Here is a 121,311-nt window from a genome sequence, read left to right on the forward strand (position 1 = left end):
TATTTCTATCCTTTGCCATTCTGCTCAGGTTGGCAGCGTCATTAATATGAGTCCAGCTTTTAATGTTATCCATCCAGGCTAGCTTCCTTCTTCCTCTATTTCTTTTGCCTTCTATTATTTTCCTTAGAATTACATATTTATTATTACGATATATATGTCCAAAGTATGAGATCTTTCTCTTCCTTACTGTTTCCAAAAGTTACAATTTTTTCTTCATTTTTTGCAAAACTTCCATATCTATTCCAGTTTATAATTTGTATAGTAGTGTAAATACTTGGAAAAAAAAAACATTATAATATTTCATAAAATAATTTAATTGGTTCCCTAATTGGTTATATTGAGTTTTTGATTTTATTGGCAAGGGCATGAATGACAGTCGTCTGGCGTCTGGTTTTCGCCGCTGTATCTGTCAATTTCTTTGATAAAATGAGTGACATTCGCAGCCTCAATACTGCCGCGATTATGACGTTCATTCCGTCACTTATTTTATTAAGAAAGTTGACGAATACTGCGGCGGACACAACACGGCAACAGAGGCCCTACCGCGAACCACGTTCAACGTGTTGCCTCCCTGTCACACTTACGTACGAATTTACAAGTGCAACAGGGAGGCAACACGTCGAACGTGGTTCGCGGTAGGCCCTCAGTAATGCAACTGCAGTTTGAATTCGAACTTAACCTTTAGGGTCACATTAGCTATAAGTACTTGTGGATCTGAATATGACTTTGTCTTTCTCGAACCTAATTATAAAAATCTTTTCTTATACCACTGTTTAGCACATCAAGTAAAGTTATTAAGGACCTGTTTCACAATGTCCAAGTACTTATAAAGTCTTGAATAAGGTACTTGCCACTTATCTGACGAATAAAGTGATGGTTGGCGTTTCACAATCTTATAAACACCTTTACAACTTAAGGTAGTTTTATCTGGTTGTTCATTGATTTGTTAATTAGCTATCCAATACTTTTCGTGGACATTGGGAAACAGATCCTAAGTAAATTTTAAGCAACATTTTAAATAAATAATTGTCTACAAATTTAATATTTTAATTAATGTCGTATATAAAGTACCTTCACAATTTTTTGTACCTTATATTTATTTTTAGATACTAAGTTATATGTAAATAAAATATGAATTGTAAATTAATGCAACAATCTATTTCCTATGCATATTTATATGAATTAGTCGAAATATACGATTTAAGTTTATAATTATGACTTTTATTTTGTGTAATGATCTGCAGTTTTCTTTTGTCCTAATATTGGCTATTTATGTGGGAAATTATGTGGCGGAGGAAATATAAGCGACGCTAACACACGACGTGGTAAAAAATACATTATTTTTAAAGTCCGTTAATTGCAAGTATGCATTCCTGAGCTTAAATCAAGTAATTTTCTGAAAGCCTACAGTATTCTAAGTAACTCGATTTTTGAGATATTAAATGATTAATTTATATCTGATACGCCCCTACGAGCGTGTACATTTGCCTTAGAGCCTGTTTACATATTGATTAGTGATTATGAAGAGTTTAAACATTTGCTACTAATCGGAAGTATCTCGGACGATCGATATTCGAAAAGTCATTGATATGTGATAGTTTTCAATTGTTTGGTGAATTTGAATTATTTTGAATATAATGTTCGTGTAATAACAACGCTATTAATTACTTTTTAGCAAAAATAAAAAGAACGAGTAATTTACTATGACCAGACATAGAAGTTTATGTGGCAAAATAAAGTGATTATTAATTAAGTTTTACCACGAATAAATGATTTATGATTATGATTACGATATATGTTATCGATGTTACCTTACCTTTGCTTATAGATATTTTGAACATTGTGTAAGAAGATAGTTACCGTGTTCGATATCTTCTTTAATATATTGGTAGTTTTCTATTTTTTTAGTACTGTATACTACAACTACTATACTAGTTTGTTTTTATTTTTTAGTACTTACAAAGAAATTGCGTACCTACTGATGTGTAATTGATTTGAATTCTTGAAATTTCTCGGTAATTTACAGCAATTAGAAGTTTCTTTTAACTATTAAACTATGACTGACTTATCGGTAACAGATTTATCGGTATTTTTTTTTTCAAACACTCGTTTTTGTCACAAAAACTTCTATGTATGTATGTATGTATGTGGTAGAGTTAAGGAACGCAAATCTCCATAGGCAGAACTTATGCAAAAGTGTCCAGTGGTCAGCTATAAATAATAGTTCCAAATCTCTTCAGATTAGCGCTAGAGTAGTTAAGAACCTAGGCGTTATTGACGGAGTGAAGTGCGCTGTCTATGATTTGTATTTTTTTTTAAGTATTCTAGGTATTGTAGCGCCACCTATTTAAGGTTTTTTGATGACACTTTTTGGTATATGGAGATTCCATTCCTTATCTCCACCTTCCGTTCTTCTATGTCTGACTCTGACATTCGGTTCTCTTTAATGTACTTAGCCATACCCCAAAGTTAACGAAGTCTAAAAAAACACAGTATACTTTCGTGCGACGACATCTTCATACTATTTGGAAGCTGCCAATTGTTATATAAGCAATATGTCCCACATCCACTAGGGCGGCGCCACGATCGCGTTCAGAACGAATACGAAGGGTTTGAAAAAAAACTACTCGCTGGAGACTGGCTTTTAGAAATTACGAATATCTTTTGCTGAGCAAATACCTTCCCTTTCTTTCAAACACTTATCTGAAACAAAATAATATTATATAGTCTGTCAAACACCTTTGTCAGTAGAAACAGTAGTGTAGTGGGCTTTGTTAGTAGTGTAGTGGGTCTCTTCAAGGCTAGGGTAAATAGGTATCTCATAGGTAAGCGTGCTCCACCGTAGACCGCATCATCACTTACCATCAGGTGAGATCGTGGTCAAACGCCTGCCTATCGTTATAAAAAAAAAAACGGTGCGTGCGTGAGCTTAGAATGACTTATATGGTTATTGGCTCCTCCATAGTAATTGGCCACTCCTAATAAATCAGAAAGAAACAAGGCAATAGAAGTCTTAATGTTAAGAGTGGCTAATAACTATAGCAGTCACTCTAGGTACAGTCCGTAATGAGTAATAGTTCATTTATTTTATCTAGATTGAGTATTTGGCTATCGGAAGAATCTCATCAGTACATTAATTAAAAAATAATGATTTAATACTTCGACGTTTAACATCTAGCCGACCAGAGACCTAAAAAGGCCATGCATTGCATTTTGAGTCTTTTAACAAATCAGCGTTGTTTTGGTCTTAATTTGTGATTTGTGTAGGTACGGCTAGAGCTTGAAATATGATATATGAAATATAATAGAATAATCATTTGGCGCCACTGAATATAGCTATAGCAGAGAAATGTAAAAAAAAATATAACCTCCAAATAAAGTGTTCGTTGCCAATATGCGAAAAACGCAAAACCGTTTTCTTGTATGTGTTGAATACGAAAATAGATACTTGAGTGTAGTAGACTGAGTATCCCGACGTTCTAAAAAAGAACCAGGAGAAAGAACTGCAGTGAACATAATAGGTATTGGCTGAGCACTTCAAACGGCGCAAATAGAGTCAGACCAAGATAAGTTGGCAGCGATTTTGATAGCCCAGACAATGCAAGTGTCAAACGTCATAATTTCATAGACGTTTGACATTTAAAATAACCCGTGCGTAGTCTGTCTGTCGTGCATTCTCTCTTGTATATATGGTATTCTTTAGACCCCCTCCACACCTCAAACAAATATTTAAAAAAACTTACCCTTAGAATTTGTTGTCATAAAAATGTGTGAGTTACTCTCTACTCTCTCTGGTCTGTCTATCTGTCTGCCTATTACCTATTCACGATTAAACCGCTAAACCAATTTAGGTGATACTTAGTATGAGAAAAATTTGAGACCCGGGAAGGACATATGATAGTTATTGCCAATCATCGTGATTCTACCTTGGAAGATTTAACAACCGGAGACGCCTTGTCTGTAATTTTCTGTACAAAACAGATCTCGATAACCCTTACAAATGTCTCAAAATGGACGTTGTTTGTCACATGAGAAATGTGTTTGTGAAATGTGGAAAGCTGTCAGAAAATACCCAGATAACGCTAGAAATGTGTACAAGAGAAGTTGTATTACTCGTGAAATGATAAAAGTGATGATGGGGTCGAAAAACAGAATATATACCCCATTTCATTCGGGATTCCAATTGAGACAGTCCTTAGGCGTAAACAATACAAAGTAGTGACAGCAAAAGATACGAGTGTCTTACATTTAACTGTCCAGTATTGATCCTTTTGTGTTACTATTTGACCACACGCTGGCTTTGGAGAGCAGAGCTCGTAAAGCAATTGTTAAACAATAGATCAACATTATGGTTCTCTTTGTGCAGTGTCAAGTAGAATTCCGCCATCGCAAATGAAATGGGGTATACCTACTTGAAACAGAAATTCTATAGCTGCGCTCAAGTAGCTGAAATAAAAAGCAAACCAATTGGTTTCTTTTTTTGTACCAAGTCGGTGGCAAACAAGCATACGGCCCGCCTGATGGTAAGCAGTCACCGTAGCCAATGGACGCCTGCAACTCCAGAAGTGTTACATGCGCGTTGCCGACACTTTAAAAATCTGTACACTCTTTTTTTGAGATACTGTAGATCCTCGGGAAAACCTCGGCAGGTAGCTCATTCTACAGCCGAAGTTCCTCTTAAACTGCGCAGTGTCGCGACCATTTAGGTTCTAGGGTGTGAGGATGAATACCCTGCCGACGGCGAGCGGTGCGGTGATAGAAAGTAGCTATGGGTATCATGTCAAGCAATTCTTCAAAGCACAGCCCATTGTGCAAGCGGTAGAAAACACATAAGGAGGCAAAGTCTCTCTTTAGACTTAAAGGTTCAATACCGCTTGTGAGTTTGGGATCGTCTACGATTCGTACAGCACGAGCAGCATGAGGAACAATCTCGAAATTTAAAGAAAAACTATGGAAATATCTATACATGAACCGGTGACAGATAAAATATGGTGTTGATACACTATCGAAGCTGATTATATCAGGCATGATTACCTATATTTTAATAATTGAGATTGAAGTAATCCAGTCGCTAGCTTGGCACGTTGCAAGGTGCCGGCTCAACGTGGAAAGGTATGATATTTTCATTAAACTTACTAACTGCAACAAACTTAACTGACAATTAGTATATACTCGTAGACCCTAATCTTGTTGGGATAAGGTATATTTTTATGTTTTTCATCACATTTGCTCGAAAAAGATCTTATTTCATGCAGGCAAACTGAAGGACAAATGCATGTAGGTTTTGTTCCCGCGGGAGTTCTGGATTGTGAGAAAAAGCTATAATTCCCGAGGATTTATAATTTTTTTTTAAATTGTGTCAGTAATTCATACGAACCAAATAGATATACATGAGTTTTACTTTTAAAATACTGATATTTAATAGCCGTTTAAAATATTTTTACAGAATTTTCAATCGTGTCTGATTGCCGGATAGGTCTGTGCCTTCGATACCTGTCAAAGATTACCGTACACCGTATTTAAATAACAATGATTTCGCTTAACATTTCTTCGCAAGTGTGATGAAAAACATTGTATGTCAAATCTGTATAATATATATCATTAAATTTAAGGCTTGTTTATCAAAAATTATAATGCCAAGTACAAGCTTCTTAACTTTATCGAAAGTGTCAAAAAATTAAGTTGCATCCCCGAACCTTTTTGCATTCCCATGTAACCCTAAATATTTAACGTGTGAAAAAAAAGGTTTATATATACGAGTATATACAGATTGATACGGTTTTGTTTAAATTGTTGACGCCAGCTCCGATGAACTACTTAATCTGTAGGAACTAGAAAGTTAAGGTTTTTCCTTCACTCCACGTCGTTACTTGAGCTGAAATACAGTTTTTCGACTTCTGCCTTGCATTCTGGTCATCCGTTTTACTTATAAAGTGTAGATATTTAAAATAATTATGGTTGATCCTATGTAAATTGTAATTATATTTCCCCTGACATGCACTCTGCGGCCCTGACTACCGGCAGCTTGGGCCCTGCCCCGCAGCTGGAGGCACCCTAGGTTAGGTTTCCATAATGTGTTCATATATTTAAAATAAATAAATAAATATAATATTAATTAATAATATAATCATCATCACACGACCAGTTCTAGAAGTATCTTACAATAATTGATACATTAATACGTTTTATATATACCTAGTTGCATAGTACCTCATCATCTTTGAAGTAAATCATCGGTTTACAATCCGTTAGTCTAGTATTTAGGATGACTCAGGTTAGAACGGTTCAGCCTAGAGTCTAGGCGTCCGACACTTCGTTTTGTATGAAAGCATCATGCGATCACCGATCAAATGAAGTGTCGGGACTCTTCTGCCCAGACCCGGACTCTTCTCATCCTTTAACCTTTTTCCAGGAATAGTACGATTTATCGACCACTTACGCGCCATTACAATTTCAACTTTAGCATTGCGTTTCAAGGTTCAAATTAGATTGCAGTTTCTGGAAATGTGACTTGTCTTCAAATGAATCGTCAAAGCTGGATTAATTGGAAAATTTATTTGGATTGTTTGGGAAAACCTTGTAGATTGGTGGGGCCTGGAAAAGGGTTAAAGCTAAGGATGGTAGGTTATTCTCGATTTATAAAAATTAATAAATATTTTGTCCGTTATTTTCTTGCGACGTGAATCTACCTTAAAGATTGCTTCCATACCTACTGCAATGCAATAACGGTAATAAGAGTCTAAATTGGAGAAATACTTTACATACCGATGACGGATACGAACGTGAAGTTAAGATAACATTGGGATAATGACTGCAATGGTATTTTGCTGCAGCGATGGACATTATTAGGTCATTTGCAGTGCAATATTGTAGAATAATTCTGACCTTTCCGCAGTATTACTTTGCAGTATGGCTGATATATCAAAATCAGGACTGATGACTGGATTACAATAATTACCAATATTTCCTGTACAAGTAGGGAGCCTAAAAGAACCTTACGAAAAAATTAAGTTCCTTAGTCTCCTTTTAATAAAATGTACACTTATATAAATAATTGATTGTGTAATCACATTATTGGACTGCTATCAATTAGATCATATCGCTTCGTTAGGCAAAATTACAAAAACTCTTGGCATTAACGTCAATGCTATTGATTAGCTAGTGTTATCAATAGTAATGTTTCACTTAATCATACTAATAAAGATAATGTTGTCATAAAAACGTGCAATAACGTCATCTAGAATGATCGGCGATGGATGTCCTAAGTCTACGGTCTTATGATAGAGTAAGGTCGTGGTACTTTCGGTCGTATGGTATGCCATACGACCAAAAATACGTTACAGTAAGGGTTATCATAAAAAAAGGAATATCTTAATAAAATTGGGATTAACCTAAACACATACCCTTGACGGCAATTTCTTCAGACGATATTCAGGTTTTATTCAAGATACAAGATACTTTGCTTTCCTCTAGACAACTACAAAATTTTAGCTCGCTTCTAGTTGTTACTTGTTAGTTAAGAATTCTAAAAACCCGTCTCGATAAGTCCCCCCGCAATTCTGACAAAAAACCAAAAATCCTTACATGTCAGGGGAACCTAACTTCTATAAAATACCAAACTAACCAATCTATTTTAGCAGCACTCTTAAACTAAAACACACACACACACACTTAAATGATAAATTTAGTGAACCTGGATGACGGTAAATCCTAAAACAAACGAAATGTACGCCTCATGATCACTTTTGTTTATGCAAATTACGAGTAATAATTATGTAGAATCGGTAAAGTAAATAAACGTGCAGTAATACGCATGCCTGCATAAATGTTAGTTTAACTTGCAACGGTAGCTAGGCAACGCTTGCGCAGCATTCTAGGTGCTAAACTAACGGATCGGATAAGATACACTACGCTGCGTTCAAAAACCCGCATTGCTGACGTAGGCGAGAAAGCCGCTAGGCTAAAATGGGACTGGGCCGGTCACGTCTACCGCATGCACCCAGAGAGGTGGGCTAGCATAGCCACCAAGTGGATGCCGGTAGAGGGACGTGGACGGGGCAGGCCCAGGCGGAGATGGCGGGATGACCTGGACAGCTTTCTGAACAACTGGCCGGAGGAAACACAAAATCGGGAATTGTGGAAATCAAGGGGAGAGGGCTTTGCCCAGCAGTGGGACACTCAAACAGGCTATTAAAAAAAACTACTAAACTTGCAACGGTGAAATGTCAAATACTTTAGCTACTCCGATAGATCAAACTTCTGAGACGCTAAACATTATAATTACAACTAACAAAAAAAACGAATTAAGTTATTTATAGTGATGTTGTTTTTTTTTATCTTTAGATGGCGGCTATGAAACTTCTATTCCTCGCCGCGGCATGTCACTGCGCCTACGCCATTCCACCAAAACAATCAAATCTAAAAACAACAATCTTCGGAGATGAAAAACTAGAAGGAGAAATCTTTGAAAAATATGATGTAGCAGTTGCCTTTAATGATGAAGAAGCGGCTTTGTACAGACTACCCACCACCACTAGACCTACTCATTACAACATCCTTTGGGCCGTGGATTTCACCACTACCCCACAAGTCTTCGCAGGAACGGTTGAAATTCTCTTACACTCCACCCAAACCGGAGTCAACCAAATCGTTCTCCAGTCCGAGGACTTAACTATCGGCACTGTAACACTAGTTCAAGACACTACTTCTGTGCCTGTTACATACGTCGAAGAACCTGACTACCAGTTCCTAAGGATCAACCTCACCACTGGAACTCTTGCCTATAATGCCGCAGATCCTGTCATTTACAATTTGACCATCACTTTTGAAGCTCCTATGCGTGATGATATGTATGGCATTTACAGGAGTTGGTTTAGGAATAACTTCACCGATGACGTGAGGTAAAACTACTGCTTTCTGTTTTGATTTGTTTTAGTAGTCTTTAAATATGCTATAACGATTGGTTGTATTTCAGCTGGATGGCAAGCACCCAGTTCCAGGCCACGTCAGCCCGCAAGGCTTTCCCTTGCTACGACGAGCCTAGCTTCAAAGCTACTTTCGATGTCACCATCAGACGACCGACCGCGTACCGCAGCTGGTCGGCTACCCGTATCGCTTCAACCGTAGAATCTACCAACATTACGTAAGTATTTTAATTGAAACTAAACTAAATGGAAGTATTCGCCAGATTAATAGTCACTACATCACTGCCCCAGTGCAACGAACCTTCGGCAAAAATTGTTTAACTACAATTTGATTTCCGTTATCTTAATCATAATGGATGACAAATAAGTGTCATCGTTGGTTCTTAGAACAACTCATTTTATAGCCTACAGAAAATAATGTATAAATACGTTATAAGTATTATAATCGATACACGTTTTACATAACGCAAATACTTTTATGAAAATATATATTTAAAGTTCAACTACATATTAAAAGTTAAATTTTACTTACAGTGGCTACCAGGATGATATATACCACACAACTCCTCTCATGTCAACTTACCTTTTGGCTATAATCGTAGCTGAATATGACAGTTTAGAGGTTAACAATACCAACAACGAACTCGTCTATGAAGTAATTGCCCGTCCCAACGCTCTTTCCACCGGCCAGGGACAGTACGCTTTGGAAGTGGGTCAGGAGCTTTTGGCTGAGATGAATAACCACACTGACTACGACTTCTACAGTGTGGTTGATCATATTAAGATGACCCAGGCTGCGATTCCTGATTTCTCCGCTGGTGCTATGGAGAACTGGGGTCTTCTAACATACAGGTAAGGCCAATAATCATCATTAAGCTCTGAATTAGCTTAGTTTTTCAATGATTCGTGCTAATCTTAGTTAATGTCATAAATATTATAATTTGACAGGGAAGCCTACCTCATGTACGATCCCGCTCACACCACCAACAACTACAAGCAGCTGATCGCTTACATCTTGTCTCACGAAATCGCTCACATGTGGTTCGGAAACTTGGTCACTTGCGACTGGTGGGATGACTTGTGGTTGAACGAAGGTTTTGCCAGATACTACCAATATTTCCTCACTCACTGGGTAATTCATACATTTCGAATTCTGAATAAATTTTCGCTGAAAGCTTTTAAGCAGTTAAAATGTTGCCTTCTTGAGTGCATACTCTGACAGCTCCATTGTGAGGCCAACTGGCGCTTGTCATGGACTTCTCATTCCATTGGTGCAATACCAACATCTTTCGAACTTTGACATTTGAGTTCCTTTATACATATGCACAATCATTTCCAGGTCGAAGATTACATGGGTTTTGAGACCAGGTTCATAACTGAGCAAGTCCACACCGCTTTGCTCAGCGACTCGGTTGCCAACGCTCACCCATTGTCCACATCTGGTATCGGAAGCCCGGCATCCGTCAGCGGCATGTTTTCAGTTTTGTCATACAACAAAGGAGCTGCAGTTATAAGGATGACTGAACATCTTCTTGGCTCTGAAATTCACAGAGCTGGCTTGAGGAATTACTTGAGGAATAAGTATGCAACAAATGTACACCTTGTAGTCAAGCTTAGACATTTCCTTAAATAACTTTTAGACTAGTAGCTAGTAAATTAAAATTGTGTACTTGCGGATAGTGTCTGGTCTAGTTTCATTTATAAAAACAAATCCAAATCTGAAATCTAAATAATTGTTTTAGTAGGTATCGAAATTTTGAAATTTGCATCATGTAATGTGAAATGTTTGTAACGATCTTATTTTATTGTAGTTTAAGATTATGCTTTCTATTGTTTAAATATTTGTTTATTGACTGATTTTGTTGTCAACAGGCAATTCGAGACTGCTTTCCCGATTGATTTGTTCACTGCTTTGGAAGAGACTGGCCGAGCCGCTGGTGCTCTTAGCGAGTACGGTCCCGACTTCTCTCTGGTTGAATATTACCGCTCGTTTACCTACCAAGCCGGACACCCGATACTTTACGTGCAAGTCAACCACCAAACTGGTGAGATGACCATTCATCAGGTAAACATTATCGGATTTTACATACTTTTATGACTTTCGTATATTAAGTGTCAGTTATTAGATAAATTAAGTTAAATTTCATTTGCAATAATTACTTGGAGGTAGAACGACATTCAAATATTGCAGTCTAAATAAATATTTGGCTTCAGTTTTTCTACTCATTTCATAGACCTATGGTTTATTTATAGTATTTTAGATTTGACCAAAACCTACTTGTAGTTGATTCACTAAATTGTTGAGAATCATTTCTATTTCGAGGATGCTCTTTGTTGATTCACCAACACCCCTTTGCTTTTTTGGGTAAGGCGCCCTTCGAAACAAATAATGCTCGTTGACAAATATGTACCTATTCACGTAAATTTTTGTTCTGCCGGCACTACACTTTTTTTAACGCAACTACCTATGAGAAGCTAGCCAAAGAAGGTATACACTTATTGATACTATTGCTTTTCAGCGCCGATTCGATATCAACAACGGGTACCTAGACGTCAACACGCAATGGGTCATCCCGATAACTTTCTCCAGCGCCAGCAATCCTGACTTCAACAACACCAAGCCCACGCACATTATCCGCAAGGCTGTCACTGTCATCAACCGTGGCTCCGTCGGCGACGAGTGGGTTCTGTTCAACAAACAGCAGACAGGTAAGTTTCCAACTAATTTATTTACCAGTCTGTACATCTTTACCCATCACGGAATAATGTTAGTCTGGACATTTAGGAGGCGTGCGCCTACCCAATACGTTAAGGCCCTTCTGACACTGCTTTTGCCCGTGTCATGAGACACGCGAAGAGACAGCACCCGCCAGGGTGTAAGGACGTATATATACGGACGTGTATAAGGGTGTATTGAGATTTGATGGAATCTAAAAATCTATTAGGTGGAATACTATACATATAGAGAGATATGGGATATTAATCGCCTGTCTAATAAAATAGTACACAATTTTGCAATGCAATAGATGTTGCTATCTATTATTCGTGTCATTATAATTATGATGTCACTGTAAATTTTGTATCGACTCGTGGAAGAGTCCCCGAGGCCTACTTGTAGACCAAAAAAATAAGATTAAGAATTTACAATAGCAGACATTTGCTTAACTTCGTATTGATTTCAGGTTACTACCGCGTGAACTATGATGACTATACTTGGGATCTCATTACTGCTGCTCTAAGAGGAGAGGCGAGGACTCAGATTCACGAATACAACAAGGCGCAGGTAACCAACACAATTGCAAAAAAACGATATAACTTTCACTAAAATCACGAACCTCGCAGTTCCATTTCAAGGACATTAAAGATTTGCTACTATAGTCAAAACTACCTAAAAGTTGCAAATGACTCAACGAAAAGGTTTGCGAATTTCGCCGAAAATATTACTAAGGTTTTTAACATGATTAAATACTGTCCAATTTTCATTTATACCAAACAATTAACACCATTGTTTTGCACAGATTGTCAACGATGTCTTCCAATACGCACGTTCTGGCATCATGAGCTATACCAAGGCTCTGAACATCCTCTCCTTCTTGGAGTTCGAGACCGACTACGCTCCTTGGGTGGCTGCCATGACTGGCTTCACGTGGCTCAGGACCAGGCTGACAGGCACCATCTACTTGGAACCTCTTGAGGTAACTTTCATTTGACCCAGAAAGTACATCGGACTGGGCTACGGAAAGGTAGCGTAAAACTTCGCTTAAGGAAATAATTAACTAGCTTAAATTCAATCAATCAATCCTATTTTTATTTTTTAAACATAGGTAGGTGTTACATTTTTTAAAGGTATACACGCTATACAAGTTATTTCAATTTATCGTATTTTAACCATTTTTTATCATACTTGCTAGAAAAAGGTATTTTTTCATGCAAGTGTACTGAAGGATAAAGGCCTATCTTGTTCCCACTGGATTTATGTACTGTGAAAAAAAGCTATAACTCCCTAGGAAGTAATAACTTTTTTAAAGTTCGTCAATAATTCATACGAACGAAGTAAGTAGGTTATAAGTAAAATACTTGTTAAATGTCATGATGTTACGTTTAAAAATATTTAATTTTGATTAATTTAAAAGCCGTTTAAATTATTTTTATACATTTTTTTATCGTAGCTGAATGCCGGATGGATCTGTGCCTTCGATTGCAAAACTTTTCTTACCTCCCTCGTTGCACTAAATTACTTTTATGTATCACTATATCTTACCAGCATTATGTGTACAATGTTTTTTTTGTGTTGGTAAGGTTAACAACAGCAATAAAGATTTTTGTTATTATAATTTATAATAATAAATTGCATTCATAATTCTTACCGTACTCCAAACATTATTTACTTTTTAAATGGAAAATTTTATTATCTAAGATTTAAAGTTCCTTTGCATATCCTAAAGTATTTATAAATTATATTTAATGTTAGAATAAACTTTCAAGTGTGCTAAAATCAAAACACAAGTAAAAAAAACATAAGAAACTTAATACTAGATTACAGGACGATATTATAACAATTACTAATTAAGTTAATTAATTAACAATTAAAATTAAATCAAGACTTTAACAACGAAACATTTTTAAGCTAACAATTGAGACTAAACTAAAACTAGAAATTTAACTACTAAAGAGTACATGACATCAGGTCTTTACTACTAACCTAACCTAAATAACGCCCTATACTAGAAATTCACCCCACGACCCCCCCGACGCAAAAGTACCCATGACACTCGCCGCGTTGCCACGTTAAACTGCTATGGATAATCTTTGCATCAGGAAGGTCCCTGAGCGAGGATCCAACCCTCTCTCTCGCATGCGTCTCCCCACTTCCTCGAAAAAGGCCTTGGCCTCGGCACACCAGCACCCGGCGGTTTCTACAGCAAGCGGGACAAATAAATAGTTCGCAAGGACCTCATATTTCTCCCGCTTGCGAACCGCAGCCAACTCGGCCGCTGCCCCTGCAATGAAATGTACCTTTTTAAATAGGTTATTATGCATTAAATTAAAGTATTGACTCTTTTATTCGTATTCGTCGATAGAATAGTACACGTTTCTTAACGAGTCTTATATTGTCTGCATTTAAAATGCTAGGGAGTAAAATATAAATATATATATATATATATATATATATATATAATTTTTTGGATCACATTTGAGCAAAAAGCTACTTTTCATTATTCTTCTCTTCGATGAATTCCAAAACTGATTTAAAATTAATAAATACCATAGCAAAGATAATGATCTTAATTGTCTTAACTTTTATCTTTCTGTAGGGTTTGATCGCTCAATGGTCTACCACCGTAATGACCAATTTGACCTACTACCCGAGTTCAGACTCCGAAGACTTCATGAGATCCTACCTTCGCTGGAATCTGGCCCCCATCATGTGCCAGATTAACAGGGATGATTGCCGTACTGCTGCTGTCAATCAGTTCAACGCTCTAAGGACCTCTAATGTTGAGTAAGTCTAATCTTCCGTTGCTATTTAAATCAGACCGTTTTCTTTATTTATTCTCATACACACAATTTTCTCGGCGTATAGGACCTTCGAAGTATCTTTTAACTTAATAAAAGTTACGTCTAAAGATCTTGGCAGTAATGGAGACATACAATTACTCTCCAAGCAGTGCTCCAAGCTGAGAAGCTAATAAACTGGGAAAGGCATTATAGCAGCTGTCTTGGCTGCGTTGCTCCTGCTCATTGGAATTTGTCCTCTACCGTAATCGTGTTCCAAAAGTATCACAAATGTCTTCAGATAACACTTGGGTGGGCATTAAAATCTTCACCTTCGTAAAATTATTTATCCTAGCTAAAATTAGAATTTAATATTTTTTCATTTTAATTAACTTTCAATTTTTACTGGTAGTTTTATTTATATAATTTCTAATTTACAGGGTTTATCCCGATAATCGTGCATACGTGTACTGCAACGCTCTTCGCGAAGGTACTGAGGAAGATTTCTACTATCTGCGCTCGCGCTTCGTCCAGCACAACGTTTACACTGAGAAGATCCTCCTACTTCAAACTCTTGGTTGTACTAGATCCGCTGATGCTCTCAACGTGTGAGTACATTATCCTATTGTACAAAATAACTCTTAAAAAAACATAAAGTTGATTAAGAAAAACTTCGTCTATCATGGCTTTAGGTATAGGTACATTGAAAGGACTTTCCATCGTGTAATGTACTTTTAAATTAAAGTTACCTAAACCGTAGACGACGTATTCCTACAATTATTCAATCGTGGCTATCATACAATACGGTAATGTAAATAAGAACATAGATACCTACTACTTTAACGATGAGGAACTAATTGCTATTTATTTTTATAGGTTCCTGACCGACATCTTCACTGATAACTATCTGATCCGTCGTCAGGACTATACCACTGCTTTGAACTCCGCCGCTGCCGGCAATGAAGAAAACACACAAATTTTCTTCAACTTTATTCAAAACAACTACACATTAGTCGCCAGCGCGTAAGTTACTTTCATTTTCTTTTTTCATATGGTTCTTTTTTGTATATATTTTGCATTAAAATGTACCTTTTTGATTTCAGGTACCCCAATATTGCCACTCCATTGTCTTACGTATCTAGTAGGCTGAGAACTGAAGCTGAAGTTGACTCGGTTGGTATTGCTAGTATAATAGTAGTATGACAATTGTTTACAAAAGTATCTCATTAATAAACAAAGGCATTGCGAAAATGTAGTATCTCTTGATATATTTTTTTAAAACACAAATTGATGGTATACACTATAAATTCTAATATATTTCTTATTAACATAGTATTCACTATTCCTTAAGGATTTTTATCAACTATGAAATTTTGTTACCAAATACGAAGAACACCATTTAAATAAAATTACTTAACAATAAAAAGTAATCTAAATTTAAAAGACGATTCAACATTTATGGTGTTTTGAAATCCTAATGTGCAATATTTTTTTCAACAGTTCCAAGAATGGGCGACCGAAAACCAGGCTCTCCTGGGCACATCGTATCAGAGCGTCATGAACGGCGCGGAATCCGCCAGGCAGTCCATCCAATGGACGGACGGCATTGTCGCCGACGTTAACAACTTCCTCAATGCAGGCTACCAGCCTGTGGTCACCACCACCCAGCCGCCGCCCACGGAACCTCCCACACCGGAGCTTGAGCCCAGGCCTGAGCTCACCCAGCCAGAAACCCCAGCGCTCCCTGACTCTGCTGTCACCTCAGTCTTATCGATGACCGTGCTTGTCATGGCCGCCGTATTCCATTATGTTGTATAATGAAACCCCAGCTTTAAAACTTGTTTTTGTGTCATTCAGAATCTTTCGTAAGCATTGAATTAGGCACGTCAGGCGTTACCTGACTTATGTCTTGTGCCTTATGATTAATATTGTATTGATTGTAAATATTATTTAATTTATTGAATAAAACTTTTACTCGTACTAAAGTAGTAACAACTTTATTATTGTTCTTTAGATTCCATAGAAATCATAACCTTCCTTCATAGAAACTCCCATGCAGGGGGTCAAGTATCTGTGAAGCTCTTTGAAGTTTTCGTGATTATTAAAATGTAATCTTATGGGTCTGTCATCATACAACAGTATACATTAATAAATCGGGCGTTTGACGGGAGGTATATTTATGGCGATCGGCGCTTCGTTAATAATAGCGTAAACGTCAACCACCATAAGGTACTTTTACATAATTATGGAACATGACAGTGAGTATGGTGTTTCAGACGTTACCAGAAACAAAAGAAAAATGTTGTACCCTTTGTTTGGTTGAGGGTTAAATAACACAATTATCTAAATACTATCGAAAAGAGTGAAATATTTATTGGATCTTAAGTGTACTAAGATAGGTTCAGTGATACCTATAGTGTTCAAGTAGAATAGATAATTTGTTTAAATCCAGATCATTGTAAACACAAAAGTGTTATGATAGAACGTATCGTTGATTTATCGTTTTATAAATAATTCTGAGTTTTTACTTTCTGGTGGTGGTGGCCGAGTGGATATGGCGTCCGACTTTCAATCCGGAGGTCGGGGGTTCAAATCCTGGCTCGTACCAATGAGTTTTTCGGAACTTATGTACGAAATATCATTTGATATTTACCACTAGCTTTTCGGTGAAGGAAAACATCGTGAGGAAACCTGCATACATCTGCGAAGAAATTCAAAGGTGTATGTGAAGTCCCCAATCCGCATTGGGCTAGCGTGGGGACTATAGCCCGAGTCCTATCGCACATGAGAGGAGGCCTCTGCCCAGCAGTGGGATGTATAGAGGCTGAATTATTATTATATTATTATTATTATTTTACTTTCTATAGTCATACCAAGATAAGTTGGCAGCGATTTTGACAACCCCGACAGTGCACGGGTTATTTTGAACGTCAAACTTTTACAAAATTATGACGTTTACTTAACACTTGCGTAGGCTGGGCTATCAAAATCGCTGCCAACTTATCTTGGTCTGACTGTATAATCCTTAAGTTTTAAAAAATAGTTTTTTTATAAACCAGTGAGTGAAGAAGTAAAAATGAATACCGTAAAATTAAAATAAATATATCGATACGATATATATTGTGATACAGCATTATCAAATAAATGTTAATCTCATTACCTATGTAAATCGTATCCGAGATTATAAAATTATCAGCAATAACGTTGATAATGCCATTCGTTGGTCCTAGTCAGTTTCATGACAGCCCGGCGGTAAAATGGTAAGTTTTGTTTGTTTAATTAATGAAAATAACGACTTTAATACGTATTAAACAGTAATAAGTACAATTTATCATCAATAAAGAACATCGCTGGTGGTTAGTATACTATACTATTGAGGTATTGACACGTTAACACATTTAAGTCATACATCGTAGTACATTAGAAGTCCTAATAGTTCTTTATTCGTACTTCCTTCTTCCTCTCATGAGACCCTGGGGTCCGCTTGAGAACTAATCCCCAAAATTGGAGAAGGCATAGGTTTTACGTAAACGACTGCCACCTGACCTTCCAACCCAGAGGGTAGGCCTTATTGGGATTAGTCCGGTTTCCTCACGATGTTTTCCTTCAACGAAAAGCGACTGGTAAATATCAAATGATATTTTTGTACATAAGTCCCGAAAAAGTCATTGGTACGAGCCGGGGTTTGAACCTGCGACCTCTGGATTGAAAGTTACATGCTCTTACCGATAGGCCACCAGCGCTTTTTTAATAGTTTAAAGAATCGTACGACTACTTCGTACGACTTTGTTGTACCTACTGTAATAATAAATAAATATTACGCCAGGAACCTCACGCCGCTCTCCTTGGCAAACGAGAACTGGCGCAAACCTCTGGTACTAAGTACTGCGGATCGCAAGGCGGCATGGGAGAGTAAGGTGCTACACGGGCGGTTCTACAAGGCCCTCACGGGACCCGACGTGGACCTGCTCGCGTCGGTGAACTGGTTACGATTCGGGGACCTCTTCGGAGAAACCGAAGGTTTTGCCTGTGCAATTGCGGACGAAGTGATGATGACGAACAACTATCGGAAATATATCCTGAAGGACGGTACGGTCGACATTTGTCGGGCATGCCGCCGTCCCGGAGAGTCACTCAGGCATATCATTTCCGGTTGTTCTCATCTTGCTAACGGCGAGTACTTGCACAGACATAATCTCGTAACCAGGATTATTCACCAGCAACTTGCTCTTCTATACGGCCTTGTGGACCGCGAAGTACCGTACTACAAGTACTCACCTGCGCCAGTTCTCGAAAATGGTCGTGCCACGCTCTATTGGGATCGATCTATTATTACTGACAGGACTATTGTAGCCAATAGGCCTGACATCGTGATAATAGATCGATCGCAACGCCGGGCCGTGCTCGTCGACATCACCATCCCCCATGATGAGAATCTCGTGAAAGCCGAGAAGGACAAGTCCAGTAAGTACCTAGACTTGGCTCACGAGATAACCGCCATGTGGGATGTTGATTCGACGATCATTGTCCCGATAGTCGTTTCAACGAATGGTCTCATAGCGAAGAGTCTCGACCAACACCTTGAGAGACTCTCGCTAGGTGGTTGGATCAAGGGTCAGATGCAGAAGGCGGTGATCTTGGACACGGCGCGGATAGTCCGCCGGTTCCTCTCTCTGCGGCCCTAACCACCGGCAGCTTGGGCCCTGCCCCGCTGCTGGCGGCACCCTAGGTTAGGTTTTTATAATGTGTTTATATATATTTTGTATTGTTTTGTAAGTGTTTTTATATTTTACTTTTATATTCATATTATAAATGACCTAGCCTAAGACCAAAAATAAATAAAGGGAATAATAAATATTATAGGACATTATTACACAAATTGACTAAGTCCCACAGTAAGCTCAATAAGGCTTGTGTTGAGGGTACTCAGACAACGATATATGTATATAATATATAAATATTTATAAATACTTAAATACATAGAAAACACACATGACTCAGGAACAAATATCCATGCTCATCACACAGCCTTACATACCCTTACCAGGATTTGAACCCGGGACCATCAGCTTCGTAAGCAGGGTCACTACCCACTAGGCCAAACCGGTCGTCCAAAGTAGTTACTAAGTAATTGTAAATGTTAACAAAATAAAATAAATGTGCCTTATATACGAACTCATTGATTATTTTAATTTTATGTTTAGTTGGTGGTCATGAAGCTCCTAATCCTTATTGTGGCGTGTTACTGTGCCAATGGATTTCCGCAAGAACCTCCAAAGTCAAAAAACACAATCTTTGGAGATGAGCAACTGCAAGGAGAAATCTTTGAAAATTATGGCATAGTCACATTAGACGATGAAGCAGCAGCAGCATACAGACTTCCCACTACCACTACGCCTACTCATTACGATCTCCTTTGGATCATGAACTTCTCGTCTTCTCCACAATCTTTCAGTGGCATAGTTGACATTCAATTACAGGCAACTGAAGCTGAAGTTAACCAGATTGTTATCCACTCTGATGCCCTGACTATCGGAACTGTAACTCTAGTCCAAGACACTACGTCTGTTCCTGTGACGTTTGAGGAAGAACCTGCCTTCCATTTCCTTAGGATCAACCTCAGCAACGGTACTCTTGATTATAATGCCACAAATCCTGTTGCTTATACTTTGACCATCACTTTTACGGCTCCGATGCGTGAAGACATGACCGGTATTTACAAGAGTTGGTTTAGAAACAGCTATAACGATCAAGTTAGGTAAGACAGCCACTTTTTCTGTGATTTTTAGGTTATACGGTAAACTTCAATCACTTATTACTATTAAATAATGAATGTCATGATATGATGATTGTTGTTGTTTCAGCTGGATGGCAAGTACACATTTTCAAGCAACTGCAGCTCGCAGAGCATTCCCTTGTTACGATGAGCCCAACTTGAAGGCCACATTCGACATTACTATTCGACGACCGACCACGTACGGGAGCTGGTCGTTAATGCGTCGTGCTTCAACCGCTAATGTTACTGGGTCTCCGTAAGTACTTTCTTCTAAACAAGTGCTGATTTGGTATGTGTAAGGTGACTTGACATCCGTAAGTCACCAACTTACACATATCTAAATTATATCTTGGGCGCTTTATTAATTTGGCAATTTTCCCCTTTTTTTCATTATAACTTACCTATCTTACAGCGACAACCAAGATGACATCTACCACAGAACACCTATAATGTCTACCTATCTTTTGGCCATGATTGTAGCTGAATATGACAGCCTTAATATTACCAATGCCAATAACGAACTCATCTATGAAGTTATTGCACGTCCCAATGCTCTTTCCACCGGTCAGGGGCAGTACGCTTTAGAAATCGGTCAGGAGTTGTTAGCTGAGATGAATAATCACACTGACTATAACTTCTACACCATGAATGAAAACATAAAGATGACTCAGGCTGCGATCCCTGACTTCTCCGCTGGTGCTATGGAGAACTGGGGACTCCTTGTTTACAGGTATGGTCAAAATGGTTGTCGTGTCGTATTTTGTTCCAACTTTTTACAACGAGATAAGGTTGTTATCTTAAATTGAGATTGTCTCTCATATTTATAGATTATGTGGAAGCTCAACAATTAGTTATAGGAAGACATACTCGGGTACTTCATTATCAGACAATTGAGTCATTTTGGGCTGGTTTGCTCTTTATGAGAGGTCATGCTTTAATATTTTTACTACTTCACTAGAACTGCAGGTATTTTATTAGTATTGTATCTATTAAGTGTTCCAATTACAAAACATATTCCTTAGCAGTAAGTACCATTAAAAAAACTATTGTCATCGAAAAAATATTATTTTTAGGGAGGCCTACCTCATGTACGATCCTGCTCACACCACCAGCAATTACAAGCAGCTAATCGCCTACATCTTATCTCATGAAATCGCTCACATGTGGTTCGGTAATTTGGTCACTTGCAACTGGTGGGGTGATTTTTGGCTGAATGAGGGTTTCGCCAGATACTATCAATATTTCCTTACTGACTGGGTAAGTCCACAAATTACGATTTTGGAAATTGAAAGCACTGGGACCTTTCGAAAAGCGTCAATTTCAAAACCTGAATAAAGATGGATATGGCGATGGAGATATCCATTGTCAGAAACATTAATTGGAAATCGTCAATAACTACAACCTAGAATTTAGCGTCACATTCTAAATATCAGGACAAATAAAATAAATAGATATACCAAAGTTGTGCATGAGTAAGCCTTCAGTTTTATTAAAATAATTCATTGAAGGAGTTGCTATACCGCCAATATAAACTTGCATATTTCCAGGTCGACGATTACATGGGTTTTGAAACCAGATTTATAACAGAGCAAGTCCACACCGCGTTGCTCAGCGACTCTGTGGCCAGCGCTCATCGTTTGTCCGAGACTGGCATCGGTGATCCGGTGCAGATCAGAACCATGTTTTCGACTCTGTCGTATAACAAGGGTGCCGCAGTTATCAGGATGACTGAGCATCTTCTTGGTCATGATGTTCATAGAGCTGGTCTGAGGAATTACCTGATAAATAGGTAAGTACATATATGTTTTTAACATTGCATCAAAAATAATATTTTCGTTGTTCACTTAAATATACAAGAAGGTATCTTTTATTTTATATACTATTTGTACTTGATTTAGAAAGTATTTATTGACATAATAGCGATATCAGACATAAACATAAACATTTTTGATTTCATTAAGACTACGGTTATTTAATTTAATCTGATTGTACCTACTGCTACTTTGTTTCTCACGACAGACAATTTAACACGGCTGTCCCGATGGACCTCTTCACTGCTTTGGAAGAAGCTGCCCGAACTGCTGGTGCTCTTGCAGAGTACGGGCCCGACTTTTCTTTGGTTGAATATTACCGTTCCTTTACCTACCAAGCCGGTCATCCAATACTGTATGTGCAGGTCGACCATCAAACTGGCGATATGACTATTCATCAGGTAAGAAATCATTTATCATCATTTGTTTCATTGCGTATTGTGCATGTTTCGAATTCTCATTAATCTAATTAAATTTTCTTTATGAGTGTGGATTTATAAGTACATTTAAAATACTATTCAAAACCTCTATAATAATTTAGTTTTCATCACACTTGCTCGAAAAAGATCTTATTTCATACAGGTGTACTGAAGGAGAAAGGCCTATATTGTTCCCACGAGAGTTATGGATTATTATGTCACTTACAAACCAAGTAACATAAATGAGTATTACTTTTAAAATACTGACGTTTATAGTTTAATATTTTTGTTATGTTTAACATTATTTAATTTAACAGACGTTTAAAATATTTTCATTCAATTCAATCGTGGCTGAATGCCGAATAGGTCTGTCCCTTCGATGCCTAATCTGTCAAGAAATTACAAAATGGCAGACGAATGTTTGATATGTCACCGTATCATCGTTTTAAATTTAGTTTTTTTCTTCGCAAGTGTGATAAAAAACATTGTGTGTAACTCCGGGGGTAAGAATATTGCAAACTCGGGTCTTTAATTTCTTCCATTCTGCGGCTGTCAGATTATCACCCTCGAATCCAATATTTCACTTACCCCTCTCGTTGTACAATGTACTATTGTGTGTCTCTTATTGTGTTATAAATCTGTAAAGGCATAAAATACATGCAACAGCTGATAAGTCTTTTCGGGCTTTATTTCTCCAGCGGTATCTGACGTATACCTGGTGTTAAACACTAACAGTTTAACACTTAAGAAGAAAAACCAGTGTATTCTATACATCATTACTGGAATTGTGTTCTAGCGCCGATTCGACCTCAATAGCGGCTATTTGGACATAAACACACAGTGGATCATCCCAATCAGTTTCTCCAGCGCCAGCAATCCTGACTTCAACAACACCAAGCCCACACATATTCTCCGCAAGGCCGTCACTGTCATCAACCGCGGCTCCGTCGGCGACGAGTGGGTTCTGTTCAACAGACAACAGACTGGTGTGTATAAAATTAATGGTGACATAGTTGTATACGGGTAAAATTAAAACAGAGCGAAATATTAGAAATTTATAGGGGTACGCAAGGGGTACGCAAGAAAATTGCTTGCGATGGCGGCAAAAACGGGATACTTTGTTAAAATTATAAGTCAAAGTACAAGAGATTGAGCTTTACTCACCAAAATAATGTTAATTTTAATGAATTATCCAGTTAGTAACCGGTTTTAGTTTAAGCTTCTGGCTACCATTTACAAAAACAAAAATATTTGTATATTTGTAATACATATTGTGTAATACATTCCTTAACATCGTATTTTGTTTCAGGCTTTTACCGCGTAAATTATGATGACTACACTTGGAATCTTATTACTATTGCCCTAAGAGGAGAGGCAAGAACACAGATTCACCAGTACAACAAGGCTCAGGTACCCAAACCATGAAAAATTTAGTATTTCTCATTAATAATAATGTGAAAATCGTATGGACTCTTTCAGAAATATTTATGATATTTAAGATAAATTAATACATAGCGTGACAATACTAAAAATATTTCTCACTATTATTTTGCATAGATCGTCAACGACGTCTTCCAATACGCACGATCTGGCATCATGAGCTACACCAAGGCATTAAACATCCTCTCATTCTTGGAGTTCGAGACCGACTACGCTCCTTGGGTGGCTGCGATGACTGGCTTTACCTGGCTTAGGAACAGGTTAACTGGCACAGTCTACCTGGAGCCACTTGAGGTAATTTTCCTTTAGACTGCGTAAACTGCATGCATTGAACGATGAAGATGATGATAAACTATATAACGATCTTTAGGAAGCGGAGTGATTAAGCGAGTTAAAATGCCTCCGCTATATCTGCGCTAATGCGCTAATGCGCCGCTAGTCTTGAATGGACTTTGCTCTCATTTCCCACCTCTTTCACTCCTCAAAAGTCTGCCGGCATTGGAAGGCAAAAGCTGGAACTCTTGGTGGAAGTGCACCACCATTTTAATCCGGTCCGCTCAATCCGTTACATCCGTTCTGCTCATTACGTATTTTGATGGAAAGCGGGCATTTAACACGCGTGTCATGTTTACGTAACAACTAGCACTTTGCGTCTCTTCAAATTTATAATACATACGTTTGTATCATGAACAAGAGATTCTACTGGCTGTATAATTTGTCTTAAATGAAATCTTGTCTTCAGGCTCTGATCGCTCAATGGGCCACTACAGTGATGACAGACCTTACCTACTACCCAACTTCAGACTCCGAAGACTTCATGAGATCGTACCTTCGCTGGCAGCTGGCTCCTATCATGTGTCAGATAAACAGGGACGGGTGCCGTGCCGCTGCAATCGCCCAGTTCAACTCTTTAATGACCTCTAATGTTGAGTAAGTCTTTCTATAATACCACTTATCAATTCATAAATATCTCGATCCTACAATTTTTATTTTTACTAAATGTTTGATGTTATTTGTTTTATTTTACACAGTGAATAACATTTCCTTATATTTACAGAGTGCACCCTGATAATCGAGCTTATGTATACTGTAATGCTCTTCGTGAAGGCACTGAAGAACATTTTAACTTCCTGCGCAATCGCTTTATCGAACACAATGTGTACACTGAGAAAATTCTCATTATACAAACTCTTGGCTGTACTAATTCCAATGATTCTCTTAACCAGTGAGTATTTTATTTTTCTACATGTAGTACCGTTGGTAAGTTTTTACAAAAAAAAAATAGCATGTTACATTTATGTCTTCGTAATATAATTACATTCAGCATAAACTTTTGACCGCCCAGACCAGGGATAAGACCGCCTGTTGTTACCTTTATTTACATTGTAAATCTGTTTTATAAATTTGTTTTCTTTGTGGTGGTTTGTTTTCTTACTTAGTTACTTACTTTTGAAGCAAATCAAATGACTTTATCGAACATTCTGATTTGTGTTTTTAAAGTAGTTACACTACTATACATATATACATTTTAGATTAAATTAGTCTAATGTAAGTGGTGAAAATCTTTTCGAATAATTTCAGTAAGGAGTAATTTGGCAATAAATGTAATTTTTTACAGGTTCCTAACAGACCTCTTCACCGACAATTACCTAATTCGTCGTCAGGACTACACCACCGCTTTGAACTCCGCCGCTTCCGGCAACGAAGCCAACACTCAGATCTTGTTCACATTTATCCAAGACAACTACGAATTAGTTGCCAATGCGTACGTTTCTTTCTTTATTTTCGCTCTGTTTTATTTCAAATGTTTTAATAATAATATACTCGTATAATTAACAATTTGTAATTCAACATTACTTTTTTTACAGATTTGCCGATATTGCTACTCCTTTGTCTTACGTGTCAAGTAGATTGAGATCTGAAGCTGAAATTGATGCGGTTGGTCTTTTCAATTTGATTATGCCATTGGTTTATTTTAGTGTAATACATACACATCACATATACAAAGTTGTATCCTTAATCGTGGAAGATATTCATTTAATTTATCTTAATCTATTGATTAATAGAATTTTAATAATTTACCATAATGATATAAGCGGTAGATGTATCGATAAAAATAATCGTACCTTCTTTAAAATGACACTTATAATATGAATTCTTACATCTACATACTCGTATATAGAAATTATAGCCTAAAATTCAAGTGTTGAAGTGTTAATAGCTAATCTACCTATTTGAAGAGTTCTTTCTGGACGGAAACTGTTTGTGTTTATAAATATAAACATGATCAATTTTACATGTACTGCAATCCTCACTAATGAATAATGTCTTTTATCAGTTCCAACAATGGGCGACTCAAAACCAGGCTCTGCTGGGCACATCGTACCAGAGCGTGATGAATGGTGCCGAATCTACCAGACAGTCCATCCAATGGACCACCGGCATTGTCGCCGACGTCAACAACTTCCTCACTGCAGGCTACCAGCCTGTGGTCACCACCACCCAGTCTCCTCCCGCGGAACCTCCCACACCGGAGCTTGAGCCCAGACCGGAACTCACTAGGCCCGAAACTCCTGAGCTCCCTGATTCTGCTGTCACCTCATTCTTATCCATATCCGTTTTTGGCATTGCTGTCATTTTCAATTATGTTCTATAATTTAAACTCTATGCTTAATAATATTAGTTTATATCGGAGTTTACTGAAGTGCTCAGATAGTTTCATTATCTGTATATTTGTAAGCTTCACGTCTGTTGGGTTGGTGTTCGATTGACCTACGTCAATAAATTATTTATTTATTTATTTATTGTTTATTAAGAAACAAATGTTTGTATACATTTACAATTGAATAGAAATATATGATAATATGAAATTAAACCTACAGTTTCCTTAATTAAAGATATGATAGCTAATTACATTAAAATCAAAAGGTCTGAGCTATAGCTTAATTTATTTATCCGGGTACAGTCAAGGTCGCAAATTTACATTTTCTTAAGCATTATGCCTAATTATTAGGATTTTGATGATTGTCAATAAGTATTTCATAATTGATTAATAAAAACAACTGTACTGATACAATTTCGTTTGTTATTATTATTATACCTCAGCATGCCATTAAAACTACACTTTATTTAACTGAAGAAGTATTTTATGAGACCTTGATACTAGTAGCAGCAACTTCTACATAGTAACATTAGGTAAATACAATACAGCTGATGTAGCTGAGAATATACTCGTAGTTTATATTGAAAATGCAGTGACATAGGTATAGGTAACCTGCTATTTATACGAGTTCCTACTAAAAAAAATGCGTAGACCAGTTGCTTATTAGACGAAATGCGATATAGACCATTTACGATTAGGCGGGCAGGCTCCTAGACGAATTGCTAATTAGACACTAACCCTCATGGCGACCATATTGAAAAAGGTTGATAATAAACACTAGATATACATCTTGAACAGCTGATGCATTCCAGAATTCTGTAATCATACACGTTCAATGTTATGTACTGCTGCTTTTATGAAAAATATTAACTCAATAAATTATTATCAAGATTTATGGTACAAAAGAAACAAATAACTAAAAGATATAAAACAAGATTGTAAATTTCAATAAAATAGTATATCTATACGACTGTATTTTATCATTAATAAATATACGTTTATCTCATAATTACTTATGTAAATCGGATAAGATAAAGAGATTAAGGAATTATCAGCAAATCGAAGGTAGTTCTAGTGCAACCCAATCAGTACTGCATGACAGTCCAGCGACATAATGGTAAGTTTGATAAATTGTAATTAAAATAATAAATTAAGAAACTCTTCAAATATTGAAGCCAAAGTAAATACAAAATGAAAATTTATATTTTAGGCTAGTCGCTGGGTGTCACTTTTCCTGGGTATCGCCCTAGTCCAGGGCATATTCACCGCTAGTCCCATCCCGCTAGAAGATGGCGAATGGGACTCTGTCGCAATTCCACTGAACGACCCCGCTTACCGTCTTCCCACAACCACTCGCCCACGGCACTATGAAGTCACACTCACACCCTACTTCGAGACCGTCCCAACGGGTGTTGAACCTTTCACGTTCGACGGTGAAGTCACAATTTACATCATCCCACAGACCAACTTTTTGACCCAAATTGTGCTTCACTGCAATGACATGACCATTCAGACTCTGACAGTGTCATATACCGATTCGAATGGAGCAGTTCAGGATATCACTGCGCCTGATCAAGATTTGACATGCGTTGCACCTTACAGTTTCCTGTACATACAAACTAATTCAACCTTGCTGATAGGTCAAGAATATGTTATCTCTGCAACGTTTAGGGGAAACATTAATAACAATATGAGAGGCTTCTACAGAAGTTGGTACGTCGACTCTACTGGTAATAAAAGGTAATTTATTATCTTATTAGCTTTTGTCCGTTACTTCGCTCTCACTCGCTTAGAATTTAGTAATTCTTAATCCACGTAAACGGTACAAAGTGTTCAACTAGCGCCATATATTACAAGAGATATTAGAGATAACTAGAAATTTTATCTTAATTATTCTGAGGTTTCTGAGGTAATTTTAGCTATATTGATGTGAAATTACTTTATCTGCATCGCAATTCCGTATCAATATCATATCATAGCAGGTTTTGATAATTTAAATGTCGCTTCTGCTGCCTCAGGAATTCAAATTCAAATAAAAGTTCAATTTTTGTTGAAATGTTTTGGAGCATTTGCTCATGATACGGTCATTGATGTCAGTCACAATAAAAGTTCAAAACACAAACACTCCTGTTCCTCCGTTGGTCACTATCTAGTGACCTAGTTGGTCTCATCTGAGTCATGCTAAAAGCATTCGTTCCTTTTTCCTATTACTGCATAGTAATTATCTACTAATAATAATGTCAATAAATGTTTCGTTGATAGATGGATGGGAACGACCCAGTTCCAGCCTGGTCACGCTCGCCAGGCATTCCCGTGCTACGATGAACCTGGCTTCAAGGCTACCTTCGATATCACCATCAATAGAGAAGCAGACTATAGTCCAACCATCAGCAATATGCCAATTCGCTCTAATACTACGTAAGTATAAAGTAGAGTAAAATCAATATGAGGTTTAAATAAATACTTTTAATGATTTTTGCCCAAAAGATCTAATTCGTTAAGTTTATTTTTGAAAGCACCAAGCTAATTATTTTCCCAAAACTTTAAAAAATATAATTCCAAAACTTGCTTCAAATGACAATGTTTTTTTATTAAGGCAATAGTTTTGTTGTTAATGTTTCAACAGTCAACAATAAAGTGTATACTTTATTATTTATAATTGTTTTGAATTCATCTAGACCGTAAAATATTTCATAGTGTTCTTAAAATTTGTCCTCAGTTTGGAAAATGGAAGGATCTCTGAATCATTTTACACTACGCCATATACTTCGACTTATTTACTGGCATTCATCGTCTCCCATTATGTTCAAGTTGAAGATAATAACGACAACGAGAGGCCTTTTGCTCTGTACGCTCGGGACAATGCCAATTCTACCGGTGCTTGGGCTCAGGAAACTGGAATACAACTATTGGAAAGGATGGAAATATATACTGACATTCCTTACTATAACATGACCGAAAACATTAACATGAAACAAGCTGCGATTCCTGATTTTTCTGCTGGCGCTATGGAAAATTGGGGTCTTTTGACTTACAGGTAATATTCTGAGATTTCTTCTTCTTCCTTGCATTTCTCCTGGCTTATTGCCACGGCCCATGGAAGCCTGGAGTTCGCTTGGCAACCCCAATCGCAATCCCAAGAATTGAGGTAGGCACTAGCTTTCAGGGCTGCTCTACACGATGGCCCAGCGTAGGCCAGTCTAAGGGACGCAGCTATGCGGTGAAATGAGGTGGCAATATCACTTGCTCCCTCTAACGCATAAATGCGTCCCTTGGACTGGCCTACGCTAGGCCATCGTGTAGAGGAGCCATTACGAAAGCGACTGCCATCTGACCTTCCAACCCAGAGGGGAAACTAGGCCTCGTTGGGCTCGGTTTCCTCACGATGTTTTCCTTCGCCGAAAAGTGACTGCTAATAATTATTTATAGGATATTTAATAACAAAATTATACATCGTACCATCAGTCAGACAAGTGCATGGCGGGCGACTCTATCAATGAATTAATTCATAATTTCTCCATGCAATTTTGCAGCTTATGTATGTGTGTCACTTTATTACACATAAACAGGTTAACATAAAACAGACAACATCAACAAACATCTTCTAGTACCACCTCACCGAAGACTAGCGAAGGCCCGCGCAAAGCTCGACGTTGTCGGACCTAACCTGTATAACTGTGTACTTACCTATAAATATCACAAATTCCCCTAATGATGCTATTTTTACGAATAAACTTAAAAACTTGCTTATAGAGTTAGCATGTTACAACATAAACGAGTTTCTGCATAGGGGTCGTTGCATTCACTGATAGAAAAGATTATTTACCTACCAATTTACCTATTGTACCTGTTGTGAGTCTTCTGTTTATCAAATATGTATAATAAACTTTTAAGTTATAAGACGATTGACATGTAAACAGTATTGTTTATCGTCAACAAACTGTCTCGCAGTTTGGCGAATATTTTGTTTTGTGGTACACATATTTTATATTTTAATGTTAAAAAAAAAAAAAACTGAAAATTGAGACAAAACAAACAAAAAAATGTTATGTACAAAGGCATTGTCCCTAAAAGAGATCTCTTCCAGCTAACCTTTGCTAAGCTCATTTTATATAAGCCTAAGCTCACTGTACATAAGTTCCAAAAAATATTGAAAACAGCATTGAAGGTTGTATCAAAGCCCGTACACACACAAGTACAGCATAAAGCAAATAACGAGAAAAATAAGTGTTCAAAAATATTGATTTTGGCTTTAATATATTCTCAAATCTGTCGACTTCAAAGGCTGACGCATCTGTAAGCAAAGTATCACCTTTCTTTGTTTTTTTTTTAAGCTTTATTTTTCTTTGTTTTATTTTAGAGAAGCCTTAGTCCTCTACGATCCCCTGAACTCCAATCATTTCTACAAACAGCGAGTGATGAACATCGTCGCTCATGAGATCACCCACATGTGGATCGGAAACCTCGTCACTTGTGCCTGGTGGGACGTGTTGTGGCTTAACGAGGGATTCGCCAGATTCTATACATACTTCTTAGCTAATTTGGTTCGTAGTATTGCTTCACTTTTATCATTGGTATGATAGTATTACAATGTTTATTTTTTACTTTTTAAATTACAATTTTAACAGGTGAGACCCGACCTTGGTTTTGAGACCCGTTTCATCATTGAACAAGTGCATACTTCTATGATCTCTGACTCGATCGATAGCGCACATCCCTTGACTGACCCTACTGTGATCGATCCCGCCAGTGTCAGTGCCCATTTCTCTACTATTACATACGCTAGAGGTGCGTCTGTGATTAGAATGACGGAGCACTTCCTTGGAAACTCTACGTTTGTTAAAGCAATGCAAAACTATCTTAAAGAGAGGTATGTTTACTCTAAAATATGTATAAGGGAGTGTTGATAATCTTGTCAAATGTGGCCTGTAAAGTAGGGACTGATTTCGGTTACGGTATAACGGTATGGTAGCGGAATGAAATTACGATACCGATACATTATACCGGTTAGGCCGCGCGGCTCGGATATAAAGGTATCACTATTATTTTAAAATAGCGGTACCGGAATTTTTTCCGGTATATACCTGAACCGTTATTATAGCCAAACTGATTAAATAAAATCAAAAGGGCTTATGGGCTAACACTTACATAGACAGCTTCAACCAATAGGAACCTAATTGGCGCAAGGCGCAGACGACTTAGCAACGACGCCTAAGCTCATAGGGTACCTTTATGAAAGCGGTTAAGGTACCCGAAAAAATAACGGTACCGTTATTTTTCGGTAGCGAAATAAATTAATTCGACTACCTAAGTGGTTCGGATTAAACCGGTATGACGTCATAATGTTGTATAAAGGTATCGTTTTTTTTTCAGTTATCATGCAGTCCTTATTTTAAAGTCTAATTAATAAAAATTTGAATTGGTTGTTTTAACATATTGATCTATTCTAATATCGGGTGTCCAAAAATAGAAATACTACCAAGGTACCTATCCAAATATGTAGATAATAATATGATGACCATTCTAAAATAGATTTCGCTGAAGTAGATACATTATAGCAGGTATTTGATTCTTCATGACACGCTGATTTAAAATGAAATGCAAATTTCATTCTTCTCTTTGTTGTGTAGCCAGCTAGAAATTAAATGCCTTCTATATCTTAGGTACATTTTAATGTAGACTATAACGATGACAAAATATAATTTTATGTCTTAGAGCTTTCAATGTAGCACAGCCAATCCATCTCTTCACTGCATTGGATGAAGCAGCCGCAGAAGATGGTTCATTGTCTTCTTACGATGGCGTTACCGTTGACGAGTACTTCAAAACTTGGTCAGAACAGGCTGGACATCCTCTCCTGACAGTCACTGTCAACCAGAGAACTGGCCAGATGATTGTTACTCAGGTAACTTTTATTTTGTTATACTCAACTACTGCTTTGGACCTTAGGAACCCATTTTTTAATTACCTCACTGTTTAGTCTTTAGCAAAATGAGAACATGCACAAGACTACATCAACACATAATTTTTGATCTTCACTAGACTTGTTTTAGAAACCCGGTAACGAAATGAAGCCGACTTTAAGTATTTATTATGAATCATTATTTATAAAAATAATAATACAGTCCGACCAAGCTAACTCTGCATGCCAATTGCAAGTACAGAGTGTGGCCATCACATGATTCATGTAATATTTCTATCGAAATATAACGTTAATAATGACACTTCCTCACGTTGTTCTATTCAAAATTTCAAATCTGTGCTAAGTCAGCTTGGTTAGACGGTCTCTATATAGGACCTATAATTATTAGAAACAAATGAATGTTTTTTTTTTATATTTAATTATGCTGCTACAAAAAAATTACCTAAACCGATAAAACCTTAGTCACTTTTTCTTCGTATGTGACATATATTTTCGGGTTAGTATAATTAGGTTTTTTGTTTACATTTCTAGCACCGTTGGGAGCGTAACACTGGTGTTTCTACAATTCCCAGTCTATACATGGTTCCAATCACATGGACTAGAGCCGGAGAATCTGACTTCGAAGACCTCAAGCCATCTCAGGTCTTAACTGCCCAAGCCACGGTCATCGACAGAGGAACCACTGGCAACGAATGGGTCATTTTCAACAAACAAGAAACTGGTAAGACTTATTCGACTCTTCAAATGATGGTTCCTATTACAGTTCCTTCAAGTCTCGTTTGCTGGTCTTCATTTTAAAAAATAATTAAGGAAATAAATTTTTGTTATCTAAAATTTCACTAATAAAGAGGGCCTGTACATTACATGCCGTTGACGTAAAAATGACTTAATTTTACATACAGGCTGGTTTTTTTATAACACTACGAAATACACTGTTAAAAAAATGTATTATTTAATAAACTAACAATGTATTATTTAGCTGAGTGACAATAAGATCAAGGCACTTAGCCTTTCTGTACAGATTGTCAAGTAGGTATTTACTTATATTAGTTAACTAAAGAGGTTAACAAAATGATTCATTATTACGAAAAGACTAATTGGAATCGTGACGTAATTTTTCCGTCAACGGCAAGATATGTACGGGCCCTGCTTATAAAATAAATTACAAATAAATAAAGACTAACTTAAAACTAACAAAAACATTGGCTACATTTCCCCCATTGAATGGAAATGCCGATTCTTGAAGAAATAGAATTGAGGATATAGTTTTTAACGTATTTTTATTACTTAAACAAACAATACATTTCCAAAAAAATGTGCTCAGATTTCAAAAAATGTCTATAAAGATTTGACGTAACAGTTACTCTTCTTCTTCTTCTTTTAAAATATGGCTTCCATCAAGTAACAGTTACTCCATATATCTAAAATGAACTGTCACAGAACGTCATTCGATGCAAGATGTGCAAGATTTTCATTGGCAGGTTAGACCGGTCTGGGGACCGATTTTTGAATTTTGAGCGCTCGATTTTGTCACTCGAAAATCTGTGGAAAACGGCAAAATGCCATTTTTTTTAATACGAGCTATAGAAATTGGGAATCGGGAGGTATTGACCGCTCGTTTTCAATTCCATTAGGAGAATTTATATGCCTAGTAGTGGAGATATTATTGAACAAAATACACGAAATCGAGTGGTCGAAATTCAAAAATTGGCCCCCTGGTCTCTATAGAGTATGAATGTATTTGCAGTTTTCAACATTTTAATTTAGCATATAAATCAATTAACAGTATACGTAAAATATGCTAATTTACAGGTTTCTATAGAGTTAACTACGATGCCACAAATTGGGCTCTCATCACTCTGGCATTGAGGAGTAACCAGAGAACTGACATTCACGAACGTAACAGAGCACAGGTAATAAATTATTGATTCAACGTTTGTATCAAATGGAATTAATATTATTGATCTCAATTTTTTATGACAATATAGATGTCATTTTTATATTTTTATAAGATTCTTGATCAGCTTTTATAAACCATAAAGATAAGTATGTTTATACGTAATCCTGGCCTCAGTTTATAAGACGAGTAGATTTTCATCCAATCCTAGTTGGATCAAGTTAATATGGCGATAATATTAACGATATGTTTTCAATCTTTATTTTTTTTAGGAATAACATATTCGTATTCTACTAAAAGTCTCCAATAAAAGTCGCTAAAGATCTTGGCCAGATTCTCACCACATTTGATTCTCAAATTGAGTGCATTACAGATTGTCGACGACGTCTTCCAACTTGCCAGAGCCGGTGTGCTCCGCTACGAAAGAGCCTTCAACATCCTCTCATTCCTGGAGTTTGAAGATCAATATGCCCCATGGCTTGCGGCTATTACTAGCTTTAACTGGGTCATTAGGAGGCTAGCCCATGACGAGGAAAACGTTGCCAAACTGAGAGTAAGTATTAATCTTTGCTAAATGGAAAATTATTAAAGACTTAGGCTGTGCTGTGCCTATTTGTAGCAAAACCCTATAATTCTGTTATATCTGTCCATCTTCTGGCCGTCGATATGCATTTTTTGTACACTAGCTTTTGCTCTTTATTTCATTTACAAAGAAGCCATTAAACGCAATTCTGTGTAAACCTATACCGCATTTCCCTCTCGCCCATAGTCTCCAATCCCTACAGTCCTTTTCGCGTTAAGTATTGGGTAACAAATGTCAAAAAATGGATATGATTTTAAATTTTTTGGTATAAATGAGACAAATGTTTTTATACAAAAAGATTACGCATATAAAGGATTATAATAAAAAATAAGAATAGAGGCCCTTCAGATTAACAGATAATGAGTCATAAACTGAAATAAATGACATATACTAAGAAACAGTAACCAAGGCCTCCAGTGCCCCAGGCTGGAAACAAATAAAATATTTTCTGAAAATAATTTAATTTGTTCTAATAACTCTAATAGATAATTAGTTATTGGGTAAGCACTTAATAGTATTATTTTTTATATTCTTTCTCTCACAAAGGCGAGTTTTTAACAACTTACAAACTAGCCTTGTTTTATAGGAGCAAATTGTCGGACTCAGTGTGGCCGCTACAGCCCGCCTCAGTTGGGCCGAAATCGCCGATGAGGACTACATGGACGGTCTCATGAGGATGTACCTCGGCACCTTCCTTTGCAACAACGGGCATGCCGGGTGCTCTGCCGCCGCCGTCACCAACTTCAATGACTGGCTGAACGGTGGATAGTAAGTAAAAATGGCTTGTCAAACGGCCTACACATTCTTAATAAAATCTATCATTTAATTATTCACGAAAGTATGATTCTACTAAGCTATTGATGAAATTATGACATAAAACTCCACCAACCGCCCTTATAAATTCTTAGTCCATTCCCTTTGATAATTCTTTTTAGTTTTATGATCATTACATTTCTTCAAGCATTCATCTTCTTTAACTTTTTCTCTTTAGCCTTTTCCCAAGCTTACATTACTTTAATTTTATCTCAAATCTTAAATATGTTTATTTTTACTTAGAATCAAGAACTCTCTCCATCAGAATCGGACGATCTCATTCCATACTGTCTGAGCATGTATATTGCGTCACCCACCAAAGCTTTTATTACAATGTTACCAAAAGGAACTTCGTTTCAGCATACCCCCCAACATGCGCCCATGGGTCTTCTGCGAAGGTCTCCGCAGAGGAACCGCTGCTGATTTCGACATCTTCTGGAACAGATACTTAGCTAACGACTTGTCCAATGACAAGATTGTCATGCTGGAAACCGCTGGGTGCACCTTGGACGAAGACAGCTTGCAGAAATACCTTTCTGCTATTGTGGCTATGGATGATTCAGTCCGACCTCAAGATTACACTACCGCTTTGAACGCTGCTGTTACCGGCAATGAAGTCAACACTATGAGGGCTTTCACGTGGCTGACCAATAATGTGGCTCAGGTTACCGCTGCGTGAGTATATATAGCTGCTTAATATAATACTGACCGTTTTTGAACATCAATCTTGTAAAGCTAAGATACTTAAGAGGGGGCTAACGCAAAGCTGTAGTTTTTACATAGAATTTTAGGTTTAATCAAGTGCAAATGCCATGAAAAAAATCTCCCAAAAATTATACTATATTTCAATAGAATTATACTATATATGAAAATATAACCACAAATGGTTAAGGTTTGCTTGATGGAAAACAAAACATATTTAATTTTCAATTATTTTCAGTTGCATACCATAGCAGTTCAATCTTAGTATAAAAAGCAGGAATATAATATAATCCTGGGTTTTTAACTTCTATTATTCTTATAAACGTAAAAGCTATATGCATGCCAAGTTTCGTGCTTTCGGTCGGATGGGACCATACCTCCATACTAAATCGAGCTAAGGAGCCGCACTACAAACACAATACAGCTACCTCGCCCTGGCTCCAATCCAAACGACATAATCATTGGTCTCCGATGTACTGCTGTAATGTAATAAAGAGGTTTAGGTACCTATTCGTTGGTTTGACGTTACGTTTACTTTGCAGACTTGGCAGCATTGCTACACCGCTTGGCTATATTACTGCTCGTCTTCTTAACGAAGATCAAATTACTGAGGTAAGTTAATAAAACAATCAGTTGACCATAGTTACAACGTTAATATAAAAAACTCGACAGTAATTGTTTATATTATTTACAAAATAGGATGGACAGATTTGTATGGACACTGGCCCATGAACCAATAAGAATAAGCGACATACCATCGGAAAGCTTTTTTTATATACTAAGAATTTTGTATAGCGAGACTTGTCAAATCTCTGTTTAAAAAAATATGACAAGAAAAAACACAAGAAAACGAATAACAAACTAAAATATCGTGACACAAAACCATCGACAAAAACTTCATGGAACACACAGGAACTTAGTATCGAAAAAAAACTATAGTCACGTTTCCACTCATAAACCTTTAGCGGCGATAACTTTTTTCACACATAGATTTGGGACTGTCTGCCATAGTAAAAGTTTTACAACTTAGAATAACCTATCCAGTGACATACCGCTTGCTTTTATTGCTCAAATAGGTCAATTTGCCGATTTTTAATTTCGAGCGCTCGATTTCGTCATTCGAAAATCTGCGGAGAACGACTAAATGCTATTTTTGAAATACGAGCGATAGAACTTGGGATCTAGTGGTACTGACCACCCGTTATCAATTTTATTAGTAGAATTTAAATGCCTAGTAGTGAAAATAGAAATTCCAAAATCGACCCCCAGACCGCGATTTGCTTCAAGCGTGACTCCATACTTAACGAATAACGAATTCGCGCTTAACACATGAAGTCGGTCGCGTGCCGCGTGCGTCACGACAACGCAATTCATGATCAGCGATCTGATGATACCCGTAAAATCTCATACATGCTTAGTGGATTCTTCATTATTGAAGTATTTTACAAAGAAAATGTTTTATCTGTGTCGTTTAAAAATATTTATATTACCAAAGGACCTAACAGGATGTAAATGCACACAAAAATATAATGAGTCACACAAAACTTTCCAAGATAACTATCGATAAAATTTTAATTATGTACAGCCTCAACATCCTTAAGTATAAGTTTCATCATTTTTTTTATAAATAAACATAATTATGATTTATGATTCATATTTGTACTTTCGACTGAACTTATTTTTTTATGATTCCGCATCAAGTTCCGCCGAATTTCACGTTCCAACACAAACGGTTCTCCTTTTAAAACTATGTGTTGGATTGTAATGAAACTTTGCACATACAATGACATGAGTTATATCTAATTATCTATGCCGGTAATTAGTTGATATAGCTCAAGCTTATAAAACAAACGAAATAGAGCAAAAACAAGTTTTGTATGAAAAAAATAAATTCGCTGTATTTTTTTATCTATGGTATCTGGAACTTCATAAACTAATTACGGACAAAGATATATCTTATCCTATTTCTGCCTAAAATAGATATTTATTTATGATGAAAAAAGGATACATTTTGAATAAAATTAAATTATGACTACTTATAAAATAAAACTACTAAAACTAAACCTACCTAGAAAAAAAAGATACCTAAAACAGACCCTGGCCTCTTGGCAGGGTGCCAATCACGCAGGCAGCATTCCCGCGCTGTATCGCGACAGCAAGCCGCGCGAGAAAACTGCCTGCGCGAGGGACTCCCGTTGCCTCCCTCAATCGCTTTCCAAGCTCCCTGTGGAGCCCACGCGCACCTTTGCCCCACGGACCAAGTGTCTCGACACCAAAAGCTACGAATTCGTAGTTGGTGCCGAGACAGCTATATTTATTAGTTTTGAAACGTTCTCGGGCGTAATATTATTTATCCTATTGTAAGTACTAAGTTACAGAACAATCTAGTTAGTCGTTTTAAAATGAGAGCATAACTGTGTTTGTATGGGGTACCAAGCTTGCTGCGGACTAAACTAAAAAAACAAATCACATCATCTATACGCTTTCTCTGTTGTATTATAAGAAAGGTCAGGGTTTATTGAATAAATATGAAATGACTTCCCAGGAATAGGGTTGTTTCCAGCATAGAAAATTTTCGAAATCAATCATCAGGATCTCACCTTTATATTGGTTATTAACACTGCCACATTCCAGGTTCAAACTTGGCTGGACGCCCAGCGGGAGGTCATCGGCGACAGAGCTTACAACACCGGCATTAACGGCATCGCTTCTACCAGGAACTTCCACGCTTGGTCCAATTCCAGAACTGTAGAGCTTGCAACCTACTTTGAAACTGGTTACCTTGAAGATAATATTGATGATATTGTAGACCCTGAACCAGAACCAGAGCCGGAAACAGAACCAGAACCAGAAACTCCAGATCCAGAAGAAGCTGGACCTGATTCCGCTAACATTGCTGCGTTGAGCGCCGTTACGCTCGTTGTGACTTTGGCTATTAATATGGTTGCGTAAATTTGTATTAATTGTATATATGTACTGAGAAATAAATATATGTATTAAGTTTTTGATATTACAGAAATGTGTTTTGATTTAATTAATAAGCCCGAGAATAAATAAATATTATTTTTCCTAATATTCCATTAGAAATATAATATCAACTTCATAAATTCTGGTATTTATACCATAAAGACAGTTTTGGCAGTAAATTAATGAAATTTATTTCAGTGAGTAAACTTGTTGTTTTCATTTAAATTCCTTCCGAGGATATTATTAAAGTTAATGGCAATAAAAGTGCTAACATTTTCTTATTCTCACGAGTTGATTGAAATAAAAAGTTCTGAAAAATGCTATATTTTATTTATGAATAAGACATACATATAGTACCTATATTTAATATTTTGACCACTCCTAACGACACAGAACTAGGTCAAACAAGTAATACAAATTATTTTTCATGTAGTGAGAATTACTAGTAAGTAATACACATAACTAACCTAACGTTAATTTCAGGAATCATAAAAATATATTTTTTATTGGCTCTTATTTTTCTAACACAGAAAGTTACCCAACTGTCCAGCTCCGATTTGATTTCTAATTTTTTTAGAGTTGGACAGTAGTCTAAACTAACAAACACGTTTTTATCATCATCTTCATCTCATGCTGTTGTTTTATAAGCAATATTATATCATAATAAGCAATGTTATGAGAGTAGTATTTTGAAAGGTGAAGGAGTTTTCTACTTCCCCAGGATGTCTGCTCCAGACACGAGTAAACTTTCTAGATTAATGTTAAATTATTTCGAACTTGTTTTGTGCACGCTTAAAAATACGCAACAGCTCAACAAGAGTACTAAATAATAACTAATGTCTCTGTGAGATACAGACCTTGCGAACCAAAAATGGCTTCGCCAATGTTTTAAAAAAATTAGATAATCAAAAAATCCCGAAAATTGGTTGAGAGATGCGAACAGTAGAGAACAGCCGGAAACACGAATGCATTATTGTTCAAGCTGAAACGGAGACGCTTAGCTCCCGTTTTGCGCTCGCTCAGTCAGATGATTAGTAAAGTAACATTCAAACATCAAACAATGGCAATATAATTACAAAATGACCGATTTATAATACAATGTGCTAACAAATTAGCCACCGGTATTTTAAGAGATGATACTTTACAATAAAACAATTAACTTTAAATAGAAATTAAGATAACTTTACATATATATTTTTGGTTATCATTTACCGAAAAAAACGCTACGTACGCAGCATGTACAGCAGTACGTTCGCGGTAGCCTCGGAGTACGTAATATCGCCGATAAGCTACAAGAGAGTCGACTGAGATGGTTTGGACACGTAAAAGGAAGACCTCCTGATTACATCGGGAAAGTTGCTATGGGTCTGAACATTGCTGGGTCCCGAGGCAGAGGAAGACCCAAGATGAGATGGGCAGATACCATTGCATAGCAAAAGACATGAGTGTCTGTGACGTTACAGTGGACGACACGTCTGATCGCGCGAAGTGGAAGGAAAATATAAGGAAAGCAGACCCCACAATCAGATGGGAATAATAATGCTTCGGAGATAGAGAGATTTACTGAAAAGAAATCTATATAAAAATAATCATTTATTTGAGAAGATGTTTTGACAATCAACTATTTGATTTATCAACGTGAAGTGGCCAGTTCGGTGGCAGGTCCTAGAATCTGTTGAATGAGGACTCAGTTAATTATCTGATTAACAGAGTGTTTTACGTAGACACATTACAAAATTACCGATTTTTTTATTGAGTTTGACTGTGCTTTGTTTTTATACCTACATCATATTTGATTTCAACCATTCTAAAATATCAACTTTCTTACATAATTTTCTATTTTTTTTTTATTACGAAAAGGTAAGCATTTGACCACAATCTCACCTGATGGAAAGTGCCGATGTAGTCTAGGATGGAACATGCTTACCTAAAAGATGTCTATTCACTCTCGATTTAAAAAGGTCCAAGTTATAGTGGACTGGGAATAGATTTGCAGGAAGTGAATTCCACTCCTTAGCCGTTCACATGATAAAGCTGGATGCGTAGCGTTTAGTGCGAATCAGTGGTAAAGTAACGACGTAAGGGTGAAACGCAAGGCCGCGTCTAGTCCCACGGTGGCAGAACGGAGATGGGGGGATAAGATTATGTAATCCCATCGCACACTCCCCGAAATGTAGCCTGTAGAATACCGATAAACAGGCTACCTTTCTACGGTGTTCTAGGTTCTGCAGTCTAGCCTCTACCAATCTCGCATCCCCAATAAGCTTCCTAGCGCGTTTATATCTGTGTAAAATATATGTAAATAAAAAACTGTGCAGTTGTTATTCAATTCGATAAAAATTACTTTGAAAATTATGAGAGCTAGACAAAAGCTAATATGCTTGGCGGCAGTTGTATGTACGATGGAGAAAATTGTTTCTTTAGCAATTTGCAGTTCAAGTCAATTTGGATGTACACTTATGCTAAGAGCAGTCCAATGTAAAGTGAACCGTAAACTACTGAAGAATCAATTTCCTTGGTCGTACTTGTTGTAATAATACTTTTATATGTACTTGCCAGCTTTACATTCATCATTAATAAACCTAATCAACCACAGTGATAAATATTACTATCAGCGATTTTAGATAACGGTATGAATTGTCGAACGCTTTTGGTTGCTTTACGGCCTTAATCTTTGTAATTATTCCGCTGATTATGATAAATATGGAAAATGTTAATAATCCACCTAGTCGGTGACGAGGTTTCATCGTGGTCACAATGGGTGAGTCTTTATCATTTATTTTATTACCATTAATGCGGGTACTTAATGAGTAGTGTGAGTGTGACGTCACTATATTGGCAGTCTGCTAAACTTTTGTAACCTATCCAGGTCAATGTTACTTAATAACTATATCAAGTCGGATTACTAAAGCACTTTTTATTAAAATGAGATAGGATTTTACTTTAATCTTCAGACGGTTGGATTTTCATGTTTTTTAATTATTACCACAGTCTAAAAAAATTTTTTTGTGTGATTGTCGCGCAACCAATATAAGAGGTACATGATACCACTATTATACCCAACCTTACATAGTACATTTTCATAAATGGCTGTACCTAAATTTCTTGCTTTGTGAATTCTTAGTTAAAAGTTTTTCTTGTTAGAAAGTAAATACGATTTGCCATTTAGTCCGTATTTTGTACTGATTTACTATGTAACTTAAAGATAATTTAAAAACCTCTATGATATCTCTAATAAGTAAGATTGGTGTATAAAAATCAAGTATACACTAAAAATTAAACCATCGACGATTTGTCTGATGGTATTTTAATGGGACTCAAAAAAAGTAGTTGAGGAAACCCAATATTAGACTTTTATAACAATACATAAAGAAGTGTAAGTATAGAACTGATCTACGGAAAAATACGACAATGTGTGTGAAGAAAACGTTAATTGCTTTTATATTTTTTGTCAAATAAAAAGTTACTGTTTCATTTGTACATTAAAAATTGTCAGCATCCATTTTTATTAATTTCACAATATTGTGTAACAAAATCAGACAAATCAGTAAGCATAATTTCACATATCCCACAGGTTCCACGATGATCGTGGTGCTACTTGCCCTAGTGGGGCTGATCAACGCCCAGCACACGCCATCCATGGAGTTCAGGTCCGAGCTGGACTTCACGGAGATCTACAACAGCAACGTAGACAGTGAGACCTCGTTCAGACTGACCGACAGTGTGCAGCCTAGCTGGGTATACGTTGACTTGGATGTCTATTTGTCTGAGAGCAGATTCGATGGGATTGTGACACATGAAGTCACGGTAAGTTAAGCAAATTAACGTTAAACTAAAATAAGGTTAATTTCTGACTCTTATAACATCTATTAAGGTAGATAAAGTACTAGTTAATTGTTTGAAGAACCCACATGCATAAGCCACGACAAAAAAATAGAAGACACGAAACAGTACATTAGGCTAGGTCCGAATGATGAGGGTCGGTAAAAGTGAATTAATAAAGTGATGGCCAAAAATAAGTTGTCTACTGTCTTTAGTGGAAGAAAACAGGAAATAGCTAAGAGATTTAGTAGTTTTGTTATATTAATATTCATAGAAAATTAACTACTCATGTACACAATTTTCAGAGCATTTAAATAACTTGGATTGATAAATTGAGTAGAAATTGAGCATTGATGTGATCACACATCTAATCGCACATAATTTGATAAGTAAACTGGTTCAGTCATCATTATTATAAATGATAACATTTTTATCATTATCGCATTGATCAAAAAATCATCAGACACGACAACGATAAATTTGTAATATTGTATAATTATTTAAGCTAGTATTCTTCGGTACCGGCTTACTAATATATTTTAGGACTATTAGGCGCATCTATTTTCAAAGTTATCTGATTTACAATTTAGCGTTTTGGACGAAATGAACAGACATACCTAGCCTGTTCTAATGATTTTATATGCTTATATATAAAAGAATTTATTAGAAAAGGCGATTCTGATTATCATCAAATCTTATATACAGATACAAAAGGTGAAATATATGAGTGGTAGCTAATATAGCCTTTCATAAAATTTGATGTTGTTCTTTTAGATTTCAGGAGATCCCCATGAGGAAATCGTGCTCCACCAAAACGTCGTCGCTGTCACAGCAGTCAATCTCCTCGACAGCAATAACAACGCTGTAGCTTTGAACCTCGAGAGGCCTTTCGAGATCGACAATATTCACGAGCTCTTGACCATTAACCCTGCCTCACCTGTCGTCGCCGGCAATTACACTATCATCATTAGATTCCGTGGAGTAATTAATGAAAACCAGTATGAAAGAGGATTTTACAAGGGCTATTACTTCCTCAATGGCACAAAGCGGTGAGTTGCCGAAATTTCTACATGAAATACTGTAACTACTTGTGAGTCTCTTCTTCCTCGTTTCCTCATCGTGACTGATGGCCGCGACTACATGAGGTCATTGTTTTTTGCACCACGGCTCTCCATTCTGCACAATTTTCCGCCGTTCTAATAATAGGCGCCTGTGTAGATCCCTGGCAGGCCTTCTTCACAACCTAGCGGGTCATTAAATATCCATCACCCCGTCCTCCGTCCACAACGATGCGCTTTTTCAAGTAATCGGGCACCCGTCTGGCCACGTATCCAAAGTTATTAAGGAAAGAACTTGTGAGTGTAGAAATGTTGATGCATAAACCTCGCAAGAAACTGGTTTAAGAATGTTACATTACATTTCAAAATGTATTGTTACAGTGAATACGCTACAACGCAGTTCCAGCCCTTCTACGCCCGGAAAGCTTTCCCCTGCTTCGACGAGCCTCAGTTCAAATCAAGATTTGTTATCTCTATCACGCGTGATGCTACACTCAGCCCTTCATATTCTAACATGGCTATCAATCAAACCGAGACGTAAGTATCAACACACAGGTATTAAAAATCAGAATTTCTATGGCAAATTTATACCCCTTGGATTATTGAGGTATAGTACTAGAGTCGGCATCTCTAAAATAAGATTCCGCATCTCAATGAAGTGCCGGCACTTCATAGCGTTTAGTACGTCTCCGACTAAGGGAGCCTTTCGACCAGAGATGTGCCATGCTTGCTGTGCTATGTTTTCATACATTTGAAACGCAGCTACAGCTACGTTTCAAATGTACTTATAACAACATTTCTATGGCGCAAAGATTACATTTCGCAGATGTAAAACGTAGGTACTAATGATTACCTACCTTATAGTTTTCAGAATATGTACACAATAATGATATTGTTACTCTTTATCTCGTATTGTTTTGTAACGTTTTTCTTTTATTTAAAGAGTATATTATGCTATAAGCGCGTTGTCATCAAAATTGCTACGCGTTCGAGAGCCAAATATAAAGAGTTTTATGACTATTTTTATAGATTTTAATGGCGTCAGTGTCACATATGTAAAACAATATCAATACACTTATAAGGAAATAAATATATTGTATCTAGATTGTTTACAATGCGTATGTAGGCAGAAAATGAAAACTTGTCTCGCCTCTGGCTAGATTGGCTTATTCCTTAGCTTAGTGACAGACGTCAAACGCCAAAATGGCGGACACAAATTGTTCTCGATAGCCTGTCTAGTACATTTATGTCAGTGCCTTGGACTTCAATATCAAACAACAGAAATCTTAATTACCGTTTCACTTTACAGTGTTTCCGAAGGCCGTATTAAAGAGACTTTCTTGCCCACGCCCACCATCTCTGTCTACCTGATTGCATTCCACGTCAGCGACTTTGTAGAAACTACAGACGGTAGTGAGCCCGACAGGCCTTTCGGTATCGTATCTCGCCCAGGAGTTGTGGCTCAGCATGCTTATGCTCATGACATCGGAGTTAAGATCACCAATGAGATGAACGATTACTTCGATTATGATTACTATAACATGGGTGAAGGAGAGCAAATGAAGAACGATCACATTGCTATACCTGATTTCCCAGCTGGTGCTATGGAGAACTGGGGAATGGTTAACTACAGGTAATTCATTACTAACAAATGCATACAATTCTTAGTATTGTTTTATAAGCTAAGCAAAATAATAATTATATATGGAACAAATAAGATTAAAAAAGAAATATTCTGACTTATGTTATTTATAAGTACCGATGTAGAAACACTACTATATCTACTAATAGTGCCCAAGGCAGGAATCAAACCTGTGCCTTCAGCATCTTGGGCACTGGGGGCTTTAGTGACTTTTTGTTTAGTAGGTACCTGTACAAATATTTTTTTATTTTATTTATACCGTATATCATAATTTCTTACGAATTAATTTTAATTCCTGCTGCTGAATTTGCAATAAGCACGTGCTTATGTACTATACGATTTATTTCAGAGAAGCTTACCTTCTGTACGATCCGGCACACACTAACATCATTAATAAGATCTTCATCGCCACTATCATGGCCCATGAGCTGGCCCACAAGTGGTTCGGTAACCTGGTCACTTGTTTCTGGTGGAGCAACTTGTGGCTTAACGAGTCTTACGCTAGCTTCTTTGAGTACTTCTCTGCTGACGCTGTAAGTCACATCACAAATAAATCTGTAATGTTTTCTCTCAAATCCTTAGGTTAAAATACACAGTTGTTCATTGTGATACTAAGAGTTAACAATGGACGTGGACCATGCAGTAAGGTTAAAAAGTTATCAATTAACGATATGGACGATGGTCTTGGCTACGCTCCTAAATAAAACATTAGCAGTTTATTTTGTTTAGCATTACTAAGTTAACGGTTTTTTCCAGGCTGACCCATCTCTCGAACTAGCCGACCAGTTCGTTGTTGACTACGTCCACAGTGCTCTGAACTGGGACGCTTTCGCAAGCGCTACTCCCATGAACTTAAGCACTGTCACACATAACGCTTCTATCAGCGCCCATTTCTCGACCACCAGCTACGCTAAGGGTGCCTCCGTTTTAAGAATGATGGAGCACTTTGTTGGACCTACCATTTTCCGCAATGCTTTGAGGACTTATCTCGCCGATAAGTAAGTGTTCTGTTAAACTTAATGAAAATATCTCGCGGTACTGTTGACTTGAACCTAAACTCATGTATTAAATTAACGGCAAATCGCAAGTTCATTTTTATAGTTTCGCTTTAGAAAAATCTGCCTAACGCTACTTTATATTCTTATTTTAACCGCACAAACAATCTCTTGTTTGACAAAATCACAAATGTAACATACGATTTGTTTTATATTAAACTTATTTTAAACGGGTTATTTGCGTCATTTAGTCAAAAATCGCTTGAAATACTTATATCTGTTTCGAAGATTCTCAACCGGAGCAACGTCTGCAGAGAATACCGATTACTTTCACTTTATAAAAATTTCATCCCAGACTTTTTTCCCTTTCGATTATAGTACTTAGTCTCAATACTTAATAACTGTCATTTTCAGCGCCTACGGCCTCGGCACTCCTGAGGACATGTACGACGCGTTCAGGTCTGCGGTGGCCGCGGACCCAACCTACGCAGCAACATATGGAAACCTGGATGTCGGCGAAGTCTTCGATAGCTGGGTCCAGAATCCTGGCTCTCCTGTTTTGAACGTAGACGTTAACACGAACAGTGGAGAAATCACTGTTACTCAGGTACTGATTCGAGACGTCACTTGTTCATGACGATGAATTAATATATTTTTTAAACTTTACTTCTAAAACTTAATTAATTTTTTTGTATATCTATGTTGAGATTGTCCGCTGACGTAATGACGATCATGAAAATAAATACTATGATCAAATCACAAAATTATGGATACTTAATGTAATAACTTTATAACTACAGGACTGGATCCAGGTTTTGTTTAATTGAGGCATCAATATTTTTGTACATAGTTAAAGTCTTTATCGTACCTTAGTTCGTCTACTATGTATCACCAAATGTGGCCATTAGAACCATCTAAATTGTATTGAAATCAACTTTCTCCTCACCAATGTAATTATTTATATATCATCACCCACACTCTTAACTGTCCATCGATGTACCTTATTACAAAAGGCATAAGGTCAACCGATGAACAGTTAAGAGTATTGCTGTTTGTTCTTATCATATTAATTTAACATTAGTTATCTGCAATTATTTTTACAATATCTTCATACAGAACCGTTTTGTCATCGGAGGCGCTGTTTACAATCACCAATGGCTAGTCCCTTACACCTGGACCCACAGTGCTGACCCCGATTTCACCAACACTAAGCCCGCGAAGGTCCTAACCACGGCTTCTACCACTGAAAACATGCCAGCTGGACATAACTGGGTCGTGTTTAATATCCAACAATCTGGTAAGTAAAACTTTAATTGAGACTGTTGTGTATTCATAAGAAAAAATGTTTAGTCTGATAAAGCGTGTCGTTGTCAATCAAACTAAAATAGTTTTATATGAAAAAAAAAGCAGACATTACGTCAGCTAAAGTCGCAAACTTCGTAACTCCGTTACAGGACATTAGGGATTTGCTACTTTAGTCATTAATACATAAAGTTGCAAGTTGCAAACCACGTAATTACTACGTAGGAGTTACGAGGTTTGCGACTTTAGCACATGCATTATACATTTATATTCCGTCACAAAGCTAAAAATTCTATGTATGGTTTTAAGTAGCTTTCTATCATTTTTAACAGGATTATACCGTGTAAACTACGACGACCACAACTGGGAGATGCTTGCTGCAGCACTTCGTGATAATAAAGACCAATTCCCCAGACAAAATAGAGCTCAGGTAATTATCTTATAATCGAACTTTGAATTTAAATACTTCTCTCTATCCACCTTCAATATCTAATTTTAAAGTGCATAAACTCTTTTGACAAAAGAGTAGTTAATTGATGAATATATGTAACATAAATTTTATTTTAGAAATTAAATATTGTTCTTATTCTCCAGTCAAATATTGTTCTTGTTCGTTTCTAGTTCGTCAACGATGTCCTCCACTTCCTGCGTGCTGGAGAATCGTATATCAGCATCACTCGCGCATTCGATGTTCTGTCCTTCCTGGAGAAAGAAGATGATTATCTCGTGTGGGCTGGAGCTCTCGGTCAGCTCGACCTGATCAGGCGCCGTTTGGAGCACATTCCTGCTGCTCATGAGCAGTTCGATGTAAGTATTTATCGACGTCATATTTCAACATCACCTTTTATTATATCTACTTATTATATTCTTTGGCTTCCATTTTGTTGTGTCATATATTCCGGCTGAATGCTAGGGGATAACCAAATTCTTTTTCGTGATTTCGGCGTTGGTCCTATAATAAAAATTGTTTCAGTATGACCTATTAAGTCACTATGGAAAGTATGGCTGGTGGTTACAATTTTTATTATTTATTTACTATGAAAATTTTAAATTTCACTGTTCTTAGCAAAACATTAGGCACATATTAGGTTACCAAGTCTTTATACAATTGAAGTTTGAGTCTTCATTATTTGAAGACTTGAAAATAGTAAGTACAATGTTTTTAGTATATATTGCCACCATAAAATTATATTTTTCCTTTAGGAATACCTCCTTGAACTGATGGAGTACGCCATCGAGTCCCTGGGCTACGAAGAAGCGACCACCGACTCCACCACTAGAATCCTGAACCGCATGCAGATCCTGAACTACGCCTGCAACCTTGGCCATGAGGGCTGCGTTGCCGACAGCTTGGAGAAGTGGAACTCTTTCAAGGCTAACCCCACCAGCAGTTTGTAAGTTCAGAATAATGTTAATATATTTTTTTGCTAGCTTTTCTGTCCATATCTTAGATATTTTTGTATTTTATGGAAGAATAATTTTTAATTTTTCAATTTAAAAAGTACCTAATCATATATAATTATTAATCAATTTAACTATCTTCAGTTATCATAATTACTATTTATATACTTTGGGTGCGTTCGGCCGTGTACTAATACATTTAAATTAGAAGTATCGATAATAATATATATATCGTTGTACCCCACACTTCTTCTTCTTCGTCGTTGCCTCATGCCTGAGGATCGTGACCAACAACCTTGTCTCTCCATTTAACGCGATCAAGGGCTATGTGGGCTGCCATCTGCATGGAACCACATGCTTGTCTTATGGAATCCGACCATCTGGCAGGGGCTCTTCCTCTGTACCCCACAACATAAGCCTTATTGAGCTTATTGTGGGGCTTAGTCAATTTATGTAAGAATGTCCTAGAATATTTATTTATTTATTATTCTTATTAAGTTAGTTGATATCCATAACGAAAAATAAAGTTTATAATGATTCAGACTTCCTCGTGACCGTATAAACGAAGAAACTAGAGTTTTGCTTGGTGCGCGGGGCCCGAGGGCCCCGCGGTGTGCGTGGTGCTGTTGTTTGGTTGTTTGTCATGTTGTTTATGTTGTTGTTAATGAGTTGTTGTAGTTGGTGCTGTTGTTTTTGCTGTTGTTTAGGTGTAAAAGTTTGTGTTTTCCAAAGGGAAAAGGTAAAGCAGTTGTACTTTTGCTTGCAAGGAATGGTCCGCGTGCGAGCACGCACTCCCGCAGCTCGGCCTTCGGCCTCGCGTGCCTGGGCGATCCAATGGGACCTACGGCCTTTGGCCTTCGGCCCGCCGTTTCGCTTGTCTAAGACACTTTTCCTATTGGGTCGTGTTTAAGCTCCAACTTCCCCCTCTCAGGTGACGCTTCGGGCCTTCGGCCCTACGCGGAGCTCGGCCTTCGGCCTTCGCTGGCCTCGACGCGTCGCCGTCGGGCCGTCGGCCCGCCGGCTCCGCTTATCAAGACCGTCGACGTGGTAGAACGCGTGGGAGCACCGTACGCACGCAGCTCGGCCTTCGGCCTCGCTTTTAGTTACTGGGGGTTGCACGCTTGGGGGTCGGGGTGAAGGCTCCGGGCCTTCGGCCCTCCGCCGGGGTCGGCCTTCGGCCTCCCAGCCTGAAGCTCGCCCTTCGGGCTCGCTTAACCTACTTGGAAATTTGACTTTGCCCCTGTCCGCCGCCATTTTGGATTTTTCCAAAAAACTTTTTTTCATATGGTAATCTTGGCCCCCAGGCTCGCCGCATGCAAAATCTCAGCGCGCTCGGACCAACATTAAAAAAAGAAAAAAAAAAAGTCGGCCATTTTGAAATTTTTTTTGATGCAGTTTTATTTGTCTCGAGGCCCTCTATGACATTTGGTCGAGCACCCCCCACCTATCACGCACCGTTTGAGAGTTGCCATACAAAAGTAAACTGGCCATTTTACCGCCATCTTGGATTTTTTCCAAAATTTTTTTTTTCCGTACGAGTCATTGGGGCTCCGAGATACCGCGACCAAAATATCAGAGCGCTCGGACCTTTTTGAAGTTTTAGAAAAAAAAAAAGTCGGCCATTTTGAATTTTTTTTTTCTTATTCAGATTCCACTCGGAGCCCTCTATGACATTTGGTCGAGCTCCCCCGACCTATCTCTCACCGTTTAGCATGTGGGGGATTCGAAAAAAAATCCCATACAAATTTTTTTTCGAGCTAAAAAAAAAAAAAAAAATTTTTTTCGAACGCGGGGGCCCATATGTACCCACATACCGGTTCTCGGCGCTCTCGGACCGTTTTGAAATTTCGGCGCCATTTTGAGTCGGCCATTTTGAATTTTTTTAAATGCCATTACATTCGTCTCGGGGCCCTCTATGACATTTGGTCGAGCACCCCCCACCTATCTGTCACCGTTTAAAAGTTGCCATACAAAATAAAAGTGGCCATGGTGTCCGCCATCTTGGATTTTTTCCAAATTTTTTTTTTCCATACCGGTCTAGAGGGCCCCGAGATTCCGTGACCGAAATTTGAGCGCGCCGGGACCGACTTGAAAATCGGCCGCCATTTTGAATCCGCCATTTTGAAAAAAAAATGGCGGCCTCCGAAACTGCCCGGGGTCCTCTGTGACATTTGCTCGAGCACCCCCCCACTATCTCCCACCGTTTAGCCGGGCCGTCAAACATTTTTCTGTCCCGATCCGGTAGACCGAATGTCGGATTTTTCCGGAGGTCACCGGACCGCCCCCTGTACGACCGTACCAAACTCGAATCCCCCCCGCGCCTCCTTCCGGGAGAACAATTCGTGTCGATTAACGTTCGGGCTGCAGCTTTATATAATATAGATAAATGTTTGTTAGAAAATTATAATAAATAGGTAACGGTTGTGCGATGACGATTTCAACTTAATCATCTTATAGAGTCCCCGTGAACGCTCGCCGCTACGTCTACTGTGCCGGAGTCAGGCACGGCAATGCTACCGACTACAATTTCCTCTTTGACCAGTACGAGAACTCTGAGAACGCCGCCAACATGGTCGTCATTCTCAGAGCTCTTGGCTGCACCAAGGATGAGAACCGGCTTCAGCAGTAAGTTTATTTATAAGGTTTTATGTAAGGCTCTGGCAAAAAGTATTTTTTTTTAAATTTCATCATAAAACATGTAAAAAAATATCTCTCTTTTTGTTTCGTCGCATCATGATGTCGGAAATTTATGCAAAATACTTTAATGTTAATGAATAATACAACCATATTTTTATTCAAAGTGCACTTATATATACAATGATCTATTTTATTTATTATGTTCTATATTTGTGTGTGTAGCAAACTTTGTCTTGGTTTAGTCTTGGTCCTATAAAGTTCTGTTGATTCTTCAATTCTTTCCTCAAGAACTCTTATGTCTTTTGCAGCTACTTGGAGCAGTCCTTGAGGAACGACAAAATCCGTTATCACGACAGGACCAACGCCTTCACCTACGCTCTTCAAGGAAACAGGGAGAACTTCAAGACCGTCGTCGCATTTTTGCAAAATAACTTAGCTGATATCAGACAACTGTAAGTAGAAAATCTTTTGCAATTAAGATTTCATTATACAAGCACGACTTCAGTTGGTCTTTTACATTGGAGTCACATTCTTATTCTGGCAACAGTGGCAACTAACTTTTAATTTCAGTAGTGAAAACTTTGTTTGAAAAGGTTTAAGCTAATTTTTATTTCTGTAGCCCATAACCAAACTACAACACATTTTTTTTCAGGTACGGTGGTGTGGCTAGATTAAATTTGGCCATAAATGCACTTCTTACCTACTTGACTGACTTCGAAGATATTCTTAGCGTAAGTATAACACATAAAATTTTAAATTTATAAACAGTACATTCTTGATACTTTCCGTTCAAACAATTATCTGAAATTTACTCAACTTTTGTCCGTGAATACGTCCGCATATAAATCATTCAACGCTATCGTTGAACCCCTGTTTACCCCCAATAGCAAGTAAAAATCTGTACAATTCATAGTCTAGTATGTTTCAAACTCGATGAGAAGGGTGACAGGAGTCATCTCATTCAAACGCCAAATCTCGCAAAATTGTACAGAGACGATATGTGTCAGCGTACTCGTACCCATCGAATTTGAAAAATGCTATAAGTCCCTATTACGTGAAGCTTCTAAACCAAAAAAAAAAAAACACTAATATCGCAAAAATTTATCCACGATTTACTTTACAGTTCCAAGCCTGGGCGTACGAAAACCAATTAGCACTTGAAGATTCCTTCCTCAACGCCAAGAATGTGGTTGAATCCGCAGTCGCTAACATCCAGTGGGGCAACAGCGTCGTCAGAGATATCTATTCTTTCCTTCGAGGGAGAAATGCGGCCGGCGCCATCACTGCCCCGACATTTGTTGCCTTATTATTGGCAGCCATCATGGCTCACTTTATCCGATAATTTAAAATAATTTTAAGAATACTTTAAGTCTAACAAAAAAAAAAAGTCTAACAGCAGAAAATTTCTAATTGCTTAACTATGCTGAATTTTATAAAAAAAATGACGCTAGTTGACCTCATCTAGTTTGTGAAGTTAATGACAATGAAATTGTTGAACAATTTGTAACTGACAATATTCCAATAGCTTAAAAATGTATTGATGTAAGAACACCTGATGTTATAAGAAATAAATTATTTTTATTTATACTAGTTTTCCGTTTTATTTTCCGTGTCGTTGAAAATTGAATGATGACCAATCTTGGCTTAATTTGTAATCAATTATTTGTAGAGCAAATAGATCAGTATGTTTGGTAATTTATAACAGTTTTCCTTGTAAATGGTTTAGGTTGATTCCCACTCACGACATAAAGTTAATTTAGTTAAAACTAAAACAGTAGGAAAGTAAGAAGAATAAATTATAACAGTAATTTAACCATAATATTTATGAAATTCAGAAAAAATATGTATATTACAATACAGAAAACAATATTCTAGATGATAAAATTCAATGCAGTATATGATTAAATTTTTTATCAGAATTTAATTACATACATACTTAACTTTAGTTATAAGCAATAATTTATGATAAATATGACTTATGATAAACGATTTATTTTATCTGATATCTTTTTTTTTTTTTATAACGATAGGCAAGCGTTTGACCACGATCTCACCTGATGGTAAGTGATGATGCGGTCTACGGTGGAGCACGCTTACCTATGAGATACCTATCGGATATGAGATATCGGTGTTATCGTAAAGTTTTATAACAATAATCAAATTATAACCTTAATTGCCATTTCATCTGTGTCGATTACCCGCGAGGGACATTTTTGTTATCAAGTAAGTTTAGATTCGAAAGGTTTTTTATTCGTTAGCAAACAAGAGTCGTGGTTTTTTTTACCAAGCAATTTATTTTAATTTAAAATAAACTTTTACAGAAATGTCCTTTTCTTACATCACCTTGGTTTTGGCGCTAATTGCGCTAGTCAAGAGTGATAGCCCTGTGTCTTTGCAAAGGGAACTTGGCTCTGTAGATCTCACATCAGACGTAAACAGAAATGATGAACAAGTATATCGGTTACCTGAAAGCGTTATTCCATTGGAGTATGAAATATTCATAGATCTGTATTTTGCTGAACGCACGGATAGACCATTCAGTTTTGACGGCAAAGAAAGTATAGTTATTCAGGTAAGTGTTTTTGCTTGTTTTTAAATATGGCTTGTGAATATAAGTAATAACATATTTATTTCAGTCCTAATTTAAGTCTGCTGCTTTATTAAGTTACCGATGAACTCTCCTAATATATGTAAATCAAAATTAGTCCAAAGGTGTCCTTTATGGTATGCTTAATTCCTTAACATATTTCCTGTAGACATCGTAAAGTTAAAAGAATTTAAAGCTATTGTTTACGCTACACCCTTACAGGCGGGATAAAATTCGTCAGTACTTTAAACTTAAATAAGAAAAACGTACCTACATAAATATATACATACATGTATGCGAATCGTTAGCTTTTATTGTATTTTCCATAGAAGAGACAATTTTTTTTTCTAAAATGTGTTTGACCCATTTATACATTTTATTTTATTTTGCAGGCTATTGAAGATAATGTTTCTAATATTGTATTACATGCTAACGTTGACCAAATAAACGCAATCAGTGTTTTAAATTCAAACGGTGCTCCAGTTGCATTAAACCTATCTGAACCCTTTACCATTCAACCACAATACCACTTCCTCATAATTAATTTAGGTGAAACACTGGTCAATGGAAGCAGATATACTCTCTATATTGAGTATTCTAACACTATGAATGTAGGGCCGATGAAAAGAGGTATCTGGAGAGGATACTATACCGATGACGACGGCGTTGAAAGGTTGGTATAGTAGGTTATAATACTTATAATATTTTTGCAATACAACTAATTTACCACCACCTAGTTTAGACCGTCGCCAAGTTGATCTAATGACAGGAGCAGAAGTTTCTTACAATTGTAATTTTATCTAGTCGGGAGAGAATGCGCAAAAATAATGTGAAAATGAAATTGTTGGTGAAATTGTTTCAGAATCTATGCCACCACTCACTTTCAACCATACAATGCACGGCAAGCCTTTCCCTGCTGGGACGAGCCTCTTTTTAAGGCTACTTTTAAAGTTCATCTATCCAGTCCAGCTAATTATAATTCTGTTTTCTCTAATACTAGAATCGGAAACACTGAATCGTAAGCATTTATTTAATTCTTAATTGTATCAACAACTTTGAAAGTATTCTGTGTTTGTTTGTAGTTCAAAATACTAAAATCACATAATTTTTCATTTCAGCCTTTCCAATAACCGCATACGTACAAATTTCTTAGAGACCCCTAAAATGTCATCGTACCTCGTGACTTTCCTCGTCAGTGAGACTTTCACAGTCATCGCCGAGGATACCTCCTTCACTCCCTCTATCAGAATTATCAGCAGATCTAACACCGTCGGCCTTGGTGACCATGCCTTGGATCTGGCTGTTAAGATGACCACATTCTTTAATAACTACTTTGAAATCCCGTACGAGACTATGCATCCCAATTTGCTTAACGATCATATTTCGTCTCCTGATTGGGCTTCTGCTGGTACTGAAAATTGGGGAATGGTTAGCTACAGGTGAATATTTAGTGAATTTTTATTGAGAAAATTAAATCATAATGATCCATTGAAATTTCGAAAATAATCCTTGAGGCTTAGAATTACATTTAAGTTAGGCTTCGGATATAATTTTGGTTTCTATTTTACTTACATTTTGGCATGGAAAAAACGATGCTAAAAAGACGATGCTATAGTATGTTAAAATATTTTAAAAAAGAAGTTTATTAAACGCGAATTAAATGAAAACCAACCAAAAATTTATAAGAAAAATACATAAAACAAAATAAATTAAATTTATTATAATGTTGCCAACAAGGATGATTTCGAACACATTATTTTAGATTTGGCAATTGATTCAACAATTATAATTTTGCAGAGAGCTATACCTGACCTTGAACTCCAGTGAATCAATCATGAGTAACGAGCACTACGCAGGTACTCTGGTCTCTCATGAGCTGGCTCACAAGTGGTTCGGAAACCTGATCACCTGCTTTTGGTGGAGCAACACTTGGATCAATGAGGGCTTCGCCAGCTATTTTGGTTATATTGCTACAAACCAGGTAAGTTCACAATGAGCATCAGAACTTTTCAATCTTGTACTCGATTTGCACATTTCATTTATTTGGTGGGGAGCATGCTAAGTATATAAGTATTATTTGTGAAAATTACTTTTCCTCTATTCTACAATTATAATATCGATCACCAAAGATAATGTAATTGGTGATTGATATTATTTGTCCGATTTTTCAAAATAAACCGTTTAAACTAGTGGCTCTGAGAGCTGTAGACCTCGGGAGCATTAAAGCTAAACACTAAACTGAAACCTGAAAAGTACGTTTGTTTGGTGATCGATTGAATCGTACCCTTTTTGTGTCCCAATGATTACAGCAGCAATTACTCATAATTTATCAATGGAAACTTCTGATATTGTGCTTTTTGTGGCCAACTGCTAAGGGAGGTGTGTAAGCCATCTTGCCATTTCTGTCTAGGCATCTCATCATTTTGCGACATCCATTTGGCACATGTATTAGCTTTAGTGAGCGACGTAATCTTTTTTATGTTCAAAAATATCTTCTTTTTAGATGTTCCCAGAATATGAATACGAGGATCACTTTAATTCTCGCTATCTCCAAAACTCCCTGTCTTTCGATTCCGGATCCACTGTCGCCCTTAACCACGAGGTCAACACGCCCGCACAAGTTACTGGTCACTTTGGAACCGTCAGTTACTCCAAAGGCGCAGCTTTTCTCCGAATGATCCATGATATGATCACTCCTGAGACCTTTAGGAAGGCTTGTCGAATCTTCTTGAGCAGCAAGTTAGTCGCTTAAGAAATTACTAATGGTTTATGTGCCGTTTATTTTTGTTTAAAGAACAAGTTTAATCTAAACGACATTAATGCTAACGACAAATATGGTAAAAGTGTTGCATGCATTAAAATCTCCTTATTGAATGTTTTTTAGTTCGTTTGAAGCAACCGACCAGTACGACTTATACAGAGCTTTTGAAGAAGCTATCCAAGAGGATGGTACATTGAGTGAATATCAAGATTTTAACTTTGAAGAGTTCTACCGCATCTGGGTCAATGAACCTGGTACTCCTATTCTGTTGGTTGAGATTGATCACGAAACTGGAGCTATTTCTTTGAAACAAGTAAGACGTTTATAGCTTTTTGACTTAACCCTTTACCGCATACGTAGCCATACAGCTATTCAAATTAAAATAAACATTTATTTATGACATGCAGTAAGGGGTTAAAATGTATGTTTATAATACAAAATGTATGTTTGAACAATTTTATATAAACCATGTATAACCACTTTTAAGGAGCGATTTTTCCTGAGTGCAACCGCAACGCCTACTGGTCAAATTTATCCGATTCCTATAACCTACTCCACCAAGAATAATCCAAGATTTGAAAGTCTTAAACCCATTCAAATGATGTCAGACGCGACTTTGGAATTGACTAAGGCAGTTGGAGAAGAATGGGTTATTTTCAATAATCTACAACATGGTGGGTACCTACAAGTTTTTCACAATTGACAAGATGACTAATCAGCTATAATGTTGCTAGCTAAAATTAATTTCCTCGTTTCCAAATACAATTTTTAGAGAAAAAACGCATGACATAATGTCAAAAATAGATAGACGAATCAAATAAAAAAAAATATGACGATGAACTGAGAACCTTTCTTCGCTTTGAAGTTAGAAGAAGTACTGAAGTATTTAACTAAAGTTAATTTTTAATGTTTTAATATTTTAGGACACTACAGAGTAGACTACGATGAGAAATCATGGAGTTTGATCGCCGAAGCATTATTAAATGAACCTGAAAGCATTCATTACTTGAACCGAGCCCAAGTTAGTAATAAACGATTTAGTTCTATAATTTTTCATTGTCAATAATATAATTTCCTATGTCAAATTCAATAACAAATGTTGTTACCGTCACATGGTACAGTTACGTCTAAAAATATCGATACGAAAAATGTGCCAAAAATATGTATACATTACCTTAATATATGGACAGTCGTGTATACATAATTTTTGGCACTTTTTTCATATCGATATTTTCAGACGTGACCGTACATGGTTACACACATTTTGACTAAGTTGTAGAGTTGGTGAAGTTAAAACATGTAGAATTAGAATGTGAAAACTTAAAAGCTTGGCCCTGCATGACATCTGACAACTTTTTGATAATACGAACTTTATGGTCTCGTCTTGGCAATATTTTAAATGAAGATGTTTTTGGTATAATAAGATAATAAGTATATTTTTTTATATCAATTTTCAATTTGACGACTGGTTTGGCCTAGCGGGTAGTGACCCTGCCTACGAAGCTGATGGTCCCGGGTTCAAATCCTGGTAAGGGCATTTATTCGTGTGATGAGCATGGATATTTGTTCCTGAGTCATGGTTGTTTTCTATGTATTTAAGTATTTATAAATATTTATATATTATATATATCGTTGTCTAAGTACCCTCAACACAAGCCTTATTGAGCTTACTGTGGGACTTAGTCAATTTGTGTAAAAATGTCCTATAATATTTATAATTTATTTATTTAATAACAATTTTTGTTCTATCCATTTCGGCATCCAGGTGGTCGATGACGTGTTTGCTCTGATGAGGTCCACAAGAATGAGCTACAGTTTCGGTTTCAACATTTTGAGGTTCCTTCGCAACGAGCACAACATGCATGTTTGGGATTCCGCCATTACCGGATTTACCTGGCTCAGGAACAGGCTAAGGCATTTGCCCGAGAGCCAAGCGGAATTTGATGTAAGTACCTTAAAAAAATTACTTTACTAAAGTGTATTCCATCATAAATAACTGAAATATTTTATTTTTTTTATACTACGTCGGTGGCAAACAAGCATACGGCCTGCCTGATGGTAAGCAGTCTCCGTAGCCTATGTACACCTGCAACCCCAGAGGAGTTACATGCGCGTTGTCGACCCTAACCCCACCCCCCTCGTTGAGCTCTGGCAACCTTACTCACCGGCAGGAACACAACACTATGAGTAGGGTCAAGTGTTATTTGGCTGCGGTTTTCTGTAAGGTGGAGGTACTTCCCCAGTTGGGCTCTGCTCTAGATCTGGAATGACATCTGCTGTGCTGTGCCCTACCACACAAGGCGAGATGACATTCACATTGCCCATACCTCTCTTTTGGACGTAGTTTAAGGACATACCCGGGTCCATTACCTATGAAATTGGCCTATGATATTAGGTCATTACCTATGAAATTGGCGTTTTGTATGGAGAACTTTAACGAAATTCGATTTATTATACAATGAATTTTGCGGATTGTTTTGTGATGGCATTTTCAAACCAAACAAATTTTTGCCAGTTATCTGAGACATTTTTAAGGCACTTTTTCTATCTTTTTTTTTTTAACTCTGTCCCGTCAGAAAAATATAAGTCATTAAAATACTCGAGCCGGCAGCATATGAAAAGAGCTGTTTTCAGGGCGGTATTCTGAATACATAAAACAATAAAAGTAGCAAATAATTGTATGTAAAATCGTTGTTATGTAGCGCACTAATGAAATAAAAAAATACTTCGAAGTTCCTATTAAAATAAACAAACTATGACATGAACAAAAACGCCAATTTCATAGGTAATAATGACCCAATATTTAAATGCATTATACTGCGTGTATTTTTCATATTAAGTAACTAAAAAGTTATAAGTACTAGGTCTAAGTTTAAGTGCTGTAAAACGATTCTGAAACAATTTTTAATTTACTTTTAATCACCAAAGCAATGTTTTTTTTTTGAGCGGCAATTTATTTCGTACATCGTCACACTTTTTTTATACTACGTCGGTGGCAAACAAGCATTTGGACGCTTGCAATTCTAGAGATGTCACGTGCGCATTGCCGACCCTAACACCCCGCACCCTCGTTGAGCTCTAGCAACCTTACTCACCGGCAGGAACACAACACTATCTGTAGGGTCTAGTATATTTGGCTGCGGTTTTCTGTAAGGTGGAGGTACTTTTCCTCTTTCTTCTTGTCCAGAGCTCAATGAGGGGGGGGGGGCGGGTTTAGGGTCGGCAACGCGCATGTAACTCCTCTGGAGTTGCAGGCGTACATAGGCTACGGAGGCTGCTTACCATCAGGCGGGCCGTATGCTTGTTTGCCACCGACGTAGTATAAAAAAAAATCTCCACTTGGAAATCCTAAAAATTGGTATTAACCTGACCTAAAGTGTATATTTACCTGACCTAAAGTGTCTATTTACCTGACCTAAAGTGTCTATTTACCTGACCTAAAGTGTATATTTACCTGACCTAAAGTGTATATTTACCTGACCTAAAGTATATATTTGCTTTTGATAAAGATTGACATCCTATCATTAAATTCGGTTTGTTATATTTATATATCAAGTATATACGAGTAGTACGTATTGGAACGGGACGAAGTGTTATTTTATTGTTAATTTAATTATTATTTCTCGATGTTTACAATGATTTTAATTTTATGTATTTCTGACATAAGTACCTATTGTATTGTTAGGTTTGAGGTTAGGACTCAGAGAATGATACACGCACACGGTCGGTTGCTAACTAACGTTTATTGGTCCGCGCGATGCGCTATACATGCATACGTATGTAGGTAGGTACATATAGATATGGAAACAAATGGACACTGCGTAAACAGGCTATACGCTACAACTATAGCTAGATACAAATATTAATCCTAACACTCCCTTACACTAAATTCAAAAATAATCACCAAAATTAAAGGGCTTCCGTGGCCTCGTATTCACATGCGACACTTCCGGACTTAGGCCGATGTTATCGTTCTGAACATCTTCCTCCGGAGCCGACCCATTCTCCACGCTATGGCTCGGCGGTGATGTCTGCGAGGGCAACATGGCTGGCTCGTCAGTCACTGATGTGGCACGGCAGATGTCAGTATCACTGTCAGTAGTAAGTGAATCAAGAGGTGGCGAGGGTCCCAACTGCGCTGTGCCTGATTGCGCCTCCTGACGTTCTCGCGAAGGCGCCGATTCGGGTACTGGAGCTACCTGCTGGGGACATGGCGGTGGCCAGAAAAGGGCTTGTAGGATGTCAGATTCGTTTCCTTGACTTTCAGTCGAAGGGCCGGAAGGGGGCGTTGGATCTGCCAGTGACTGTTCTTCACTTATCTCCTCCCCTCTATACTTTTGTAGTTGGTCTACATGTTTTTTCAATGTTTTGTTATTTTCTAATTTTACAATGTATATAGTTTTACCTATTTGTTTGATTATTATTCCCATCGTCCAGTACGATTTTTGGTTTTTATAAACTTTAACTAACACGGTTTCTCCGTTACAAAATTGTACATTCCTTTTACCATCGTAATATTTAGTCTGCAAGTCCTGGCGGCGCGACACATTATCAGCGATTGCTGAGTCAGATAGTGGTGATGAGGATGATTGCGTAAGATGTAACCAGTCTAAGCGACACCGCAACTTACGCCCAAATAGAACCTCTGCGGGAGACATGTTAGTTGAAGTATGTTTAGAATTCCTATACATAAATAGGTATTCCTGTATTTTTACATTAATATTACGTAATGACGTTCCAGATGATATTATTTTGTTTATTGCCAGTTTAATTTGTTTAACATATATCTCGGCTTGACCATTGCTTGCAGGGCTGTAAGTGGGGGTAGTGATGTGTTCTATACCATTTATTTTACAGAAGTGCTCAAATTCCGTAGATACAAACGAAGTTCCGTTATCCGTGCAAACTTTGCGGAAAATGCCAAATCTAGATATTGTTTCGCAAAGTTTCTCTATAATTACGCGACTACTATATGAACTGGATACATCGAAACACTCCACCCACTTTGAATGTGCATCTACAATTATTAGGAAGTACTTCCCATGCGTAGGGCCCAAAATGTCCATATGAACGCGATGGAAGGCTTCCGGTGGGAATGGCCAGGGAGCTAGCGGCGCGCGAGGAGGCGCAGGTCGCACGCGCACACACTCCGCGCAGCTGGCCGCGCGCCGCTTGATGTCCGCTGCCATGCTAGGCCACCAAAACCGCAAACGAGCCTCAGCCTTCATTTTATTCATCCCTAAGTGACCCCTATGTAGCTCATTAATAATTTTATTTTGAAGAGTTCCGGGAATGACTAACCTAGAACCTCTAACCACACAACCTCTCTCTACAGATAACTCTAATCTACATATATAATAAGGTTGTAAATTACGATCCCTTACTTTACTAGGCCAACCGTTCATTACGTAATCCGTCACCTGTGAGAGTATGCTATCAGCGCGCGTCGCCTCGTAAACATTATCTATAGATATAGGTACATCGCCGTCCATTATGAAATGGAGATAAGAGGCTCGGTCAATTGTTTCATCTCGCTCGCTCGCTGTCGCGTCAATAACATTGGTATCGCTCACTGAACGGCTAAGAAAATCAGCTGTGTTACGCGTACTGCTAACATATTCAATTTTATAATTGTATGCTGATAAAAACAAAGCGTACCGCTGAAGGCGGTTAGCAGACACTTCCGGAACTCCTTTATCCGGACGAAAAATGCTGAGTAGAGGTTTATGATCGGTCCTGAGTACAAACGGCTCATCGCGGCCGTACAAATAATGATGGAATTTACGTATTCCGAATACGATGCTTGTAGCTTCTTTACTGATTTGGCTATATTTCTTTTCAGCATTGGTTAATGACCTTGACATAAATGAGATGGGTTGCTCGACCCCGTTATCATTAATAAGGCTTAAAATCGCTCCCAAGCCTGTAGGTGACGCATCTACCGTTAGAAATAATTTCGCTTTGGGATTAAAATGCGCCAGAGTCACGTCTGAGGCCAGTTGATGTTTTATGCTAGATACCGCATTGTCATGTTCGCTCGTCCAAGACCATTTCGTGTTTTTTTGTAATAATTTATGTAAAGGATTTAAAATAGATGATGCATTTTTTACAAAATGTCTGTAATAGTTTACCAGACCTAGAAAAGACTTTAATTCGGATATATTTTCTGGAATTTTTGCCTCAAGTATGGCTCTTACCTTCTCCGGCGATTTATGTAAGCCATTTTTGTCAATGTTGTAACCTAAATAAGAAACGGAATCTTGGAAGAACGAGCACTTGTCTCTTTGTAACACCAATCCAGCCTCCTGTAGCCTTTTAAAAACTTCGTTTAACCGCTGCAAGTGTTCCGCCCTATTACGACCAGTCACCAGAATGTCGTCCAGAAATATGCATACATCGAGGCCCGCAAGAATGGTTTCTAAAGATCGTTGAAATATGGCCGGAGCACTAGATAACCCAAAAACAAGCCGCGAGTACGTAAACAAACCCTTGTGAGTGTTAATACAAGTGTACTTTTGGGAGTCCTCACTTAACCGCAACTGATTATATGCATTTGAAAGATCTAGCTTTGAGAATTGCTGCCCGCCGTGCAGCTTTGAGAATAACTCCTCTATGCGGGGTAATGGATATTTATCTACTAGCAGTTGCTTATTAATTGACACCGAAAAGTCTGCACATATTCGTACCTTGCCACTTTGTTTTAACACTGGAACAATAGGGCTGGCATATTCCGAATGAGTAACTGGCTGTAAAATACCTAATTGAACAAGGCGGTTCAATTCTGCTTCAACTTTGTCACGAATAGCAAAGGGAAGCGGTCGCGCTTTGAAATAAACCGGTTTGCTCTCCGGTTTTAGGTTAAGATGTACCACTACATCCTTACAACATCCCAATTTATCTGAGAACAAATGCGGATATTGGCCACTGAACATACTTGCTAAATCGGTGTCAATACGTACTTTATCGATACAATGTAAGTCATTTTTAGGAATTGCGCACATCTGTAAATTAAATGTTGATATAAAGTCTCGACCTAATATGGGAGGGCCTCCATTCTTAACAACATAAACGTCTATGTCACTCGTTTGATTTTTGTATCGAAATGGTAACCTCATCACACCTAAAGTCTCCAAAACCTTCTCATCATAACCTCTCAATATTGAGGGTGGTTTAGACCATGGTATGGATGCAAAATGTTTATAGTAAAATTTATCTGACAAAGCTGTGATAGCTGAACCCGTATCTAATTCGAAATTAACAAGCATCTCGTTAACCAAAACATGTTCCCGCATAGGTTCACCATTATAAGTGCGTATATTAAAGACAAAATGCTTACCTTCTTCATCACCACTATCCAAACAGCATTCGACGAAATTAATTTTTTTGTTTGGAAACTTTTTACGACACACGCGCTTAAGATGTCCTTTAGAACCACACTTATCGCAAATTGAGTTAGCAAATCTGCAATCTGATGCCGAATGTCCACGGTAGCCGCAGATCGTGCAGGAAGCGCCAGTAGAACCGGTGGGTCGCGCGCCTGCTGAGGCGGGCGCCCTGCTGGCCGCCATCTTGTGTACGCCAAGCTCGTTGTCGGCAGCGCTGGAGCCCGAGGCCCCGGTTGCGCCGGCACGTGCGCCTTTTCGAGCGCTTCGAACATTTTCCGCCGTTTGCAAAGCGCTGGAAAATGTGAGGCTAGACATCGCCTCAGTGAAGAGCTTATCGCGTTCTGGTCCCTGAACCATACCTAAAACAAATCGGTCGCGAAGGGTGTCGTCGAGCGTTGATGCAGAGAAACCACAATGTAGTGCCAAACCTCGTACTCTGGCCGCCCAATCCGAAAAGGTTTCATTAGCGGACTGCACGGCGCTGTAGAAGCTATTCCGCTCAGCAAATCCACATATTTAAGTTCCCGAGTTCTTTTGGCAAAGCAAGGTCTCTTAATAACTTATAAGTGCATTCGGCTAAGCTGCTGAGTAGTATGGCACGCCGTTTAGCGCTTGCTGATTTGTCCTCCGCTGTTTCTCCTGCAATGTCATTTGCGACGAACCACTGCTCCAACCGATCTTTATAGATTATCCAGTCGTGTGTTTCATGGTTAAATATGCTCAACACGCCCACCGAAATTTTAACCATCGTCGTCACTGTTAGGTTTGAGGTTAGGACTCAGAGAATGATACACGCACACGGTCGGTTGCTAACTAACGTTTATTGGTCCGCGCGATGCGCTATACATGCATACGTATGTAGGTAGGTACATATAGATATGGAAACAAATGGACACTGCGTAAACAGGCTATACGCTACAACTATAGCTAGATACAAATATTAATCCTAACAGTATATATGAATGTAAATTGTGACAATGTATGATCAGTACAAATAAATAATATGAATATATCTTAAACTGAATTTTAAATCTTTGGTCTTTGTAAGATTTAGTTTAATGTTGTTCAATATTTTGTATGGTTGGATATGAGTCAAATGTTTTTTCTATGAGTCAGATACTTGAGTCACTTGTTCAGGATGCTAATTTCTAAGTTTAATTATTTTATTTAATCGTATGGCATATTTTTTTAAACAGAATACAGACAGCTATAGATGTAGATTCAGGGCAGTCAGCCACTTGATGGCCTCGTCGCTAAGGGTGATCAGGTCTTCAGGAGGTCCATTGGCATAATGCGTTATGGGACACTCCTCGATAATGTGCTGGATTGTTTGGGCAGCCTCTCTACAATTGCAGGCCGGGAGTTTAATTATAATATTATCGAACACACTTCTTATCTCTGTATAATAATTATGTTTATCTAAAGAATTTATTATTGTTGTTAAATGCTAATTAAGATAATGAAAGGAAAGTAGGATCCGTCTAGCTGATCCGTTTACCGTAGAGATTAATTTAATTTTAATTATTTTATTTGAGAAAATATAACATTGTTATTATTCCTAAGTCTATATTTCACTAGTGTACGTATAATTCATTAATTCAATTCATTTTTTTTTTAATTTATTGCAATTCGTCTTTCAAATTATTGTATTGTTATTGTATTTTTTTTATACCACGTCGGTGGCAAACAAGCATACGGCCCGCCTGATGGTAAGCAGTCACCGTATCCCATGGACGCCTGCAACTCCAGAGGTGTTACATGCGCGTTGCCGACCCTTAAAAAAGCTGTACACTCCTTTTTTGAAGAACCCCATCTTGTATACGCTCGGGAAAACCTCGGCAGGGAGCTCATATCACTGTATCTTTAATACTGATGAATGCGTGTTAGACACTAAGTAATATAATTCCAATTAGCACGTAAGGTTTAGCCGTTAGTGCTGATTGAAATAAATAAATGAAATGAAATAAGTTTACACTACAGATACCTACTTTGAATTGACCGAGTGTGTAAATGCCACTGTCAACTTACTCACTGACATAAATGGTGGCACTTTCGTATCCCTTTACGGCCGGGAAAAATATTTTGCAAAGATTCATAAAAAATGCATGTGAACCGTTTTTAATTGTTATAAAATACGCGTATAAAATGTTTAAAAAAATCCTAGTGTCCTTTATCATAAAAAAAATCGCGTGCACGAAAGTGACGTTCAGGAACTATCTGGAAATGCACGAACGTGCAAATTCATTGAGTTTTGTAAAATAATATGACTAAAACGCAACATTTTACATAACAATGCATGTGTATGCTGCACATGCATAGCATATGAAGTAATCAGTATTCAATTTAGCATAATTATCACAATTTTCTTTAAGAATCAACATCTTAACGATTAAAGAATGATTAAAAACAATAATCAACAATTGTAAAGTACTCTCAATTCAACTACATCTAAAGGAAATGCTTGAAAAAATTATTTTGACGTGTAACGAACACGTTGCATTTAATACAACGAGTAATAGCCCTGCTGAAGCAGTCTGAAATTGGCGGGCTCTTGGAGATTTGGTATCGTCAAATTGAAGCATCATCTGAAACATCACTCAGACGCCTCAGACATGCTTCACTACGTCGTTTTCTTGGTGGTTTAACCAACATTTCTAAGATTTTGAAGCGAAAATCGAGTAAATCCAGTATTTCGCACCTAGGACGGCCTATGGCATCACAATCAAGCGAATATCCATAAAATGAATATTGATTCATTCACATGTAAAAAGAAAGAAAGAATTTAGTTTCAGTGTCCATCTCCTTGTTTAAAAAAAGGTATATCAACGCCTCCCATGGGTTTATTAGTTCATAACTTTTTCTGAAGCTGTAACATACACGTATGACCGAATCTTTATCTCCCATCTCTTGACAACCTTAATGCTGATCGTTCCCGAGCAGTTAGACAGTAGGAAAACATATTTGTTCTTTCCTCCTAACTAGTGACACTGGGTCTGTCACCATCAGCAGACTCTCTTTAGGTACATCTCATCGTATTCGTCGTTGATTCTTTGATTTCGTTTTCAATTCATTCAAAAAGCGAATAAGGGAATTCTTCGAGGTCATCGTATAATTCCTCAATATGTGATATACTCGTATCATTATTGCACAAAATTTCAAGGAAATTTTTGCCTCTTAATGGACGCTTAAAAAAACACAAATCTAACATTACAAAACGAAAAGTATTATAAAACTATCAAACATATGACTATTTCTTTTGATTTGATTTTCTGCGCAGAAGCCGGATAGACAAAAACTTGCAAATAGTTATGACCATCGATTTACGGGCTACGGCCGAACCCACAAATTCGTGCACTTCTTTTTTAGGAGCATGTAGTTTCCCCTTAATAACTTATTGTTACTCTAATTTGTGATAAATAAACACACATAACTCTTTTACTGTAATAATTAAGTATTAAATAACAAGTTTGATACCAAAATTATACAAAATTAAGAACTTACGTGTGCCACTACTCCCATCAAAAAATGCCACCATCTTCAAAGCAGTCTCGCGACGGACTGATCCTACTGACCTGCGGTATTTAGTACTGAAACGTGTCGCTAATGTCTGCAGATTCGATCGGAATAGGTCTGAGCTCGAAAAGACAATTTACTTGCGGGCAGGATTTTTTAAAAGTAATTTGCAGAATTATATCGAACCGGTCGTAAAGGGATATTCTATCATAGCAGTCTGTGCAGTGTTAGAGTCAGACCAAGCTAAATCTGCATGGTATTTGTGAAGATAAAGTGTAAAACTGTAAGCATAACCGTCAAATGTCAATGAAACTATGACGTTTACAGTGACACTCCCACTCTTTGTTCTGTCAAATTCAGTAGCTTAGACGGAATATATATAATATAAATTGTAGCTTTTCAAGATAGTTGTACCTCGAAAGAATGGGTGAAGATCGTGCTGTAAGGAGGGCATATTTGGGTCGACCGACTGGACGCCGTCCTGTAGGTCATCCTAAGTATCGGTGGGCGGATAGAGTGCAGGCAGATCTCCTGAGTTCGGTGTCAGTGAAAACTGGCGTGACTCCGAGCAGGACCGGGTAAAATAGCTCTTGTATTGGAGGCCAAGACTCATTTTAAATCATTGCGCCAAACTAGTAGTATTAAGTAGTAATAAAAGAGTCTACCAAGCCATTATTTTCAATTTACAGGCGTTTGTACTAGAAACCATGTCACACCTGATCGAGCACGTCGGCTACAACGTCCTCAGCACGGACTCGCCCACGGACATTATGAACCGCCAAGCCGCTCTGCACTTTGCTTGTTTGCTCGGCCACGAACGATGTGTGGCGGAGTCAAGGGAACGCTTTGTTAGGCTGAAAGACCATAATGTTTGGTGAGTCTAACGAATTAAGAGTTTTATTCTAGTCTTACATGTGCAGTCGCCACCAGATATAACGGAGCAGCCAAGGTAACAACTTGATAATAGAAGCTTTGTTCAGATGTTTGTGGACACCTTTGCCGATCCGATATATCGGGGAATTGTATCTTACATCACTACAGCAACGTTTCATGTGGGAATCTTGACCTTTCCTGATTTTTTTTGGTAACCGCCATGATCATATAAGCAAAAAAAATATATGCTAGAAAATAGTTACGAGTTTCCCCTAACCCTTAAACTATTTTTTTCTAGTCGTCGACTGTAATGCTTAATTAAGATTTCATATAACAAACTATAATTGCGTTCGTTACATACATGAAGTATGGGCTTTCAACTCAACTTTAAAATGTCTTTCGGTACGCTTTAGTAAACTATAAAAAAAATCGCGCGTTTATGTATTTTTGGCTACTTATATACTTACCAATTTTAATTACTTATTGAGGTTTTATAGTATTTTTTTTTTTTATCACTCGTATACTGATATAATCAAGCTTTTCAATCTTGTACCTCACTTAGACAACTCAGCAAGCTTCGGTGACTAAACACGGTACTCGACTGAAAAGCTCTCTATTATATAAAGATTGTATAAAATACTATAAGAGTTTTTTGTTATATTGATTTACGTTGTTGATCGATCTTCCAATACGTGTAATAGCTCCTTACATTTTGTAAATTTAGGGTGCATGGAGGAATCCGTCGTAACGTGTACGTAGTTGGTGTGCGAGAGGGAGACGAACAAGACTTCAACTTTATCCTCTCTCGCTTCCGCTCGTCAAATCTTGCCCATGACCAGCTCGAGATGCTGAGGGCTATGGGTGCTGCCAAGAATCCAGAATTACTAACTAGGTATTTGTTTATGTTGATGGTGTTTGTTAATGTATGGTATCAATATTACAAACCATGTAATTTTAGTAATTATGCATGCTTTAGTACTTAGAAATAAATCTATAATAAATAAATAAATATCATAGGACATTATTACACAAATTGACCAAGTCCCACAGTAAGCTCAATAATGCTTGTGTTGAGGGTACTTAGACAACGATATATATAATATATAAATATTTATAAATACTTAAATACATAGAAAACACCCATGACTCAGGAACAAATATCCATGCTCATCACACGAATAAATGCCCTTACCAGGATTTGAACCCGGGACCAATATAATATTATTATTGTTTTCGTTTATCGTATTATATTATCAAATTATATAGAAAAATGTTTCTCATATAAGTGAAATGTAAATTTCTGTTTGAGAAAATAAAAATATTCTTTAACCCGAATAGCACAATCTAGTAGATTACCATCAAATGGGATAACTGGGGACAGGTGGGGAAACACCATTTATATGACCGAAGTTGTCAACTGTGTACTTTTTACAAACTTTGAATCAGGTTTTTTCCAGTCTTAGGGTAAACTTTTCAAATATTCTTTATTCTTTATTCTTCCTTTATTGCACCATGGTAATCACAAAATGGTATTTACATGCGAAAGAGTAAGTATCTCATGGACCCAGAATGGGTATGGCAATTTTATCCTTAAAACTAACTTAAGTGCTAATACATACATAGGTATTTACATTTAAATTTATCAATAAGTATTTGAATAGGAACATAATAACACTGATTAATTTACATGTCATTATCATTTATGAAATCCTCAACGGTATAATAGTTTTTATGGATAAGAAATGTCTTCAACATTTTTGCGTAAGTTTTGTCGTTCTCCTCTGACCTAATGTAATTTGGAAGTTTGTTATAGTATTTTGCAGCAGCATATTGAGGGCTATTTCGGAATAATTCTAACCTTGGTGCAGGTAGGTGCAGTTTATTTATTAATCTTTTATTTTGCTGCTTTTGAAATAGGTGCATATTTTTCCTTACAAACATGGTCAGTTCGTAAATGTAAATGCATGGTAACGTGAGTATACCATGCTTTGAGAAATAAGGCTCGCAACTTTCTCTGTTATGTTTATTCAGTAATATGCGTATACACCTTTTCTGCATTACAAACAAGTCGTGTGCATCGGTACTATTACCCCACAACACGACACCATATCGCAGCCAAGAATGTGCATAAGCATGGTACGCACAAAGTGCTGCAGCAAAGTTCGAATTTTTACGAAGTGTGAATAATGCATACTGGAATCGGGATAATTTTGTTTTAATATCTAAAATATGTTCTTTCCAATTCAAATTGCTATCGATAGTAACACCTAAGAGTTTAAAATTGTTTACTTCTTCTATTTGTTTTTTGTTTAGCATTAGTTTTAGTTGTAAAGGCGTTCTTTGGTAAGGATAAAATTGGATTAATTTTGTTTTATCAGGATTTATGCTAAGATTGTGGTCATTCATCCAAAGGTTTATTTTATTTAAGGTTTGGGCTAATGGTGTGTTAAAATCGTCATTGCCATTGAATTCAAAGAGGAGGGATACATCGTCTGCAAATAGGGTACATTTAACGTCAATCTCTTTCGGAAGGTCGTTTATATATAGCAAGAAAAGCAGGCATCCCAGTACGCTTCCCTGAGGGATAGATCCGCTTACTGCCTTGATATCAGATCGGACAGATTGCAGACAAGCAGAAGAGGGATTGAGATACTCGACCTGCACAAGCTGTGTGCGGTTATTGAGGTATGACTTAAACCAGTCGAAAGCGATGCCCCTAATACCTGATCCGTATAGTTTTTGCAGTAAAACTTTGTGAGAAACTTTATCATATGCCTTGGTGAGGTCTAGTAGGAGCCCTACTGCAATGCGTTTTTTATTGATAGCGTCCATGATTTCTTGCGTGTACTTGCTTACTGCAAGGGCGGTAGATCGGTTTTTCCTAAATCCATATTGATCGTCATGTAGTACAACATTTTTTTCTAGGAATTTATAGACTCTAGTGCACATCGATTTCTCAAAAATCTTTGATAGAGTGGGTAGTAGTGCTATTGGCCTATAGTTGTTAACGTCGAGAGCATTACCTTTTTTGTGTACCGGTTTAATTACTGATAGCTTTAGCCGCTGTGGAAAGCACCCTTCATTAAATGATTTATTAATTAGCATACACAGCGGGAATGCTAACTCAGTGGCACAAAATCTTAGTAAAGTTGACGGGATTTCATCTATCCCAGCACTATGTGTTTTCTTAAGTCCACGTATAATTTTAAATACCTCATACTCCGTTACCGGATACAAGTACAAAGAGTTACTTAGTGGGGATTGTACTGGGCGGCCCCGAGTGTTTGTAGAGTTACCGTCCTGAGTTTCATTAAAGATAGAGGTAAAAAAATTATTAAAAGTGTTTGCTACAATTTCAGGGTCTTCTGTAACAATATTTTGAGGTGATATTTTGATTTTTAGATTTTTCTTCGTCTTAACATTGTTTTTTATATTTTTAATAATGTTCCACATCGTTGCCGTTTTATTTTTAGATGTTTGCATTTTACTTATGATGTTTAATCTCTTTGACTTAGTAACGAGTTTTTTTAATACGTTTGCGTATGTTTTATAGTGTGTTTTAAGAGCGGGGCTATTCGATTGACTAGTATGAATTCTTAATAGTCTTTTGTGTAAGCACGATATTTTTAAACCTTTTGTAAGCCACAAATTTTTAGGTTTATTTTTAACTATGATCCGTTTTATAGGAATGTTTTTGTCTAATAAGTGTTTTAGTATATCATGAAATACATTGAAATTGTCATTTACATCGTTGTAGGTTAATACTCTATTCCAATTAATATTTTTCAGTTCATTTTTAAATGCAAGTTGGCTATGAAGGTTATGTATTCTTTTATATACACTAATATAGTTATTAGATTCAATTTTATTACCGAGACTTACAAGTTTACATACAACGCTTTTATGGTCTGACAGGCCGTACTCCGTGATAAGAGTCACGTGTGATTTATAATTAGTAAAAACTAAGTCTATGCAACTGGAGGAGTTTAGAGTAATTCGGGTGGGCTCTTGGACTATATTAACAAGATTGAGTGTTAGCATGATGTCGGATAAACGACGAGACCATTTAGATTTCAATTGCATATCAATGTTGAAGTCACCTCCTATGAAGATATTTTTTCTATGTTCCTTGTGCTTAATTTTCTCCAAGATATTCTCTATACAATTATAAAAGGTTTCTATATCTCTGTTAGGTCTGTATACGCAAATAAGTATAGTATTTAGTTTAGGCAGTTCAACACAACATAATTCAAAAATACACTCAGTAGAAATTTTATTAAGATCTTCTCTGGCAAAATACTCTATTCCGTTCTTAATAAAAATACACGTTCCGCCTCCGTTGCGCTCACTGCGGCTGAAATATGTAGCCAGTTCATAGCCCGAAAAACGGACCAACTCTAACTGCGATGCGGTCATCCAGGTTTCAGATAAGCACAGTGCATCAAAGGAGTGACTTCCTAGAAAGCTCTCTAATATGTGAGTTTTATTATTGAGGCTTTGCATATTCTGGAAGAGAGTTGTAAAGTGGGTGAGTTGTTTAGGGACGAAAATTACTAGTAGTGGTGTCACTTATGCTTTCGGTGCTTTTATTCAAGTTTGTAGGGTTAGGCTCGGTTCTTTTGACGTCAGGGTCCTGGGAGGCAGGGGTGGCGGCGATGGTAGGCGAAGAACTGCTGCAGGTAGCATTATTTACTACGGGCGGCCGTCTCTGTTCTCTCCCATTTATGTAGAGCCTATTATCTCGGATTATTGCGTGGTTTCCCTTCTTGCGTGCTTCTATTAAAATATTTTTCATTTGATTCCTCTTTTCTATACCTTCTTTAGTAAGGAAGTTCGATACAGAGTAGCCGTAGGGCCTAAAATGATGAGCATTGTCTAAAACGTATCTTTTCATCCTATTGCTAATAAGCTCGATAATCAGTGGGCGACGATTTCCTTTTTTTCCAACTCGTCGAACGGATTCTATAAAGCCGTTTATTTCAATATTTAATATGTCGTGAAACATATGATTTATACGAGGGTAAAGACATGACTCGGTCTCCCCGTAGTACTCGTCTAACCCATAAAGGACAAATTTTTTATGTGTCTCATCATTTTTAATGTTGCTTGTCTTGTCTACACTATTGGGGGACGTAATATTTGAGATATTTATTCTGTTTTCTAGCTGACGAGTTTGCTCTCTCAAATCTGCCAATCTATTTTCGAGAATTGTATTTTTTTTGTTAGTGTCATTAATATGGGAAGTCGTTAATTGCCGAATGTCATCCGTTTCAGTTTTAGTTTTCTCCGCGGTGGTTTTTATGCTGTCGACATCAGTTTGTAGGGTCGTATATTTTTTGTTTAGTTCGCATATATTATTTTCAATTTTATTAACTAGGCAGGTGAACTTTTGCTCTTGTTGCTCTAGTTGCATTGTGATTTGAGCTCGGAAGCTTCTCAGCTCGGTCAGGATAGTTGTGGATATCTCGTTATTTTGATTTGTAGTTAGATATTGAGACTCTTGCAAGGTATTTTTATTCACGATTTGTTTAAGGGCGCTATCTGTAGGCGGACAAGTAGACGAACTCTCTAAGTTTGTGTCTCCTAAACTTGAGATGTTACTTTCGTCCAACGACATGTTTGTGTCCTCTAAAAGCTGCAGTTGTCTTAAAGAAGGAGACGCAGGTGTGTTATCATCGCGGCGCCTTCGCGTAACGTTATCACATTTTGGGCATTTCCATATTTTTCTTAATTCATTCCCATGCTCTCTCATGAACGCTGAGGTGAAATTAAAGCATGTATAGTGATAACAATCCCTGCACTGAGAGCAAGTTAATAATTCTCCCCTATCAATTTTGAGATGGCAGCCTAGACAATTCATTCTGTTTTGGTTGTTTACACTGACGTTATTGCACTATTGCTATGTGAAAGCAAATTTAAAAATTAAAACCAAAAATAAAAACAAAAAATAATAAGCGAAAAGTAAATTTCAGTTGCGCAGGATTTGAACTATCGCCACAGCGGCGGTCAACTGATACTTTCCTGCTTGTGTTTACGTTCGGCTATGCGTGCGGGTGACGTCACGGACGAATTTAGAGTTCTATTATTTCAAGTTTAGTGGGAGTGGTTTAGTTAATGTTCTATACGCTAATTGGATAATGCATTTGTCACAAACTACTAAATGTTTCCATGTGTGTGTAAAATTTGAACGGACCAAAGCCGTTTGTTATTTTATTTCACTGTTTTTTAGTAATTAACACACTTTTTCAACTTTTTTTTTTCACATAACACAGTTCTCACAGCACTCTTCACAAATATTCGTAATAGTTTTGATTTTATTAGCACTCTTTACACGTTTTCCTTATTTTTTTCTGTGGAGCGAACGACAACACGACTGCTCAGAGATAGAGTCCTCCCCTCCCTCTCCTATTAGCTAGATTATAACGCCAGGTGACAAACAAAACTTACTAATTACTAAGAAATAATTAAACAAAAACCGGCCAAGTGCGAGTCGGACTCGCATACTCGGGTTCCGTACCATTATCTATAAAAACGGTCACCCATCCAAGTACTGACCCCTCGAGATTGGAAAGAAATATTTATTTTATTCTGTTTTTAGTATTTGTTGTTATAGCGGCAACAGAAATACATAATCTGTAGAAATTTCAACTGGCTAACTATCACGGTTCATGAGATACAGCCTGGTGACGGACGTACGGACAGCGGAGTCTCAGTAATAGGGTCCCGTTTGACCCTTTGGGTACGGAACCCTAAAAATGAACTTTATTTTAGTAGAAATATGGTTAATTACCTATGGCTAAGAACTTGTGTTGTGGTAATTAGTGAGTTTTGCTTGTCACCTGACGAATCTAATATAGCAAATAAATGTTTATAGTTTCCCCATCTGTCCTTAGTCAACCCTCTTGACGGTACATGGGTTATCCAGAAATCGGTATCCGCATAATATTATACAGGGTGTTTATTTAGTCACCTGGATATAATTTACGGGGTGAATATATAGATATAGGTATACATACTGAGAAACTTTTACTACGGGACCAACCCCGAAATCGCGAAACAAAATTGTTTATTTCATACATTTTGTCTTTCTGACCTTGACATGTTGTATGGGAGGGTAAATTATGTTAAAATAATTATATCCATAATTGACAGCGCAGAATGCACAGTTTTTTTATGAAATTATAAAGCAAACAAAAAACATTTTGAAGAAAACCAAATAATTTACTAATAAAAATCGACCACAGATACTTGGAGCTGACGTTGACCGATGAAGTGAGGTCTCACGACAAGGCGAATTCCTTCAACTACGCTCTTTTAGGCAACAAGGAGAACGCACCCGTAGTCCTAGAATTTGTGAAGAATAACATCGATGCTATGAGGATCGCGTAAGTGTCAACACAAATGTCTTTCACTAGTAATTACTAATAATAGTTATTTACTCACTTACCTACTGTTAGACAAATGTTAAATTGAGAAGAGAGAATAAGCGTATAGAGAATAGTTCTTATATTATACTGCCGAAGTTTAGGTTAAATACTCCACCTACTTGCACGTATATGATATGGAATTCTAGTAATTACTAGTGCTAGTATATTGACGTCTTTTTTCTGTCCTATTATGAAGGAATCAATGATCTTATACCTTCTGTCTTGCATCTCATGCATGGATCTTGCACGTAGAGGATATCACAATCTGTTAATGCTCGTATTTAACTTAAAGGTATCCTTCTACACTTTCTATTTATATTTTCATATATATATTTGGACTCAGAATTTGATGCAGATTTAAAGTATTTAAACTGCCATTTTTCTTTCTCAGTGTTCTGAATGGTGTAAAAATACTCAAGACAAAATTTAAGTAATTGACTAGGTATAATAATATATTTTATATTCACAGTTACGTAGAGGATGCTCCACCCAACCCAGTACACACTTGCCTCTCCAATTTGGCTGCTTATCTCGAAGAACCCGAACTAGTTGAGGTAAAATCATCAGTATACGAGTATTATTATGTACATCCAGATTGTCATGATTGTTTCACGTATACAACTAACTCACATATCGTCACAACCACAATCTAATTATGCACAATCACTACAAAAGTGGATGAAGCCTTAATACGCAAGAGTCCTGTTTTCTGGTTTGATCTTCTGGCATCTAAACATTACTATAAGAATCTAATGTATCGCTTCTTAAAGCCGGATAAACAATAATTATTGAACTTTGTTGCTTATAATTTTCTTTGCAGTATGAAGAATGGCTGCAATCAACCCAAGTCGGGACTCTACAGTACAACACCGCTTTATCTGCCATTACATCAGCAAGGAACAATATGGCGTGGGGCACCACCAATGTCGACAACATCCTAGGCGCCATCAGAGATGATGCCACTAGGGCTGTGACTTCTGTTGCCATGCTCGCTGTTATGGCTCTATTGGCTATTATCGCTTAAGGAGTTATAAATTCGACTTATAGCTTCTGGACAGACCTTGAACTTATATATTGGTTAGGGCTGACATGAAAATATTTAACAATCAGAATGAGAAATCTTTTATGCTAAATTTCTTTGGAGTAGTCTGTATGCGATACATGGTGAAATAGTATTTTAGCCAGTCATTATGATTTTCTTTTAAATAGCCAATGATGTGTGAAAGAACAATTTGTTTAAGTTAAATAAAAATATATAGTTTGTTACTATGGATTGTATGTTGGTGGATATTTAAGTAGAATTTCTTTTCACCCAATTCAAAAATAATGGCATGTGTATGCTAACGCATTTCTCAAATGAAACTCAATAACGGGATTTCAACTTTTGCTCAGAAGCTGAGGTGTAATACTGTACTATACAAGTTATGAATGAAATTTTAGATATATTATTATTAAAACGGACTGTAATTTTTTTAAATAAATTATGACTTTCTATATAATGATCATTTATTTTCTACGTCACGATTACGATAAGGTAAAGACCTTAACTTATCTAGATACCCATATAATGTAAACTTATCAATATTTAGACCTATTTATCTACCTAATCCGATAATGGTAACAACTTTTATCAAACTCAAGTCATTAATACATATTGATTTCATTATTTGTAGGGCGAATGGTGCAACGTGTAAGTATTGTTTCTTTTTTGTTTTACGCTAATGAATAATTAATAAAATTAGCTTCTGATTCACACAGACCTGATACATATATGGAGAATAAATAACAAGTAAAGATGTTATGTAATTTATATTGCTTGAAAGGACAAATAATTACGCTTGAATGTATAAATTGATAATCCAAAACCACCCGAGTACCAAATTCAGAAAACACTTACTAATAGGTTAACGCAATTCTATTTACCTTTTATATGTATATTAAGAGCAATAAATAACGGGACACTTCAAAATGTAAATGTTTTATGACCACATTTTGTTTTAATGTTTCTTTACTGTCATTTACAAAATCCATTCTAGCATCATGACGACCCTCAAGCTGGTTATCCTACCAGCGCTCCTGGCGTTAGCCATTGCGGAGCTGCCGATTGACGTGGTCGAGGTCCAAGAAACGCTTTATAGGAATGACGCGGATCCAACCATCTACCGCATTCCTGAGGATTTTGACCCTGTGCATTACGACGTTGAAATTATCCCTTACTTCGAAGATGAAGGCGATAAAGAAGCATTTAGTTTTGATGGAGAAGTTAGCCTTGAGCTTAAGGTATGATGTGATACTAAAATAGAAAAACAATTTTAAATTCCCTCAAATGTAATTTTTACCCTTTTCCGTTGATATATTTGATAGTAGGTAATATATGATTAATCGAATCAAAGAGTTCAAATTCCAGACATGAAATTTGATGAGTCATCACGATTTAGTTGCAACAAAAACTATTTTTTTACAGCCAATCCGAGACGGACTGTCTTCCATCACCCTGCAAGAAAATGTACGGTCCATAGTTTCAGTAGACCTCTTCGACAGTACTGGATCCCCTGTAGAGTTGAACCAATCCCTCCCTTTTGAGAGAATTAGGGAATACCACTTCCTGAAGATTAACCTCAGAGATAATGCGACTTTGGTCAATGGAGATACCTATGTTGTCAAAATCGTTTACGTTGGTAATATCAACGAAACTCCCCTGTCTCGAGGTGTTTTTAGAGGCAGTTACACAGGCAGCGATGGAAGACTTCAGTGAGTTTTAGAAGATAGTATTTTAATTAGTCATTTGTTTTAATTCTGCAGGATTCTTTGCAAGCTTATATTGACGACGTTATAGTTATTAAGAACACAAAATCCTGCTTGATATTACATCAGATTCAAAGACAGATATCGAGACATGTACAACAAAATGAGATATTTTGTAAGCAACTAGTATGGAAGACTTCAGTGAGTTTTAGAAGATAATTTTAATTAGTAATTTGTTTTAATTCTGCAATTTTATATTGACGACGTTATAGTTACTAAGAACACTTTTGAATACTAAGTCCTGTTTGGTGGAACATCAGATTCAAGGACATACATGTAAAACCAAGTTATGAGATATATCGTAAGCCAATATACAATTGTTAGACGAAGATTCGTTCATACCAATCATTCTACTATTACAGCTGGTATGCGGCTACTCACCTGCAGCCTGTGAACTCAAGACAGGTGTTCCCATCCTTCGACGAGCCTGGCTTCAAGTCTACTTTCCGGATGATGATCACTAGGCCTATGCACTTTGGCGAAACCTACTCGAACATGAGGATTGCTAGTACTGTAGCGTAAGTAGATATTTTGTTAACAATTATTTATTGACAGGATGATTTTCAAGATTATTTTTATTAGTTTTAGTCAAAGTTGGAGCGAAAATGACTTACGGCTTAAAAAAAGAGCATCATCTAAATTTAGTAAATTGTTTGGTGCAGCTTAGAACATTTGACCTCCTAACTTTTATTTCTTTTGCAGTCTCGGAAACCGCATCAGAGAAGTGTTCCACGTAACTCCCAGAATGCCAGCTTACTTAGTCTCCTTCCACGTGAGCGAAGAATTCACCGTCCTAGCGGACAATAACGATCGCGAAAGACCGTACCGAATCCTCGGCAGACCAAACGCTGTCGGCCAAGGAGAGTATGCTTTAGAAGTCGGACCACCGATAACGAAATGGCTGGAAGATTATTTGGGTATTGATTACTATGGAATGGGAGAAGATATGAAGAATGATCAGATTGCTGTGCCTGACTGGGCTTCTGGTGCTACTGAAAATTGGGGATTCGTGAGTTACAGGTAGGTTTGGAATATATCAAAAGTTGCTCGTTCCAAGTTCTTTAATTTGTACCCGTAACTAGCCCCTGAAAGGTGAGACCGTTTGCTTCTAGTAAAATGTGCTAAATTAAAATGTGACAGGATCTGGCCGAAAAGATGTTTACAGTATGGAATTTTAGCCTCGCAATCGTTGAGTATTTAATATCAAAGTTAAAAAAGCATTCTTAAGATTCGATTGCAATAAAAGCCACCCTTGTATTCGTAAATAATTATTTATGCATTTTCTAGAGAGCTGCGTCTTTTGTATGAAGAGGGTGAGACAAACGCTTTGGACAAGATGTATATTGGAACAATCACAGCACACGAGCTGGCTCACAAGTGGTTCGGCAACCTGGTCACCTGCAGGTGGTGGGATAATGTGTGGATTAACGAAGGTTTCGCCAGTTACTTCGAATATTTTGCTATGGATGGCGTAAGTTGAAATATTAACTTGGCTTTTAACAATATAACGTCAAAACTAGATTCCATGTCTAGTTGTGGGTTGTAATTTTAACGTAATTTAGGGTATTACTTACCCTACACATTTCATAGCATAAGTATTCAGAACAAACGAATTTCTTTTCTTGTTTGAAGAGTACTTAAAAAAAATGTGTAACACGAATATAAACCTAGCTAGGACGAGCTGGTCTTTGCTAACTAAATACGATGACATCAGTTTTCCAACCAACTTATCCATCTTTTTTGTCTGCCTACTGACATGTGGGTTATTAAATACATCAGTTTTTTTTGGAGAGTTGGCTAACTCTTTTTGGTTAACTGGAAGAAATCCTTCATAGGGATAAGTTCGCCTTTATACTACACATTATGCGTTGTATCTGCTATAAAATATTTCTTATTCAAAAAATAAAGTGTTTACTTACTTACTTCCAAATTTACTCAGGTTGATCCGTCCATGGAGCTCGCAGACCAGTTCCAAATCATGTACGTGCAGTCAGCCCTGTCTGCCGATGCTTCTGCTGCCACTCGCGCCCTACAGCACACCGTTAATAGCCCTACTGAAGTCACCGGGCACTTCTCTGGCATCAGCTACTCTAAGGGCGCTACTTTCCTGCTGATGTTGAAGTATTTGTTCACTGAGGAGACTTTCAAGAAGGGATTGAACTATTTCTTGGAAGATCGGTGAGAATTTTCAATGACATTTATTTGAACATTTTTGTGTCTTGTTTGTTTTTACATCATATCAGAGTGGTTAAACGGGGCCTTTAAAGTATGATAAGTCATAAGACTGGATACTACTCAAGGAGAATATGTCCAAGAAATGAATAAAATTAGACTGTTTATTCATTTCTTGGACAAACGATCTTGTTACCCTTAGATTTTTATATAATAGGCTAGTATTTTTCCTGCGAACAAAAAGTCACTATCCTTATTAGGAAGTAACAACGCCAAAATAATTATTTTTTTATGTTGTATAGGTCTTATGAACACGCCTTTCCTGAACACCTTTATGAAGCCTTTAACCGCGCCGTACAAGAAGATAGCACCAGCGTGAGCAACGTCAACGTTGAGGATTTCATGAAGTATTGGGTCGACGAGCCGGGATACCCGGTGCTTGACGTTCAAGTCAATACGGATACCGGCGTCATCAGTTTAAGCCAGGTATGTTTCTTGTAAGAAGACGAAATCACCTTCAGTGACGTCAACATTAAGCACTTCATCATACTAGTAACATTGAATGCAAAGTCGGAGTACCCAGTGAACGACATCGACGTCAATATACACAAACACGCGTCACTAGTCTCGGCCAAACGGCTTTTAACTTTATTGTGTCGAATTTTCCAGAATTTCCTAAACACTTCAATCAATAAACAAGTAAATAATTTCAAATATTAATCAATCACAGGAACGCTTCTTCATCAGCGCCACAGCCACCCAAACTGAGCAAGTCTGGCCACTGCCTTTGACCTGGACCACTGGCAGCGACCCTAACTTCGAGAACTTACGACCCTCGCGCATCATGTCGGGCAATACCGACACCGTACAGAAGACAGCAGGTGTTCAAGAATGGGTCATATTCAATATTCAGCAGAAAGGTTCGTAGATATTTTTTTAATGACCTTGGTGCTAGCGGACTTTGAATACGATCACTACAGTAGATGTAAATGGGCCTTTTTGCTATCTATGCTTATCAAATAGACGCTAGAATACTGATTTAGTACAATAGGGTTAAAAACGTACAGATTATAAAGATCACAATTGTCTTTTGTATTAGAACCTAATAAAAATGTAGTCAATAGTATATACTAAGATAAGACGGTAAGATATCTTCCGCTTCACATATTGGTACTTATCGTGCAGGTTGGCCTAAAAATAAGTTGACTAATTATTTTTATTGGTGCATATTATTGATAATTTTCACGAATATGTGTGTTTGTATACCAATGCAACGTTTTTTAGTGTTAGTGGAATTTTAATTTTTATTGCCATTTTGAAAAAAACGTTTAAACAAGAAAAAATCCTAAATATTATTTGGAAACGTATTTTTGAGCCACTGATTTATAGATAAAAGACTGGGTTTTTAATCGGTAGCTAAACTTCTACCACTACCATCGCAAGCTGAAGTCTTTGCACCGTCAACATTTCCGCTTTTATCCTCGTTAACAAATAGTATTTTCTTTTCTCACATTGTGTCAATACGCTTGGCTGTGCGTACATCAAAAATAGTTTACTATTTTTATTCTTACATTTTCAACACGTTAGTTCTATTAGTTATGCCTGATGATTATATTTTCAGCTGGTCTCTACAGAGTGAACTATGACACGAACAATTGGCAGTTGCTGGCAGCCGCGCTGAAGGCCGATATCAACTCCATACACTACCTCAATAGAGCTCAAGTGGGTTCCTTAAATTAATAAGCTAATTTTCGTCTTTTTCTAAGAATATGACTGTGAAGGGGAAGCAAGGAATTCATAAGTATATTTTTCTAACTATTGTATTAGCCAATTGATTGAATATGTATTTCGATTTTCTTATAATTTTATAATAGAACCATAATTTGTGTGATGTCCATTCCGTCCAAAAAATTGCTATTAGAGAAATGTTAACTATTTAGAGAGATGAACTTTTAGTTGTTACAGGATTTTTCTATTGAGAAACTACAAGTATACCTACTTTAACCATGAGTCGTCCGACTATATTTTATAATGAATTAGACGTTTATGAGGCCACTTCCACACTTTATTTGCAAAGTCCATGCATAGTTTGCTTAGTCCGTCTCTAGCAATGTTAATAATTTAGAGTTCAAACTGTTATTTGGTTTCTTTAATAGTAAAAAAATCATTTGAGGCTGATCTTACCCTGATAATTATAATTTGTTTTAGATCGTCGACGATGTGTTCAGTCTGATGCGCTCCGAGCGCATGACCTACGCCCTTGGCTTGCAAGTGCTAGACTTCTTGAAGGAAGAAACCAGCTACTACGTGTGGTACCCAGCCATCACTGGCTTCAGTTGGTTGAGGAACAGATTGTTGCATCTTCCTGCCATGCGGGAGACCTATGACGTACGTATCTCTACTAGTTCTCTCCCTTAGTACTATAAACTATGCCCTGAGCTTGCAAGTGTGGGTCTACGTGACGGAAGAGACCAATTATTAGTACTACTACGTGTGGTACCCGGCCATCACTGGCTACAGTTGGCTGAGGCTGGCTGTTACCGCTGCCTGCCATACGGGAGAGATTGTTACTTATTGTAACGCGGTTTGGTTTCAAGTACTGGAGTTAATAAAGAAGGAGACCAACTAAATATTACTTATGGTACCCGGCTAGTACCGGCTTCTCTGACTGTACTTTTATTTCAACAAGCAACTAACTACTACACTATAGGTTGTGTCCATCATCAGATCAGCTCGATGATATCATAATAAATATTTAGTTGTCTCTTAACTTACATAATAATATTATGTAAGTATATGAAGTCTCAGCTCAATCGAATAATGGGAAGTGGATCCAATTTAGCCTGCAATATTTGACCCGAACATACATACAAACATTGCTAGTTTAATTAAAGCTTGTAAAAGGGTCATACATGCATACATTAAAAATTTACCACAAATTTCTCCCTTCTTTTCTAACCAATAACTTATACCGAAATCATTCCCACCAATAGCAACTCATGTATATCTTCCTGGACTCCGTGATCACCGACCTGGGCTACGACGTGCTCCCCAGCGACTCCCTCGCGAGGACCCTGAACCGGTTCTTCGTGTTGTCTTTCGCCTGCTCCATCGGGCATGAGGGCTGCGTCAGCAACGCTCAGGAGAAGTGGAACGCGTTCAGGAATAATGGTATCAGGTGAGTACAGATATGCTAGTTTGAGTTTTTCAAAAAGTTAGCACGGTTCTCAAAAATACACGGTTCTCAGTACAGTCAAGTGTAACTATATGGGTGTACACATCTTACTCAAAAATATGTCCCATGGCATCTTATTCCAGTGTAATAAGAGCGTAGTACCATATTTATGAGACGATTTATTCGATCCATATTTTTGCACTTGACTGTACCTAATTAATCACACACTTCGTTTTGAAAAGACACTAAGAAAAATTAAAGAATTGAGATAGTTTCTTATTTTTGGAAGCTTTCCACCAGCGGCCTTATATCCCCTTGGATAACATCTTTATGTTATTTCAGAAAAAAAAATATTATAGCATTCATTGTGTTAAAGAACAACACCGCCACATCACCACATCGTCCACATCAAACACCAAAGTATGTTGATGCGCCTTATTGAATTTCCTTTGTACTATACAGTAATGAAAAATTGCTCGTATAAATATATCAGGCGTTTATAAAAAATCCACGAATCGAATGAAATCAACTATTGCACAATAATTTATCTACTTTTAGTTAAATTACAATGGTATATAGATTTTAATAAAAATATTATTTTTAGAAACGGCATATGCCTTAGGTTTAGTATGCAGTCGGCGCCCTAACATAAGTACCTAATCACTACAGCTCATCGACGTGGGTACCTGTACCTACTAAAGTTGGAAAACTTACCGTACATTCTAAGCTGATCATAATTAATATTTAAGCATCCACTTTGTACTTAATGGATCAAACTAGGCCTAATATAATTGCAGTAGGCTCACACACAATCACTAAATATCTTCACACAATACCCCTAATAAATCCAAGCGGTCAGTTCGCGTGACCGCGGGCTATTTACAAAATGGCCGCTGTATTACCAATCAAGGGTAATGCCTCAATATCGTCCGGGAAATTGAGTGAAAAGGATGTGAAACATTAATCCAGGTGAAGGGATTTAACTATTAAATCAACATGTAATACCTATACATCATGTAATATCTTGACATCAGCACCAGAGTGTGACTTGTTTGCGGGGAGATGGGCGAATGTGTGCCAGGAGTGTCTGAGGTTCTGTGAAATGATGGATGATAGGCTTTCCAGCACTTGCATTTGATTATTAATGAATATCTGTTTTTTATTTTATATATGTTTTGTATTTGTATAGTCTAATTATTCGGTGTATTGGCATATGCTGTAATGCCGTGTAAATATTTGAAAAAATAAAAAATAAATAAATAAGTATTACAAGTTTACCGCTTACCTTAGGCTGTTGGTAAAGAAGTTTCGCGGTGATTTTGTACTTAGTAGGTTCACAGGGCGGTAATTTTTCCCGTGTTATTTTTTTTTTCAAATATTACTTCTCAGCATTGCAGCAGAGCTAGGTTACGTTGAGCTCAAAAAAATATTATTAAACGTGTACTAAAGTTACGATCCCGCTAATAATCGTTTGTCCCTTTCCATCATACCAAATACGTCGGAAAGGGACAAACGATTATTAGCGGCATCGTAACTTTAGTACACGTTTATGAATAAGGGGGAATATGTTACTAAAATAAACGAATAGATACAGGTCTGAACACAAATATCTGAGCACGCCTCTATTGTCAAGGCGCTAGAGTGCGTGTTCAGATATTTTCGATCACCTCGGCCACTCCGATATAGGCTGGTGGCAACTGTACGGACTCCAAAAATCATAACTCAACCGAAAATCACACAGTTTGGGATTAAGTGTTTAATCCGCCCAGGATTTACCAAACTTCAAAAGTAACAAATACTTTCAAAATCTGACGAAAAAATAATCAGCCCATAAGTTTTCATTGCTAATTTCTAACAGTAGGTATTAAAATAATATTATCGTGAGGTAATTGTATTGTATTTGAATCATTATAGCTACGCTTTCAAACACTCGATAATTATTTCAACTAAGGGTCTCCCCAAACCAGTCGACGCGGAGTCGGCTTTCGCCGAGTGTTTTACACCACACTATTCGCATTTAGCCGATCGACCGTCTCCGCGGTTGGACACCTGCGTTTAGCAGTCTCATCCTCCTTGCGGCCGTAGAGACGCCCGATCGCCTGCGACTTGCTATCGCAACAGTTGTAAAGCGACGGTCGGCTCTGCCGTGCTCCGTCCTGCCGTCGAGACGTCAGACAGCACACGTACAGCCGTTGAGTCCGACGAACAGATGTAGGACAGCGGGTGATCGGCAATCGTAAATCTCATTTTTGGAGACTGGTTGTTAGTAACAACCTGAGTTTGAAATTGAACAGACCTGTAAGATTATTTTCCTTGGTAATTGTTACATATTATATAATAACCTGTGATGATGGATATTTTACGTATTAGACGGGCATGGAAAAAAAGGCTTACCAGCATTTTTATCGTAGCCTACTTGTTGGAAGAGCTAGAACAGCAGCAAAAGCGGAGGCGACCGTGGGTTGATTCTTTGTGGCAATATAGATTAAGTGAAGGTGAATTTAATTTACGATATCCTCGTTTGAGACTCGATCCAAAAATGTTTTACGATTATTATGGCCGTCATCGGCTCTGTTCGGCCGTCGTCAGCTATGTTCGGCCGTCGAAGACGCTGATCGGCATCCGCCAGCTCTGACCGGTCCTTATCGTAGGTCCTCGGCCGTGATCGGAGCCGTTCAACTCTTTCCGGCACCGTAAGCCGGTATAAGGAGATTTATGAATGCGAACGTGTGCGGTAGGCTGCAAATAGCGTCGTACGAATGCGAACAGCTTTACGGCAAAACGCCGTTTTCCCGTCGAAAGACGTCGTTTCGCGTGGGCCGAGCCGATTTACGACTTATTCGCTCTTATTGCGTTGACATAAAGCTTTTTCCGTACGCGATTTGCCGAAACGGCGTCGACTAGTTTGGGGAGACCCTTATTGAAAACTGGCTCGAAACACTCAGTCCACTTGACACAAAAATGTACACCCACCGTTCCATAAGAGCATAACTGCAGACTATTTATCTTTCTTATTCGTATAGAAACAAGGGTTATAATTGTAACTTTTGTAGCCTTTTTGTGCAGGTAAAGTACCGTTCTAATAACACTTATTATTCAATAAAACGGTGATATCATATCTTTTAACGATTCCACAATTAGTATTGATGAATTTGTACTAGTATTGGTAATTTAAGGAGTTCAGGAAAGTCCACGTTGGCCAGGGGATCTATTTGACTGGTCAAAACGATATGTTGTTACATGGCCGCGTTCTGTAACTATTTCATAGTATACAATACTTAAAATAAATTCACTTCATCAATCAATTTTGACACATTAGACAGTCGGAGTGACCCTGCCTATGAAGCAGGAGGTCCCGGGTTCGAATCCCGGTCAGTGCAATTTATTTGTGTGTGTTCCGAGTGTTACGAATATTTGTTCCTGAGATATCGATGGTTTCCTATGTATCTAAGTATAAAGCCGGAAAAAACGTAAATGCCGATAATAGTGATAATCTTTAGCCAATTTACATTGTTTACAATCTGCTATCCCTTCCAGCGTAAACCCGAACCTCCGTCGCCACGTGTTCTGCGAGGGTCTGCGCGCTGGTAACTACGAGGACTGGAACTTCCTGTACCAGCGGCGTCTCAACTCTAACAATCAGGGCGACAGTGTCGCCATGCTGCGGGCTCTTGGATGCACTAAGGATGAGACAGCTGTCAAAGAGTAAGGACTTATTAGATTAGGGGATCTTTATGCTGGCAACTATAATGAATGGGAGTTCCTGTACCAGCGGCGTCTCAACTCCAACAATCAGGGCGACAGCGTCGCCATGCTGCGGGCTCTTGGATGCACTAAGGATGAGACAGCTGTCAAAGAGTAGGTAAGGACTTATTAAATTAGGGGGTCTTAATACTGGCGACTATAATGACTGGAACTTCCTGTACCAGCGGCGTCTCAACTCTAACAGTCAGGGCGACAGCGTCGCCATGCTGCGGGCTCTTGGATGCACTAAGGATGAGACAGCTGTCAAAGAGTAAGGACTTATTAGATTAGGGGGTCTTAATACTGGCGACTATAATGACTGGAACTTCCTGTACCAGCGGCGTCTCAACTCTAACAATCAGGGCAACAGCGTCGCCATGCTGCGGGCTCTTGGATGCACTAAGGATGAGACAGCTGTCAAAGAGTAAGGACTTATTAGATTAGGGGGTCTTAATACTTGCGACTATAATGACTGGAACTTCCTGTACCAGCGGCGTCTCAACTCTAACAATCAGGGCGACAGCGTCGCCATGCTGCGGGCTCTTGGATGCACTAAGGATGAGACAGCTGTCAAAGAGTAAGGACTTATTAGATTAGGGGGTCTTAATACTGGCGACTATAATGACTGGAACTTCCTGTACCAGCGGCGTCTCAACTCTAACAATCAGGGCAACAGCGTCGCCATGCTGCGGGCTCTTGGATGCACTAAGGATGAGACAGCTGTCAAAGAGTAAGGACTTATTAGATTAGGGGGTCTTAATACTTGCGACTATAATGACTGGAACTTCCTGTACCAGCGGCGTCTCAACTCTAACAATCAGGGCGACAGCGTCGCCATGCTGCGGGCTCTTGGATGCACTAAGGATGAGACAGCTGTCAAAGAGTAAGGACTTATTAGATTAGGGGGTCTTACACCACGATTAAGTGGCCTCAATACTTTATAATAATATTAGAACAGACGGGGTACACAAAACGCGGCCGCCGGAAGACTCGACATAATAATAATGAGGTCAAGATCACAGAGTAGCCAGTAACTCCAGCGATATTTATGTCCCTTGATACTCCCTTGTATGGACAAGGGAATGGTTACCATCAACCAACTACCCTTGATGAATTGTGATTCCCTTAATAACGAGGTGTACTTATTTCATTTCAGAATGCTAGAAAAGATTCTCACCGACGACGTCAAGGCCCAGGATCGTGTGAACGCCTTCACTTTCCTATACATGGGCAATCGAGAGAACGCCAACATCGCCCTCGAGTTCCTTAAGGAAAGAATCGATGACGTCAGAAGAGCGTAAGTACCTTCTCACAATAATTGCACAAAGTTAAACAAGCTTTTCTTCCTCGTTTTAGACACTACTGAGGGATCGTGATCATATGCAGTCTGCACGCACTCTGTCTCTATTGGGTGCGGCCAGGAACCAAGTAGACTATACCATTTTGTACATAGCCTACTAAGACATTCATTTGACCCAAAATCATGCGTTTGAGACTGTCCGAGTCTAAGGAATCGCATATTGTTGAGAGCCGAACATATCGAAATGTTATAAGTGGGTGTTGTGTTCATAATTAAAAATATATCTATTTTTTTATTAAATTGACAGTAATTACTAACGAACTGTATGGACCTACATATTTTACCTCATTTATTTGATTGATTGAAAAATATATTTTAAATGTTGTCTATTTTACAGAACGGTACTCCCAGCGTGGTTCAACAACATACTTTCCAATCTCGCTGGCTACTTGAATGAAGAAGGCCTCAACGATGTGAGTACAATAACCCTCTTGAGATACGTACTTTAACGTCACCTTGAGTACGGTACTTTACTTTTATTTTCTGTGAATTCCGATTATGCGAGCAGGTACATCAAATAGGGAAAATCGAAAGAAAATGATAGTGAAACCCACTTTAAATATAATTCATAGCTATGAATCTTGCTGGTTTGACAGAGAAACAGAGATAAAAGTCCATAGGCAAAAACACATTATATCAACCATTTAGGTAGCCCGTTTCACCATTTATGACAATAGTTATTTACAATTAAAATTAACAAATAATGTCTTTATCGCTTCTTCAAATTGTCTTAAAACATGTAAGGTGTAGCCGCCGTAGAGGTCAGGATGACGACGACTCGAATAAAACGTAGATTCTTAGTGAAGTGTTATAATTTTCCAATATACTGGCTACAAGGATTTAATTGCGAAAACGGTTAAATGTAGAAAGTGGTTGGTTGTTGATAGTATGGAAGATGATGAGAGAGTGATCTTGCAATATTTGATCAGCACAAAAGGTGGTTTAAATGGAGGTGCTTCTAATTGGCCGCCATACTAAAATATGTGGAGCGCTCCTATTGGCGATTTTGAAAAGCCTCCGAATACTAGCCGAGCCCGACGGCTGCGTTTAGCTACTGCATTGGCAATATTTTTATATAATAATAAGTTGCATTTGCAACATAATGTAACTGTTTTAATGTTGATGAGCTAATTCCAATAGTTACTATACAGCCTATCACCTTTATTGCTAGAAATTAAGATTAAAGGAAGTCAATTGCAGCAAACACTAGTATTTGCTCCGTGCATGACTGTGGCGCCGCCATAGTGGATATGGGACATATTGTTTATTTGAAAGTTGGCAACTGCCAAATAATATCAAAATGTCGTCCAACGTGCGTTGGCGACGCTTGTATTTCCCCTACCACCAATTTCGCACATAGCCAATATAACACATTATTTTCTTTCAGATGGAAGAATGGCTACACGCTAACCAGGCGTCCATCCCTGAATACAGCGTAGGCATCAGCTCCATCGCCTCGGCCCGCGCCAGCATGCAGTGGGGCAGCGACCGCGCCGACACCATCATTAGTGCCGTCAGAGGCTCCGCAGCCATTGCTGTTCCCAGCTTCTTTTTGCTGGTCGCTTCTCTACTAACTCTATTGAGGAACTGAAGTTACTAAGCCCCCTGTAGATAACTGCTAAGCCAATTAAATCTTTATCTGAAAATTCAATTTTCGAAATTATTTGAGATAGGGACTGTGCGAGTTGGAGGGTCTGCCATCTTGTGGCCTGAATCGGAACCATAAACATGCACATTTACACGTCACGTGTTTTCTTGTGCATAGTAGGTTCTGCCATCTTGTGGGCTACATCGGAACAAAAAACATCACATTTACGCCTCGCGCCAAAAATCTGACGGCTCCTGTGCTGCCTCCTACAGTTCATGCACGCTCCCTATACCGCTATTGAACTTAAGAGGGCAGCATATACGGCAACACATGCCAGCATATAACAGCATGCGAATTTCGATATATTATGGCATTTGATTAATCGATTGAGTTCGTTGCATCTGAGTAATCTGCAATGTAACGAAAGCCGCATGCATGTTCTCACTTTATGTGTTGGCTTCACTGGCTTGTTATTTGCCTCGTGTAAACAGTTTTTCAAGACAAGCCAGCGCTTGTCTATTTCCACCAGTGCTGGCTTGTCTGTGGATTGGCGTCAGTGTTACTGGCTTCGTCTAAACAAAGCTTAAATTATTAAAAGTAAGAATTTTCCATTCTCTTGTTAAGACTTCAATCTTAAGTATTGGACATGCATGCTAGGGTAATCAAAATTAAAACAAGAATGAAAAAATGCTATTTATTGTACCCAGGAAGCATTTATTTTTACTTTTGTATTTTTGTAATAACTATACAATTGCACTACAATTTTTTTTAAAGTTGCTAAAAGTATTTAATGTGCTGTGCAATAAAATATAAGATAAATAATAACTGTTTTATTTATGACTGGTGTAACAGCTCATTTAATGTTTGTTTTATGAATCCTATATAGGTATGTATGAGTATTTTTTTTTACTAATTTAAACCTTAGTATTTACTACCTTAGGAATATTTGTAACACTTAAAATTTTAACGTTTTAAGCACTCCAAAATATGTTAATTATAACAAAGCTCGTAATGCATAAAATAAAATAACACAAAATCACATATAAAAACTAATCATAACCTAACCCTAGTATTGCCTGAGACCGCACCCGTCGCATAACCTCTTTGCAGGGCTAAGTTCAGTCTCTGGGCAAAAAAGCCCCTGCCCGGAGGTCGCCAGATACACCAATAAGTTTCTGTGAAGTTTCTTTCAATAGTTTTTTGGTGTCCGACAACCAAGGCCCAAATGTTTCTGCCACCAGTGCCATGAATACACAATTGCTTTTAAAATACGCGTATTTGTGGCGCTTGGCGGTTTCGGCGTCGTCTGCGGCTGTACATGGTTTTTTTTTTAAATAAAAAACTGATCGGCGATTGGCTCTAGTCACACCTGATGAAAAGTGAAGACAGGGGCTAAGATGGAGCTTACCGGTTCAGTAGTAGCCTATTCACTCTTGTTTTAAAGAGACCGAGGTCATATTTATCAGGGAATAGAGATGGCGGGAGCGCATTCCATTCTTTAGCCGTCCGAAGAACAAAGCTGGCAGAAGGCTGTACATGGGACGGTGCCAGCGAATCCATGTACGTCACGTTGAAAATTTTAAATAAATAAAAAAAATAAAAATAAAAATCATTTATTTCAGACCGATAAGATCCATAAATTTCGTTAGTAACAGCAAAAAAATTCTTACACCCTACGTTAGTACCAATTAATTTACATAAAACTAAATTAAAATTAAATCATCCAGCTCATTTAGCCTTGCCTATCAACACGTCTACCCAGTAGCTCGTGAGATGGCAATCAAGGCGTTCAGCCAACGTCCTTAGGAGGCTGTTGCTACTGCCGCGCACGCGTGTCAGCAGAGACGCTATTCTTTTGCGCCTGATGGCATAAAAGTCATCCGTTCGCATAAAATACATCAATCAAATATTTTACTGAGTTATGCACCTAAACGTACCTATAGTAAATTTGCTTGAAGATAACAACCATAACACTTTAGTAATTAACGTTTTCTAATAGTTTCGAACGCTTTATAGATAACGTGACAGGCAAAGTCAATAATGACTAGAGTTAATACTGTAGTCTGGATGTATTAGTTTATCTTCTATTCAGATAGTGATAACAACACTCGAGATGTCTTATCATTCGTTGAAATGCTTAAAACAGACATCGGCGTTACAGTTTCTATTTGGCTGAAGTGCGGTCGGCAGGTAAGTGCGATTTAGATTATTAAAATAGTGAATGATGTATTATTCCCTTAAAAACAATACTAAATTATATAAAATGATAATAACAATAAATAAAATAACTACAATGATTAAATTTAAAAAACCCCTACACTATATGCAAAAAAAAAAAACAATTTAATGCCAAGAAAGCCTTACATCATCTTGGAAAAGAGCTGATACTCTTCAAACTGCTGGATCAATTTCTATTAAACATAAGAACCACTGCAAAAAACACGTAAAAAAACACATCGAAATCGACCCATCCCTTGGAGAGCTACGATGCCACAAATATACAGATCTTAGACAGACATTGGCGTCAAACATATAACACTCCTCTTTTGCATCGAGGGTTAAAAACATTCTTAACCAGGTCCTATGAAACTAAGGGAACTCTCAATTTATTTACATTTTGCATTGAAAATAATATTTCCAATTTAGGTTTTTAATCTCTCATCAAAGAAATTTGGAAATTTTGAGATATTAACATTAATAAGGCGCTTTGGGCAAACTTCGACAGCTGGGTAATTTTGAACATTAAGCAAGATGCCGTGATAAGCGTTGCAGTAACGTGAGTGTTTCCAAGGTATGAAATGCTTCTAATTAAGTAGATATTAGCGATTTCCAAAACTACCCCGTTTTCGAAGTCACCACTATACACCTAATAAGAACCATTTTAAATGGTGCATATAAATAGTTTACGCATTGACAACGCCTTTCTCTCAGGGAAAATATTGGATAGCTATTTGACAAATAAACTAACTGCCAGATAAAAATACAAAACTTAGCACTTTATCTATCAGTTAAGCTTATTTGAAGATTGTGAAAAGCGAACGATGACTTTATTCGCCAGATAAATGGCAAGTTGCTTATTCAGGACTTTACTTGGACTTAGTTAAGCAGGCCCTTAATTATATTAATTCACAGTTTATTCTTGTTATTTTAATATCATCAATACGTAGTTGTAAATCTTTTCCATCTTTTCCAGCCATGCTCCGTTGCTACTTAACATTCCTAGGTGTCCTAACTGTCACAGCAGTTAGCGACACTAACTATAGGCTCAACTCGCCTGTCAAACCTTCCTCATACATCATAGCCATCACTCCGTACTTCGATACCAATGATGGAAAAGCTTTCACATTTGACGGTGAAGTTAGCATAATGGTGTCAACTGATACTAATACTAATCAGATCAAACTGCATTCAGAAGATCTTGTCTTTACTGCTAATAATATTACGGTTACTAGTGGACAGTTTGTTCTGCCATTGGATGAAACGAACCCTTTGGAGTTTGATACTAATTACACTTTTGCCTATATAAACATGCAAAATGAGCTGCAGGTGGGAGTAGATTACAAGTTGAAGATTGTATACACGGGGCCAATAAGAACAGACCTGAACGGGTTTTACAGAAACTATTACATCGAGAATGGAGTTAAAAAGTAAGTATTAAGTTTACTTTCTTATTTTATCTATTCGAAATTAGGAACAAATTTCCAATTCTTCACTTTTATGTAACCTTTTACATCTAGAACTACTTTTTTATTTTATTTTTCGTTATTTAGGATTATACTTAAGTACTATGTGGGGCAAAGTTTGTTTTTGTCGATATTAATTTTGTCTAACTAATCATTAAACAAAGAATTCAAATCAGTGACGTAATGAAAAGAAAATACTCTATAAGAGGACTAACTTATCGTCAATTTGATTGCAAAGATGATATTGCAAAATGTGCACTTGACACCAAAATTAGATAAGCAAGTAGATGTTTTGATGACCAGATAACGCGCAGAGAACAACACAATATCGTAAGATAAAATAATTTGAAGAGTATCTTTTATTGCGAAAACTCTTTTATCTGTAAGTTTTAAACACGGTGGATTGGGATAACTTCGAAAGCAGGTAATTTTGAAAATCCCTAATATATAGGTACTAAACCAGAATCACTGCATACTTTGATAACACTACGCTGCTGTACCGCTTACCAAAGCTATTATTGGTATAGCGAAAAGTTCTGATAGCTTAGTAGATAAATGCAAATGACCTAACATTTGAAGTTATCCCAATACACATTATTATAGATATTCTCAGATGTCATTCTCATGAAACGTAGGTGTTATGTTTACCATCTCTTCAGAGATTTTACTTTTTAGTGCTTTTACAAAATTCATACATCTCTCGAATAATATATTTCTTGATCATCTTTCAACCAATCAAGACAGCTCGCTTCATTTTCCTTTTGCGCTTTCAATTACTTGAGGATTAAATAAGGTTATAGAAGCATCTCACAAGGAAAGGTACCCAACTGTCCGGTTCCGATTTGATTTATATTTATATATGTTATAGAGTAGTCTAAAATAACAGACACGTATTTTTTTTAACTGCCCAAACTCAACCTATTGGGAGAAATTGTCCTCCAAAGTACTAAAAAATGACTAAATCTTCTAACTCCTATAGAAAGTGATGCTCAAGCAACTTGCTAGTTAATGGCTGGTTAGAGTATATGTTTGAAAGCAGCAAAAAATAATGAGCACGTGTTTTGTTATATCGGCTAAAACTCATTTTTTCCTAAAAAAATCGACTTTATCGCTAAAGTTACACATAAAGACGGGTGTTTTTTAGGAAAACTTGAGTTTAATCAGATATAACAAAACACGTGTACATTATTTTTTCCTATTCTCAAACATATACTCAAAAAAGCCTTTAACTAGCAAGTTGCTTGAGCATCACTTTCTATAGGAGTTAGAAGATTTAGTAACTTTTTAGTACTTTGGAGGACAATTTCTCCCAATAGGTTGAGTTTGGGCAGCTAAAAAAAATACGTGTCCGTTATTTTAGACTACTCTATAACATATATAAATATAGATCAAATCGGAACCGGACAGTTGGGTACCTTTCCTTGTCAATCAAAACATTTTGTATTTAATTTAAAAAAATATTCAACCAATCAATCAATTTGTAATGCTGTTTTGTGATTTAATTTCAAATGCTCGTATAATCGGACTAACTTATTTGCCTTGGATAACCTTATAAATAAATAAAATATTTTACTCGCTAAAACGTGCGTTGTCGCACGACTACACAGACTTGGAGATAACGGTACCTATTTATCAGTCTAACATTCAATTTAAGGTCATTCTTCTCTAATGTATCACATGAGAGGATTATTGTCACTTTCTTTTGCGTTACAATCCTTAAAGTACTGTTACACATGCTGATTACTAGCACGAAAGCATGCTACTATTGAGCATCTACTTATCATCTACTTAGTAGCATGTGTGTCTAAACATTGGTAATAATGAGCATGCTCATTTTGAGTTTGCTCAAAAATCAACGGTCGTGTGACTTTTGGTCATGCTACCTGCAGCGCAGGTTGAGGGGGGCGTGCTTTTAGCGCGTGTGAACAGGTTTGCTTATTGAGCATGCTAGTATTGTAGTAGTAAAATGTTAAAACTAGCATGCTCATTGCTAGCAAATGTAAACTGCCCATAAGCATGCTCGTATTGAGCATACTCAGTAGCACGCTTTTTTGCATGCTATTTTAGAGCATGTGTAAAAGTACCTTTACTATACCAAGTTTAGTAGAATCTAGTACTTCCTTGTAGCACTAGTAGACGAGTAATAAGACTTACGGCGGGGCGTGCCACACGAATGACCCTAATTTCAATTTCTAAACTACTTGTTTTATAAATTTGAGGGGTGCGAAGTGCCGTCTAAGTGCGCCTGCCTTTAATATATCGAAAACTTCTTATAAGAATTCTAGTAATATTACTACTAATAAAACTGCAAGCTACTTGTAATATTACTAGTATTTTATAAGCAGTTTCCATATATTAAAGGTTGGCGTATTTAGACGGCATGGCGCACTTCGGTCCCCTTACTTCTGGGTAATTATTTAAGTCCAACGCAACGCAATACGTTATTATTAGGTATTTTCTGCTACGAAAACCGTAATAATTATAATATACATACAATAACATGAGAGCCCAAGAGGGTCTGGCTGACATGATAGATTAACGCAGATTAGAGTTCCGTTCAAGATTTAAATAAATAAAATAAAGAGCCTTTTATTTCTTGCAAGTAGTTACAGTGTCAACATGATTCGAAAAATTGGAAGGAATATCTCGTAATTATGATAAGTAGTCAAAAATTTCATTATATTTACAAAAAATTAAAATTGATTTTTTTAAATAACTAAGAATATTCCTACGCTACGAATCAAGAACCCCTTCTCGGGTAAAGGCCTCCTCCAGAGAGAGCCAGTTTGATCGGTCTTGTGCTGTTAGAGTCCACTTTGGGCCAGCAATTTTTGCAATGTCATCGGACCATCGCATGTACGGTCTTCCATCTTTGCGTTTGCATCTTGGTCCGGGCCACATAGTTATCTTAGCCAAGATTTAAATATTCCCACTTTAATTAAATATGTATAATAAAAATTATAATATAATATTTGGAAACTCACTACCTTTTCAACGACCGACCCCCCTATTGTCCGACCACCGGTCTGGCCCTAGTGGGTAGTGACACTAGTGACCCTGCCTATGAAGCCGATGGTCCTGGGTTCTAATCCCGGTAAGGGCATTTATTTGAGTGATGAGCACAGATATTTGTTCCTGAGTCATTGTTTATGTATTTAAGTATTTGTATGTTATATATATCGTTGTCTGAGTACCCACAAGTCCCACAATACAAGCCTTCTTGAGCTTACCGTGGGACTTAGTCAATCTGTGTAAGAATGTCCGATAATATTTATTTATTTATTCAAGTAGGTATTCATATAAGTGTTTTTCATTTCCTGACTATTTTTTAACTGTATGGTGCACAGTAAAGAATATTTACTTACTTAATTACTTACTTATTCACTCCTTACCCTTATGTTGAACGAGTATGCCCCTACGATTTTCTGGTTCGCGATCACTCAATTCAGCGTTTGATAACATTGCTATTCTTTATCACTGGCGCCAGAATTATGAACAGAGCCCGTACATTTCATGCCGTTGACAGAAAAATGACGTCACGCTACATAGAGTATGATTCGAATTAGTATTTTCGTAATAATTAATCATTTGTCAACCTCTTTATTGAAGTAAAGTTACACATAAATTTTTTTAGGAAAACTTTTTTTCCTATTCTCAAACATATACTCAAACAAGCCTTTAACTAGCAAGTTGCTTGAGCATCACTTTCTATAGGAGTTAGAAGATTTAGTAACTTTTTAGTACTTTGGAGGACAATTTCTCCCAATAGGTTGAGTTTGGGCAGCTAAAAAAAAATACGTGTCCGTTATTTTAGACTACTCTATAACATATATAAATATAAATCAAATCGGAACCGGACAGTTGGGTACCTTTCCTTGTAAGTGATTGTCTCAACTAAGCCGCCTAAAACATTTTTGCAGCAGTATTGGGAGCGTGCACGACTGTCACGCAACCTAGTGTCCGCAAGTCTAGGGGAAAACGTCAATTCAATACACCTTATAAAACTACTCCAAAACTAAAAGCTACTGAACGGATTTTCATACGACTTTCATCTATCAATAGAGTGATTCTTGAGGAAGGCTTAAGTATATACAACTTGTTAAGGTTTTGTGTAAATTGTTTGAAATATAACGATGTTTTCGGAAAAAATCACGCTGGCTAGGAGCTTTAATCGAAAACGCTGCCTAATCCGTTTGAGCTATAACAACACAATGTATGGTGGGGTTGTTTCTCATTCATAGGTCTACAAAAAAGTCTGCGATGTTAAATGTCTATCTTTTAAGGATAACTTACTATATCCATTCTTAACTTCTAGAAAAAGCTCACGTAATATATGTGGCATTTGCAAAGCTATTTATATGGATTTTTAACAATTATCAAAATAAATACGTTAGTTATATTAAGCATTTCATACAGATTACAATGGTCCCTTACACCATTCAATTTAAATGAATATTTCAGGAGTAATCGTAAATCAAAGTTTCATTTCGAGCCATATAATTGTACGAAATGTTAAAGAAGCTATCCGCAGTTAGTTCAAATTTTTACCACCTTATGCGCTGGGATAGCTTTACTTACCCCCACCATGCACTTCGCACGGTCCTAATAAGTATTGTAAAAGCTAACTCATGGGTGCTATAACTGGTATTTAATAAGTAAATGTAAATCCTCCTTATTCCAGATGGCTAGGAGCAACACAAATGGAGACTACACACGCAAGGAAGGTGTTCCCGTGTTTCGATGAACCGGAATATAAGGCTGTCTTCACACTAGTCATAGACCGGCCCGATAATTATAAACCTTCGGTGGCCAACACGCATTTGGCAGATACGGTGCCGTTGTAAGTAATATCAGTAATTTTTAACGGACTTTAAAATTCTGAAAGGAGTTCTGATGGCTTTCACGAGGAATTGAGGGAACTCCTCAAATCTTATTATAAGCATGCTTATAGCGACTTTTTATTTTAATCTAAGCATTTGTTTAAACACTATAAATAGTGCTAATTCGTGGAATGGAACTGCTAATAATGACCAAAATGGAACACTCCCACAACAAGCAATTTTCATCTTAGACTAATCGTAATTGTTTATATATGCACTATAGGCATTAATTTTTTTTTTATACTACGTCGGTGGCAAACAAGCATACGGCCCGCCTGATGGTAAGGCAGTCTCCGTACCCTATGTACACCTGCAACTCCAGAGGAGTTACATGCGCGTTGTCGACCCTAAACCCCCCCCCCCCCCCACCCCTCGTTGAGCTCTGGCAACCCTACTCACCGGCAGGAACACAACACTATGAGTAGGGTCTAGTGTTATTTGGCTGCTGTTTTCTGAAAGGTGGAGGTACTTCCCCACTCTGCTCTAGATCTGGAATGACATCCACTGGCTGTGCCTTTGCCCTACCACACAAAGCGAGATGACATTCACAATGCCCATACCTCTCTTAATGGCAATAATTTTAATGACATTTTAAATATTAAAGATTATGTTTACTCACTATGGTGCATATACCTCATAATAAATAGATCCCTTAATAACGATACATAATAAATTACAGAGCCAACGGTTACATAAGAGAAATCTTCCACCCTTCACCAAAAATGTCCTCCTACTTGGTAGCCTTCATGGTTTCCGAATTCGAGGGGCGATTAACAAATGATACACAATTTGGTGTCTACGTGAGACCAGACGCCATGAACCAAACTGACTACGCCTTTGACTTCGGCCTGAGGGTAGTCAACGCTTTGAGTGACTACTTCGGCATCGACTACTATTCTACGAACACGTATTTGAAGTTGGACCATGTGGGTTTGCCGGATTTTAGAGCTGGTGCTATGGAGAACTGGGGGTTGGTTAAGTATCGGTAAGTAATGAATTGAACCACTGCGGTAAATTGGTGCATTGCTAGTATACGATCTTTCTTTTTGACAATCCTTGGAAGCCCCGAGTCTGTGGACATATTTGGCTGATATTATGATGAAGTAAGGGAATTAGTAAATAACGTATTAAAAAAGAAAATGTGTTGATGAGCAACTTTGGCCTGACTTGAACATCTAAAAAAAAGAAGTTCAATAACTAAAAAGTATGAAACAAATTAACAGATGAACACATACCGGTCAAAATCATAACCCTTCATTTGCTTCAAAGTAGTCGGGTAATTTTATTACTTATGAACATTTAATCTCATATCGGTGTAGATTTCTCCAGCCCATTCTTCTTAAAACCAGCTCTTTCACCTTTTTATGTATTCTTTGCACAACAAATATGCAGCAAAGTCACGATCACTCTTTCCACCGCAACTTGTCAACACATACTTAATATGTATGAGTTTTTAATGGCAATAGCTATTACAAAAATTAACCGCTTTGGTTTTAATTACCATTTAATTCTAAAAACATTATTCTTTCACAGCGAATCCCTCCTCTTATACGTGCCCGAAGAATCAACACCGTACTTCAAATACCGAGTGGCACAGATCATGGCTCACGAAACTACACACATGTGGTTCGGTGACCTGGTGACGTGTCATTGGTGGAGCAACACTTGGCTCAACGAGGGTTTCGCTGATTACTTCCAGGATTACATCACTGCCCTTGTAAGCTACATCTTAAATATACTTCAGTCCAGACTCTGGGCATTTGTGGACCACTGTGACACAACCCCCTCCCTCCCCTTTGTTCCGTCAGACTCAATTCTTTATATTAGACATGATACCCCCCCAAAGCAACTATACTGTGTATTGATAAATCCGGCATCCGGCCTTGCAACAAAGGAAGATCTATGGCCCAGCGAGCCAGCAGTGGTAGCAGCAGTATAAATACTAATGACTATCGCTTCTTAGCGATAAGACCGCCTGTTGTTACCTAACTTTTACGTGTTTTTTCATTTCCTGTCTATTTTTAACTGTATGGTGCACAATAAAGAATATTTACTTACTTAATATTCGAAATCATTTTCAGATCGAACCAGACGTAGGATCAGCCGACATGCTGGTCACCGGTTCAGTCTACGACGGCTACACCGCCGACGAGGCCCCGACCTCCCCAGCCATCACCAATAACAACGTCAACTCGCCCGCAGAGATCAGCGGCCATTTTGGAAAGATAACCTATCAGAAGGCTGGATCTATCATAAGGATGGTACACCATTTGGTTGGGGATGACGCGTTTAAATTAGGGCTACAGAGTTATTTGAAGGCTAAGTAAGTTCATCTTGTTTTTTGGCTTAATGAAATCTAATAATTACTGTCAACTGCTGAACGACCAAACGCGTATTTTTAATGACAGCTCAAAGTTTTTATCGCATTGCAGTTGATAACTATTGTCATTATTAGGTTGCCTCTTGTGAGAAACGACTTGGCATTGAATCATTTTTTGCTATCGAAACCCTTCACTCAATTTATTTCAAACTCAATTTCTGATACCTACTCATATTTTGAATCATTCCGGATTAGTATTTGGCCCTCATTAACAATTTTACTTACATCGCCCTTAGGCTAGTTTTAGTGTCGCACTGACCGCCACCGACTATTTGTATGTAGTTCATGTCCGCGCGGATCCGTCAGCTTTACTCTGGAACGCTCCCTGAACTTAATACAGTATATTGATCTGGTGAGGATCGCTCTGCACCGACGGGCAGCGCGACACTAAAACCAGCCTTATTGCACAATTAATTAAAAAATCTTTTTATTTTAAGTCAATTTGAGGTTGGCTACCCCGAGAACCTTTACTCCGCTCTACACCAAGAAGTTAGCAACGCTAACGCTTTTGCGGATTACCCTGGATATAACATTGTGGATGTAATGGGACAATGGATAGCAAAGGCTGGTCATCCCATCTTGACTGTCAACATTGACTATGAAAATGAAATAGCAACGTTAACTCAGGTAGGTAAATATGAACCTGCAAACTTAAGCTTTCCACATAAAGTTCATCGATCCAGGGGGCCTACCGCCAACTTAAAAAAAAATAAAAATGCTATCCTATGATATCGGTCTTGCATATTCGAGCTATAAAAAGGCAGATAATGTAATGTTTAGTTTTATTTTTCGCGGTAGGTCCTCAGATATGTGGCAGATATGCTGGACATATTAAACTTTTAATTAAAAAAAAATGTGTAACAACGCACTTATTTTCTGAACAGACAACAACATTGTAGTAATTATGGGTAATTTTAATCTACAATTTTGTAATGGGTACGAAATTTATCTGTCTAAAATACGTCACAGACAAAAAAGGTGCATAACCTTTCAAATATTGAAATGTGTTAATGGCTACTTACCTGAATTCCAATGAAAGTTAAATACTAATTAAAATTATACTTTTCAGAAACGTTTCTACATAGATTCATCCCACCAATCGAACGAAACCTACCCCATCCCCATCACATACACTACAGAACTTGTGAAGGATTTCACGAACACTAAACCAGCTTTTATTATGAACGAGGAATCGCAGGAAATAAACATAACTGGAATTAGTGACTCCCATCCTTGGGTCATCTTCAACGTGCAAGAGACTGGTAAGTTAAGTTGAAAATAATCTGGCAACATAATTTGTAGCAAAAGGCGAGAAGTTCAAAATTCGTGTTGGAGATAGACCGATTGCTCCTTCATTTTTTAACTTGTCGCCTTTTTTTACTGACAAAAGACTTGCCAGACTATGCCAACAAAATTTAAAGACGTAAACTTCATACAAGTTAATATTTATGTATTCATTTTGTTTTATAAAGGTTTTTATAGAGTCAATTACGATGAACATTCGTGGCAACTGATTGGAAATGCTTTAAAGGGAAACGCAAGGGAACAGATTCACCATCTTAATCGGGCCAAGGTAAGTAATAATTAGTTATAGGTAAGTAGTAAGTAAATATATAACTTATTTAAGTACCTCCGTAATATAGAAAAAATTGCAAATCTCTATTAAATTCGGTCTCTTTCTAAGAAACAAAAATGAAAAAAATACGCTCCAAACAATTTCACCGTGTTAATAACGCCATGACATAGTCAAAGTCAAAATCAATATATTATTTATTCAAATAGGCCTAGCAACAAGCGCTTTTAAATCGTCAAATTTTACAAATATCATCTTAATCTAAATATCAGAGCAATTTATTGATGCAGTCATTATTTTGTTGTGTATAAATAAAATAAACGGATTTTTTATTGTAATTTCCCACAGTTCACTTTTACAAAATTATCTAAATACACTTTTTCCGAGTTGTAGCAGGAAATGCTATGCGTATTTGTTTAGAGCGAGGAACAATCCGTTATATCTTAAATATAATGGTGGTGGTCATACTGGTGGTGGTCTGTATGCTGTATTGTTTACAACATTTTAAGTATCAACAGTTGCCGTAAAATGAACTTACTCATTATCGTGAAATACGAGTTTGTCTAATAATTTCCCTCTCTCTCCGATCTGTCAGATCACATTAAATACAACAAGCGTCATCTATTTTTAAACGAGCATCTGAGCTGCATCCATCGCACTAATAATAAAATTGTTCTGTTTATTTATACTTCCTCCTTTTACTGACCTTGGCTTAGAAAACCCACCATTTTACAGATCGTGAATGATTTATTCGCATTCGTGTACGCCGACGAAGTGAAGTTTGATCGGCTGTTCCAAATATTGGAGTTCTTATCAGATGAAACCGACTATTCAGTATGGTATGCTGCTATACGAGGCTTCAGCAAATTGAGGACATCTTACTTGGGATCAGATGCTCAAGCAGATATCGAGGTTTGTATATTCAACATTATTATTATCAACAATTGCATATTTGGTTTTATAGGTAAGGATATAATTGTATAAGCTATTTACCACGTGATCAAGCTGCTTAAGTATTATTCGTGATATTAATTAATTGTTACACACACACACACACACACATCTACACAAAAAAATTCACTGTATTCTTATCAGAATGGCATTTGTTTTTTAGTATTAAAACAAGCTTTATACTACTACTACTTAATAATACTTATTACTTAAGTCTCAAATGAAAATGGTAAATGTAGTAATAAGTCATAATAGTTACTATTCTGTTTGGGAGAGGACACTGAATTCTGTAACACAGGTTTTTACCTAGCTTAGAAGTCAGGGACTTCCACGCTAAAATGTACTTCCCTTAATGCCAATAAAATTTTGTTTTTATTTTATTTTATTCATTTATTATTGTTTACATGTGTATGTTTAAACTAAATATTACCATCTGTATAAATATATTCAACGAATTCAATGTCTATTTTCCAACCACCAAATTATTTGAGTACGCCATTAACCACATTATACATATATCTATAAGATTGCACTACTACATCTACTTATTCTCATTTTTCTTTAATTTCTAGAAATATGCACTTAAACTGCTGGACGGGATCATCAACAAGCTGGGTTATGACGTCAGAACCACAGACAGCTTCGTCACTCTTAGAAACCGCATGCAAGTCTTGGAATTCGCATGCAAGTTGGGTCATCAAGGTTGCATCGATAAGACTGTGGAACTCTTCAAGAATATCAAGGAAAATGGCGTTGAGTGAGTATTGTCAAAACGAGCATCAAAACATTGTAAATATATTTTTCATCACACTTGCTCGTAAACGCTGTTATTGTATGTCAGCAGCAGCACTAAGATGGAATGAGCTATATTATGGCCACGGGTGTTATATTTTTTTATTATTTCATCACGCCTTGTAAGTCGGTAGAAAGTAAGAGTAAAAATGGGTAGGTAAAAAAAAACAACGTTTTTGTGTACTATGTAGTACTTTGTAAATATTTAATTTGATCAATTTAATAGCCGTTTAAACTATTTTTACACAGTCTTCAATGCGTTCGATGCCTAATCTGTCAAAAATGACAATATGGCGGGCGAATGTTTGAAATGTATGTATAAACTCTTTATTGTACAAAAGACAAAATATAAATATGGCACAGGATAAGCAGTACAAAGGCGAACTTATCCCTTTAAGGGATTTCTTCCAGTTAACCTTTGAGTAGATGAGAATTGATAAAGAATGGTAAACAAATATAGCACTGAGTACAATAGACTAGAGGAAAATCAATAAAATTACAAAAGAGGGCGAGAAAAAAAAACAATTAAATGAAAAAAATCAATAAAATAGAAGTAATAGTATAACAAATATATAGAATCTTATACCTTTAAACGAGCAATTCTTGTATATATATATATATATATATATTTCTGTGATCTCGGAAACGGCTCTAACGCTTTCGCTGAAATTTGGTATATGGGGGTTTTTGGGGGTATACAATCGATCTAGATTAGTCTTATGTTTGGGAAAACGCGTGTTTTCGAGATTTCATGCGTTTTTCTTACGACGCAGAATATGGTCGCTAATTTCGTATTGCCAGTCACTGTCCGTCTGGTCCAGCGGGTTAAGACGCGGACGGCTAGAAACGAGTGTTACGGGTTCGAATCTCACCTGATGACTAACTTTTGTTTTTTTTTTATATATAATTTTTTAATTTTTATTGTTTTAGACAATTTAAATTTAGTTAAAAACTGAGCTATGTAATAAGAGAAATTGACAATAGATGGCGTTACTCTGTGACAAGTGCTGTAAGGTTGAAATCGATTGTAAATAATAATAATTGTCAGTTCACATTTTACTTTTTAAGTTTATGTAGATTATCACCTATACACCACCATATTACAATAAATAGTTATAACCGAGCAAAGCTCGGTCGCCCAGGTACTATCTATATTATATACAATAATTATATATTTGTAGTCACAAATAAGTTAAATCTGGTCAGATAGCCACAGCTTCTTTAACCGTCACCGTTTAAATGTCACCGTATTTAAGAATTACTTTGTTTAAAATTTAGTTTTTACCTCACAAGCGCGATGAAAAACATTGTGTGTGCGACGGGCGGTACAATAATAACGAACTCGTGTTAATTAAGTCCTCGCCTTCGGCTTCGGCTTTGGGAGAGAGAAAAGAGGTTAAGAGCCACCCCACACTAGCGTCTTTTGAGCGTCGGCGTCTAGTCAGCGCTATGGGAAATGGCGTCACTGCGCAGTTGCGTCGTAGTTACGTTGAGCAGCGGCCATAGAGTTGACCAGACGCCGACTTTTGGGAGATGCTACTGTGGGGTAGCTCTTAACCTTTTTCTGTGTATGATATCTTGCCTTGTTTGTCTAACACCGTTTCCAAGCCAGTGTGAAGAAAATATATTTACAGTGTTTTGGCTCTAATACTTCATTATCCTTCCTCACCAGAGTTCCGCCCAGTTTGCGACCAGTGATGTACTGTAACGGACTCCGTCACGGTGACGGCGAAGACTACGATTTTCTGTACCAACGTATGAAGACCACGAACATTGCTAATGAGGCCTGGGTTATTGGAGACGCTCTGGGATGCTCCAATGATGAGGATAAACTGAGGAGGTATGATAAGTTGTAAGCTCTGACTTAATTAACAATTATCACCTTACTTTAAAGGTCTCATCCTTATCCCTACTTATGCGAAAGTAACTCTGTCTGTCTGTCTGTTATTTACGCCTACTTACTTACGCCTAAACCGCGGTACTGATTTAAATGAAATTAAATAAGATAGTTTGTGGTTTATATTCATCATCAGCCCACACAGGCGAAGTCGCACGCAGAAACTAGTAATCAAATACAATAACAAATGTGACCATCAGATCTGTCTGGACTATATTTTAGGCGGACGGTGGTGAAAAAAAAAGTGGAATATATTTTATCTCTACAAGGCTCCCTTTATTATATTATGTAATTTTTTTTTACTACGTCGGTGGCAAACTAGCATACGGCCCGCTTGATGGTAAGCAGTCTCCGCAGCCTATGTACGCCTGCAACTTCAGAGGAGTTACATGCGCGTTGCCGACCCTAAGCACCTCCCCTCTCCCTCGTTGAGCTCTGGCAACCTTACTCACCGGCAGGAACACAACACTATGAGTAGGGTCTAGTGTTATTTGGCTGCGGTTTTCTTTAAGGTGGAGGCACTTCCCCAGTTGGGCTCTGCTCTAGATCTGGAATGACATCCACAGGCTGTGCCCTACCACACAAAGCGAGATGAAATTCACAATGCCCATACCTCTCTTGTGGACGTAGTTTAAGGACGTACCCGGGTCCGGGCATATCCTTCTTGGCTTCCCTTTCTTTCTGTTTCCTTCGACTTTCCCTTTTATGATGATCTTAATTAATTCATTGTGTCGTAACAGGTCTGGTGTTCTAAAATATTTCCTCTTCTATTTTCGATGGTTCTTAATAGGAACCGCTTTTTTAAACTTTACTTCATACAGTGATAGATTTTTCCGCCAGACACATATAATCGACTCATCTGTCCTTATATCTCTAGACAAATATATATAATTTATCCGGTTATGCAGTTAAAAGATTTAAATAAGATAAGGTGAACTGTATGATGAAAGGTAGGCAATTCCAAATTCTGTAGTATATATACTACTATATGTAGTATTCATTTGAAATCATTTGATTCTGTCTATGGAATATTGTGGTCCAAATTGAAGCATGCTAGTGAAACCATATTTAACACGCTTTTATTAGGTCGACCTGTATGTAACTATGTAATGGAATCTAAGGTAACTAATTTAACTATCTTCCAAGGATCGTAACGTCATGAGAATTGGCAGCTGTATGTAGGTCTGATGACAATACAATAATATGCTACTGTCGAACTGATCTGATGATGGAGCCGGAGGATATGAACTGGAACTTCATGATGGAGCATCGTATCAAAAGTCTTGTAATGAACTATAACCACGATTAGGTTTCAAGGTCTGATGATGAAGCCGGAAGATAGGCACTGGTATTCGACGATGGAATATCGTATCATTGTCGTATTGCACTTGTGAGAAAGGTCTTTTTGGTTTTTACGTGCATTTATAAAAGCATGTTTTTCTAGTGTTTTTTAAACTATTAATTTATTTATTTCAGCTACCTAGTATCAATGTTGGAGGAAAACAGTCCAATCAGAACGCAAGACCTAACAACGCCGATGGTCAGCATTTTAAGCAACTACGAACATGTCCACGTTGTTCTGGAAGAGTTAAAACAGAACTATACACTTTGGACTACCATGTACGTATAAATAAAATTAAAATAATTTATCTAAAGGAAAACTAGAAACATTCTACTACTATTAAAGAAAGGAAAGCTACATATATATAGAAAATCAAAATATGACTTAAATTAACTAACTAACTATTGTGGCGCAGTGATCCAAAGAGGGTCTTGGCCTCCAAAACGAGAGAACGCCACCTGTCCCGATCCTGTGCCACTTCCTGCCAGTTATCGGCTTTGAGTTGGCACAGATCCGCCTGTACACTGTCGCTCCAGCGGTATCTGGGCCGACCCACTGGACGGCGACCAGTCGGTTGTCCCAAATAAGCTTTCTTAACACCTCGATCCTCACCCATCCTCAGTAAATGGCCGAACCAGCGAAGTCTGTGGCATTTCGTTTCGCCGATGATATTGGGTTCGGCCACTAACTCCTCGATTTCGGCATTCTTACGGATCCTCCAGGTGCCGTCATCTCTTTTGATAGGTCCCAGGATCTTCCGTAACACCTTTCTTTCCGCTACCAGGAGCTGACTCTCTTCTTTCAGTGTTAGTGTCCAAGCTATATAATAAAATATGACTTATTAAAACTAATTATTGAAGGGAAGATTGAAGGGAAACGAGGACGTGGGAGAAGGAGAATATCATGGACAAGGAACATAAGAGACTGGTTGGACGTGGGCAGTACAGAGAAACTAATTCGCATGACTTCAGATAGAATGGCATATAGACATACGGTCGCCAACCTCCGGGATGGAGAAGGCACTTAAAGAAGAAGAAGAAGAAACATTCTGGCTTCTCTGGTGAACTCGTGAAGCTTTAGTATGCCTGTAACATATTTAAAATTGGACATAAAACTAAAATAAGCATCGAGGCATCCATTTCCTGATCTATCATGATTAACTTCTATGTAATATAAAAGTTTAGTTCGTAATGCCTTGGGATTTACGACCGAAATACCACTTTACTAAAACGCTAATAGCTTAATCAATCAGGTATAAAAATAAATAAAGGGCACGTTTAGATTTAGATTCTACCGCTTTGCGGGAACACGGGAATACATATTATAATTAGTACCTAAGTAAAATAATAGTAACTATTCTTTATTGTACACCACATATTGAAAAGGAGAATACAGAGAAAACACAAATTACAATAAAAAATAATTAATTGTATTGAATTATATGTGTGTTATTATAATATGCACTAATGTGGATAATTTTTAGATACTTAGTGTTATCAGACCCAAGCCAGCGCTTATAACTAGAACTTTATAAATCTTATTTTTTATTTGAATTAATTATTCAGGTTCACATAAAAAATATATATGTATAGTAGCAAACGATATACAGTTCATTATTGCTACATGTTTTGACAATAATATTACTAACAATGAAATAATAATTTATAATAAAATAAATAAATAATAATAATAATTAAAAAATATACTTAAGCCACACGATTATATCTATATGAGTGTAATTATAATTCTGTATTGATTAAATGCTTTGTATGTGTATTTAGTTTCACCAGAAACTTTTTGGTTTAACAGATATCCTTCTATGGACACCATTCTAGCGACAGTTGCTTCCGCCCTCCACACAGAAGCCGAATTTAACGAGGTATGTATTCTCTGGCAAACCCAATTAATCAGTAGAAAATGGCGCGAAATTCAATTTTTTTATGGGAGGACCTACGCGCCAACATTCTTTAAATTTGCCTTCTTCTACAGACGGAAAGGGCTTGCTAAATTATTATGCATATTTTTGTACTCTTAGACCAATGTTTAAGAAGCAATCCGCTTTCCTCTAAACTGCATTTCTCTCTCTCGGCCTCAGCCTGACCTAAGGTAATCGGTACTGCCTACACAGCTGGAGATCCAGGGTTCGAATCTCGGTATAAGAAGGCTACCTATTTATTTGTGTGTATATCACGAATATTTGTTCCTGAGCTACGGATGTTATCTAAGTATATATTTCTCTATATTAAGTAGGTATACCATCTCCTTGTGCCCATAGTACAAGCTTTTGCTTATTCATAACACGGGTAGCGAGTTGAGGCCAGGTCAATCTGTGTAAGATTGTTCCCAAATATGTAATTTTTATTAATTATTATTATTTAAATCAGGGGCTGCAACGTAAAATTGTTATGATATTTACTACTACCAGTTCTGAAATTTGTTTCAGTCAACGTTTTAAAGCCCCATACCTACAATAAATCCTCGATCGATTTTATAACAAAATCGTCAAATTCGCAATTTTCGTGTTTTCCTTATATTCACATATAACCACGGAATCAAGTTGACAGTGACGTCACGATTCAGGTAGAGTATGATTGCTGCACTTTGACTGCAGTCTGACTTTTGTATTGCTCTAATACAATGGGTCCCATATAGACATTTGATCCCCAAAACAAACCTGATCGACTTATACCATAAATAAAAACTTGTCAACTTGTCATCTAGCCTACTAAGAGAGGCGAACCGGTGCAAATAAGAATTTCATTTAACAATCTCACGCCAAGTTTCATAACCCTCGTAATTGGCACGGCTATACCTTCCGCAAGGCATGGCCTCTGTCCTCCCGTGTCATCTTTCCCTAATTTGTCCCAAATGGTCGTCAAACAATACTTGAACGACGTCCGCAAACATTCATTAGCCACGCTCGCTAATCGGCGGAAAACACCCGCTAACCCTTTTACTGGGTCACGACTATTTGCATATCCCGAATCAACAGGCCATCTATTCGCCTTGTCTGACATTGTCAACTTCCGTCTTAACAAGTTTGTTACTTTGATTTAATCCGAAGGTTTTGTCAGGCTGTCTGTAAAAGTTTTGACAGCGTTTTTGGTATTTATTTTCATGCCAAAGTAAAAAGCATTACGATTAATAAATAATAAAAATGAAAGGATCATGCGGTTTCTTCACAGACCAAAATGTGGTTACAGTAAAATATTTGTTAACAGCTAGATAATAATTGAAGTATATCCATTTTAACCCCTTAAGCGCAAAAGAGAAAGACGTCAGTTGACGAGCGACTGCAGCCCAATATCAAACATCGTGCATTCCGACAAGGTTTACGTTGACGCGCCGCGCACGGCAGGCGTGGAAAAACGTCAACTATATCATAGACAATATCGACGGCTTTCTCAATGTCAAGAACGGTTTTGCAAACTGGACGCACGCCTGGAACTAGAATCTGAATGTCATTGGGGTTCACAGTTTTTGTAATAACATAAATAAAAACAAATAAAATCTACACTATCTTTTTCTTGGACAAAACAATGACTCAAATTTCCAATTACAGTAAACATTTACAGGAAAAGCATAATCACTATGATAGGAAAATACCGTAAAATGGTCCTAGTTTGCTCGCCTGTGGGTAATTATGGTCAAATTCTGTTGATAATATATTTATTTGTAATTATGTATATAGTTAGTTAAACGAAAATTAATAAATATTTTGAAATGCTTACTTTTTCGGTGAAGGAAAACATCGTGAGGAAACCTGCATGCATCTGTGAAGATATTCAAAGGTGTATGTGAAGTCCCCAATGCGCATTGGGCTAGCGTGGGGACTATAGCCCGAGCCCTCACGCGCATGAGAGGAGGCCTGGGCCCAGCAGTGGGACGTATATAGGCTGAATTATTATTATTATTATTATATTCATTAGCCATAAACGAATCTCTCTTTTTTGGCGTGCACCTACTGCAACTATTAATTCGGCCCTTTTGCTCCTTATTCATGGCTTTTAATAATAAATTATAAATAAATAATTAAATATTATTGGACATTACTACACAAATTGACTAAGTCTCACAGTAAGCTCAATAAGGCTTGTGTTGAGGGTACTTAGACAACGATTTATATAATATATAAATATTTATAAATACTTAAATACATAGAAAACACCCATAACTCAGGAACAAATATCCATGCTCATCACACGAATAAATGCCCTTACCAGGATTTGAACCCGGGACCATTAGCTTCGTAGGCAGGGTCACCCACTAGGCCAAACCGGTCGTGAATTATGATACTTAATTAAATATGATTATGTTGATATACCTGCCGATAAAAATATGATACATAACATATTCTTCTGTTTGACAAGTCATCTGAATATATTTAATAATGAATAGGTACCTAGTTTAAAAAAAAAAAAAAAAATTCCTTAATTTATCATTTACGGTACAGTCAGCATCAAAAGTAGCGGATCAAATAACGCTTCATAAGTATCTACCATTCTGTAACAGCTTAACAAAAAGTGATGTCTTTAATATAGAACAACTAAAACTGTAAAAGATATATTTTTGAACGCGAATTTTAGAAAATTATCTACATTTGGAAAAGTTATACGGAATATCAGATACTTTTGGCGCGTTGTTTCATCCGCTACTTTTGATGCTGACTGTACACAGTGAGCAACGACGATTGCCAGTTTTACTGTCACACAAATGACCGTATAACCACTTTTGACATTGAATGTGCAGTAGGTCAGGTTACAATTGGCAATTAACTCATTTGTATTATCAATTAGCTTGGACATGAGCATGAATTAATTTGTCCACACTAATAACAAAAATGTACCAATTATTCCAATTACCGCAAAATAATATGTCCTTGCGTATTTCGCCCTTTTCGGGTGTACTGCATGTCATTTAATTTTCATATTTTATGTATCCTAGATTAACTCTGTCTATCGTGACGGACGTAGAAATAGTGTAGTAGATAAGTTTTTGGCAAAAAAAAAAAAAACGTTATCCGTACAAGCTTTTGTCGCTGATTGTACTTTTCTTACCACGGGCAACGAATACTCATCGAGACAATTCTAAAAATCCCAAACACATGTTGCGTTGTTTCATCACAAGAGTTACTATGGCCACTTCCTGTCTCCATCATCAGGTCAGCTTGATGGTACATAATATTATCACCCGACTTACATGGGTATGCAAATTTTCAGCTCAATCGGAAATCGAGAAGTGGGTCAAATTTAACTCCCAAGATTTGACACTAATAATAGTAATTTGTTTTACAAAGAGGCAAAGTTGTTGGTCGAAGTGTATCCGCAAGGGCCCCCGAAAATTAGAAGATAAGATAAAATATATATCATTCAAAATCATCATTTAAAAATCAATTCTACTAGCCAACATAAGAAATTGTTCAGGCAGGTTATGATGAGAATCGAAACGTTATTAAATAATATATTACATATGCTTATTATATATCGTATGGCATTTCCTGAATGAAGATTTACAATGTTATTTTAACAAAAAAAGAAATATACATATAATTAATAATTTTACATCTAAACTGAGCAGCCAATCCCTTGCCTCTGCTGTGAGGGCTAACAGGTCTTGCATACCTCCGGCAAACCGCCTCTTGGGACATTTCTCTACGATATGAGGGATTGTTTGGATAGGCTCCCCACAGTCACAGGCTGCTGTCGGCGAAATTCCCCATCTGTAGAGGTTGTGATTGCAGCGCCCCACTCCCGTTCGGATACGGTATAGAGTGACCCAAATCTTCCGTTGTTCTTTAAAGCCAGTCGGCAGTTTAGTGGGGTCTATGTTGGAGTCACCATCTTGTTCATGCCACTGCTTTCTCCACTCCGCGAAAACATTAAATGGCTCTTGGCCCTGTAGCTGGTACTCAGACCAAATAGGTATGTATATGCTGTCCGTCCACCAGCCGTTTCGTCTCATCCGAAGAACTTTCACGTAGACTATTAAGATTAAGTTAGATCAAAATATACCATACTAGTTTAACGACTTATTCGCTATGTGCATGATTGTCACGCAACCTAGTGTCCGCAAGTCTAGGGGAAAACGTCAATTCACTACATCTTATAAAACTACTCCAAAACTAAAAACTACTGAACGGATTTTCATACGACTTTCATCTATCAATAGAGTGATTCTTGAGGAAGGCTAAGGCATATAACTTGTTAAAGTTTTATGTAAATTGATTGAAATATAACGATGTTGTCGGAAAAAATCACACTGGCTAGGAGCTTAAATCGAAAACGCTGCCTAATCCGTTTGAGCTATAACAACACAATGTATGGTGGAGTTGTTTCTCATTTATAGATCTACAAAAAAGTCCGCGATGTTAAATGTCTATCTACACATTAATAACTTCTAGAAAAAGATCACGTAATATGTGGCATTTGCAAAGCTATTTACATGGATATACTCGAATTATTAACAATTATCAAATTAAACACGTGAGTTATATTAAGCATTTCATACAGATTACAATGGTTCCTTACAGCATACAATTTAAATGAATATTTCAAAGTTTCATTTCGAGCCATATAACTTGTACAAAATGTTAAAGACGCTATCCGCAGTTAGTTCTAATTTTTACCACCTTATGCGCTGGGATCGCTTTACTTACCCCCTCCATGCACTTCGCATGGTCCCATGTGTCAGAGCTGCATTCTAAATCCAAATTGTATTTTTTTCAGTTCGAAACGTGGTTATCAAGCTGCCAGTGCGGCGCCCAGGCGCTAACCAGCGCAAAAACCGCCCTCGACCAGGCCAGGACGGCCACGAAATGGGCCGACAACCACAAGCAAGATATCTTGGGCAGTCTGAGAAACCACGCGTTAATGGCTACTCCATCTTTGTACGTTACTGTTTTCGGTATTGCGATGGCTATGATTTGTAGACATTAAGTATTTTTGTGACAGTGATTTATGTATTGTTAAGCGTTTTCATATTAGTATATGGTTTGTAGTTAAGTTTTAAGATTAAGGTGAAAAGAGATCCCACTCCACTTGTAAATAGTTACTTAGTTTAAGTTGGTTAATCAAAATTTATTAAAATGAGTAATGAAATAGATTTTCTTTTATTTTTATAAATGTGCAATTTTACTAGTGTATCAGACGGCTTTGGACAGAGAAGCATGGCGGTCTTTGGTATCGGGTCGCTGCGCCACAGCAGTAAGTAAGTAAGTAAATCAGAATAAGTGCCATGATCCTTATACTCGTATGAAGTGGATTTTTGTTCATATTCTATTCTGAATGAATTAATGAAATTTAGTAGATTATAGTATTAATAATACGGCCCGATTCTAACTTTAAGATACGTCAAACATTTTCTAAAGATACGATATGGATTAGATCTTGTCAGTGTCAAAATTGACGTTTCTTCATACAAAAACGTCACTTTTGAAACAATCCTTATCGATCTTTAGGAAATATTTGACGTAAATCTTAAAGTTAGAATCGGGCGATAGTAAAGTTATAGAGGTCATTATTCGAGTTGTGGATAGGTGAACGATTCAATTCACAGTTATCCAGTACAATTTGTACCGTCAAGGTATTAAATATCGATACGGACAAAGTGCCAAAAATATGTACACACGTCCTTATTGCCCATACATTACAGTAGCGTGTACATATTTTTGGCACTTTGTCCGTATCGATATTTAATACCTTGACCGTACAAATTGTACTGGATAACTGTGAATTGAATCGTTGCTTGAATAATTAATGAGGTTAAATATTTTGAGTTATGGAAGTTTTCGGAGGGAATACGAGTAGCACTTCATTTCATGTTAACAAGGATTTCGCTTTATCGAGGTTCGAATTATCGCTTTATCGAGGTTTAAACTGTACACACACAACAATATCTCCGACAAAAGAATTCGGTTAACACACATCGGACACACACGTCTAAACAAGTATGTACGCTCAAACAATATAAAGTACCTATTATGTAAGTATTCATCTACTGACCGGATGGACGCAAATTACAATAAGATATGAATGAATCGAATACCGATTTACATTTCAATAGACAACTGATCAGCATAGTAACGTATTCGTATAATATAAAAATGAATACTTAAGTACCCATTATACGTGCTGTATTAACAGAAATGTAAATTTAATTGCATTAGTTTGTATGAATCAATAACACATTAGGTACAATCAGCATCAAAAGTAATAAATAATAATAAAAAATAAATAATAATAGGACATTATTACACAAATTGACTAAGTCCCACAGTAAGCTCAATAAGGCTTGTGTTGAGGGTACTTAGACAACGATATATATAATATATAAATATTTATAAATACTTAAATACATAGAAAACACCCATGACTCAGGAACAAATATCCATGCTCATCACACGAATAAATGCCCTTACCGGGATTTGAACCCGGGACCATCAGCTTCGTAGGCAGGGTCACTACCCACTAGGCCAAACCGGTCGTCAAAATGTCAATTAATGAGAGTAATGAATCAATTTTTTCTTGTTTTTTGCAAGAATTACCCTTAATCGTTATTAGTTCTACTTTTGTAAGTTTTAACATATGATATGATATGATATTTATTGGTAAATAAATATCATATTGGTAAATAAATATAATTTACAAGTCATTTTATATACAATTATTTTGTCATGTTTGTGTTTTTGTTTGCATGTCTATTAAATTATTTGATAACTTACTATACTCATGTATGCATAACTTTAGACTCATATAGTATTACAATATATATTAAGATAATATTTTATTATATTCCTATATACTTTAATATAAAATAAAATAATATAATATAAAATAAAATAAAAATCATAAAATAAATAAATTTCCCATAATAGATAAAGTAAGAGCGAATCGCCTAGCGTAGTATGGGCATGTGATGCGAATGGAATAAAAGTCATGTGACGAGAAAGGTATTACGAATGAATGTGGAGGGATGGAACGGGAGAGGAAAACCTAGGAAAAGGTGGATGAATTGTGTGAGAGATGATATGAAACGAACGCAAGTGAATGATGAGATGACGGGTGACAGAAAGATATGGAAGAAAAAGACATGCTGCGCCGACCCCAAATGAATGGGATAAGGGCAAGCGAATGATGATACTTTAGTAGATACACGATTGAGTCAATGACCCATGGCCATCGAAGAACTCGTCAATAGCAAGCCATTTCTAGTATAATGTTTTTCACATAGCTTGGATTCTGTGACAGCTGTCATCTCAATACAATTTGTCATTTTAAGGTTAGTAACATGGTCAGAATGAAACAAGATTCTTAATATATATGCCAGATCCGTCAGAAATAAAAATACGTCAAATTTTATTTTAAAAAAAATGGGTGACCCAGTGAACGGACCCTTATTTTCATACAAAGGTGTGAGACAGCTTTGCCCCTGGATCACTGCTTTTAAACAAGTTTTTTTTTTTTTAATACTGCGTCGGTGGCAAACAAGCATACGGCCTGCCTGATGGTAAGCAGTCTCCGTAGCCTATGTACACCTGCAACTCCAAGTTATGAAATATCATATCATGATACAAATATTGCATTACGTAGCTTAATTAAAACAAGAAATATTACTTTGCTAATCCGCGAGAAAATAACGTGTTAGTCAATCAGTGCTAACCCGTTATACTTACTTGCGTATTTTTTTGCGTATTTATTTTTGCGGTGGGAGGGTGGGAACATTAATTGCATGTAAAAATACGCAAGTAAGTATAACGGGTTAGCACTGATTGACTAACACGTTATTTTCTCGCGGATTAGCAAAGTAATATTTCTTGTTTTAATTAGCATGGATTTCCGCAAAGTAACGCCTGATTCTATTAATTATTACGTAGCTTGTTTATTTGTTTGTATATAATAAGAAAAAAATAATTACCTACATAATAATAATCCGAATATTTTTTTTATCACCATTAGTCAAAGTAAAGATTTTGTTGACAAAAAAAAGTTGATTCAGCCGACTACGCCTCGCCTCCAAAGTATCTTTCATTATCTAATAGCTTGATAAAACGAGATATGTCATTACATGAAGAAAAAAAAAAATAGTGACATATACTTTTGAACGCGAACTGCAGAGATATATCGTCGGCTGAGAATTCTTTTGTGCCATATGCATTTTTGAGAAAAACTTATCTTAATAATTTCTAAAATAACAAAAAATAAAAAATAAACATTAATCTGTTTAAAAAATATATTTTTCAAAAATGTTGCGCTATATCCGTATTTTGTTATAGGATAATACACTGTTAACAAAAAATTGTGACATATATAAAATTTTGTGTCATGTCATACATTGCACGTTTAACATTTACTCATCAAAACCGGATATGGCAATAATAAAAATGCTTTTATTTCATGATTACCACTAAGTATATTCAAAATAAGTTGTAGGTACTACACACACACACACACGGTACACGATAGATATGTTCAATATTGCCTAAATCATCGAAACGTTTTAACTTTTCGATTTTTTTGCTTCCTTTCGCTCTCCTGCAACCCAATGTAAATGGTGTATGACACAAACGTATTCTCACCCGACGATATATATCTCTTTGGAAAAGTATTCCAGGATGGCAGATACTTTTGGTAAGTACAAGGATTTCGCCTGCTAGTTTTGCTGCTAACTGTACTTATTGTTAAAAAAATTAAGATGTCCGAATGTTACTTAACAGGCTCTTCTTCCCATTCGAACACCTTAAAAAATCTTAACTATACTTCCAAAACGAAAACTATTAAAATCTATGCATAAACACATATTTATTTAGGTACTTAAGTACATAGATATTTGCACGGTAGAACGGTCGAATAGGTGACCGCTGATCGCTGCTCGAGACATATTATGCATGAGAAAAATGACGTATGCGCCGTAGATATAGCGTGAAGTTAAGCCCTTACATAAAATACCGGACGCGAAGCTCGGTGCACTAAATATGTGACGTACGTGTGAAGGTCGTGAGAAATTGGGATGTAACATTAGGTAATTTCGTCGTTGGCAACAATACGCTTAAATTAGGTGCGTTGTTTTTTCTTTTATTAAGAAACGAACAACGCACAAAACAAATTTTGTACTTGTATTAATCGAGGATTATGTAAATTATATCAGGGTCCCGGGAAATTACATTCGTAGGCGGCGGCCATGCAATTACATTACACTGGAAAATTAAAAGTCGCAAAACTTTTAATCATGAAATATGTTTCACTATTTCACTTTTAATTGCCATACGTGTATATATAAATATAAATATTATTATAGGACATTATTACACAAATTGACTAAGTCCCACAGTAAGCTCAATAAGGCTTGTATTGAGGGTACTTAGACAACGATATATATAATATATAAATATTTATAAATACTTAAATACATAGAAAACACCCATGACTCAGGAACAAATATCCATGCTCATCACACGAATAAATGCCGTTACCAGGATTTGAACCCGGGACCATCAGCTTCGTAGGCAGGGTCACTACCCACTAGGCCAAACCGTTAACGGCAGCTAAAGTGGCAACGTGGTAGTTTCATTCAGCCAATAATAATAAACATGTTTTAGTGAAATATCGTATTTATAAGAATTTATTAATATAATAACAAATAACTATTTAATTTATATCGCGTATTAATATTTTTGGACGTAATATACGTGTAATAGCGAAATAAAAAACCGCCAAAATTCGCCAAACATCACCAAATATCACCAAGGTGGAGGGGGGGTCAAAAAGTAGCCGAAAAAACCTCGCGTGATTTGTGCACCAGCTCTAACGTAGCGTTTCGAAGAGGGAAATAAATAACTAAAATAAAATGATAGTTTACGGGATTGTTGACTTAACCGAGTGAAATAATTTCCCTATAGCAAATTAATTTAGATGATTTATTTTTGAAAATTATTAACAAAGTTGTGAGCTTTCATAGGATACCCTAAAATACGTGCTAAAATCGTGCTGTACACTTGACTTGATTGGTTAACAAAAAGATAAGAAATATAAATAGCCAAAATAACTCTTAAGTCGGTAAACAATATTCGTGTGGGAGTTACAAGTGTTACCACTTTATCTCTTCATAACCCGGAGGTTAAATTACAAAACTAACACTCCAAAAAAGCATATCAACGTT

General features: G+C 37.2%; 5 protein-coding genes across 6 annotated transcripts; all 5 read left to right on the forward strand.

Annotated features, from left to right (window-relative positions):
* Positions 1 to 5,057: 5,057 nt before the first annotated feature.
* On the forward strand, positions 5,058 to 16,415 carry LOC133520373 (membrane alanyl aminopeptidase-like). The gene is made up of 15 exons (XM_061854753.1): positions 5,058 to 5,112; positions 8,344 to 8,900; positions 8,975 to 9,142; positions 9,459 to 9,776; positions 9,873 to 10,056; positions 10,264 to 10,505; positions 10,797 to 10,989; positions 11,444 to 11,633; positions 12,107 to 12,207; positions 12,443 to 12,619; positions 14,240 to 14,427; positions 14,861 to 15,028; positions 15,297 to 15,443; positions 15,524 to 15,593; positions 15,921 to 16,415. Exons 2-15 carry the CDS (start codon positions 8,344 to 8,346, stop codon positions 16,236 to 16,238), a joined length of 3,021 nt encoding a protein of 1,006 aa, XP_061710737.1. The 5' UTR covers positions 5,058 to 5,112; the 3' UTR covers positions 16,239 to 16,415.
* A 1,217-nt stretch (positions 16,416 to 17,632) lies between these two features.
* On the forward strand, positions 17,633 to 26,655 carry LOC133520374 (membrane alanyl aminopeptidase-like). The gene is made up of 15 exons (XM_061854755.1): positions 17,633 to 17,680; positions 19,625 to 20,178; positions 20,285 to 20,452; positions 20,609 to 20,926; positions 21,270 to 21,453; positions 21,744 to 21,985; positions 22,216 to 22,408; positions 23,223 to 23,412; positions 23,736 to 23,836; positions 23,984 to 24,160; positions 24,609 to 24,796; positions 24,924 to 25,091; positions 25,485 to 25,631; positions 25,735 to 25,804; positions 26,205 to 26,655. Exons 1-15 carry the CDS (start codon positions 17,678 to 17,680, stop codon positions 26,520 to 26,522), a joined length of 3,021 nt encoding a protein of 1,006 aa, XP_061710739.1. The 5' UTR covers positions 17,633 to 17,677; the 3' UTR covers positions 26,523 to 26,655.
* Positions 26,656 to 27,599: 944 nt separating this feature from the next.
* Positions 27,600 to 53,860, forward strand: LOC133520294 (membrane alanyl aminopeptidase-like). The gene is made up of 30 exons (XM_061854664.1): positions 27,600 to 27,645; positions 27,739 to 28,268; positions 28,791 to 28,946; positions 29,248 to 29,565; positions 30,889 to 31,072; positions 31,157 to 31,398; positions 32,244 to 32,433; positions 32,983 to 33,172; positions 34,264 to 34,364; positions 34,722 to 34,901; positions 35,518 to 35,699; positions 36,105 to 36,419; positions 36,989 to 37,058; positions 39,081 to 39,394; positions 40,135 to 40,154; positions 42,988 to 43,220; positions 44,010 to 44,284; positions 44,675 to 44,830; positions 45,603 to 45,926; positions 46,285 to 46,468; positions 46,692 to 46,933; positions 47,345 to 47,537; positions 48,047 to 48,227; positions 48,565 to 48,662; positions 48,854 to 49,039; positions 49,436 to 49,626; positions 52,091 to 52,258; positions 52,579 to 52,722; positions 52,923 to 53,001; positions 53,394 to 53,860. The coding sequence occupies exons 1-30, from the start codon at positions 27,643 to 27,645 to the stop codon at positions 53,610 to 53,612; spliced, it is 5,868 nt and encodes a 1,955-aa protein (XP_061710648.1). The 5' UTR covers positions 27,600 to 27,642; the 3' UTR covers positions 53,613 to 53,860.
* A 422-nt stretch (positions 53,861 to 54,282) lies between these two features.
* Positions 54,283 to 78,470, forward strand: LOC133520376 (membrane alanyl aminopeptidase-like). Of its 2 annotated transcripts, XM_061854758.1 has the most exons (16): positions 54,283 to 54,493; positions 54,592 to 54,842; positions 55,250 to 55,530; positions 55,720 to 55,875; positions 55,976 to 56,296; positions 56,655 to 56,838; positions 57,361 to 57,596; positions 57,742 to 57,931; positions 58,106 to 58,292; positions 58,542 to 58,639; positions 59,384 to 59,563; positions 69,206 to 69,390; positions 70,114 to 70,281; positions 76,634 to 76,774; positions 77,286 to 77,370; positions 77,637 to 78,470. In XM_061854758.1, exons 2-16 carry the CDS (start codon positions 54,594 to 54,596, stop codon positions 77,838 to 77,840), a joined length of 2,865 nt encoding a protein of 954 aa, XP_061710742.1. In that variant the 5' UTR covers positions 54,283 to 54,493; positions 54,592 to 54,593; the 3' UTR covers positions 77,841 to 78,470. The 2 variants fall into 2 exon arrangements, with proteins under 2 accessions (XP_061710742.1, XP_061710741.1); XM_061854757.1 differs by having other exon boundaries at positions 54,283 to 54,842.
* A 366-nt stretch (positions 78,471 to 78,836) lies between these two features.
* Positions 78,837 to 116,257, forward strand: LOC133520295 (uncharacterized). Its single transcript, XM_061854665.1, has 29 exons — positions 78,837 to 79,096; positions 79,281 to 79,567; positions 79,984 to 80,139; positions 80,324 to 80,641; positions 80,909 to 81,092; positions 81,561 to 81,799; positions 82,096 to 82,279; positions 82,524 to 82,713; positions 83,415 to 83,515; positions 84,002 to 84,181; positions 84,787 to 84,971; positions 88,506 to 88,673; positions 89,869 to 90,009; positions 90,410 to 90,485; positions 91,460 to 91,661; positions 94,854 to 95,307; positions 100,025 to 100,183; positions 100,903 to 101,208; positions 101,757 to 101,940; positions 102,305 to 102,546; positions 103,041 to 103,230; positions 103,673 to 103,865; positions 104,076 to 104,176; positions 104,912 to 105,088; positions 105,700 to 105,884; positions 107,592 to 107,759; positions 109,293 to 109,436; positions 110,968 to 111,037; positions 115,884 to 116,257. The coding sequence occupies exons 1-29, from the start codon at positions 78,857 to 78,859 to the stop codon at positions 116,091 to 116,093; spliced, it is 5,634 nt and encodes a 1,877-aa protein (XP_061710649.1). The 5' UTR covers positions 78,837 to 78,856; the 3' UTR covers positions 116,094 to 116,257.
* The last annotated feature ends 5,054 nt before the right edge of the window (positions 116,258 to 121,311 follow it).

This window comes from Cydia pomonella, chromosome 8, assembly GCF_033807575.1.
Source record: "Cydia pomonella isolate Wapato2018A chromosome 8, ilCydPomo1, whole genome shotgun sequence".
Lineage (NCBI taxonomy): Eukaryota > Metazoa > Arthropoda > Insecta > Lepidoptera > Tortricidae > Cydia > Cydia pomonella.

Coding starts and splice junctions, on each gene's coding strand:
- LOC133520373 (XM_061854753.1), top strand. CDS start 8,344: ATGGCGGCTATGAAACTTCTATTCCTCGCCGCGGCATGTCACTGCGCC. Junction 9,777..9,872: donor TGGGGTCTTCTAACATACAG/GTAAGGCCAATA, acceptor ATAATTTGACAG/GGAAGCCTACCTCATGTACG. Junction 12,620..14,239: donor TCTACTTGGAACCTCTTGAG/GTAACTTTCATT, acceptor ATCTTTCTGTAG/GGTTTGATCGCTCAATGGTC.
- LOC133520374 (XM_061854755.1), top strand. Junction 20,453..20,608: donor GCTAATGTTACTGGGTCTCC/GTAAGTACTTTC, acceptor CCTATCTTACAG/CGACAACCAAGATGACATCT. Junction 24,161..24,608: donor TCTACCTGGAGCCACTTGAG/GTAATTTTCCTT, acceptor TCTTGTCTTCAG/GCTCTGATCGCTCAATGGGC.
- LOC133520294 (XM_061854664.1), top strand. Junction 33,173..34,263: donor TTTCAACAAACAAGAAACTG/GTAAGACTTATT, acceptor GCTAATTTACAG/GTTTCTATAGAGTTAACTAC. Junction 49,040..49,435: donor CTGCTCATGAGCAGTTCGAT/GTAAGTATTTAT, acceptor TTTTTCCTTTAG/GAATACCTCCTTGAACTGAT.
- LOC133520376 (XM_061854757.1), top strand. CDS start 54,594: ATGTCCTTTTCTTACATCACCTTGGTTTTGGCGCTAATTGCGCTAGTC. Junction 55,531..55,719: donor GATGACGACGGCGTTGAAAG/GTTGGTATAGTA, acceptor AAATTGTTTCAG/AATCTATGCCACCACTCACT. Junction 76,775..77,285: donor ATCGATGCTATGAGGATCGC/GTAAGTGTCAAC, acceptor TTATATTCACAG/TTACGTAGAGGATGCTCCAC.
- LOC133520295 (XM_061854665.1), top strand. CDS start 78,857: ATGACGACCCTCAAGCTGGTTATCCTACCAGCGCTCCTGGCGTTAGCC. Junction 79,568..79,983: donor GGCAGCGATGGAAGACTTCA/GTGAGTTTTAGA, acceptor CTACTATTACAG/CTGGTATGCGGCTACTCACC. Junction 103,866..104,075: donor CTTCAACGTGCAAGAGACTG/GTAAGTTAAGTT, acceptor TGTTTTATAAAG/GTTTTTATAGAGTCAATTAC.